This window comes from Hemiscyllium ocellatum, chromosome 16 (genome assembly GCF_020745735.1).
Source record: "Hemiscyllium ocellatum isolate sHemOce1 chromosome 16, sHemOce1.pat.X.cur, whole genome shotgun sequence".
Classification (NCBI taxonomy): Eukaryota; Metazoa; Chordata; class Chondrichthyes; order Orectolobiformes; family Hemiscylliidae; genus Hemiscyllium; species Hemiscyllium ocellatum.
This window is the reverse complement of record NC_083416.1, coordinates 1255152-1399330: the sequence shown is the minus strand read 5'-3', so window position 1 is coordinate 1399330 and position 144179 is coordinate 1255152. Positions and strand designations below refer to the sequence as shown.

General features: G+C 46.5%; 1 protein-coding gene across 3 annotated transcripts; it reads left to right on the top strand.

Moving 5' to 3' along the window:
- Positions 1 to 38686: 38686 nt before the first annotated feature.
- Positions 38687 to 101406, top strand: LOC132823311 (zinc finger protein 346-like). 3 transcript variants are annotated; one of them, XM_060836985.1, is made up of 8 exons: positions 38688 to 38839; positions 48928 to 48966; positions 56800 to 56903; positions 57613 to 57702; positions 67210 to 67369; positions 85820 to 86032; positions 93316 to 93415; positions 99777 to 101406. In XM_060836985.1, the coding sequence occupies exons 1-8, from the start codon at positions 38752 to 38754 to the stop codon at positions 99847 to 99849; spliced, it is 867 nt and encodes a 288-aa protein (XP_060692968.1). In that variant the 5' UTR covers positions 38688 to 38751; the 3' UTR covers positions 99850 to 101406. The 3 variants fall into 3 exon arrangements, with proteins under 3 accessions (XP_060692969.1, XP_060692968.1, XP_060692970.1); XM_060836986.1 differs by lacking the exon at positions 48928 to 48966 and having other exon boundaries at positions 38687 to 38839; XM_060836987.1 differs by lacking the exon at positions 93316 to 93415.
- The last annotated feature ends 42773 nt before the right edge of the window (positions 101407 to 144179 follow it).

Below are 144179 nucleotides of genomic sequence, written 5' to 3'. Positions count from 1 at the left end.
TTATGAAAAGAGATTGACCAAATAGTTTCTTCTCAACACAAGCCATAGTTTTATTTGAATATTAAATACATTTAAATGATGTTGAGCACATTAAACTTGATGTTCGTTTTACTCGGTTGAGGAAAGTGAGGTTTGATGGCCAACAGATCTTTAGAGTGTTCTGAGACTTTGTAGGCTTTTACATTTAACAGTTTTGTAGCTTAATACAGGAAGTATTTTTCATTTTTGTTGGCATTTGAATACCTTTTTCACATTATATTCAGGACATTAATTTTTCTTCTTGTAGCAGTACATGTTAATACGGAGCCTAAACAGCAAATAAAATGTTGACTTTAACTGGAGCCTCTAATATAATGTCACTTCTAACTGAAGAATCAAAATAAAACAAATTAATAATAAGAATTGGTTTGAAGCACCAACATCCCAGCACTTCATATTTAGGGTGATACTGCATGTCTGAGAAGGGAAGATGATCAGCAAGCACTGAACTTGACATAATGCCAATAGTTATGTTCCTACACTAAGTAATATTGCCTGACAATATTGTGGAGAAATGGCTCTGGAGATTCGGGATTGGTGCAAATTCTAAAATCATGGAAAAGTGTACAGTAGCAAAATCATTACGAATGAAAATCAAAGTAAAATTCTCCATCAAATTTACTAACTGTACACCTTTTCGAGGTACTATAAGATTACTTGTTGTATCACACTGTTGCCCTCAAACGTATTAAGCACATTTGTTTTCTCTTGACTTGGATTCAATCAGACATAATTTCAACCTTATTCAGCCTGATAAGAGGTTTTATATGAATTTTGTTTTGCTTGACGTGTCCAGGTGACCGCATCTCTTTCATTTTCCTGCCCCTCCAAACCCAGATTTTCCAGACCACTGTTTGTCATTCTCCCAGTAGCAGTACTGTAATGGTCAGATCATCATGAATTAGGGTCAATCCTAGAAAATCCCACAAGGCCCAGGTATTATAATTAATAATGTCATCTGGATGAATATTAGTTTTTTTTTCTCTCTGGTGCTGTGAGGCTGTATTCAATGACAAAAATTATTCTCTATCCAAATATGTGTCTGCTGCCCCACAAAATACTTGTAAAAATATATTTTATATATTACTGGATTACTACTTGGATCATGAAAACAAAGCTTAATTAGCTTCAGTACGATTATCAAAGTACAGTTATGTAGGAATTTCATTGCCTAAACCTGCTAATACAAGAGGGATTTATATTATGACAGATAATTTAATGGTTCTCCCTCAACCTGCATCCTCTCCTCCTATGACGATGCTCATATTAGACAGGGTGACAACTTGACTGACACAGTTAAATGTGCTCTCAATTCAGAAGATGCTCCAGAGATTAGAACCAATCCCACTCCTTCCACTTGCTCAAGCTCATTTCAATTGATAAAATGGATTAGTCAATGCAGTTTATAAAGGTAACTGAGATTCCATTTCCACACAGCTCTCTCACTGGAACAGTGTATTAATTTAGGCCAGGACTGAATGAACATAAACTGTCTGAGGGATTGTTTTCTCCAGGAATTAAAAAATAGCCAAATATTAAAACGTGACATTATTCATTTTGAAGGTATATCCAGCTGTTAAAAGACATTTTCTTTGTAGGATTTTTAGTGTTAATACCTGAAAATATGATTTGGAGATGCCGGTGTTGGACTGGCGTGTACAAAGTTAAAAATCACAGGTCATAGTCCAACAGGTTTAATTGGAAGCACACTAGCTTTCGGAGCGACGCTCCTTCATCAGGTGATAGTGGACGGCTCAATCCTGACACACAGAATTTATAACAAAAATTTACAGTGTGATGTAACTGAAATTATACATTGAAAATTTGATTGTCTGTTAAGTCTTTCATCTGTTTGAATACCATGATAATTTCATTTCTTTCATGTGTAAATCATAAAACCTTTTTTAAAATGTTGCATTCTCAGGTTAGCAGTTAACAATGGTGATAGCTAGACAATATGTTGAAGGTGTTAGCCCCTCTGTGTTCTCTGGCTATGCCATGATGTTTAGATTGATTCTAATCTAAAAAGTGAGATAATGGAGTTTTACATGAATTCATGCAGTTTTTGAGCTCAGAGTTCTACATGAATGCATGCAGTTTTTGAGCAAAGTACAATGTAACCCTGCAAGTACAAATTCACTCCACAAAATATATGTGTGCATGTGGGTCTTTGTCTGTCTGTGTGTGTCTGTCTGTCTGGGTTGGGGGTTGTGAGTGTGAGAAAGTGTATGTGTGTGTAGTGAGTGTAGAGTGTCTTAAGTCTGTGAAGGGGTGCATGTGAGAGTGTGGGTGTCTGTAAGGGTGTATGTGGGTGTCTGTGTGCGCATCTGTGTATATGTGTGTCCGTGTGTATGGGAGTGCCTGTGTGTGTGTGTGAGCGTGCGTACAGTGCAATGGTGGTTACCTGTAGTGTGACATGAACCCAAGGTCTCGGTTGAGGCCCTCCCTATGGGTACCAAACTTAGCTATCAGCCTCTGCTCGGCCACTTTCTGCTGCTGCCTGTCTAGAAGTCAGCCTTGGAGGATGGTCACCCGAAGGGGTCCGAGGTCGAATGTCCTGGACCACTGAAGTGTTCCCCAACTGGGGAGGGAACACTCCTGTCTGTTGATTGTTGTGCGGTGCCCATTCATCCGTTGTCATAGCCTCTGCTCGGTTTCCCTAATGACCATCCTCCAAGGAGAACTTCAGGACAGGCAGCAGCGAAAAGTGGCCGAGCAGAGGCTGATAGCTAAGTTCGGGAGGGCCTCAACCGGGACCTTGGGTTCATGTCACATTACAGGTGACCACCATTGCACTATACACACACACACACACACACACACACACACACACACACACACACACACACACACACACACACACACTCCTATATACACATACAAACAGACACACATATACACAGATGCGCACACAGACACCCACATACACCCTTACAGACACATACACTCCCACATGCACCCCCTCACAGACTTAAGACACTCTACACTCACTACACATACACACACACATACACTTTCTCATACTCACAACCACCAAACCAGGCAGACAGACACACACACACACACAGAGACAAAGACCCACATGCACACATATATTTTGTGGGGTGAATTTGTATTTGCAGGGTTACATTGTACTTTGCTCAAAAACTGCATGCATTCATGTAAAACTCCGTTATCTCACTTTTTAGATTAGAATCAATCTAAACATCATGGCATAGCCAGAGAACACAGGGGGCTAACACCTTCAACATATTGTCTAACTAACATCAATTGTTACAGTTAACCTGAGAATGCAAATTTTAAAAAAGGGTTTTGTGATTTACACATAAAAGAAGTGAAACTATCATGGTATTCAAACAGATGAAAGACTTAACAGACAATCAATTTTTCAATGTATAATTTCAGTTACATCACACTATAAATTTTTGTTATAAATTCTGTGCCTTAGAATGGTACCCTCTACTATCACCTGATGAAGGAGCGTTGCTCCGAAAGCTAGTGTGCTTCCAATTAAACCTGTTGGACTATAACCTGTTGTGTGATTTTTACCTGAAGATAAATTGACAAATGACATTTGAACTCTGTTATCGCCAAGAGGATATCTAGCTGAACTGATCAAAAGTTTGTCAGTGTCTGACAAGATTAACATTTGTGAAGTATCATCTTACAAAAGTAACTGAAAGTATTTAGTGATTTCTTATCTGAGATTGATAACTGTTTGTCCAAGGTTCAGAACACAGATAGAACCACAGATGGGACAGAAACTAAAATGTGATTTTTATAGAAAAAAAGTGTAGACTTTCTGACAAAGTTTCTAATCAAGTATTGTGTTATTAATATTCATCTTTGATGTTCGGGTTATCTTCTGAGGGACAGGATTTATATGCATTTGGAAAGGCAAGAACTGATTTGGGATAGTCAATATGGCTTTGTGGGTGGGAAATTATGTCTCACTAACTTGACTGAGTTTTTTGAAGGGGTAAAAAAGAATCTTGATGAAGGCAGAGTGGTAAATGTTGCCTATATGGACTTCAGCAAGGTATTCGAGAAGGTTCCGCATGGTAGATTGATTGATTGATGGAGTTTGATTTATTGACGCATGTATCTAAGTACAGTGAAATGCTTTGTTTGTGAGCAGTACAGACAGATCATGGTAAGCAAGGACATACAGATCATACAGAAAAGAAAACTTGGACAAAGTAAGGCATACAGGTTACGCTGCACAGGAGGTATGGGAGGCAAGATCAACATTGACAAAATCAACATTATTTGAAGTTAGAGAGTCCATTCATCAGTCTAATGACAACAGAAACAAAGCTGTTCTTGAATTTGCTGGCACGTGTGTTTAGGCTTCTGTATCTTCTGCCTGATGGAAGAGTTTGTAGGAGAGCATTACCGGGGTGGGAGGGATCTTTGTTGATGATGGCAGCCTTTCCGCGGCAGTGTGCTGTGTAACTGGACTCCATGGATGGAAGGTTGGGTTTCATGAAGGTCTGGGCTGTGCACACAACCTTCTGTAGTTTCTTACATTCCTGTGCAGAGCAGATACTGTACCAGGTTGTTATGCCCCCAGACAGCATGCTTTCAATGGTGCATCTGTAGAAGTTGGTGAGGGTCCTTATGGATATGCCCAATTTCCTGAACTGCCTGAGGGAGTGGAGGCGATGTTGTGCCTTCCTGACCATTGCATCTACATGAGAAGTCCAGGGCAGGTTGTCGATTATTATCACTCTGAGGAACTTGGTGCTTTCAACCCCTCTCAACCTCCGCTCCATTGATATATATGTTCTCCTCCTTTCTTTCTGAAGTCAATGATCAGTTCTTTAGTTTTGTCAGCATTGAGAGAGAGATTGTTACCATTGCACCATGTCCCCAAGCCCTCTATCTCCTTCCTGTATTCAGACTCATCGTTGTTGATATCCATCCTACCAAAGTGGTGTTGCCTTCAAACCTGTAGGTGGCATTTGTTCAGAATCCAGCAACATAACCGTGAGTGTACAGGGAGTACAGTCGGGGGCTGAGAATGCATCTTTGGGGGAATCCAGTGTTAAGTGTTATCATGGAGGAGGTGCTGTTGTCTATCTTCACCGATTGCAATCTGTGGGTAAGGAAGCTGAGGATCCAACTGCAGAGGGTGGAGCGGATACCTAGTCTTGGAGTTCTGAGATCAGTCTGAAGGAGATAATGGTGTTGAAGGCGGAGATGTAGTCGATGAGCAGGAGTCTAATGTTGGTGTCCTTGTTGTCCAGATGTTCCAGGGATGAGAGCAGGGCAAGGGAAATGGCGTCCATTGCTGACCTGTTTTGTTGGTAGGCAAGCTACAGGGGATCGAGGCAGGCTGGGAGACTGGAGCTGATGTGGGCCCTGACTAGCCTCTCAAAGCACTTCACAATTATGGAGGTCAGAGCCACTGGGCAGTAATCATTAAGGTATGATGCATGTGCTTTGTTAAGTACTGGGATGATGATGGTCTTCTTGAAGCAGGTGGGGACTTCGGGTTGTAGGAGGGAGAGATTGAAGATGTCGGAGAGATTGCAGAGTGGACTCGATGGGCTGAATGGCCTTACTTCCACTCCTATGTCTTATGTCAGCTGGTCCATACAGGATTTGAGTGCATGGCTGGGAACTCCGTCTGGGTCACTGCTTTCTTTGGATTGACTCTCAGGAAGACCAATCTGACATCTGCAGCAGTGACAGAGGGAACAGGTATATCAGGGACTGTTGGGGCAGTGATACTGCGGTGCTGGCATTCTGCTTGAATCAAGCTTAGGAAGCATTCATTACATCAAGGAGGGATGTGTCTTTGTCCACCATCTTGCTCTGCTTCATTTTGTATCTTGTTATCTTGATTAGGCCTTGCCACAGGTGGTGGGAATCTGTACGGTTGGTTTGGGTCTCTAACTTGGTCCGGTTTTGCCTCTTGGCATCTCTGATGGCTTTGCGAAGGTTAGATCTAGATTTTCTGTACAGTCTAGATCATCCAACTTGAATGCTGCCTGGTCTTCGTGGGGAATGGATTTCCCAGTTCATCCAAAGTTTCCGGTTGGGAAACATGTGGATTGACTTCTTTGGTATGCAGTCCTCCACACATTTACCAATGAAGTCTGTGACTGCAATGGTGTACTCGTCTAGGTATTCCACTGAGTACTTGAATACGGTCCAGTCCACTGATTCCAAGCTGTCCCAGAGGCAGTCTTCCACTGCTTCAGACCAGCATTGTATTTTCTGCTTAGACTGGTTAACAAGATTAGATAACGTAGGATCTAGGGGGTGCTAGCAAACTGGATACAAAATTGGCTTGAAAGTAGAAGACAGAGGGTGATGATAGAGGGTTGTTTTTCAGACTGGAGGCCTGTGACCAGTGGTGTGCTGCAAGGTCCACCAAATATAAATACTACATAAACTAAAACCACTACATTTAACAAACATACAAAATTATTAAAAATAAAAAACAATAAAAATCAGAAAACAAACCAAAATATAAAGCGCCAATAGCGCTGAGTAGGGGAACTCACCCCCTGCCTGGAGGGGGCAACTACCCGTCTTGAACAGCCCATAAATAGGCATCTAACTATCTCAACCACCTTCACTTCTCCCAGCTAGAGCCGCATCGCAAGCACAAGCTTCTCCGATGTGTCAAAGAGATGCATGGACCCATCTAAAGTGACCCGAAGTACTGCTGGATATCTCAGAGAGTACTGAATCCCAGGCTCCTTCAGTCTTCTCTTGACACCATCATACGATTTTCGTTTCTGGATCACTGTCGCTGAAAAGTCCTGAAAAAACATGATCTTAGACCCCTCGTAAATTAGGGCCTTTGGATCCTTCCCCTGGAGTCTGGCAGCCTCCATGACTCTCTCCTTTTTCCCGGTAATGATGGAACCGCACCAGGAAAGGACGAGGATGTTGACCCAGATCTGACCTCCACGTTGCGGCCCGGTGAGCCCTCTCTATCTTCAATCCTCTCATGCCAGTCTCAAGTCAAGGAATTTCGGAAGCCAATCTTCAACAAATTCTGCAGGCCACTCATCTTCCTTACCCTCAGGCAGACCGATGATCCAAATGATTTTTCTCCTGTCTCTGTTTTCAAGATCATCCACTTGGTCACACAAATTACAAACCTGTGTCTTCAGGGCTTGGATCTCATCCTTGAATGAACTGGCATCAGCTTCCACCGCTGTGACCCTGTGCTCCACCTCATCCGTCCTTTTCTCCAGGTCTCCCAGCTGCTGCTCATGCTTCTGCAGCATGAGAGAGACTGGAGCCAGCTTCTCTTCAGTTTGTTTCCCCAGCATCTCCCGAGATTTCGAGAGCTGGTTCACCAGGTCCTGGAGAGCAATCGCCTCCGAAGCTGCTGCGGGCTGAGCAGCAGACCTGGCCTTGGATGCTCCTCCTCCCTTTTTAGGCATTTCTGGACAGCTGAAAATACAGGTGAGCCAATTTTTAAATGTTTCTTGGGGCTCCACAATCTTTCCAAAGCCCCAAGAAATCCTGATGACCTGGGTTGGGCGGGTTAAAGGACCGTCCTGCTCCTGCTGCGATGCGAAGCTCTGCAGTGTGATCTTCTCAGATCGCCGCCATCTTAGATCCCCCATAAGTTCACCTTAACCTCTTCCCATATATATATATAAAACATTAAGTAAATACAAATCTCATTTAAACTTTATCCAATCTGTGATACTGCATCTGTGATTACATTTTTACGACCCGCAACATGACTCTTAAATTAAAAGTCTGTAACATAAGACTACAACAAAATAGTCTCGTATTCTTGTCTTTAAAACTTTGTATGAATGTAAGCGGACATCCGTCTCTGACACACTATTCATGACATACACATTAAAATGTTGTAAGGCCAGTACCAAATGCGATAGTTCCTTTTCGATCATGGAGTATTTCCTTTGGTGGACATTGATCTCTGAAAAGTTACCAACTGGCAGTTCAATCCCATCCACATCTTCCTGTAGGAGCACAGCTCCAACTCCAATGTCACTAGCATCAATGGTGACTTTAAAAGGTTTTGAAACGTTTGGTGTAGTTAAAACTGATTTGGTGGTTAATATTGATTTCAAATGGTTGAATGCCTCATGGCAGGATTCTGTCCACCGAAGCTTTATGTTCTTCTTCAGTAAATCGGTTAACGGGGCCACTACACTGCTGAGGTTTTGGAACAAACTTCTGATAGAATCTACTGAGTCCTAAGAATCAAAGCACCTTTTTCTTCAAGGTTGATCATGGAAATTCCACAATGGCTTTCGTCTTTGCATTCCCTGGGGTCAATCTTCCATGACCGATGTTACGTCCCAAATTCCATGTGATTTAAGTTTATCACCAGTTTTACTTCTTGTAATCATTCAAAGAGCTCTGCCAACTGTACCATGTGATCTTTCCAGGACTTACTAAAGATCACTACATCGTCCAAATAGACTGCACAGTTTGTTAACCCAGCCACAACTCTGTTCATGAGTCTTTGTAATGTGGCGGGTGCGTTCTTCATTCCAAAGGGCATCCCTTTAAACTGATATAGCCCTTTTGAGGTTACAAACGCAGACATTTATTTCACCGATTCTGATAAAGGTACCTGCCAGTAACCATGCATTAAGTCCAACTTGGTGATGTAACTGGCTTGTCCGACTTTCTCAATACAGTCCTCCAATCTAGGAATTGGATAGGAGTCCAGCTTTGTAACAACGTTATTCTTCTGATAATCCATGCAGAATTGTTGAGACCTGTCCGGTTTGGGAACTAAGATGATCGGCTAACTCCATTTGCTCTGCTTGGTTCGATGATGTCCTCGTCAAGCATGGCCTCCACCTCCATCTGGACCTGTCTGGCTTTGAAAGAATTTAGCCGATAGGTACGTTGTTTTATTGGAGCAGTATTCTCTATGTCTACTTCTTACATATGTCCTTGTACTGCAGTAACAAATCTTTCAACTGCGTTCTAAGCTCCTGAGACAGATAACTTACTAACCTATCCCACTCCTCAAGGACTTCTTCATTTTTAAATCTATTTTGAGGCACATCAAAATCCCTATCATCTGGATTTGATTCCTCTCTCTGCAGGTCAATAACTAACACCTATTTCTCCAGTTCTTTCTCTTCAGCGTAATATGGTTTCAGCATGTTCACATGGCATACCCGATACTTTTTTTCTTCTATCTGGCATCTTTACTAAATAGTTCACCTGACTCAACATTTTCTCAATTTGATAGGGATCACTAACCCTGGCTTTGAAGGGATCTCCTATCACTGGTAACAATACTAACATATCATCCCCTTGGGAAAATGTCAGCGTCTCAGAGCTTTTATCTGCCACCTGCTTCATTCTACCCTTTTTAGGTACTGTTTAGCTAACTCATCTACTTGATTTAGTCTCTCACTCACCTCTGATACATAATCTAAGTGTGAGATCTCCAAATTTGGACCTATCAATTATTCTTCAATGAATTTCAAAGGGCCTCTCACTTCATGCATGAAGAATAAGTAGATTCATTTGAGGCATCTCTATAAGCAAACAATATGAATGAGATACCTTTATCCCAATCATTCGGGTAGTCCTGACAGTATGCACTCAACATAGTCTTCAAGATCTGATATCACCTTTCTAAAGCTCCCTGGGATTCAGGATGCTACACACTGGATTTAAAGTGCTGTATACCTAAGCTATCCACAACCTCCTTAAATAGCCTAGCAGTAAAATTTGACCGATGGTCCGACTGGATCTCTCTGGGTAGCCCACACTGTGTGAAGAAAGCTACTAACTCCTCTATTACCCTTTTTGCCTTGATACTCCATAATGGAATTGCCTCCAGAAATTTAGTAGACACATCCATTCTGGTTAACAAGTACTGGCTCCCACTTATTGTTCTCAGGAGGGGACCTTCACAATCAGTTATAACCTGTGTGAAAGGTCCTTCAAATGCAGGAATTGGCAACAAAGGTGCTGGTTTTATTACTGCCTATGGCATACCCATCATTTGTCATGTATGACACGTACAGCAAAGGTTAACTACATCGTTGTGCATTCCAGGCCAATAAAAATGTTTTTGGATCATAGCCTGAGTCTTTCATACCCCTAGGTGACCTCCTACAGGTAGTTCATGTGCTACACGTAACACCTCCTGTTTGTATGCTACTAGTGATACAATCTGGTGCACTCTGCCCCACTTCTCCTCTGCACTAACGTGCCATAGTTTCCATTTCTGTCTTGAAGATTCTATCTTTCCGTAAATAACCCTCCAGAAGATTCTCTGCCTCCTTTTCAGAGTACACATCCACATATATATCTTTTATCGTCTTGTCTTGCTGTTGCAAGTCCCTTAGCCTTTCAGGACTGCACACTTCTGTCTGACCCTCTGCCTGTTCTAGTTTGTCCTGCACCATTACACCAAATGTAATCTGCCAGCTGAACCTCGACTCCTTCATCTTTCTCTTTAGTTTTTGTTTCGTGTTGTGACTTATCATAGTGGGATTTGGTTACCACACAGTCTGGGAAAATACTGGGATATTTCTCTTTTAACTCCTCAGTTTCTTGGTCTTCCTTGGGCTTCTCCACAACAAGGGGTGTCAGTCCCACCTTGGATCCTCCCAAATTGTTCCCAAGGATGAACTGAATTCCTGGAACTGACACTCTGCCGATCAGTCCCACGGTAAATTCCCCAGTCTTGAGTTGGCACTCCAACCTGATCTTACATAGGGGAAAGCTAAATTTCTGTCCACCGGTCCCACAATTACCACACTCTCAGGTAATAGATCAGAGAGAGTGCATATTCACTTGTCCCTTACTATCAGTGACTGGTTAGATCCTGTATCTCTCAAAATTATAACTTGTCCTCTCCCTGTGCTTTCAGAGTAAACTTTACCCACAGAGGTGAATTCTTTGTAGAGATCAGGTACTAAATCCATAACCAGCTCCTGCAGCGGCTGTGCACTCTCCTGCAGTTCCTCAGCTCTTCTTGGGGTCTCCTTTACTACCTTCACTATTGCCACTGGCTTAGCTTCTTTTACCACATCTTTTCCCACAATGCCTTTCTTTAATGAACAGCACTGTGACTTTATAAGTCCCACCTTCTGGCAGTGAGAATACCTTTTCCCAGTGCCCTTCTGAAAGCACTGGTACTGTAACTTTCTGTGTCTCACTCCATTACAGTGAAAACACCTGAGGCCTTTTATCTCCTTTCCTCTCTCTTGGGCTTCTTTTTTATCCTGTGGTAAACTCTTACTAGTGCTCTCTACTCTTTCCCTTTCTCCCAAATTCTATCCCTCCCAGGACAAAATTCTGGCCGGAAGCTTGTCTTATGTACCAACATGTACTCATCTGCTAATCCTGCTGCCCTTCTCACTTCCTGAACTTTCTGTTCCTCCATGTGAATTGTTACCATCTCTGGAAGTGAGTTTTTAAACTCCTCCAGCCAAATAATCTCTCTTACAGCCTCAAAGGTCTTACCTATTTTCAAAGCACGTGCCATCGATCAAAATGACTATGTTTAATTCTTTTAGATTCAACATTAGTTTGACCTGGTTTCTTCTTTGAACCTGTCTCTGAACTGCTGTCTATATGCTCTGGTACCAATTCATAAGCACTTAAAATAGCCTGTTTAACCTCTTCTTAATCTCTTGACCCCTCACCTGACAGTGCGGCAAATACCTCACTAGCTCTCACTACCAGTTTAATTTGAACTAGGAAAACCCATAAATTCTCAGACCACTCCATCTGCTTTGCCAGTTCTTCAAATGAAATAAAGAAGGCTTCCACATCTTTCTCATCAAAATGTGGCAGAAATTTGACATATTTGTATATGTCACTACCTTCTCTTTTAATCTCCATCCTGTTAACTCAACTTTGCTGACTAAGTCACAACTTCTCAAGTTCAAATGCTCTCTCTTTTTGTCTCTCCCTTTCTTATCTCTGTCTTTGCTCAGCTAAGAACCTTTCTCTCTCTTCCTCCTCTCTTTCCGCTCAGCCAAGAATCTTCTCTCTCTTTTTCCTCTCTCTCTTTGATTATCTTCTAACTCCATTTTCCTCAACTGTAATTTCAATTTTTCTACCTCTATGGCACTTGTCTGTTTCTCTGACACACCTAAGTGTTTGAATAATTCCCTTAAAACTTCAGCTGTACTGTTATCATTAGTTAAACCCAAATCTAACTTCTTTGCTAATTCAAAAAGTATGACCTTTTTCTTTCCTTCTAAATTTTCTTGGCAAATTTGAGAATCATCTTCAAATCCCAGACCCTCTTTAGCAATTTTAAGAGATATTTCTCTCACTTTTAATTTAACAAACCACAAGTCACCAAAATTAAACAAGTTATCTCACCTATGTTTGTTTAAAGATCTAGGACACTAATCTGCAAGTGTTTAAATCTGCTGGGACTTTTCATACCTCCAAATCCATTCAAATCTGTCTAAACCAATTCAAATCCTGACGGTGAGCCCCCAAACTATTACGACACGAGTATACCGTCCTGCTTAATTTAAACCAGCAACACAGAAAAGATTTATCCCGTGCAGTAATCTGTGAAAATTTGAGAGGCTAAGAACCAGTTAAAGTGAAAGTTATGACTGTGTTCCTTAAAGCATAACAGAGAATAATTAACTAACAACTATTTACAACTCTTTCCTCTAACCTATCTTTTACTTTTCCTTCTATAATACTAGTCTGATAAACCTTCCCCAATTAAGATTTATCAAAATTCAGCTTTTCAAAAACCAGTCAGATGTCGAATCTTCTTTTCTTCTTCTTATGGATTTCTGCTTCACAGGTTTACTGATCGATAAAGGTACCTTTAAGAGAGCTATTCTCTGGGCAGTGTGCAGATGTCGTTGGCTTGGCAGTTCTCCTCCCAACTGTTCAATTTTCCCACAACTTATACCCCCAAAGCATTGGATTGTGTCACTGGCTTTTAAGATTGTCAATATTCTGAATTCAAAATTGATTGGAATTTGGGTTTTTGGGGGTATAATTTAAACTGATTGGCTTAATTTGAATCTGTTTTTGTCTCCAGGCAACCAACTACCCTAGCTAGCCCAGTAGCTGAACCACATGTTACACTGTATCTTATTTAGAACATTTGGTGCTGTTAGGTAGTTTGCTAGCCTTTAACTCTCTTAAAGATACACCCACATCTTCATAATAGTGAAGAACGTGTTTGGTATGCTTGCCTTTATTGGTCAGAGCATTCAGTATAGGAGTTGGGACATCATGTTGCAGCTTTACAGGACATTGATGAGGCCTCTTTCAGAATACTGCATTCAATTCTGGTTTCCCTGCTATAAGCAGATGTAGTTAAACTCGAAAGAGATCAGAAGAGGTTAACAAGGATATTGCCAGGGTTGGAGCATTTGAGCTAAAGGAGAGGCTGAAGCTTTTTTCCCTGGAGCATTGGAGGCTGCAGGGCAATCTTATAGAGGTTTATAAAATCACAAGGACCATGGATGAGATGAATAGCCAAAGCCTTTTTTCCAGGATAGAGTCCAAAACTAGACAGCATAGGTTTAAGGTGAGAGGGGAAAAGTTTAAATGGGACCTGAGGAGCAACCTTTTCATGCAGAGTGGTGTATGTGTGGAATGAACTTACCAAAGGAAGTGGTGGAGGCTGGTACAAGTACAACATTTAAAAGGCACCTGGATGGGTATTTGACAGGAAGGATTAGAGGGAAATGGCAAAATGCTGGCAAATAGAACTAAATCAGTTTACAGTATTTGTCATTGTGGACGAATATCATCGAAGGCTCTGTTTCCATGCTTTATAACTGTATGACTCTACTTGCTGTTGATAAGGTGAGAAATCTCATGTGACAATGGTTGTCCAAGTGTGGTGCTGAGTAAATTTAAAGGTGAAAAAGAAAAAAAATTCCATTACACAAGTTACTTAGGATGTGAATGTATTGAAGAGTGTGAAATATCTTCTGGGATGATGAAGTTCAGTTATGAGGATAGACTTAAGAAGTTGGCACTGTTCTCCCTGGAGAGAAGAAGACCAAGTGTAGAGCTGATAGATGTTTTCATAATCTGTATGGAGTAAATGGGAAGAAACTGCTCCCACTTGTGAAAGGACATAGATTTAAAGTAATCTGTAAAAAAGAAAACATGAAATAAGGAAAAGCATTTACACTTAGCCAGCTGTTGGAGTACATTGCCTGCAAGTGTGGTGGAGGATAGATTCAAATGAGGTAATCAGAAGAACATTCAGTGATTATTTGTGTAGGTACGATGAGCTGAATGGCTTCCTTCTGCACCTTAATGTGGTTCTGTGAACATTTGAATGGATGTTTGCAACATCAGTTTGGCTCAGTAAAAGTGGTTATTGCACTGAAATTGAGAACCTGGTCTACAGTACTGGGTAGGAAAATATTCTATACTCTTTTAAGCAGCAAAGTTGGTGGTAAAAGTTATTGGCTTTATTGTGACTCCATTGGATTAAATCAGAGCATGATTGGAATAAATCGAAGAAAGAGACGTTAAGCTGACTATTACTGTAACTGGAGAACCAGTTCTCTTTCATCAGTTGTCTGCCAGATTGCAGGTGTGACATAGCACCACAATTTCCATTATGAGTTGGGAAAAGAGGCAGATCCTGAGTCCATGGCAGCTAGAACTAGGAAAAACACCATGCTGTTGATACTAATCTAATTCAGCAAACACATCACAAACAGTCTAATTTGCGCTGGCAATATCTACATGTATGCTTGTACTCCAGAGTTATAAATGTCAAGTGATAGTAGAGTTTTCAATTTTCTTTCCATTGTATGGCTGACCAGGAATCTCTCTTGCTTTTGCTGCCTGCCACTACAGTATATAGAAGGATTTCCAACCTGACATTCAAATTGTTTTGATGAAATTATAACATACCTTCCCAAGACTTGGAGTGGCGCTTCAACTCAACCTCTGGTTCAGAGGCAGGGACATTATCTATTGCATCAAAAGACATCCAAATACTAATCTTAAAACATATATTAGCTGTAAGTGCTCTTGTTGCAAATGAATTACTTCTAAACATGGTCATGTCCTCTATGTAGTACATTCTGTATTGTCAGTTATAGGCATGCCTCTGCCTGTAAATAAGGATAGGGAGGTGTTAGCAGTGGGCAAGATCTGGTTTTATTGTAATATGAAAAGTTTGGCATCATTCCAAAACTCCTGTCCCCCTTTGTTTAAGAATGTATGGGGGATTCTTATCAAATGGACTACATTTGCATTCAAGGTTAGGTACTAACATGGGAGCTAGTTCCATGTCCCACCCCTGCAAGGGTTATAATAGACACATTTGCTGTTATTTTGAAATGGTAGGTCAATTACGGGCTCAACAGAACAATGACCCTAAAGTATACATATTGGCAGCCCCACCAGCTGAGTTCAGGATTGACAGCGCGAAAGGAGGTCAACTAAGTTGCTTCATTTTTAAAATAGCCACAGCTGCTTGGCCACGATCCTAGGTGAGCAACCTTCAACAGAAGGTTCAACGTTACAGCAGCAGCTTAACTGTGTGAGGCATTGTGAAGGACTATGGCCTTCCCAGTATCTTCCTGTCCTTAGTCCACAAGGCTGCCCTAAGTCCACCACAGCTTCCTAGAAATCCCAGGCATGGGCTGTAATTGGCCCCTGAATTATAGTAACAATTACACTGCCATTTGCCAGCAATTGTCTAATCTGACTGGCCTGAAAATAGCTTGGGTCAGTACATGTTAGAGAACCATGTGATGATCAGTGGCACCAAATTGAGAGTCTGTCCACACCTGAACTTGTGGACCTTGACTGAAAATTCAGCCCCATATCTCATTATCATGAATATACAGAAGAAAAGACACTATCAGATACTTGAGCTAACCAAGTGGAATAGGAAAGAAGCAAAACAAAAAGCAAGGTTAAAAGTTCAGAAGCAGTAAATAATGATTTGTTGCACTTCCAGTAATTTTCATAAACAGTACATACAAATAGCTCACAACACCTATTAATATAGACACTAAACAGTTAATTGCTATATTTAAAAGAATATCCTGAGAAATTGAATAGACATCGAAAAGATGTAATCATGATGTGCCTAATTTCAATATAATTAAATTCAAGTTGGTAGATGCTTCTGGCAGCAGCACAAAATGCAACTGGTTAATTAGATAGGACTCTAAATGGTGTCATGGATCTTTGTCCATTTCTTTGATTGGTTCCACTCACTTTATGCCCATTAAACAGACATGTCTGATCAACAAAATGAACCTAATACATTCACTTTCAGATGATTAATTAGAACTCTTCATGATTTGCTCAATATTCCAGATCTTCAACATAACGTATGCTAAGAGTGAATTGTGAATCCTAATTAAGTTTATTTTAGCAAAATTAGATTTAATTTACCAGGTATATCTATTTGTGAATTACATTCACTATTAAAAAAAATTTAATAAACTAGTGGAAACAAAATGCAGAGCCATGTTCTTACAATTTACTTTAAGAACCACTTTGCTGACTCTTTAGATTCCTTCTCTATCTCTGTGTAAAGTCAACTGACCCTAAAATAACAGATTGCAGTTATATAGGGCCTTTACCGTATTAAAACATTATCAGACACTTCATAGCAATTTGATGACAGAATTTAGCAATATGTTAAAGAAAGAACATTTGAACAACAGTTCAGGTGCCCAAAATGGTAGGATTTAAGGAGAGCTTTAAAGGAGGAGGAGATGGAAAGATAGAAGTTTAAGAAGGGAATTTCAGAACTTGGAACTTAGTCAGCTGAAGACAATTGTATGGGAAGCAAATGGGAGATGGATTGGTGACCAAAATTGGAATAATGCCAAATTATGTGGTTGGAAAAGTTTTTAAAAAATGAGAGTGAGTGACGATTTAAAAACAAGAGAATTTAATAATGGAGACATTGGGCAACTGCAAGCCAATGCAGGTTACAAAACACAATGGTAGTGATTGAAAATGAATTCGGATGGGCAGTAAATGCTGGCCTAGCCAGAAATACCCATATCTCAGGAGTGATTAATAATGAAACTTAGCATGGAGATGACAGAACTTCAGAAGAGCTTAAGTTTATGAAAGGTGAAAGATAATGGGTTGGACTTTCATCCTCAAGGCAAGGATCAGCAGTTGGGAAAATTCCTTTGGCAAAAGTGCCCAAAGACCAGAATCTTCACTGCTGCAGTGTGGCCAGGTGCTAATGTAGCTGGGCCACCCAACTCCAGAGAAAGTTCCAAGTCAGCCGCAGGGGCTGCCAGGTTCAGAGGTGGACTGTTTAAAAGACCCATCTCTGTGCAGTGGGACCTCATCTCAGTTGGAATAAAAAGAGAAAGACCCTCCAGGCCTTATCCCCCACACCTCACACATTTTCTCTGCAACATTTCTGTCCCTTCTCAACCATCATGTCCTTATGCGAGGGTAATAATATTTTTTGATCTCTACAAAGTATTTACAGAGTTTAGCGAGGATAACTATGGCTTTGTCTTTCCACGATACAGAACAGAGTGCAAGATTATGTAACATTACACCACCTCTGCTCTGGTTTATACTGTGTACAACACATCACACATCTAGAATGAACCCTGTCATACTACAAATATACATCTCCCAAAATGACCCCCATGACCCTTCATGCCCCTCATACCAGATTATGACACTTCCATGTCTGTCATTCTGATGTATTACAGTTTGTAGCTGAAACTGCAAGTAATGGAAGCCTCTTAATTTTGTATTACTAAACATTGTGAAATTGACAGTAGGCATCAGAGAACTGGAGGCATCAACCAAGCTAGGGTTCAGGTATTTCAAAAAAGTAATGGATGTCTGGCCACTCCACCAAGAATACATAAAGAGGCTTCTACTTTGTTATATCTTTTCTTCTGGACTATAGTTAAAATGACACCAGCAACCCTCAAAAACTTCTTTGTAAGTTGAAATCATGAGTATCACCAGGCTAATCAATCATTGGAGGATATAACTGTCTGAAACAATCCTATTTCCACTTTACTTTACTTTCCAATAAGAGAAACTAGATAAGAATAGTAATATCCCAACAATTGAAGGGAGTCAGAGGGCTGAATTGTGTATAGTTGCCATTACAAAAGAGAAAGTGTTAGAAAAGCTAAAAGATCTTAAAATTGATAAATTTCCTAGCCCTGATGGGATACACCCTAGAGTTCTGAGAGAGGTGGCTGAGGAAATAGCAGAGGCATTGGTTGAGATCTTTCAAAAGTCACTGGAGTCAGGGAAAGTCCCAGATGATTGGAAGATCGCTGTTGTAACCCCCTTGTTCAAGAAAGGATCAAGGCAAAAGATGGAAAACTATAGGCCAATTAGCCTAACCTCCATTGTTGGTAAAATTCTAGAATCCATCATTAAGGATGAGGTTTCTAAATTCTTGGAAGAGCAGAGTCTAATTAGAACAAGTCAACATGGATTTAGTAAGGGGAGGTCATGTCTGCAAACCTGTTGGAATTCTTTGAAGAGGTGACAAGTCGGTTAGACCAGGGAAACCCAGAGGATGTGGTCTATCTAGACTTCCAAAAGGCCTTTGATAAGGTGCCACATGGGAGGCTGCTGAGCAAGGTGAGGGCCCATGGTGTTCGAGGTGAGCTACTGGTATGGATTAAGGATTGGCTGTTTGACAGAAGGCAGAGAGTTGGGATAAAAGGTTCTTTTTCGAAATGGCAGCTGGTGACAAGCGGTGTCCCGCAGGATTCAGTGTTGGGGCCGCAGCTGTTCACATTATATATTAATGATCTGGATGAAGGGACTGGGGGCATTCTAGCGACGTTTGCCAATGATACGAAGTTAGGTGGACACGCAGGTAGTACTGAGGAACTGGGGAGGCTGCAGAAGGATCTAGACAGTTTGGGAGAGTCGTCCAGGAAATGGCTGATGGAATTCAACATGAGCAAATGCGAGGTCTTGCACTTTGGTAAAAAGAATAAAAGCATAGACCACTTTCTAAATGGTGAGAAAATTAGTAAAGCCAAAGTACAAAGGGATCTGGGAGTGCTGATCGAGGATTCTCTAAAGGTAAACATGCAGGTTGAGTCCGTGATTAAGAAAGCGAATGCAATGTTGTCATTTATCTCAAGAGGGTTGGAATATAAAAGCACCGTTGTGCTACTGAGACTTTATAAAGCTCTGGTTAGGCCCCATTTGGAGTATTGTGTCCAGTTTTGGTCCCCACACCTCAAGAAGGACATACTGGCACTGGAACATGTCCAGCAGAGATTCACACGGATGGTCCCTGGAATGGCTGGTCTAACATACGAGGAACGGCTGAGGATCCTAGGATTGTATTCATTGGAGTTTAGAAGATTGAGGGGAGACTTAATAGAAACTTACAAGATAATACATGGCTTGGAAAAGGTGGATGCTAGGAAATTGTTTCCATTAGGCGAGGAGTCTAGAACCCGTGGACACAGCCTTAGAATTAGAGGGGGTCAATTCAGAACAGAAATGCGGAGACGTTTCTTCAGCCAGAGAGTGGTGGGCCTGTGGAATTCATTGCCGCAGAGTGCAGTGGAGGCCGGGATGCTAAATGTCTTCAAGGCAGAGATTGATAGATTCTTGATGTCACGAGGAATTAAGGGCTACGGGGAGAATGCGGGTAAGTGGAGTTGAAATGCCCATCAGCCATGATTGAATGGCAGAGTGGACTCGTTGGGCCGAATGGTCTTACTTCCACTCCTATGTCTTATGGTCTTATGGTCTTAATGAAGAACGCTGAACTGAAATGATACCTAACTCAGCAAGGAGCAGGAACTTACACTCCAAACAACCCCACCACCCCGTGGTCGAACACTTCAACTCCCCCTCCCACTCCACTAAGGACATGCAAGTACTGGGCCTCCTCCACCCCAAATCCAAATCTCCTGACCCCTCATCTTCCACCTTGGGACCCTGAGACCACATGGCATCAACATCGATTTCACCAGTTTCCTCCCCTCCCCTCCCCCTCCCACCTCATCCCAGGTGCAACCCTCCAACTTGGCACTGCCCTCTGACCTATCACCATCACCGCCAACCCCCCCAACTCCATCTACAAATCACCTTCCTAGCTATCTTCCCCTCAGCACCATTCCCACCTTCCTATTTATTTCTCAGCCCACCCCCTCCTTGCTTCATTTCTGATGAAGGGCTTATGTCCAAAACATCGATTCTCCTGCTCCTCAGATGCTGCCTGACCAGCTGTGCTTTTCCTGCAACAGACGTTTTGACAAGGATCCGGAATAGATGAGCTATCTCAATTCATTTGAGATCCTCACCATCTTTGAAAACTGGTCTTAGAATAATTTGATTCATTCTACATTATATTAAATATCACAAAAAGCACTGGATTTAGCATAGGCTAAGGGTCTGAAGACTTAAGAAATAGGAACAAAGTTAGGCCATTCAGCCCATCGAGTTGCTCCGCCATTTGATCATGGAGGATATGCTTTTCAATCTTGCTGTCCTGCCTTCTCCCGTAACTGATCAAGAACCTATTCATCTCTGTCTTAAATACACTCAATAACTTGGCCTTCACAGCCCTCTGTATCAATGAGTTCCACAGATTATCCACCCTCTGGCTGAAGAAAATCTTCATCTTATTTCTAGTGTCATCCTTTCAATCTGAGGCTCTGCCCTTGGGTTCTAGTCTCTCCTACTACTGGAAACATCTCCACGTCCATCTATCCATGTCTCTCAAAATTCTCTAAGTCTCAGTTAGATCTCTCCTTATCCTTCTAAACTCCACTGAGTATGGATGCAGACTCCTTAACCACTCTTCATATGGCAAGCCTTTCATCTCTGCGATTATTCTTTATGAACATTCTCTGGAACTGTCCCCAATGCCAGCATGTCCTTCCTTAGATACGTGGCCCAAAACTGCTCGCAATGTTTCAAATGTGGTCTGACCAAAGTCTTATACAACCTCAGCAGCACATCTCTGCTCTTGTATTCCAGTCTTCTTGAAATGAATGGTAACACTACATTTGCCTTCTAAAAGGCCAACTGAACCTTAAGAGAATCCTGAACTAGGACTCCCAAGTGCTTCAGATTTCTGAAGCCTTTCCCCAGTTAGAAATTAGTCTATGCCTCTATTCTTCCTACCAAATTGCATAACCTCACACTTTCCCACATTGTATTCCATCTGCCATTACTTTGCCCACTTTCCTAGCCTGTCCATGTCCTTCTGCAACCTCCCAGATTCCTCACTACTACTTGCCCCTTCACCTAATGTTAGATCATCTGAAAACTTACCAACAATGCCCTCAGTTCCATCGTCCAGATCGTTAATGTGCAACATGAATAGCTGTGGTCCCAACATGGACCCCTGTAAAGCTCCACTAGTGACTGACTGCCATCCTGAAAAAGACCCCTTTATCCTCACCCTCTGCCTTCTGTCAGTCAGCCAAGCTTGCCAGTATCCATGTCAGTACCTTGCTTCTGATACCGTGGCTTATTATCTCATTCAGCTGCTTCCTTTGCAGCACTTTGTCAAAGACCTTCTGGAAATCAAAACATATCATGTCCACTGACTCTCCTTTTTCTGTATCCCGAATTTCCCTCAAAAACTCCTGCCATTGCTGCTTCACCACCTTCTCTGCTGGACTCGCTTTCCAATCAATTCTGGCTATATCCTCCCTCATGTCTTTATAGTTACCTTCACTCAATTGTAATACCATTACATCTGATTCCAGCTTCTCCCTCTCAAACTGCAGGGTGAATTCTATCATATTATGGTCACTAGTTCCTTGGGATTCCTTCACCTTGACATCCCTAATCAAGTCTGTCTTGTTTACATCACCAAATCCAGAATTGGCTATTTCCTAGTGAGGTCTATCACCAGCTGCTCCATAAAAATCATCTCGTACATATTTCATGAAGTTCTTTTCTTGAGGTCTGTTGCCAGATCTTTATTTACACTGTCCAACTGCATATGGAGGTCCTCCTTGATTATTGTAATCGTGTCTTTCTTACATGTCTTTTTCAATCTCCTGATTAATTTATTTCCCCACATCCTGACTACTGCTAGGATGCTTGTACACCACGCCCATCAGCGTCTTTTCTTCTTTGTGTTTCCTCAACTCTACCCACACAGATGCTACATCTTCCAAACATTATATCACTTCTTTCCATTGATTTAATTTAATTTCTTGCTAATAAGGTAACCCCTTCTGTTCAGCCTATTTGCCTGTCCTTTCAATAGGAGAAAGTGAGGACTGCAGATGCTGGAGATTGGAGTTGAAAATATGTTGCTGGAAAAGTGCAGGTCAGGCAGCATCCAAGGAGCAGGAGAGTCGACGTTTTGGGCATGAGCCTTTCTTCAGGAAGGATTCCTGAAGAAGGGCTCATGCCCAAAACATCGATTCTCCTGCTCCTTGTATGCTGCCTGTCCTTTCAATAGGACATGTATTCTTGAATATTTAGTTCCCTGATCCCCTTGCAACCACATCTCTGTGATACTCACATTATCGTACCTATCAATTTCGATCTGCACTACAAGCTCATTTACCTTGTTTCATATACTGCATGCATCTAAGTACAACACTCTCAATCCTGCATTGATTGTTCCCCACCGTCTCATAGTTGTCCCCTCATCTGCAATGCCTGAAGTAAATTTCTGACCTACTCTTTGTCCAACTATTTGTTCTGGAACCTTTAAATCGGATCTGCTGACCACCCCCATTTTTCCATAACTTTCATGTAACTGAACACCCCCCACCCCCACTATCCTGCTCAATATGGAGAACTTGTCTGGAACTTACATCCATAGCCATGCTGTCCCAATGCCTCTACATCACTGGACATCGACCCCTCTATGTAGAAACCTGGCTAGCTATATTCTTCCCACATATCCAATCTAGTTAGTTACTGCCCCATTAGTCTATTCTCAATCATCAAATGATGGAAGAGGTTATTGTCATTACTATCAAGTGGCATATACTCAGCAGTAACCAGCTCACTGATGGCCAGTTTGGCTTCCACCAGTCCATTCAATGCTAACCTGATTATAGCTTTGGCCTAATTATGGGCAAAGAGCAAATTAAGGAACTGACTTTTCTTGACACCAAGGCACCATTTCACAATGGCATCAAGGAACACTGAGAAATTTGAAGCAAATAAAAATCAGGGACAGCTCTTCACTGATAAAGTCAGACTTAACACAAGTGAAAATGGGTGTGTTACGACACGGGATAAACTCTCCTGCTTACTGTAAAACAACGACATAGAAAAGATTTATCCCATGCCGTAATCTGTGAAAATTTGAGAGGCCAAAAACTATTTAATGTAAAAATTAACAGCACTATTTCTTAAAGTATAACAGAGAACAATTAATTAACAACTATTTATAATCCTCTCTAACCTATCTTTTACGTTCCCTTCTATAATACTAATCCAATAAAATTCCCAATTACAATTTACAAAACTTCTGATCTCAAAACCAGGCAGCTTTCAGCTTTCTCTGTATTCTGGTCATCTTTTCTTCTTCTTGGTGATTCTGCTTCATGGGCTAGTGATCGATAAAGGTACCTTTCAAGAGAGCTATTTTTTCAGGCGGTCTTTCCATACTGGTAGCTTGGCAGTTCTCCTCTCAACTGATCAATCCTCCTCCGGTCTTATACCCCCAAAGCACTGGATTGTGTCATTGGCTTTTCAGATTGGCAATATACTAAATTCATTGGAGTTTGGTATTTTGGGGGGTATAATTTAAACTGAGTGGCCTAATTCAAATATGTTTTGTTGTTTCCAGGCAACCAGCTACCCCAGTAACTGGAGCACATGTCACTTTGTATCTTTTTTTCAGAACACTTGGTGCTGTCAGGTAGTTTTTGCTAGCTTTTAACTCTCTTGAAGGTACAGTACACCCACATCTTCACAACAGATAATGGTTGATGTTGAAGACATATCATCTCAGTTCCAGTACACCACAAGGTTGGTGTCCTTGCCCAATAATCTTCAACTGTTTTATCATTGATCCTCCATCAGGAGCAGAGATGCTTCTGATGATCACACAGTACTATTTGCAAGTGTTCAAATATGAAGCAATCTATGCTTGCAGGGATAAAGACTTCAATATTTAAACTTGGGCTTATAAGTAGCAAGTATTATTCATGCTCGTGAAAATGCCAAGCAATGAATATCTCCAATAATTAATAATCTAAACATTTCATCTTGACATTCAATGGCATTACTTTGAATGCCCAATCATCAACATTTTGAGCAATTACCTTTCACCAAAAACATAACCAGATGAGCCATGTGAGTACTATGGTGACAAAAGCAGGTTAAATGGAGGAAATTCTTTCAACCCCTGACTCCTCCAAAACTATCAATAATCTAGAAGGTAGATGTCAGAAGTCTGACAATCTACTCCCCACTTACTTGGATGATTCCAACTCCAATAACACTGAGGAAGCTTGACACCACCCAGGACAAAGCAACTAATAGGAGTCATAGAAACGTACAGCACAGAAACAGACCCTTTGGTCCAACTCATCCATGCCGACCAGAGATCTCAACCTAATCCAGTCCCATTTGCCAGCATACGGCCCATAACCCTCAAAACCATTCCTATTCATATACCCATCCATATGCCTTCTAAATAATGCAACTGTACCAGCCTTCACCACTTCCTCTGGCAGCTCATTCCATACACGTACCACCCTCTGCATGAAAAGGTTGTCCTTTAGGTACCTTTTATATCTTTTCCCTCTCACCCTAAACCTATGCTCTCTAGTTCTGGATTCCCCCACCCCAGAGAAAAGAATTTGTCTATTTATCCTATCTATGCCCCTCATAATTTTATAAACCTCTATAAAGGTCACGCCTCAGCCTTCGATGGTCCAGGGAAAACAGCCCCAGCCTATTCAACCTCTCTCTATAGCTCAAATCCTCCAACCCTGGCAACATTCTTGTAAATCTTTTCTGAACCATTTCAAGTTTCACAACATGTTTCCGTTAAGGAGACCAGAATTGCACAAATATTTCAACAGTGGCCTAACCAATGTCCTGTACAGCCGCAACATGACCTCCCAACTCCTATACTCAATGCTCTGACCAATAAAGGAAAGCATACCAAACATCTTCTTCACTATCCTACTTACCTGCAACTCCACTTTCAAGGAACTATGAACCTGCACTCCAAGGTCTCTTTGTTCAGCAATAATCCCAAGGACCTTACCATTGAGTGCATAAGTCCTGCTAAGATTTGCTTTCCCAAAATGAAGCACCTCACATTTATCTAAATTAAACTCCATCTGCCACTCCTCAGCTCATGGGCCCATCTGATCAAGATCCCGTTGTAATCTGAGGTAAGCTTCTGTCCTGGGTGGTGTCACTGTCTGCTACATCTCCAATTTTGGTGTCATCTGCAAACTTACTAATTATACCTCCCATGCTCATATCCAAATCATTTATATAAATGACAAAAACTAGTGGACCCAGCACCGATCCTTGTGGCACTCCACTGGTCATAGGCCTCCAGTCTGTAAAACAATCCTCCGCCTCCACTCTCTGTCTTCTACCTTTGAGCCAGTTCTGTATCCAAATGGCTAGTTCTCCCATGAAATCTAACCTTGTTAACCAGTCTCCCATGTGGAACCTTGTCGAATATCTTACTGAAGTCCATACAGATCGCATTAACCGCTCTGCCGTCATCAATCCTCTTTGTTACTTTTTCAAAAAACTCAATCAATCGTGAGACATGATTTCCCATGTACAAAGCCATATTGACCATCCCTAATCAGTCCTTGCCTTTCCAAATAAGTGTAAATCCTGTCCCTCAAGATTCCTTCCAACAACTTGCCCATCATCAGCATCAGGCTCACCAGTCTATAGTTCCCTGGCTTGTCCTTACCATCTTTCTTAAAGAATGGTACGTTAGTCAACCTCCAGTCTTATGGCACCTCACCTGTGACTAACGATGATACAAATATCTCAGCAAGGGGCCCAGCAATCACTTCTCTAGGTTCCCACAGAGTTCTAGGGTACACCTGATCAGGTCCTGGGGATTTATCCACCTTTATGTGTTTCAAGACATCCAGCACTTCCTCCTTTATCTGATTCTGTAACTTGGTCAGAATTTCAAACACCACCATAAACATTCACCCCCTCCATCATTGGGACATAATGGCAGCAATGTTCATTATCTGCAAGATATAATGCAACAATACGCTAAGGTTCTTTCACATACCAAACCTGCAATCTAGAAAACAAAAGCAACAAAATATATGGGAACCCCAATATCTGCAAGTCCCTCTCCAAGTCAAATCTTTGACATTATATCACTATCCCTTAAATGTTGTGAGTCAAAATCCTGGAATTCTTTCCTTAACAAAATTATGGGTTTACCTACAGTATATCTGCATTCTGCAGCTCAATGACTGACATTAGAATGTAGTTCCATGAGTGCTCGCACAGAAATCAAACTCCGAATCATTGTTCAACCCTCTCTGAAGCATATGAGGAAATGGTCCTTTCACTAAACTCAGGTCCTCATTCAATTCACTCCCACAGTGCACCCCCATCAGATCAACTGCAGGATCCTGAGAAATAGGGGCCATTTCTCTGTAAAACATAGAACATTACAGCACAGTAGAGGCCCTTCAGCTCTTGATGTTGCACTGACCTTAGATTAGATTAGATTACTTACAGTGTGGAAACAGGCCCTTCGGCCCAACAAATTCACACCGACCCACCGAAGAGCAACCCACCCAGACACTTTCCCCTATATTTACCCCTTCACCTTACACAATGGGCAATTTAGCATGGCCAATTCACCTGACCTGCACATCTTTGGACTGTGGGAGAAAACCGGAGCACCTGGAGGAAACCCACGCAGACACGGGGAGAATGTGCAAACTCCACACAGACAGTTGCCTCAGGTGGGAATTGAACCTGGGTCTCTGGCACTGTGAGGCAGCAATGCTAACCACTATGCCACCGTGCCACCCACGACCTGTGGAACCAATCTGAAGCCCATCTATCCTACACTATTCCATTTTTTATCCATATGTTTATCCAATCACCATTTAAATGCTTTTAAACTTAGTGGGTCTACTACAGTTTGCAGGCAGTGCATTCCATGCTCCTACTACTCTCTGAGTAAAGAAACTACCTCTGACATCTGTTTTATATCTATCACCCCTCAGTTTAAAGTTATGTCCCCTCATGCTAACCATCACCATCCAAGGAAAAAGGTTCTCACTGTCCACCCTATCTAACCCTCTGATTATCTTATATGTCTCAATGAAGTCACCTCTCAACCTTTTTCTCTCTAATAAAAAGCTTCAAGTCCCTCAGCCTTTCCTTATAAGACCTTCCCTCCAGACCAAGCAACATCCTAGTAAACTAACTCTGAGCCCTTTCCAATGTTTCCACATTTTTCCCATAATGCGGTGACCAGAACTGCATGCAATACTCCAAGTGCTGCTGCACCAGAGTTTTGTACAACAGCAACATGACCTCATGGTTCCAAAACTCAATCACTTTACCGACAAAAGCTAACACACCGTATACTTTCTTAACAACCCTATCAGCCTGGGTGGCAACTTTCAGGGATCTATGTACAGGGACACCGACATCTCTCTGCTCATTTACATTGCCAAGAATCTTACCATTCGCCCAGTACTCTTTATTCCTGTTGCTCCTTCCAGAGTGAATTTACCTCACACGTATCCACATTAAACTCCATTTGACACCTCTCAGCCCAGCACTGCAGCTTATCCAAATCCCTCTGTAACCTACAATGTCCTTCAGCACTGTCCACAACTCCACCGACATTAGCTTCATCCGCAAATTTACTGACCACCCATTCTACGCTTTCTTCCAGGTCATTAATAAAAATGACAAACAGCAGTGGACCCAAAATAGATTCTTGCAGTACACCACTAGTAACTGAACTCCAGGATGAACGTTTCCCATCAACTACCACCCTTTATCTTCTTTCAACAGCCAATTTCTGATCCAAACTGCTAAATCACTCTCAATCCCATGCCTCCGTGTTTTGTGCAACAGTCCATCGTGGGAAACATTATTAAGTGCCTTACGAAATCCATATACACACCATATAAATTGCATTACCCTCATCCACCTGTCTGGTCACCTTCTCAAAAAACTCAATAAGGTTTGTGAGGCACGACCTACTCTTCACAAAACTGTATCGATTATCCCTAATCAACTTATTCAATTCTAGATGATTATAAATCCTATCTGTTATAACCCTTTCCAACAGTTTACTCACAACCAAAGTAAGGCTCACTGATCTATAATTACCAGGGTTGTCTCTACTCCCCTGCTTGAACAAGGGAACATTTGCTATCCTCCAGTCTTCTGGCACTATTCATGTAGACAATGACTCTGCCAAAGGCTCTGCAATCTCCTCCCTGGCTTCCCAGAGAATCCTGGGATAAATCCCATCTGGCTCAGGAGACTTATCTATTTTCACACTTTCCAGAACTGCCAACACTTCCTTCTTGTGAACCTCAAACCAGCCTAGTCTAGTAGCCTGTATCTCAGTATTCTCCTCGACAACATTGTCTTTTTCCAGTGTGAATACCAACAAAAAATATTCATTTATCATTACTCCTATCTCCTTCATCTCCATGTACAACCTCCCACTACTGTCCTGATTGGTCCTAATCTTACTCTAGTCAGTCTTTTATTCCTGATATACCTATAGAAAGCTTTAGGGTTTTTCTTGATCCTATCTGCCAAAGACTTCTGATGCCCCCTCCTGGCTCTTCTTCGTTCTCTTTTGCCTGGCTAGCTTCTATGTTGGGCGCCTCTTCTTGAAAATGCTAACAAAATTCATCATCAACTGCAAAATGTTAAATCAGCCCTTGGCAAATTAAGCAGAGAACCAGGATCTCAAGCTTAAGACTAAGGTAGTTGTTTACCAGAAAAAAGGAAATTGAATATTATGGACCATATCGCACAATCCTGCATTGGATTAACTAATTTCTTCTTTAATGAGTGCTGCTAATGTAATATCAAACTTAATGTTTATTCTTTTTGGGTTTATCATTTTACATATGGCAGTCATCTCATCTGCTATTAAACGATCCATAAAATGTACTGTGCTGCCATTGCATCCATACTTTAACAGATATCTCATATCAACAACAGTTTTTGGAATTGTAATTTATTAATACACATTCTAAGTGAGAAGGACAACTGAATAAGGAGCTGCTTAATACTACAATGGATGCATCCATTATAGTGGTAACAGTGTGCAAAACGATCGAGTAAAAATATGAGGAAATTCAGTGTTAAAGCTTCTCTGTCATTTCAATATACTGATCCTGAATCTCTGAAAAATATTATTAGTTAGCACCCACCTGTGGACATAATGTGTAAAAGCACACAGCAATTTTGCAAATAATTCATTTAACAATTGTTAGGTTCAACTGAAGAAAGCATGCATGGTATAAGCATGTATATTTGCCAGTTGGGAGAATGGCTTTTCACTTAGCAGCAACAAAATATATGTTTATAGCATTGTGAAGCTGCTTAACATCTTGAGGTGCACACAGTCCATTCATTGTGCTCTCTCCAGAAGAGGATGTCCCATGCATGCAGTGAAACAGCTGAGACAATGCTGCCCTAACGGCACAAAGCCCCATTATACCATGTTGCCTGTACAGTGTCCTTATTGAAAACTGGCTACAATATGTATGACTCTAGTTAGTGTCCCATGGTGGAGGACACATGACTATAGCCTTGAGGCATATTAATACAGTATTGTATTTCTATCCAATACATCTCCATTTTCATACCAAAGACAAAGTACTGCAGTATCATTTATTATTATCATTGTGAGATACACAAGTTCCTATGCACATAACTGTCCTCATGCATTTGCAATTTGTTATATTTTTGTCAGTCTCTGTCTGTGCGTTGATATACAAAGTTCAGTATCTTGCTTTCGTAGCTAAGTATCAGTTTTGTCGAGTTTCACAGAGGGTTTCTCGCTGTGAGGCCTAGCAAGATGATTTGACAATCTTACTAAACCATGCTCATTAATGTCCTGTTCTGCCTTTGTGGCACCCCTCTCACCAGATTCTAGCCTCATTCCTCTAGGAACTCGCCACTCACCGAATACCCAATGGAAATCCAGCATTGTTGTCACACAAGCCATCTTTAAAAGGCTGCTGAACACCAGGATGACTACTGGAGTTTTGAAACTGTGGGGATGCGGAGACATCGGCGTCCCACCAACGAAGAATGTACCACTCTACATTCCATTGCAACTTTCACATGAACCTCACTGACAGGGTCATTCATTGCATACCAATGTTAACCACTGGCTGCAGTGATGTATCTCCCTTGTATTGTGCAGGTGCCAATGAGATGCCCACAACCCATGTGGAGAATGAGCTCCTCCACAAGAAGGCGGTTCCTCACAATAAGAGAGTTCAGAGGCTTCAGGGGAAGTATCAGCAGGACTGCCTTCTTCAGCACCCACCAGCTCAGATCCTGAAACTTCAGTGGGAACATGGTGTTTAGAACAACTTGGGGAGCACCTCACTGTGATAGCTCTGCAGCTCGCTGCTGAAATAAAGCTCCAGGCTACAGAGAGTCAGAGGATAGCCAGACAGCAGGCACTGATAAAGTGTTGGGGAATCAACAGCTAAAAGTATGTTGTGCTTCTGTTCGCCGAGCTGGGAATTTGTGTTGCAGACGTTTCGTCCCCTGTCTAGGTGACATCCTCAGTGCTTGGGAGCCTCCTGTGAAGCGCTTCTGTGTTGTTTCCTCCGGCATTTATAGTGGTTTGTCTCTGCCGCTTCCAGTTGTCAGTTCCAGCTGTCCGCTGCAGTGGCCGGTATATTGGGTCCAAGTCGACGTGTTTGTTGATAGAATCTGTGGATGAATGCCACGCCTCTAGGAATTCCCTGGCTGTTCTCTGGTTTGTTATATAATAGTAGTGTTGCCCCAGTAGAACTCACGTTGCTTGTCATCTGCGTGTGTGGCTACTAAGGATAGCTGGTTGTGTCGATTCGTGGCTAGTTGGTGTTCATGGATACGGATCGTTAGCTGTCTTCCTGTTTGTCCTATGTCGTGTTTTGTGCAGTCCTTGCATGGGATTTTGTACACTACATTGGTTTCGTTCATGCTAGGAATCGGGTCCTTCATCCTAGTGAGTTGTTGTCTGAAAGCGGCTGTTGGTTTGTGTGCTGTTATGAGTCCTAGTGGTCGTAGTAGTCTGACTGTCAGTTCAGAAATGTTCTTGATGTATGGTAACGTGGCTAGTCCTTTGCGTTGTGGCATGTCCTCATTCCATTGTCTTTCCCTTAGGCATCTGTTGATGAAATTGCGGGGGTATCCGTTTTTGGTGAATACATTGTAGAGGTGTTCTTCCTCTTTTTGCAGTTCTGGCGTACTGCAGTGTGTTGCGGCCCTTTTGAACAGTGTCTTGATGCAACTTCTTTTGTGTGTGTTGGGGTGGTTGCTTTCGTAGTTTAGGACTTGGTCTGTGTGAGTGGCTTTCCTGTATACCTTTGTGGTGAATTCTCCGTTCGGTGTTCTCTGTACCATCATGTTTAGGAATGGGAATTGGTTGTCCTTTTCTTCCTCTCTAGTGAATCTGATGCCTGTGAGTGTGGCTTTGATGATCCAGTGTGTGTTCTCTATTTCTGTGTTTTTAATGATTACAAAGGTGTCATCTGCATATCTGACCGAAAGTTTGCGTCGAATTTGCGGTAAGGCTGTTTGTTCTAATCTTTGCATTACCGCTTCTGCTATGCATCCAGAGATGGGTCAGCTCATGGGGGTGCTGTTGGTTTGTTCTTATATTTGGTTGTTGAATGTGAAGTGTGTTGTGAGACACAGGTCCAGTAGTTTGAGTATGCAGTCTTTTTTGATAGGTTCCCAGTCTTGTTGTCTGTTCTGTATGTCCAGCAGGTTGGCAAAACCAACGTAGTGTACAAAATCCCATGCAAGAACTGCACAAAACGCTACATAGGACAAACAGGAAGACAGCTAACGATCCGTATCCATGATCACCAACTAGCCACGAAACGACATGACCAATTATCCTTAGTAGCCACACACGCAGATGACAAGCAACATGAATTTGATTGGGACAACACTACTATTATAGGACAAACCAAACAGAGAACAACCAGGGAATTCCTAGAGGCATGGCATTCGTCCACAGGTTCGATCAACAAACACATCGACCTGGACCCAATATACCGACCACTGCAGCGGACAGCTGGAACTGACAACCGGAAGCAGCAGAGACAAACCACTATAAATGCCGGAGGAAACAACACAAAAGCGCTTCACAGGAGGCTCCCAAGCACTGAGGATGTCACCTAGACAGGGGACTTTAACGTCTGCAACACAAATTCCCAGCTTGGTGAACAGAACCACAACAACGAGCACCCGAGCTACAAATCTTCTCACAAGCTAAAAGCTTCTATTTGTAATAATGATTTGCCTTAAAAGTTCTAAGATGTGGCAGACTAAAGGGCGCAGGAGGTGTGTGAATCACAAATTAAAAGATTGCAGGTATCATTACCTAACCTTGGAGTTGTTCTTGTCTAATCTTCTCGCCTGTCTTTGAACCGGGCTGTTTTTCTTTTAACTAATAAAACACTGTCAACTGCTTTGCTTATCTACTTTTGACTGATGTGAACACTACTAGATGGAGTAACATTAAATCATGTGGGGTTTGGGCAATGTGTACTAGTCACGTATATGAGGGCTATAAAATACACTGCTGTTAAGCTATAGTCAGAGATCTACTGAGACTCCACCAAAAGTAAGCTTGAGTGCTACTCTGGTGTGGACTCCAGATCTCTCGCCGGCTGAATTGAAATAAAGAGTGTGTTGAGACTGAAAATTCTGATGGTATGGAACTTTTTTGCGTCAACAGCACCCACTAAACCCAAGGAGGAGAGGACCCTGTGCTTTTGGCAATCAGGGACTTTGCCCAAATGCACGAGGCGGGACATGGGCACAGGCAGGTATGTGGCAAGCAATGACTCTCATAGCATAGAGGATCCAAGAGTGCAGCTAGGATTGTGGGGATCTAGTTACCTCCAGGCACGGATTGGTAACTGCCATAGACAGCTGGGTCCAGTACGTTCAGGGTCTGATGGAATATGTAGTGATTGTAAAAAGATCAGTGACCTTTACCTCAGAATATGAGTTCCCTGATTGGGGCTGTTAATCTGGCTGATCTGGCTGAGAGATAGAGGAGTGTCAGATATATTACTACTATGACAGCTAACTCTGAAGGGGCAGTACTAAAGTAAAGGACTGCTCATGTATAAATAAAGATTGCCTTGATGATGGGATAGTGGCCTCTGTGGAGTTATTTCAGAATACACGCACAGAAGTTTGGTTCAGACGCTCACTCTGTTGTTCTAGCCACTGGTCCTTATGACCGAAGGTATGATGACAGAGGTATGTGGAACTCAGCACTCACTCCGTGGTGCCTCTTCTTTACAAAGAAATAAGGTGGTGCCAGGTGATTCCTGATGAAGGACGTATGCCTGAAACATCGATCCTCTTGTTCCTTGATGCTGCTTGACCTGCTGTGCTTTTCCAGTGCCATGCCTTTTGACACTGGTGCCAGGAGATACCAGGCCAGAGAATGAATCACAGACAGACCCAGCAGAAGTCTCCTCTTAGGACAGTCCTGGGGTCAGGGCCAGGCTGGACCCTCCAACTCCATTTTACTTGTACCACCACCTTCCTCCCACCCCCACCCTAACTTTTAGAAGTTCAAGCCGAGGAACATGTTTGTACTGTCACAAATGCCTGTAGGTCACGTGACCAAACTTCTAATGCCAAAAATCCCCACTGTCAAGCAGGATCTCTCCAACTGGTGCTGGACTACTACTGCTGCAATTTGTGGAAGCAAAATGAACAATGGGTTCTGATTCTATCATCGTCCCTCTTTGTCAAATATCCCTATTCTTTCCCTGTTCTCATTGTTCAAAAGTGTTGGTCTTGAATAAAGTGGTCAATAATGTCTGGACCAGGAAGCTAATGCATTAGGATCACAAGAAATTAGGTCGGTGTGCAATGTTCTTGCCTAGTAAAGGACCTCAGGTCAGGGGGTTTTGTAGGCTCCTCCCTCACAAACTGAGATCCATTCTGTGTGTGGTTGCAGTGACTTTCCTTCTCATTGCACAGTTTTGATTCCCAACATGAAGGATGGCTCACTTTGGGCAGTGGATTCCAACCTCCACTTCTACATGTCAGTAAAACCCTGAACATCTGGATCCCCTTCCTCATGGAAACCATGGACACCCATGATTGAGAACACCTGTCTATGGCCAAGTCCCTGGACTGGTATCAGAAGGTGAATTTGACTTACTGTGCCAACCTGATGGACAGATGCCTCGGTGGACATCAATAAGGACTACTCTCCTAAGACTTTCAGACACGGTTCTGTGTTAGCTACACGAGCAGTGTGTTTGCTGCAGAAGCTGCTAGCATATGCAGTAGATGTGAGATTGGCATAGCATGGTGCCATCGAGCAAAATGTATAACTCTTCACTGAGGACTGACTGTGCTCATATGCAGGGCAAGGTAATGCAAGACAGTATATGAACTGTTTCTACTGCATTGACATCATTCTGTAGGTACTGTAACCAGTGATGTAGTCTCACCAATGCCTTGTACAACTGAAGTATAACCTCCATAGTCTTGCTTTCAATTACACTCACAATAAAACATAACATTCTATTATGTTTCCTGACTACATTTGATTTGATTTATTGTTATCACATGTACCTAATTACAGTGAAAAATGTTGTTTTGCATGTACAGTCAAATCATAACATACTAAGATATAGAGACCATAGGATGTTTGGACAGTGCAAGGCATGCAGGATTATAGCAAGATCAACACTGGATTTGAAATTAGAGAGGTTAATTCAGCATTCTGATAACGGGGTATATGTTTTTTAAGCTTCTGTGTCTTCTGCCTGACAGAAGAGGTTGCAAGAGATTATAACTGGGGTGGGAAGAGTCTGTGATGATGTTGGATGCCTTCCTGTGGTAACAAGAAGTGTAGATGGAATCAGTGGATGGGAGGTTGGCTGTGTGATGGTCGAGGCTGTGTTCACGACTTTCTGTAGTTTCTTATGGTCTTGATCAGAGCAGTTGCCATATCAAGCCATGACACACCCAGATAGTATGCTTTCTATAGTGCATCTGTAAAAGTTAGTGAGGGCCCCTAAGGGCATGCTGGAGTTCCTAAGCATCTTGCTGTGCTTTCTTGACCATCTGTGTGGGAGGACCAGGACAGATATTGATTATTGTCACTCCAAGGAATATAATGCTCTCGACCCTCTCCACCGCAGTTCCACTGATGTAGATAGGGGCTTGTCCTCCTACTTTCTTTCTAAAGTCAACTATCAGTTCTTTAGTATTGCTGACATAGAGGGAAAGATTGTTATCCTTGCACCACCACACCAAGCATTCTATCTCGTTCCTGTAATCTGACTCATCATTGTTTAATATCCAGCCTATGACGGTGGTGTCATCAGCAAACTTGAAGATGGTATCCAGATGAAGTTATGAGCATACAGGGAAGTACAGTAGGGAGTTGAGTATGCATCCTTGTGGAGTGTCGGTGTTGAGGATTATTGTGGAGGAAGTGCTATTGCCTATCTTCACTAATTGCGGTCTATGGGTCAGGGAGCTGAGGATCCAATTGCAGAGAGCGGAGCTGAGCTCTAGATAGAATCAGAGAATCTAGAGATGTACAGCACGGAAACAGACCCTTCGGTCCAACTTGTCCATGCCAACCAGATATCCCAACCCAATCTAGTCCCACCTGCCAGCACCCGGCCCATATCCCTCCAAACCCCTCCTATTCATATACCCATCCAGATGCCTTTAAATATTGCAACTGTACTATTTTTATTTTCCTTCATTTTTCAACTATTCTCAGAATTTGGAGATTAGTTTGGTTAGGATTATAGTGTTGAAGGCGGAGCTGTGGTCGATAATTAGAAGCCTGACATAGTTATCCTTATTATCCAGAGGTTCCAGGGATGGGTGTAGGCCTAGGAGGATGATATCTGCTGTGGACCTGTTGCACCAGTAAGCAAATGAAAGGGATTGAGGCAGGCTGGGAGCCTAGAATTGATGTGAGTCATGACAAAACTCTCAAAGCATTTAATAATTATGGAGGTCAGAACCACTGGGTGGTTGTCATTGAGGCATGTTGCATGTGATTTCTTTGATATTGGGATACCTGCAAACTAATCTTCTGTGATTCACGCACTGGGACACTCAATTCTCTCAGAGCGCTGCAATCTCTCACCTTTTAGAAAATATGCTTTTTTTCTGCCAAAATGACAACTTTCCCACTTTCCCACATTATACCTGATTTCTCAGATCTTTGCCCACTCATTTACCCTATCTAAATCATTTCGTAGGCTCCTTAAGTCCTCTTAACAATGCACTTTCCTACCTGCTTTTATGTCATCAGTAAATTTAGCTACTGAAGGGTCTCTGTCAAAATTTTAATTTAAATATTCTATTTTTAGACATTTTCAGATATTATTAAGTAGTTATATATAAAACATCAAACTGGGTTCTATCAGATTTGATATTGGCTTTTTGATTGTTTAAGAGTTAGATAGAGGACTTCTAAAATTTTAAACGCATTCTCCAGATCCTTTGAGCAATTTTCCATTTTATTTCACTGTCTCACCCAAGGGAATTAATTGTTTGGCTGCTGTGGTGAAGGGATTTTCTAATCCACCCGCTCAGAGATGTTATTACACACCTTTGGATCAGGTGGGATATGAACTTGGGTCTCCTGGTTCAGAGGTAGGGGCATTACTATTTCATCCCAAGGCCTGGTGAAGGTTGTGAGAGAAGAGGTCAGACTGGTCTCTTGTTTTCGAGGTGGGAACACTACCATGGCACAAGAGCCTGTTGAAGATTGTGAGAGGTGGGAGCAGACTTGTCTGTTTTAGATGTTGGGACCCTACCACTGCACCACAATAGCCAGGTGAAGGCTGTGAGAGAAAGCTGTGATGATACTGTGGCTTTAAGAAATGGGATTTTGGCCTGCTTCATTTTTCAAAATAGAGGTTTTAAGACAGTGATGAGGAGCTGTCTCTTTGGATCCAATAAAGTGAACAGCTTGTGAGGATTTGGTGGGATTTTTTAAAGTTGGAACAATAGGATCAGCCTGAATGTGTGGGGAAAGCTCCCACAGAACCAGGATTTTTAGTTTCAGTTTTACAGTAGCTGGGTCTTGAAGCTGGATGGAAGCTACAGTACACTTCCACTGCTGTTCTTTCTTTCAGAGTTTTCTCTTGACATTTTTCTTACTGCTGGTGGATTTGCGTCCGTTTTGCCAAGGTTGCGTTTATGTCAAATCGCAGATGGCTACAGATGGTAGGTGGAAGACCTGGAAAAATAGTGCACTGAGAACAATCTAGCTGTCAATGCTGGCATTGACTTTCGGCAGTATGTCACTCATGCCCACCCGAACACAGTAACAGCACAGAGGTGGAACGAATGGAGAGTGTCAAGCTCCTGAGAGTGTTCATCCACAATAAGCTTTCTTGGATTCTTCATGTGGATGCAAAGGCCCTTCCTTTAATGTCTCTTCTTCCTCAGGCAGCTGAGAAAAGTTGGCAAGACAGTGAATACCCTTGCCAACGTTTATAGGTGCGCCATCGAGAGCACTCTCTCTGGATGTATCACTGCCTGATTTGGCAACTGCACCATTCAAGATCGGAGACGGTTACAGAGCACGGTGAACTCGGCCCGGACAATCACAAAGGCCAACCTCCCATCTACAAAATCCATCTACCAGGCCCCGCTGTCAAGGAAAGGCCACCAGCATCCTCAAAGATCCATCCCACCCTGGCAATGTTTTTCTACAACCTCTACCATCGGGGAGAAGGTACAGAAACCTGAACACGCACACACACCAGCCAGTTTAGAAACAGTTTCTACCTTATTGTTGTGAGAATACTGAATGGCCTCTCAAACTCTTAACATTCACCTGTACCTGTGTTTTTGTTTTTGCTGTTGTTTACCTGTTATTTACTTATCGATGCTACTTAACTCTGTGATCTGCCTGTATTGCTCACAAGATAAAGCTTTTCACTGTGCCTCAGTACACGGGACAATAAATTCAATTCAATTATGGGACATTACTATACCATAAGTTACTATTTAATAGTTATGTAATCTACTATTCTGTTAAGTTTTCCGATAAAGTTGTCCCAATTCTTTCCTCCTTTTGTTATATTTTGACGACAGTGTATAAGTAAAGTGTATAAACTTTATTCCTACTCTATAGTTAAAAAGTGAATAAATTATAATGTTTTGTTTCAAATCTGCTCCTTTGACCAATGGAGTTGAACAAGGAACGCGCTTACCTTCAAAATAAGAAAAAAAATGCTTGGGTCTAGATTATCTTCCTTACATTTGGAGGGGTATAAATTGCAAAGGGAGCAGGGTTGTCTCCTGTCTCAGAGATAGGGACAGTACCACTGCACTACCTGAGCCTGGGGAAGGCTGAGAGAAGGACGATCACGTGATACCTGAAGCTCCAACACCTGGACCCAACCCCCGCGCGCCCGCTGACGTCACGGCCACGAACTTTCTGGAAGCGGCAGGCGAGATCTCGCGTGGCTCGGCCCGTGCTGACGCGAGATCTCCGGGGCTGGTTCGGTGCCCCTGCGCGCGAGGATTGGGGGAGGGGGAGGAGCGGGCCCGGGGCTTGGGGGGAAATAACCTCCTCGGAGCACGGCAGCAATGGCGGCGGAGAGACCGATCCCTCAGCTGATCGAAAGCTTCAAACCAGCCGGGGCCGGCGGGGACAGCTCCACGGGCAACGGGGCTGGTAAGCGCCGCCCAGTAACGGGCGCCGTGCATGGAGGAGGGAGGGGAAGGGTCACCACACTCTCGGTTCATGGAGACGGCGGGGAATGGGGGGGGTGACGGGGGAAGCGGGAGAGTTAAACAGGGAAGATTGATTTCCCCACCCTCCGGCCCCGGCTCTCCCTCGCCTTGATCGAGAGTTTGGCGCATCAGCACCTGACTGGACCGAATATGTGAACCCCCATTCCCCCCCCCCATCCCCATCCCCCCTCCCCCCCATCCCCATCCCCCCTCCCCCCCATCCCCATCCCCCCATCCCCATCCCCCCTCCCCCCCATCCCCATCCCCCCTCCCCATCCCCCCATCCCCATTCCCCCCCATCCCCACCCCCCCTCCCCATCCCCCCATCCCCATTCCCCCCCATCCCCACCCCCCCATCCCCATCCCCATCCCCATCCCCCCATCCCCATCCCCCCCATCCCCATTCCCCCCATTCCCCCCATCCCCATCCCCCCCATCCCCATCCCCTCCCCATCCCCATCCCCCCCATCCCCATCCCCCCATCCCCATCCCCCCCATCCCCATTATCCCCATTCCCCCCATCCCCATTCCCCCCATCCCCATTCCCCCCATCCCCATTCCCCCCATCCCCATTCCCCCCCATCCCCATTCCCCCCATCCCCATTCCCCCCATCCCCATTCCCCCCCATCCCCATTCCCCATCCCCCATCCCCATCCCCCATCCCCCATCCCCATTGCCCCCATCCCCATCCCCCCCATCCCCATCCCCCCCATCCCCATCCCCCCATCCCCATCCCCCCATCCCCATCCCCCCCATCCCCATCCCCCCATCCCCATTCCCATTCCCCCCATTCCCCCCATCCCCATTCCCCCCCATCCCCATTCCCCCCCATCCCCATCCCCCCCATCCCCATCCCCCCATCCCCATTCCCATTCCCCCCATTCCCCCATCCCCATTCCCCCCATCCCCATTCCCCCCATCCCCATTCCCCCCCATCCCCATTCCCCCCCATCCCCATTCCCCCCATCCCCATTCCCCCCATCCCCATTCCCCCCCATCCCCATTCCCCCCATCCCCCCCATCCCCATCCCCCATCCCCCATCCCCCCCATTCCCCCATCCCCCCATCCCCATTCCCCCCATCCCCATTCCCCCCCATCCCCATTCCCCCCATCCCCATTCCCCCCCATCCCCATTCCCCCCCATCCCCATTCCCCCCCATCCCCATTCCCCCCCCATCCCCATTCCCCCATCCCCATCCCCCCCATCCCCATTCCCCCCCATCCCCATTCCCCCCATCCCCCCCCATCCCCATCCCCCATCCCCCCATCCCCCATTCCCCCCATCCCCATTCCCCCCCATCCCCCCCCCGTCCCCATCCCCCCCCCGTCCCCATCCCCGTCCCCCCCGTCCCCGTCCCGTCCCCGTCCCCGTCCCCCCCCGTCCCCGTCCCCCCCCGTCCCCGTCCCCCCCCCGTCCCCGTCCCCCCCCCCGTCCCCGTCCCCCCCCGTCCCGTCCCCGTCCCCCCCGTCCCCGTCCCCCCCGTCCCCGTCCCCCCCGTCCCCGTCCCCCCCGTCCCCGTCCCCCCCGTCCCCGTCCCCCCCGTCCCCCCCCATCCCCATCCCCCCCATCATCCCCATCATCCCCCCCCCATCATCCCCATCATCCCCACCCCCCCATCCCCACCCCCCCATCCCCACCCCCCCATTCCCATCCCCCCCATTCCCATCCCCCCCATCCCCATCCCCCCCCATCCCCATCCCCATCCCCCCCCCATCCCCATCCCCCCCCATCCCCATCCCCCCCCATCCCCATCCCCCCCCATCCCCATCCCCCCCCATCCCCATCCCCCCCCATCCCCATCCCCCCCCATCCCCATCCCCCCCATCCCCATCCCCCCCCATCCCCATCCCCCCCCATCCCCCCCCATCCCCATCCCCCCCCATCCCCATCCCCACAACCCCTTCCCCCCCATCCCCCCATCCCCATCCCCCCCGTCCCCGCCCCCCCCGTCCCCGCCCCCCCCCGTCCCCGTCCCCCCCGTCCCCGTCCCCCCCGTCCCCGTCCCCCCCGTCCCCCCCCATCCCCATCCCCCCCATCATCCCCATCATCCCCCCCCCATCATCCCCATCATCCCCACCCCCCCATCCCCACCCCCCCATCCCCACCCCCCCATTCCCATCCCCCCCATTCCCATCCCCCCCATCCCCATCCCCCCCCATCCCCATCCCCATCCCCCCCCCATCCCCATCCCCCCCCATCCCCATCCCCCCCCATCCCCATCCCCCCCCATCCCCATCCCCCCCCATCCCCATCCCCCCCCATCCCCATCCCCCCCCATCCCCATCCCCCCCCATCCCCATCCCCCCCCATCCCCATCCCCCCCCATCCCCATCCCCCCCCATCCCCATCCCCCCCATCCCCATCCCCCCCCATCCCCATCCCCACAACCCCTTCCCCCCCATCCCCCCATCCCCATCCCCCCCGTCCCCGCCCCCCCCCGTCCCCGTCCCCCCCCCCGTCCCCGTCCCCCCCCCCGTCCCCGTCCCCCCCCCCGTCCCCGTCCCCCCCCCCGTCCCCGTCCCCCCCGTCCCCGTCCCCCCCGTCCCCGTCCCCCCCGTCCCCGTCCCCCCCGTCCCCGTCCCCCCCGTCCACGTCCCCCCCGTCCCCGTCCCCGTCCCCCCCCATCATCCCCGTCCCCCCCCATCATCCCCGTCCCCCCCCATCATCCCCGTCCCCCCCCATCATCCCCGTCCCCCCCCATCATCCCCGTCCCCCCCCATCATCCCCGTCCCCCCCCATCATCCCCGTCCCCCCCCATCATCCCCGTCCCCCCCCATCATCCCCGTCCCCCCCCATCATCCCCGTCCCCCCCCATCATCCCCGTCCCCCCCCATCATCCCCGTCCCCCCCCATCATCCCCGTCCCCCCCCATCATCCCCGTCCCCCCCCATCATCCCCGTCCCCCCCCATCATCCCCGTCCCCCCCCATCATCCCCGTCCCCCCCCATCATCCCCGTCCCCCCCCATCATCCCCGTCCCCCCCCATCATCCCCGTCCCCCCCCATCATCCCCGTCCCCCCCCATCATCCCCGTCCCCCCCCATCATCCCCGTCCCCCCCCATCATCCCCGTCCCCCCCCATCATCCCCGTCCCCCCCCATCATCCCCGTCCCCCCCCATCATCCCCGTCCCCCCCCATCATCCCCGTCCCCCCCCATCATCCCCGTCCCCCCCCATCATCCCCGTCCCCCCCCATCATCCCCGTCCCCCCCCATCATCCCCGTCCCCCCCCATCATCCCCGTCCCCCCCCATCATCCCCGTCCCCCCCCATCATCCCCGTCCCCCCCCATCATCCCCATCCCCCCCCATCATCCCCATCCCCCCCCATCATCCCCATCCCCCCCATCATCCCCATCCCCCCCATCCCCCCCATCATCCCCATCCCCCCCATCATCCCCATCCCCCCCATCATCCCCATCCCCCCCATCATCCCCATCCCCCCCATCATCCCCATCCCCCCCATCATCCCCATCCCCCCCATCATCCCCATCATCCCCATCCCCCCCATCATCCCCATCCCCCCCATCATCCCCATCCCCCCCATCATCCCCATCCCCCCCATCCCCATCCCCCCCATCCCCATCCCCCCCCATCCCCATCCCCCCCCATCCCCACAACCCACCCTTCCCCCCCATCCCCTTCCCCCCCATCCCCATCCCCCCCCATCATCCCCATCCCCCCCCATCATCCCCATCCCCCCCCATCATCCCCATCCCCCCCCATCATCCCCATCCCCCCCCATCATCCCCATCCCCCCCCATCATCCCCATCCCCCCCCATCATCCCCATCCCCCCCCATCATCCCCATCCCCCCCCATCATCCCCATCCCCCCCCATCATCCCCATCCCCCCCCATCATCCCCATCCCCCCCCATCATCCCCATCCCCCCCCATCATCCCCATCCCCCCCCATCATCCCCATCCCCCCCCATCATCCCCATCCCCCCCCATCATCCCCATCCCCCCCCATCATCCCCATCCCCCCCCATCATCCCCATCCCCCCCCATCATCCCCATCCCCCCCCATCATCCCCATCCCCCCCCATCATCCCCATCCCCCCCCATCATCCCCATCCCCCCCCATCATCCCCATCCCCCCCCATCATCCCCATCCCCCCCCATCATCCCCATCCCCCCCCATCATCCCCATCCCCCCCCATCATCCCCATCCCCCCCCATCATCCCCATCCCCCCCCATCATCCCCATCCCCCCCCATCATCCCCATCCCCCCCCATCATCCCCATCCCCCCCCATCATCCCCATCCCCCCCCATCATCCCCATCCCCCCCCATCATCCCCATCCCCCCCCATCATCCCCATCCCCCCCCATCATCCCCATCCCCCCCCATCATCCCCATCCCCCCCCATCATCCCCATCCCCCCCCATCATCCCCATCCCCCCCCATCATCCCCATCCCCCCCCATCATCCCCATCCCCCCCCATCATCCCCATCCCCCCCCATCATCCCCATCCCCCCCCATCATCCCCATCCCCCCCCATCATCCCCATCCCCCCCCATCATCCCCATCCCCCCCCATCATCCCCATCCCCCCCCATCATCCCCATCCCCCCCCATCATCCCCATCCCCCCCCATCATCCCCATCCCCCCCCATCATCCCCATCCCCCCCCATCATCCCCATCCCCCCCCATCATCCCCATCCCCCCCCATCATCCCCATCCCCCCCCATCATCCCCATCCCCCCCCATCATCCCCATCCCCCCCCATCATCCCCATCCCCCCCCATCATCCCCATCCCCCCCCATCATCCCCATCCCCCCCCATCATCCCCATCCCCCCCCATCATCCCCATCCCCCCCCATCATCCCCATCCCCCCCCATCATCCCCATCCCCCCCCATCATCCCCATCCCCCCCCATCATCCCCATCCCCCCCCATCATCCCCATCCCCCCCATCATCCCCATCCTCCCCATCCCCCCCATCCCCCCCATCATCCCCATCCCCCCCATCATCCCCATCCCCCCCATCATCCCCATCCCCCCCATCATCCCCATCCCCCCCATCATCCCCATCCCCCCCATCATCCCCATCCCCCCCATCATCCCCATCCCCCCCATCATCCCCATCCCCCCCCATCCCCACAACCCACCCTTCCCCCCCCATCCCCTTCCCCCCCATCCCCTTCCCCCCCGTCCCCATCCCCCCCCGTCCCCGTCCCCGTCCCCCCCGTCCCCGTCCCCCCCGTCCCCGTCCCCGTCCCGTCCCCGTCCCCCCCCCGTCCCCGTCCCCCCCGTCCCCGTCCGTCCCCGTCCCCCCCCCCCGTCCCCGTCCCCCCCCCCGTCCCCGTCCCCCCCGTCCCCGTCCCCCCCGTCCCCGTCCCCCCCGTCCCCGTCCCCCCCCATCCCCATCCTCATCCCCCCCCATCCCCATCCCCCCCATCATCCCCATCATCCCCACCCCCCCCATCCCCACCCCCCCATTCCCATCCCCCCCATCCCCATCCCCCCCCATCCCCATCCCCCCCCGTCCCCGTCCCCCCCCATCCCCACAACCCCTTCCCCCCCATCCCCCCGTCCCCGTCCCCCCCCGTCCCCGTCCCCCCCCCGTCCCCGTCCCCCCCCCGTCCCCGTCCCCCCCCCCCCCCCCCCCCCCCCCCCCCCCCCCCCGTCCCCGCCCCCCCCCCGTCCCCGTCCCCCCCCGTCCCCGTCCCCGTCCCGTCCCCGTCCCCCCCCCGTCCCCGTCCCCGTCCCCGTCCCCCCCGTCCCCGTCCCCCCCGTCCCCGTCCCCCCCGTCCCCGTCCCCCCCGTCCCCGTCCCCCCCGTCCCCGTCCCCCCCGTCCCCGTCCCCCCCGTCCCCGTCCCCCCCCATCCCCCCCATCCCCATCCCCCCCCATCCCCATCCCCCCCCATCCCCATTCCCCCCATCCCCATCCCCCCCCATTCCCCATCCCCCCCCATTCCCCATCCCCCCCCATTCCCCTTCCCCCCCATTCCCCTTCCCCCCCATTCCCCTTCCCCCCCCATTCCCCTTCCCCCCCCATTCCCCTTCCCCCTCCCCCCCATTCCCCTTCCCCCTCCCCCCCATTCCCCTTCCCCCTCCCCCCCATTCCCCTCCCCCCCCATTCCCCTCCCCCCCCATTCCCCTCCCCCCCCATTCCCCTCCCCCCCCATTCCCCTCCCCCCCCATTCCCCTCCCCCCCCATTCCCCTCCCCCCCCATTCCCCTCCCCCCCCATTCCCCTCCCCCCCCATTCCCCTCCCCCCACATTCCCCTCCCCCCCCATTCCCCTCCCCCCCCATTCCCCTCCCCCCCCATTCCCCTCCCCCCCCATTCCCCTCCCCCCCCATTCCCCTCCCCCCCCATTCCCCTCCCCCCCCATTCCCCTCCCCCCCCATTCCCCTCCCCCCCCATTCCCCTCCCCCCCCCATTCCCCTCCCCCCCCATTCCCCTCCCCCCCCATTCCCCTCCCCCCCCATTCCCCTCCCCCCCCATTCCCCTCCCCCCCCATTCCCCTCCCCCCCCATTCCCCTCCCCCCCCCATTCCCCTCCCCCCCCATTCCCCTCCCCCCCCATTCCCCTCCCCCCCCATTCCCCTCCCCCCCCATTCCCCTCCCCCCCCATTCCCCTCCCCCCCCATTCCCCTCCCCCCCATTCCCCTCCCCCCCATTCCCCTCCCCCCCCATTCTCCTCCCCCCCATTCCCCTCCCCCCCATTCCCCTTCCCCCCCATTCCCCTTCCCCCCCATTCCCCTCCCCCCCATTCCCCTCCCCCCCATTCCCCTCCCCCCCATTCCCCTCCCCCCCATTCCCCTCCCCCCCCATTCCCCTCCCCCCCATTCCCCTCCCCCCCATTCCCCTTCCCCCCCATTCCCCTTCCCCCCCATTCCCCTTCCCCCCCATTCCCCTTCCCCCCCATTCCCCTTCCCCCCCATTCCCCTTCCCCCCCATTCCCCTTCCCCCCCCATTCCCCTTCCCCCCCATTCCCACCTCTCCCACCCCCCATTCCCACCTCTCCCACCCCCCATTCCCACCTCTCCCACCCCCCATTCCCACCTCTCCCACCCCCCATTCCCACCTCTCCCACCCCCCATTCCCACCTCTCCCACCCCCCATTCCCACCTCTCCCACCCCCCCCCCCATTCCCACCTCTCCCACCCCCCATTCCCACCTCTCCCACCCCCCATTCCCACCTCTCCCACTCCCCCCCACCTCTCCCACTCCCCCCCCACCTCTCCCACTCCCCCCCACCTCTCCCACTCCCTCCCCCACCTCTTCCCCCCCACCTCTCCCACACTCCCCCCCCCCCCCCCACACTCCCCCCCCACCTCTCCCACACTCCCCCCCCCCACCTCTCCCACTCCCTCCCCCACCTCTTCCCCCCCACCTCTCCCACACTCCCCCCCCCCCCCCACTCCCCCCCCCACCTCTCCCACCCCCCCCTCCCACCCCCCCACCCCTCCCACCCACCCCCCACCTCTCCCACCCACCCCCCCACCTCTCCCACCCCCCCTCCCCTCCGCCACCTCTCCCACCCCCCCTCCCCTCCCCCACCTCTCCCACCCCCCCTCCCCCACCTCTCCCACCCCCCCTCCCCTCCCCCACCTCCCCCCCTCCCCCCCCCCACTCTCCCACCCCCCCACCTCTCCCCCCCCCCACCTCTCCCCCCCCATCCCCCCCATCCCCATCCCCCCCATCCCCATCCCCCCCATCCCCATCCCCCCCACCCCTATCCCCCTCCCCCTCCCACCCCCATCCCCCTCCCACCCCCATCCCCATCCCCCCCTTCCATCCCCCCCACCCCTCCCCCCTTCCATCCCCCCCACCCCTCCCCCCCTTCCATCCCCCCCACCCCTCCCCCCTTCCATCCCCCCCACCCCTCCCCCTTCCCTCCCCCCTTCCATCCCCCCCACCCCTCCCCCCTTCCATCCCCCCCACCCCTCCCCCCTTCCATCCCCCCCACCCCTCCCCCCTTCCATCCCCCCCACCCCTCCCCCCTTCCATCCCCCCCACCCCTCCCCTCTTCCATCCCCCCCACCCCTCCCCTCTTCCATCCCCCCCCCTCCATCCCCCCTCCACTCTCCATCCCCACCCACTTCCATCCCCCCCACCCCTCCCCCCCCCTTCCATCCCCCCCACTCCATCCCCCCTCCACTCTCCATCCCCACCCACTTCCATCCCCCCCACCCCTCCCCCCCTTCCATCCCCCCCACCCCTCCCCCCCCTTCCATCCCCCCACCCCTCCCCCCCTTCCATCCCCCCCACCCCTCCCCCCCCTTCCATCCCCCCACCCCTCCCCCCTTCCATCCCCCCCACCCCTCCCCTCTTCCATCCCCCCCACCCCTCCCCTCTTCCATCCCCCCCCCCTCCATCCCCCCTCCACTCTCCATCCCCACCCACTTCCATCCCCCCCACCCCTCCCCCCCCCTTCCATCCCCCCCACTCCATCCCCCCTCCACTCTCCATCCCCACCCACTTCCATCCCCCCCACCCCTCCCCCCCTTCCATCCCCCCCACCCCTCCCCCCCCTTCCATCCCCCCACCCCTCCCCCCCTTCCATCCCCCCCACCCCTCCCCCCCCTTCCATCACCCCCACCCCTCCCCCTTCCATCCCGCCCCCCCTTCCATCCCGCCCCCCCCTTCCATCCCCCACCCCCCCCTTCCATCCCCCCCCTTCCACCCTCCCCCCCCCCCCCTTCCACCCACCCCCCCTTCCATCCACCCACCCCCCCATTCCCCTCTCCCCCCCCCCCCCCCCCCCCCCCCCCCCCCCCCCCCCCATCAAACCATCTTCCTCCTTTTATATAAAGATAATCAAAACACACACCACATAGACATGCACAGAATCGCTTTTGCTTCAACAACCCTTGTGGGCCTCATGCTGCTAACATTTAGGATCAGTAACCTTTCCCTGTGTCCAGGGAAAAGTTTGCATCTTGCAGTCCACTGCAGGATGTGTAAAACAAACAAAACTGAAGTGCTCCCACGCAGGTCAGGCAGCGTCTGCGCTCTGAATTAGTTTTACTGTTTCAGGTTGACGGCCTTTTCGTCAGTCAGAACCTATTGCATGTAGACCTGAGCTGTTGAGATTTATTCCTCTCTGCACACAGGATGTCTGACTTGCTGAGTGTTTCCAGCACTTGCAAAGACAAAAAAAAAGTGCTTGAAATACAGATTCCAGCATCTGCAGTAATTTGTTCTGCTGGCAATACTTAGCAGGTCAGTTGGTGACTGGAGAGCCGTTAAAAGTTCTCATTTCAGGTCGATGACTGTTCATTACTACTAAAACTACGGAAAGTGAAATTGATTTTGAGCAAGTAGGAGTGAACGAACAAATGACAAGCTATTTGTGGGGTGCCAAGAAAGATTTCTTACAAGTTCCATGGTGTAAGAACCAAAGGGAATAGCGATGGATAAAAACTTTTAAAGTGTGCATAGATGAGTTATGAATGACTAGGTAGAAAAGGTCCAAAAGCGAGGTTCCTCCAGTTTGCATTGATTTTTTTTTATTACAACATTAAAAGGTGAAGGACAGAATAGTTAGTAGGAACAAGGTAGAAATTGAAGTGATGAGCATCAGGAAGTTCAGGGTCATGCTTGTTGACTGAGCAAAGATGTTTCCACATAACAGCAATTCTTTATGCATTTGGTACCCTCAATGTAGAGGAGTTGACATTGTGAGCAGTGAGTATACTGAATGAAGTATAATTATTTTCCCTGGATGGAGTTTTCGGGATGTCAGATAGTTGAAAGGGAGGACAATGAAACAACAGGTGTTGGATCTGCGCATCCTTGAAAAAGGACTAAGAATTGTTGGAGTGAATGAAGGTGCTGTAGAGGGAATGTTCCCTTTGGAATGCTGTAGAGGAGGGTATGTTTGGGGATGGCATCATGCTGGAGGTGGTGGAGATCTTGGCGAATGATCCATTTTAAGCAGAAGTCTGGTTGGAAGGTGCACAAGGGGCACACAATCATGATTTTGGGATGAAAAGGGTATGAGTAAATGTCAGTGCCAGCATTTTCTGTTTGCATTTCCAATAGTTGTAGTTTATTGTTTTTCTTTTCAGGGAAGAAAGGTGAGAGAGAAGAGGAGGAAAGAACAAAAGGTAAGGTTCATGACAGGATGCAAGATAGACTTAATTAAATGCCAAAATGGTTAGATTGTTATTAGGCAAAGTAGGGTAGTAGTGGAACAAATGAGCAAAGTTGGCTAGGAAGTGTAAATGACAGCAATAGACCTTTAATCTGAAAAATCAGAGCAGTGATTATGATTTTAAATTGCTGATGTAAATACTGAGTCCTGAAAGTTTTGAAGTGCCTGGTCAAAAGAGGTGCTTCATTAGAATTTCATTTGAACAATGTAGGAGGCCAGGGGAGGGAATATTAAAATGTTAACTGACTGGAAGCTTACAATATCACTTGTGCACTAATGAGAAATATTTAGTAACTGGTCATATTGGTAACCCAAATGCTCTCTGTGGAATTCTTGGCATATTATTTGCTTCTGCCTGCTGGGTGCCCTCCCTCAAGAGTGACCGCTTCCACATGTGTTTTAAACATAGCAAAATAAGTGCCAAGTCCTTCACAAGAAAATGTGAATCAAAGTGTTCGTCGATCCTTGTGAGATCTTAGGGCACAAAAAGTACTCAGAGGTAGGATATTAAAGGAGAAAAAAGAGCTGTGAATGTTTAGAAGGGGAGGTGGTGGCATAAACCTGAGGCTGGTGCTGTATGCACAATTGTTTATATCCCATCTTGGCAAAAACTAAAATTTGACATCCATTTCTAAAAAATCTGAAACAAAAAAGCCAGCCGAACAGCAACCATGTAATCACTGTCAATTATTATAAAAACTGTTATGATTCACTAATGTCCTTTTAGGGAAGGAAATCTGTCATCTTTACCTGGTCTGGCCTTGATGTGACTCCTGACCCATAGCAATGTGGTTGACTGAGTTACACTCTGGGCAATTCAGGATTGGTAATAAATGAATAATATTTTAAAAATTGCAAAGCATTTGAGACTTAGAAGCAATAGCTACCAGTGGTGAATAAGTAAAATTGGACCTGGTCAAGAGATTAGAATTGGCAAAACACCAGTAGGGAATGTTGACACTATGGAAGAATAAGGCACATTGACTTTCCGTTTCGGACCTCAGAGGTCCATGCAGCAGAAAAGATGGATTATTGAATGCAATCCCATTCAGCTAGTTGACAGTGGATTATCTTTTTTCAGTGGTGGTGGTTTGGGAAGATTTGTAGATGATGAGGGATGATTAAGAATAATTTATCTTTGTCACTCACATTTGATGTCACTGATAAGGAGTTTCATTATTTTGGCACCGTCTAAAAATAACCTGGAATTCAAATATTGAAATAAAGAATGATTTGGGACATTCAAAAACTTTGGAGAGACGATGAATATTAGAGATGATGCACAATGATGTTGGATCAAGGGTTGATTTGTTTTGTGTGGAACAGGTCGATTATAATACTTTTGTAGTTGAGGGGATCAATAACCTGAGGATTGAGGCTTCAAAGAAGTCTTTTCGAACTGATTGGTAATTGTAGAAATATTGTAATAAATGATGGGCAAATGTTGCTTCAGAAATTACAATTTTTAGTGACTTGGCTTGGGAGTGTGTTTTCAGGGCTACACGAGCTGAATTGGTTGTTTCCTAAACATGCTCTAATCTGAAAACGTTAACAATTTAAGATTGTAATCATTATTCTCATTTATTTAAACAATGAATAGTCAGTGTGGTTCTGATATCATTTATAATTATTCTGACCTTTTTAATTCTTTCATTATACTTCTGTCCTCTATCCTGCTTTTTCAGTAGCTCTTTCTCAACTGTATCCTTTCTTGCCTTGATTAAGTACTTTTTTATTATTCAATCTGTAATATTCAGTCCTGATGAAAGGCCATAGCCCTTAAACTTTAATTCTGTCTTTCTGTCCACAGGTGTTACCAAACTTGCTTTCCCAGTGCAAATTGTCTATTTTGCTTGTTAGATTAACTCACTCATGCACTGTGGATAAATATACATAGAAAATTTTGCTTCTTAGATCCAAATAATTAGGTGGGTGATGAGGTCTGTTGTTGGTGTTAATATTTGTACCCAGCTTTTTATCAGGGAAAACAAAATCTTCTGATCAGCTTAAGATGCATCAGATTCTAATGCGATTGATTGACTGTGGTATAACGTTGTGATCAAATTTTTGCACATTCTGTTCCATTACTATAGCAGTTTTGCAAACTATTGAAAAGTGTGGTTGCTGAGCAAATTTATTTCTCAAGAACGTAGTGCAGTTAAATGTACATATTACTACATTGAATCAACAGAAAAAGGAACAAATTCAGATTCTTTTGACTACATTTTAAACTTGGGTGCAGCGACACGTGAATATTGTACAGGAGTTTGACAAATGCTTTCTGTTGAAAATTGATTTGTCAGGTATATCGTACTCACTGGAGAAAGTGACAAACATCACTTTTGGTTTATGGTGTCTGCACAGTACTGTGTAATGTTAGCGAGTTTTGAAAAGATTTGTAGCTCAGGTTGAGGTTCTGAATGTAGGTTTGCTCATTGAGCTGAAAGGCTCATTTTCAGATATTTCATCACCGTACTAGGTAACATGCTAGTTAACAACATCTGGAGGCTCACTGATGTATGGTGGCAAGACGTCTGAAAACAAACCTACAGCCAGAATTGTGTATTGTATCTGACTCATCAAAAAGAAGTTGGGTTTTATTTGAGTTGAAGCTGATAGATACAGCTCTCTCATTCGTCCTCTCTCCCTCTTGCTTTCTCACTTTCTCTCCCTGCTGCAGCATAAAGCTTAAATTCTTTTTCTGCTGCTAGAAATTTCTGTTGGTGTTCTTTCTCCTGGATTGCAGGAGAGAGCAAGTGAGGGAAATCTGTTGAATTTGCCTTTCCAAAGGTATGTTAATAGGATGTTGCTATATTGGAATAGTAGTTGATTAGTAGTTAAATAATATTACTTCATTTAAGTATATCAATAGAGTTCAAGTTATGCGACTTCATCTTTTTCCTTTGTATTTTAACTGTATTGTAAGAATAAAATGCGTTTTGCTTAAAGCCTAGTAGTTGACCAATTGAGTTACATCTGGAACACAGCATCTTACACTTAGAATCTGTTTTTGTGTTGTATATATCCATGACTCTTTGGTCCGACTTGTCCATGCTGACCAGATATCCTAAATAAATCTAGTTCCATTTGCCAGCATTTAGCCCATGTCCATCAACCCTTCCTATTCATATACCCATCCAAATGAATTTTAAATGTTGCAGTTGTACCAGCCTCCTCCACTTCCTCTGGTAGCTCATTCCATACATGCATCACACTTTGCATGAAAAGGTTACCTTTTATAGGTCCCTTTTAAATCTTGCCCCCCTCACCTTAAACCTATGACCTCTAGTTCTGGACTCCCCCATCTCTGGGAAAATACCTTGTCTATTTATCCTATCTATATCCTCCATAATTTTATAAACCTCTTTAAGATCACCTCTCTGCCTTTGATGCTCCAGGAAAAATGGCCCCAGCCTATTCACCCTCTCCCTATAGCTCAAACCCTCCAACTCTGGCAACTTCCTTGAAAATCTTTTTTGAACCCTTTCAAGTTTCGCTTACCCTTTTAAATAAGATAAAAGTTCGAGTTTAGGCTATCTCCTTGATATATTTTGAGGGGGGTTTCATCTGGTCCATAACAAATTTCATGTTTGCAATCCACTGGGAATCGCTCTGAAGCCTGAAATATTTATGATGAATTAATGATTTGGATGAATGTACTGACAGTGTTGTGAAATTTGCTGACAACAGGCAAAAGGACAGCAAATTGTGAGGAGGGTGCAATGAGTCTGAAGAGAAATACAAATAAGTTAAGTACTGGGCCAGAACTTGGCAGATGGACTATAATGAGGGAAGATGTGAGGTTATCCCAGATGGAAAAGAAGAAGATAAAACCAGATTCTTGGAAGTTCCAATGCACGGACTATTTGGTAATTGCCTGGAAGTTTAAATAGACAATTGCCAAGCATCAAAACAATCCAAAACATCCCCAGCTCTGATGTAGGAACAAAAAATACCAATATAATTGTTTCCCATGACATGTCAGACAAGTTAAAACTTGCTCTAAATTTGGGCTAACTATAAAACTAAGACCCCCCCCCCCCCCAATTTCAATTCAATGCTTGACCCCATTCACTCACATCTGAACACTGTTTCCCCTAGCACCTTACCCATTTACTCGCCTCGTGTACACACCCACCATTTGCCACTCTACTCCTTCACTTGCCTTACATTCTCTTAGTAGCTGTCATTGCAGGCTTTAATTGTGAAACACAGCAGCTAATGCTGTAAAAACTTCATGGGCTCTGACAAAGCACTGCTGATAAGTCCTGCTGTCTATTTATATGTTTAGTGTTCAGATGCGAGTGAATGGGATCAAACAGTGAATTGAAATGGGGGTGGGGGGGGGTCTCAGTTTTATAGTGAGCCCAAATTTAGAGCAAGTTTTAACTTGTCTGACATGTCATGGGAAACAATTATATTAGTATGTTTTGTTCCTACATCAGAGCTGGGGATTTTTTTGGATTGTTTTGATGCTGTATGTAAGGTTTACATGCAACGTAGTGTTTGTTACAGTCCTTGCACTGTATTTTGTAAATGACATTAGTTTCGCTTGTTGTCTGTATAGGTTCTTTCAAGTTCATTAGCTGCTGTTTTAGTGTTGGTGGGTTTGTAACAAACACTACATTGGACAAACAGGCAGCAAACTAGCCACAAAAAGACATGATCCTCTCTCACTAGTATCCTTATATACGGATGTGGAAGGACACCAGTTTGACTGGGACAGCATATCCATCCTAGGAAAAGCCAAACAAAGACACTCACGAGAATTCCTAGAAGTATGGCATTCCAGTTGGAACTCAATCAACAAACACTTCGGGTTAGACGCCATCTACCACCCCCTGAGAAAAAGAACCGGAAGTGATTTCACCCTGGGAAATGACATCACCAACCCAAATAAACACAAACATATAAATAGAAAGCAGACTTACCAGCAGTGCATTGCCTGAGGGTGTTTCCTAGTGGGATGACGAAACGTCTGGAAATGAACCTTCCAGCTCAGTGAGCAAACCTACATCCAGAACCTCAACCTGAGCTACAAATCTTCTCAAAGGTTGCTATCGCTGTAAAAAGCATGAATGTTTTCTGTGACAGTCCACATTCTCACTACTAGACTGGTGTACTGAACCGCTTCTGTTATAAAAGCTGTTGCCTCAGAAGCCTAGCCAGAAATCTCTAGAAAGTCAAGAGGCCAATATTTGTCTGACTCGGGTCAGAAAAGGTTTGCCTATTAGAGAGAATGCAGAATGCTTCAGTAGAGGGATCTGGATGTCCTTATGCATTCTAACCTTTTGTGGTTCATGTACAGCGAGTAATTGAGAAGGCAAATGGAATGTTGGCCTTTACTGTAATGGAGATGAATTATAAAAGTGAGGAAGCCTTGCGACAACTGTGCAGGGTATTGGTGAGAGGAAATACTTAAGGAGGGACATACTTACACTAGAAGCAGTATAGAGAAATTTCGTTGGGCTGACTCTTGATGAAGGGATTGGTTTATACGGAGAGATTGACTCACTGGAGTTTAGAAAAATGAGAGGTGATCATATTGAAATATCAGATTCTGAAGGAGCTTGACTGGACAGATACTGAGAGGAAGATTGCACTCATGGAGGAATCTAAACAAGGTTGGGAATAAGAGGCTCCCCACTAAAAACAAACATGGAGGAAATGCTTTTCTGAGAGTCATTAGCCTTTGGAATTCTCTCCAGCAAAGGTTGGTGGAAGTAGTGTCCATGAATGTATTTAAGGCTGAGTTAAGCATTACTGATTCACGAGGAAATCAAGTTTTCAGAGTGGCAGGTAGGTAAGTGAAGTTAAGGCAACAATTAGATCAGGCCTGGTCTTATTGAATGTCAAAGCCAGATTGATGGTTCAATGGCCTGCTTATCAGATCAAAACCAGAGAGTGAGCACTGAGAGGTTATTCAACTGATTAAAGCATTACAGGGCAAAGTGGCTTAGTGGTTCGCACTGCTGCCTCACAGTGCCAGGGACCCAGGTTCGATTCCAGCTTTGGGTGACTAATGTGGGGAGTTTGCACGTTCTCCCTGTTTCCGGCAGGTACTCTGGTTTCCTCCCATAGTCCACAGATGTGCAGGTTAGATGGATTGGTCATATTAAATGTTCCATACAGTCAGGATTAGCCATGGTTAATGTGGGGTTATCGGTTTAGGGGAGGATCTGGGTGGAATGCTCTTTGGGGGTTCCCCAAGTGACCTGCGCATGCACTTTCTAGCAGGGATCTCCAGAAGGTGTTGAATAGAAATCCTGGCTCTGAAATGCACAATGTCATCTATTTCATGAGATGAACAGAAAGTGTAAACAATAAATTGCAAAAGTCTTCCTTCAGCCATTGGCATGGTTCTACTCCGGAGAATTGCATCTGACATGTAGATTGGACTTCGTAAGAAAACATCCAGGACATTTTGATGTTAAAATGTCACATACTTATAATCTCCTGTAAAGCCATTAATTGCTGCTCTAATTCAAATTTTAATTGTAGAACTGGAATGTAACACACTTACATCACTGAACAGAGTTTAATTTGACTCGCACCTCTCCAGTGTAAGGCATAATCTTACCCAATTTTCTCCTACTATCCAGGTCTCACAGTTGAAGTTGCTTTAGCAATCCACTCTTAATTTTTCTTGCTAAAACCTTGAGTTTCACTTCCACTTCCTGAAATCTACTTTGTCTCTTTGCTATCTACTATAGTTGAATCTTTCCATCTTCAGGCTGACTCTACTGAACTCTTCATGGAAATTATGACCAATTTTTCTTCTTTTTTTTTAAAGATCTGACATAGTGCTTGGCTTGATTGTGGAATTCTTCCATAATATTTAATATTCAATAATAAGTGTTTTATATGTCACATTGTTCTGTTTTGATTATATTTTTCTGTAGTTTGATGTTTTGAAATTATTTGGAATTTTCTTACACCGGTAAATTTGCTGTGATTTCACATGCAGTGTTAGGGTCGCTACTGGATTACTTCATTTACATCATATAGAAAGATTTGGACTTTTTCAGAGTTTTGTTTGACAACTATATTTTATTGGCTATCCTAAGCAATGGAATGAAGCAAAATTATTCATCTGAAGGCTTCAAACCTAACCTATCTTCCTTGACTGAAAGCCAGAAGCCTTAAAAATAATCCAGGGTTTTAACTCCCAAATGCTATAAATATTTAGGAGCAGTCTGTTTCATATTTGGCAGTATTTAAAAACAAGTCAGTGTCTTTCAAATATTGGAAGAAATAGTGACTCTTTAAGCAGAGTTAAGCTTCTAATATTGGAGCAATTTTGGACTTTAAAGATTTATTTTGTCAGCTGAGGTAGTGATACAGAATCAGAAATTGTTTGAGAAACTCAACAGGTATTGCAGCATCTTTGGAGAAAAAGCAGAGTTAACTTTTCATTGAGTGACTCTTAATTGGAACAAGTTATTTCTTTAGCATCTTACTTTTGAAAATGAGCATGAGTCAGACTGCTTCAAAATGTATCTTGTTCTCATGTTGTCATCCTACTGTTATAAAAGGGTAATGTTGGTCGTAGCATCACAATACAAGGTGTCTCGCAGATAGGAGTTTACTTCAAAAAGAAAGTTTGTGAAGTTGCGAGGGTATTTAGTACTTTACTACAGAATATAGGTAATTAGCAAAGGTTTGTTGTCTCTAAAGGTGAATGTGCACACCAGTGAAATTAATGGATTTATGTGAAGGAGACAATTACTGCAGAACATCAGAATCTCTACTCTTTCGCTTTTGTTCTTTTGGTCTTCTTTCACAGTACAAAAGATCATCGAAGGAAATAGTGAGCTCTTCACGGACACTCACTGCAAAGTGTGTAACGCTGTGCTGATTTCAGAGTCCCAGAGACTAGCACATTACCAGGTAATAACATGGCAAACCTTATGTCACCATGAGCTTGGCTGTTTGATAATCTGGAACGATTAATGCATGTTGAGCATGAATCCCAGATGCAAAATCTGTTTTTTATAAATAAAAACAACAGGCAGCTCCTTATTGGTTTGTTCTGCTGGTATAGTATAGAGGCATCCAGAATAGTGAACATCTCAAATCTATCTGTGATCTGTACTGACCCATTCCTGCTTCTACCTCCTCTTCCATCTTTGCTTCTCTAGCCAGTTATGAGAAGAATTGGTTGAGTTGATTCAGCCCTTTTAAAATAAAAATGTTGTGTGTCGGAATGATTTAGGTAAATGCTGAAACTTTGTGTAGAGATTCTGGGCTGCAAAATTGAAGTTTAATATGAATGTATCAATGTATTCTACCAATGGGTTATAACAAATATTTAAGAAGCTAAAACTTTCTAAAGTTAGAATTAATGTACAGGAAGATATAAGATCCTTTTGCTTGAACTGGCAAAAAGATACAGCCATTTCACTCCAGTGCATATCATTTTGTCTCATGAAGACTGACTCATGACTTTTGCACTGAAAATGTAGCATTTTAAATTTATACTATGGCTATGAAGGTTGTTTTCCATCAATCATTATTCAGATAATGTATTAAAAGTTCAGAGTTTCAGGTATTCATTGATCTCTAGATGTCAATCACTGTCTTCTGCTATAATCCACAGAGCAAGAAGCATGCTAATAAAGTACGTCGCTATGAGGAGCTCCATCAAGATGGTGAACCAGTTGCCAAAATAATAAAAAAGGATTCCACTGTAAGTTTCTATCAATCATAAATGATAGGGAAAAGAAGGAGGCTGTTTGATCACCTTGCATGTGTTGATCTGTTGCATGCACCTATCCAGAATTGAAAATATACTCTAGATAGGTACTAACCAGTTATAAAGGTTCAGCATAACTTCCTTGCTTTTGTACTCAATGCTTCCATAAAGCTGTGGATGCCACATGCTTTTTTTTGACAGCCTTCCTATCTTGTTCTACCAACTTCAGATACTTGTTTATGTATGCTAGGTTTTTCCCTTTAAATTTCTTCCCATTAAAATAAATCACTAAAAATTATTTAAAAGGTTCCCCATGGGAGACTTGTTAGCAAGGTTGGATCTCGAGGAATACAGGGAGAACTCGCCATTTAGATACATAACTGGCCCAAAGGAAGAAGACAGGGTGGTGGTGGAGGGTTGTTTTTCAGACTGGAGGCCTGTGAGCAGTGGAGTGCCACAAGGATTGGTGCTGTGTCCTCTACTTTTTGTCATTTACGTAAATATTTTGGATGCGAGCATAAGAGGTACAGTTAGTAAGTTTGCAGATGACACCAAAGTTGGAGGTGTAGTGGACAGCGAAGAGGGTTACCTCAGATTACAGCAGGATCTGGACCAGATGGGCCAATGGGCTGAGAAGTGGCAGATGAAGTTTAATTCAGATAAATGCAAGGTGCTGCATTTTGGGAAAGCAAATCTTTGCAGGATTTATACACTTAATGGTAAGGTCCTAGGGAGTGTTGCTGAACAAAGAGACCTTGGAGTGCAGGTTCATAGCTCCTTGAAAGTGGAGTCGCAGGTAGAGTCATAGAGATGTGCAGCATGGAAACCGACCCTTCGGTCCAACCCGTCCATACCGACCAGATATCCCAACTCAATCTAGTCCCACCTGCCAGCACCCGGCCCATATCCCTCCAAACCCTTCCTAGTCATATATCCATCCAAATGCCTCTTAAATGTTGCAATTGTACCAGCCTCCACCACTTCCTCTGGCAGTTAATTCCATAGACGTACCACCCTCTGCATGAAAAAGTTGCCCCTTGGGTCTCTTTTATATCTTTCCCCTCTCACCCTAAACCTATGCCCTCTAGTTCTGGACTCTTCAACCCCAAGGAAAAGACTTTACCTATTTATCCTATCCATGCCCCTCATAATTTTGTAAACCTCTATAAGGTCATCCCTCAGCCTCCGAAACTCCAGGGAAAACAACCCCAGCCTGTTCAGCCTCTCCCTGTAGCTCAGATGCTCCAACCCTGGCAACATCCTTGTAAATCTTTTCTGAACCCTTTCAAGTTTCACAACATCTTTCCAATAGGAAGGAGACCAGAATTGCACGCAATATTCCAACAGTGGCCTAACCAATGTCCTGTACAGCCACAACATGACCTCCCAACTCCTGTACTCAGTACTCTGACCAATAAAGGAAAGCATACCAAACACCTTCACTATCCTATCAACCTGCAACTCTACTTTCAAGGAACTGTGAACCTGCACTCCAAGATCTCTTTGTTCAGCAACACTCCCTAGGACTTTACCATTAAGTGTATAAGTCCTGCTAAGACTTGCTATCCCAAAATGCAGCACCTTGCATTTATCTGAATTAAACTCCATCTGTCACTTCTCAGCCGATTGGCCCATCTGGTCCAGATCCTGTTGTAATCTGAGGTAACCCTCTTCGCTGTCCACTAACCTCCAATTTTGGTGTAATCTGCAAATTTACTAACTGTACCTCTTATGCTCACATACAAATCATTTACGTGAATGACAAAACATAGAGGACCCAGCACCAATCCTTGTGGCACTTCACTGCTCATAGGCCTCCAATTCGAAAAACAACCTTCCACTATCACCCTCTGTCTTCTACCTTTGAGCCAGTTCTGTATCCCAATGGCTAGTTCTCCCTTTATTCAGTGAGATCTATCCTTGCTAATCAGTCTCCCATGGGGAGCCTTATCGAATGCCTTACTGAAGTCCATATAGATCACATCTACTGCTCTGCCCTCATCAATCTTCTTTGTTACTTCAAAAAACTCAATTAAGTCTGTGAGACATGATTTCCCACGCACAAAGCCATGTTTACTATCCCGAATCAGTCCTTGCCTCTCCAAATACATGTGCATCCTGTCCCTCAGGATTCCCTCCAACAACTTGCCCACCACCGAGGTCAGGCTCACTGGTCTATAGTTCCCTGGCTTGTCTTTACCGCCCTTCTTAAACAGTGGCACCACGTTTGCCAACCTCCAGTCTTCCGGCACCTCGTCTGTGACTATCGAAGATGCAAATATCTCAGCAAGAGGCCCAGCAATCACTTCTCTAGCTTCCCACAGAGTTCTCGGGAACACCTGATCAGGTCCTGGAGATTTATCCACTTTTAACCATTTCAAGACTCAGTAAATACTGTTGGAAAATATTCATTTATTATCTACCTCATTTTCTGGGGCTCCACACAAAGGCTGCCTTGCTGATCTTTGAGGGGCCCTAGTTACCCTTTTGTCCTTAATATATTTGTAAACAACCTTTGGATTCTCCTTAATTTTATTTGCCGAAGCTATCTCATGTCCCCTTTTTGCCCTCCTGATTCCCTCTTAAGTGTACTCCTACCTTCTTTATACTCTTCTTAGGATTAATTCGATCTATCCTGTCTATACCTGACAAATGCGTCGTTCCAATGATCCATAAATGTGAATCCTCCTCCCATACACCAGCTCCTCAGCCATGCATTCATCTGCTCTATCCTCCTATTCCTGCCCTCACCAACTTGTAGCGCTGGGAGTAATCCAGATATTACTACCCTTGAGGACCTCCTTTTTAAATTTTTGCCTCACTCTCTAATCTCCCTTCAGAATCTCAACATTTTCCCTTCCTATATCGTTGATTCCAATGTGGACAATGACCTCTAGCTGGCCCCTCTCCCCCGTGAGAACATTCTGCACCCTCTCTGAGACATCCTTGATCCTGACACCAGGGAAACAACACACCACTCTGCTTTTTTTTCTGCTGGCCACAGAAACGTCTGTCTGTACCTCGGACTACAGAATCCCCTAACACAGTTGATCTCTTGGAAGCTGACGTACCCCTCCAGCATTAGAGCCAGTCTCAATACCAGAAACTTGGCTGTTTGTGCTACGTTCCCCTAAGCATCCATCACCACCTACATTTTCCAAAACAGCATACCTGTTTGAAATGGGTATATCCACAAAAGACTCCTGCCCTAGCTGCCTACCTCTCTTACCCTTCCTGGAGTTAGCCCATCTATGTGACTGTATCTGAGACTTTCCCCCCTTCCTATAACTGCCATCCATCACATACTGTTGCTGTTGCAAATTCATCGGTTCTATCTGTCTGTCCAACCGATCCACTCGATCTGATCAGATTCACATCCAACAGCATTTATGGCAGATATAATCTGCAGTAATCCTTAAACTCTCTTTAAACTTCCACATCTGTCAAAAGTACATATCACTGCAAAGGCCATTTTTTTGCTCCTACACAATCTACAGACCCAGAAAATAGCAGTCTTATTCCTCTACAAAACATTGCCCCAGGTTAAATTAATAGCTGTGGTTTATATTTGAAGTTTAATCAAGAGACTTATCTCCAAAACCATATCATCAAGAAAGAACCCACTGTACTCATTAATACAGCCTTTCTCTTGGACAGACTTAAAACACAATTAACTTACCTGATTCTGTGTTGTGAAGTTCGCCCAAACCGCTTACTTCAAGATTAGTTGTGAAATTCACTGTTTGTTAATTTTCCCAGATGCAGTCCGATGTCCAGTGACATGAATTCAAAACTGTCTCTCGCGCGCTCTCGCGCTCTCTCGCGCATCCAGTCATAAATAGTAGTGGATAAGGATATGATTCACCCTGGAAGAGGAAATTCCACAAAAATCCCAATAAGCAATGAGGGGAAGCCCAGCAAATTAGTGCAGTGGACAAGGCTGTGAGGCATTTACGTCCATCCCAGCCTAGAAATGTCAAGTTAATGCTCCATCTTGGTCTCTTGTATCATCCCCAGACTAATGGTGGTTACCATTAGCCAGAAACTGAAGTGCATCTGCTCCATCAGTACTGCAAGATACAGTAATAATCAGAGGCTGTAAATTCAGCAGCAAGCAACTTGCATTCTGACTCCGCAAAGTGTCCACCTACAAAGCAGAGATCTGGAGTATGATGTTTCATTATAAGAGGAACGCTGAAGCAACTTCACTTCCTCCACCACTGATACAATGTTATCCGTGCATGCTTCTACAATGGGAAGGCGATGACTTATTGGTATTGTCAGTAGACAATTAATCCAAAAACTTGGTGAATGTTCTGGAGTCTAGATTTAAATCCATCCTCTAGCAACACAAGATTCTGCATCCCCAGGTACTGTGGGCCATCAACAACAGAAAAGTATTACAGCATAATCTGCAACCTTGTGGCCCGGCATATCTCCCACTCTCCCATTCCCATCAATCCAATGGGACTAACCCTGGTTCAATGGAGAGTGCTGGAGGGCATTCCGGGAGCAGTGGCTTGTATGGCTAAAAATGAATTGTCAAACTGATGAAGCAACTAAACAGGACTATTTGCATGCCAAAAAACATAGGTATCATGTGATGGACAGAGAAAAAGGACTCTGGATGCTGGAGATCAGAGTCAAAAAGTGTGGTGCTGGAAAAGCACTGCAGGTCAGGCAGCATCTGAGGAGTAGGAGAGCCCTTCATCGTAGAAAGAGCTAAGCAGTCCCAAAACCAATAAATCACATGTAAGTGCAGCAGTACTGCTACCTCCAGTTATGAATGATGAGGGGTAATTAAGCAACTCACTGGAGGAGGCTCCACAGATATCCCCACCCTCAATGCTGGAAGGGCCTGGCACTTCAATGTTAAAAAAAAAGGCTGAAGTGCACGCAATACTTTTCAGTCAGAAGCGCTGAGGGATTCCATCACAGTCTCTTCCTGTTGGCCCAGCATCTCAGAATCCAGTCTTCAGCCGATTCAATTCACTCTGTGATATCAAGAAATGGTTGGAGGCACTGGATAGTGAAAAGGCTACAGGCCTTGACAATACTGTAGTACTGAGGAACTGTTGAACATTCGCAACTCCTCAGACACTAAAGCAGTCCATGTCCAAATGCAGTAAGAGAAAGTGAGGACTGCAGATGCTGGAGATCATGGAGTGAAGAAGGGCTTATGCCCGAAACGTCGATTCTCCTGTTCCTTTGATGCTGCCTGACCTGCTGCGCTTTTCCAGCAACACATTTTTAAGCTCATGTCCAAATGCAGCAAGACCTGGACAATAAAAAGTGGCAAATAATATTCACATTGCACAAATGCCAGACAATGACCATCTCCAATAAAAGACCACTACCCCATGACATTCAATGGTGTTACCATCACCGCATCCCCCACTATCAACATCCTTCAGTTGACCAGAAACTCATTTATATGGACTTGCCCAATAAATACAGTGGCTACAAAAGCAGGTCAAAGGCTAAGAATACAGCTGTGAATAACTCACCTCTTTACTTCCCAAAGTCTGTCCACCATCCACAAGGCACAAGTTAGGAGGGTGATTGAAAGTTCCACACTTGTGTAGATGAGTGTAGCTCCAACAACATTCAAGACGCTTGACACTACCCCAGACAAAGCAGCCCATTTCATTGGCACCAAATCCGCAAAATCATCTCCCTCCGTCACTGATGCTCAGTAGCAGCATTGAGTACTCAATCTACAAGAAAAACTGCAGAAATTTGCTTTAGATTCTGTGACAGCACATTTCAAACCCGCAGCCACTTCCGTGTAGAAAGTCAAGGGCAGCAGATGCGTGTGACCACCACCACCTGCAAGTTCCCCTCCAAATTACTCACCATCCTGACTTGGTAACATATCCTGTTCCTTCACTGTCGCTGATCAAAATCCTAGAATTCACTCCCTACCGGCATTGGTCTCTCTACAACTTGTGGACTGCAGTGGTTCAAGAAGGCGTCTCATCACTTCTTTCTCAAGGAAAACTAAGAAGACAAGAATTCTGACCTAGCTCCTGATGTTCATGTACCATGAGTGAATTTTTAAAAAATCTTTTTAGGCTACTCCATTTTTTTGTTGCCCAGTGCAGTTAGAACATAGAAAAGTACAGCACAGAACAGGCCCTTCAGCGCACGATGTGGTGACTATTATTCCTAATCTAAAACAAAATAACCTAACCTACGCACCCCTCAATTCACTGCTATCCATGTGCATGTCCAGCAGTCGCTTAAATGTCCCTAATGACTCTGCTTCCATCACCACAGCTGACACTGCATTCCATGCATTCACAACTCTCTGCGTAAACAAACTACCTCTGACGTCCCCTCTATACCTTCCCCCTAATATCTTAAAACGATGACCCCTCACGCCAGTCAAACCTACCCTGGGGAAAAGTGTCTGGCAATTGACTGTATCCAAGTTTCTCATTACCTTGTATACCTCAGTTAGGTCACCTCTCTTCCTCCAGAGAGAAAAGTCCGAGCTTAGTCAACCTCTCTTCGTAAGACAAGCCCTCCAGCCATGGCAGCATCCTGGTAAAACCTTCTTTTCACCCTTTCCAAAGCCTCTGTATCTTTCCTATAGTAGGTCGACCAGAACCGGACACAATATTCCAAGTGTGGTCTCACCAGGGATTTGTAGAACTGCAGCAAAACCTCGTGGCTCTTAAACCCGATCCCTCTGATAATGAAAGCCAAAATACAATATGCTTTCGTACCACTTGGGTGGTAACTTTCCATTTGATCTATATACTTGAACACCAACATCCCTCTGTTTCTCCACACTGCCAAGAGCGCTGTCTTTAATCCTTTATTCAGCATTCATGTTTGACCTTCCAAAATGCATCAATTTGTATTTACCCAAGTTGAACTCCATCTGCCATTTCTCAGCCCATCTCTGCATCCTATCTATGTCACGCTGCAGCCCTCTATACTATCAGTGGCACCTCCAGCCTTTGTGTCATTAGCAAATTTACTAACCCACTTCTCAACCTCCTCATCCAAGTCATTTATAAAACGTATAAAGAGCAGAGCCCTGAGACGCACCACTGATCTCCAGGCAGAATACTTTTCATCCATAACCACTCTCTGCCTTCTGTCAGCCAGCCAATTCTGAATTCACACAGCCAAATCTCCCTGTATCCCATACCTCCTGACTTTATGAATGATCCTACCATGGGGCACCTTATCAAATGCCTTGCTGAAGTCCATATACACCACATCCACTGCTCAACCTTCATTGACCTGTCTTGTCGTCTCCTCAAAGAACTCAATAAGATTTGTAAGGCATGACCTGCCCCTCACAAAGCCATGCTGACTGCTTTTAATGACTCTGCTTTTCCAAATAGTCATAAATCCTATCCCTCAGAATTATTTCCAAAACGTTGCTGACCACAGACGTAAGACTGACTGGTCTGTAATTGCCAGGGATTTCCCTATTCCCCTTTTTGAAAAAGAGGAACAACGTTTGCCTCCTTCCAATCCTCTAATATGACTCCCGTGGAGAGTGAGGAAGCAAAGATCTTCACCAGTGGCTTAGCAACCTCCTTTCTTGCTTCCAGAGCAATGTAGGATAAATCTGGACTGGCCCTGGGGATTTATCAATCTTAATGTTTGCCAAAATTTCCAGCACATCAACATCATCAAACTTGATCTGTTCAAGCCTATTTCCCAGCTCCTCAAAGTTCTCATTCACAATAAGGTCCCTTTCCTTGGTGAAAACTGAAGCAAAAAACTAATTTAAGGCTTAGACTCTACGCACAAGTTCCCTATGCTATCCCTGACCAGCCCTACCTTCTTGAATATGCTCTTATTCCTCATGTATGAGAAAAATGCCTTTGGGTCTCCCTAATCATTCTTGCGAAGCCTTTTTTGTGCCCCCTCATGGCTCTCCTAAGTCATTTCTGAGCTCCTTTCTAGTAAGCCTGTAATCCTCTAAAGCTGTGCTAGATCCTTGCTTCCTCCACCTTATGTAAGCTGCCTTCTTCATTGGACGAGAAGCTCCTCTGTTCTTGTCATCCAAGGCTCCTCAATCTTACTCCTCCTCGCCTGTCTCAGTGGAACAAATTTGTGCAATACTCGCACCAATTACTCCTTCAACTTGCTCCTTGCAGTTCTTCAACTGCAGCCTCCTTTACTGTGACATTGACATTACTTTCTTTAATGAAGACAGATTTAACACCTTGGCTGTGCCTTTTGCCTCTTCAAGGTGACCTCCTTTTGGCGCTTGATTAGCCCCGTATTTTGTTTGATTATCCTTTTTTGTATACTGGTAAAAGACAACTTTGGGTTCTCACTTATCTAGTGCATTCCCTTTGCCCATCTTCTATCCTTTATAGTTCTTTCCAAATTATTTTTGTGATTTTTATGATTGCTTCTCTACAAGTCATTTGTCATAAAATCCTTATATATATTTAGTCATTCAGGAAGCTTTGACTTTGGATTATCTTCCTTTGCTCCTTTTAAAAATTTTCTTATTTTGTACCTGAACTATTTTCTATTTGAAGGACATCATGTGTCCATAATAAATTACAGACAAAGGGATGCTAAACTATAATCATTGGTTGTGGATGTGGGTGTGTGTATACAGTCAGTTCTTCTATAACGCGATGGTTGTGTTCTTGTGTGGCCATGTATTATAGAAAAATCGCTCTTTAGAAACAGCGCTTAAAGTGTTGCCGATGTAATCACGTTACAGCCAACAAACATTTTAAAAGTTCGTGCTTTAGAAACAGCATCCCCAATTTGTCAGTTGCATTCCAGTGAATTCGGGTTGACATAATGCACATTATAGCAGAATAACCCGTATTAAACATACTTTATGTGTGCACATACATACTTTATATATGCACACTTTATGTATGCACATACATGCAAAAGATAAGACATATTTATATACCTTGTGGATGGGCGAAATTCAAGATGAAATATTGAATCAACAGAGGCCCACTGCACTGAATGTGTGTAAAATGCTGTTTACCCTGTCCACCTATAAATTCCTAGATCTCAAAATTACTGTTGGCATTCTGTTTAGAAAACTGAAGTGTTCTTACAAGCTGAGTTTAGTATTTTCTTTAAGGAAAATCAGTTGTGGTTAACAGTTCAGTCCCTTTAAGTAGGCTTTGACTAGGTGTTAATTATTAAATGTGGAAGATGATTGACTACTTGTTATTAGTTTGTAGCTGAAGGATATAACTCAGTTTTAACATCTTGGCACATATGACACAACATTTAAAGGCAGTGGGCATCAACTGGTCCATCATTTTTTTTTAAAGTATATCTACTTACAATGCAAATAAATACATTTTCATGTACATGTTTAAATAATAAGTAAATAATACTGTGTGTGTAGAGAAATGTGTTTGTCATTTTAACAGATAAACCCAAATCCGATCAAACTCTGTTCAAAGATTTGTGGTATGATTAATTTAAAACAATAATGTTAATAGTAGAGTTAATGCAATGAATCATTTCTGAACTTTTCTACAGGACAGTAGCAATGGAGAAGTGGATCGGAATAAGTATTGTCCTCTATGTAATATGACTTTCACATCACCAGTTGTTGCCCAATCCCATTACCAGGGAAAAAACCATGCAAAAACTCTAAAACTGAAACAGAAGCAAGATGAAATAGCCCCAGCACCCTCTGGTAAGTGATCTTGAGTGTATTGTCAAGGCTGGATACTTAAGTTTCAGTGCATGATCTGTTCAATTGCATTGAAAATTGCGACAAGAAGTTTGCCATATTGTGGTGGGGAATGGTAAGGAAATATGTAAATGGCTTGATGTTCTATTTGATCCTATTCCTGCAAACCTGAAAATGAAATTGTTGCATTCCTCCAAACGTTTAACTGTATTCCACCTCAATGTTCTCAAAGGAAGTTACTTTTCATTTTCTATGTCACTGTAAATTGGTTGTTCAACTTTTCATAGTCACGACCATATTTCAGTTTTTTCTGACTTGGGATAGTCTATAAGCAAATTTCATAAAGAAAATTTTGGGAAATCATGTTTCTCAAATTTAAGTATTTTTGCAGAGGTGTTCAAGAAGAAGTATGAAGGCAAAGCAGTAGACGTTGCCAACATGGTCTGTAGGAAGGCCTTCGACAAGTTTCTGCATGGTAGACTGGTTATTAAGATTAGATCACATGGGATCCAGGGAGAGCTAGTCAACTGGATACAAAACTGGCCTGACTGTAGGAGACCGAGGATGCTGGTTAAAGTTTGTTGTTCAGACTGGAGGCCTGTGACCAGTGGTGTGCGGCAAGGGTCAATGCTGTGTCCATTGTTGTTCATCATTTACATAGAAAGTATTTGAATGAGAATTTAGGAGGGATGGTTAGTAAGTTTGTGGATGGCACCAAATTTGGTGGTATAGTGGACAGTGAAGGAGGTTATCTCAGAATACACCAGGATCTTGATCAGCTGGGCTGGTGGGCCAAGTAATGGCAGATAGAGTTGAATTCAAATAAATGTGAGGTGTTCTATTTTAGTAAGGTAAACCCAGACAGGACTTACACAATCAACTGTAGAGCCCTGGGAGTGTTATGGAACGGAGAAGTCTAGCAGTGCAGGTACAGAGTTTCTTGAAAATGGTGTCAAAAGTAGATAGTGATGGTGTTTGGTATGCTTGCCTTCATTGGTCAGAGCATGTGGTACAGGTGTTGGGGCATCATGTTACAGCTATACAAGACGTGGGTACGGCCACATTTGGACTACATACAATTCTGGTCACCCTGCATTAGGAAGGATGGTATTAAACTGGAATGGGTGCAAAAAAAAAGTTTACAAGAATGTTACTGAGACTGAGAGATTTTGAGTTATAAGGAGAGGCTAGATAGAGTTATAGAGATGTACAGCACAGAATCAGATACTTCGGTCCAACTCGTTCATGCCAACTAGATATCCCCAACCAATCTAGTCCCACCTGCCAGCACCCGGCCCATATCACTCCAAACCCTTCCTATTCATATATCCACCCAGATCCCTTTTAAATGTTGCAATTGTACTAGCCTCCACAACTTCCTCTGTAGCCCATTCCATGCATGCACTACCCTCTGCGTGAAAAGGTTGCCCCTTAAGTCTCTTGTATCCTTCCCTTCTCGCCCTAAACCTATGCCGTCTAGTTCTGGACGACTCCACCTCAGGAAAAAGACTTTGCCTATTTACCCTATCCATGCTGGTCATGATTTTATAAACCTCTATAAGGTCACGCCTCTACCTCCGACACTCCAGGGAAAACAGCCCTAGCCGAACCAACCTCTCCATATAGCTCAAATCCTCCAACCCTGGCAATATCCTTGTAAATCTTTTCTGAACCCTTTCAAGTTTCACAACATCTTTCCGATAGGAAGGAGACTGAAATTACACGCAATATTCCAAAAGTGGCCGAACCAATGTCCTGTACAGCCACAACATGACCTCCCAACTCCTATACTCAATTCTCTGACCAATAAAGGAAAGCATACCAAACACCACCTTCACTATTCTATCTACCTGCAACTCTACTTTGAAGGAGCTATTAACCTGCACTCCAAGGTCCCTTTGTTCAGCAACACTCCCGAGGACCTTACCATTAAGTCCTGCTAAGATTTACTTTCCAAAAATGCAGCACCTCGCATTTATCTAAATTAGATTAGATTACTTAGTGTGGAAACAGGCCCTTCGGCCCAACAAGTCCACACCAACCCGCTGAAGCACAACCCACCTATACCCCTACATTTACCCCTTACCTAACACTAGGGGCAATTTAGCATGGCCAATTCACCTGACCCGCACATCTTTAGACTGTGGGAGGAAACCAGAGCACCCGGAGGAAACCCACACAGACACGGGGAGAACGTGCAAACTCCACACAGTCAGTCGCCTGAGGCGGGAATTGAACCCGAGTCTCTGGCGCTGTGAGGCAGCAGTGCTAACCACTGTGCCACCATGCCGCCCACACGGTGGGCAAACTCCATCTGCCACTCTTCAGCCCATTGGCCCATCTGGTCAAGATCCTGTTGTAATCTGAGGTAACCTTCTTCGCTGTCCACTACTCCAATTTTGGTGTCATCTGCAAACTTATTAACTATATCTCTTACGCTCACATCCAAATAATTTTTATAAATGACGAAAAGTAGTGGACCCTCAGCACCGATCCTTGTGGCACTCCACTGGTCACGGGCCTCCAATCTGAAAACCAACCCTCCACCACCACCCTCTGGCTTCTACCTTTGAGCCAGTTCTGTATCCAAATGGCTAGTTTTCCTTATATTCCATGAGATCTAAACTTGCTAACCAGTCTTCCTTGGGGAAGGCTGAGACTTTTTTCCCTTGAGCATAGGAGGCTGAGAGAGTAACCTTATAATGGTTTGTAAAATCATGAAAGGCATGGATAAGGTGAATTGCCAAGGTTTTTACCCTTGGGTAGGGGAGTTCAAAACTAGTGGGCAATGGTTTAAGGTGTGAAGGGAAAGATGTAAAAGAGACTAGAGGAGCAACTCTTTCAACCGGGGTGGTGCGTATATGGAACAATTTGCTAAAGGAAGTGGTAGAGGTGGGCACAACATTTAAAAGACCTCTGGACAGATACATGGAAAGAAGTAAATATAAAGGTATATGGGCCAAACACAGGCAAATGGGACCAATTCTGTTTTAGTACCTGGTCAGCATGGACAAGTTGGACAAAAGGGCCATTTCCCACGCTGTATGACTATAATATTTGCCACTACAGTAAAGATGAATTTTATGGAAAATAAAAAGCAATAAAATAATATTTAAAAAAGTAATTATTAAAAATGATTGATTGGATATATTTAGGGTTAGGCAAATGAGTGAATCAGACGTTAGGTTGTTATTTAAAGAGCGACTGGTGGTTGCAGTTGGGTGGGTGTGTGAGTTAGTGACTGGATGGTAGGTAGGAGAAGGATTGATGTAGAACCTCTACAGTGTGGAAACAGGCCCTTTGGCCAACATATTCACACAGACCCTCCGAAGCGCAACCCACCCAGACCCATTCCCCTACCCTATTATCTTATATTTACCCCTGATTAATGCTTCTAACCTACACATTCCTGAACACTCTGGGCAATTTAGCACAGCTAATTCATCTAACCTGTGCGAGTTTGGATTGTGGGAGGAAACCAGAGCACCCAGAGGAAACCCACACAGACATGGATAAAATGTGCAAACTCCACACAGACAAGTCGTCTGAGGCTGGAATCGAACCTGGATTCCTGGCGCTGTGAGGCAGCAGTGCTAACCACTGAGCTGTGCTGTCCTGTGGTGGGAGATTTGGAGGAAACACACAAAATTGAAGGATTTAGACAGAAAAGACAGCGAGAAACCATACTTATTGAGAACCAAGAGAAAGTGGTTTGAGATGATTAGGAATGGTTTTTGGATCTGGGATACATGGCTTAAGAGTTTGGCGAAGGGAGGTTCAATCATGCATTTCAGAAGGCAATTGCAAAGTACCTGAAGGGATTAACAGGATGGAAGAGTAGGGATGGGTGAATTGCTCTTTCAGAAAGCTTGCACAGTCATGACAAGCTAAGTAGTCACTTTCTGTGCTGTAACCGTTCTATCTAATGAATTAAAAGTGATACAGATAACCAGTAATATGGAGACATCTATTCAGTGCAGAGTTCCAAGAACAGATACAAGTTCTGTTGTGGACTTTGTTGTTGTAGAAAACATTATCCAGGTCAAAATTGCTTAAGTTAGCAAGTACTGTCAATTAGTTTAGTACAATTGAACAAAATTTAACGTAAGTATTACAGTATTGTTAGGATTGCAGTATTCATGCCTTTGGCCAAACCATTTGAAGATTTTCCAAAGCAAATCTAGAAATTAGATACTGGATCCAACTGGTCGTTGGACAAATAATGGTAGCAGCTGAGACTGAAAGTCAGTCGGATCAAATGGCTAAACTATAATGACCAAGTTTCAAATTAAGTTATTGATTGAACTATTGGCTTTTTGAGAACATAACTTTTGTGCCGTACTGCAAAATTATTGTTTGGAGCAGCAAAAATATTCAAACTGGTTTTATACTGCAGTAAAAGGCGAAATTCTGGAGAAACTCAACAGGTCTGGTAATAGACATTCAGAAAAAGGGTCACTGGACTGAAACGTTGACTCTGCTTTTTCTCAACAGATGCTGACAGACCTGCTGAGTTTCTCCAGCAATTTCTGTTTTTATTTTGGATTTCCAGCATCCACAGTTCTGTTTTTTTTGTTTTTATACTGCCGTCATTTTGGATTCAGATTCTTGGTGACCAGAATCTGTAAAGTGACACCCTGAGCTATGTTGACGTCCTTAACAGATCAAAAGTCACAGACTCCCCCTTCCCCAAAAAAAATTAACCAGACTACAAGCCTGGTTATCAGCAATTTAGCTGATTTTAAAAATTGAGAGTTGGGTTATCAAAACAAGTGCCTTGTAGCCCAATCTAAAATAGCGTCATTGTGAGAACATCTTTTAAGACTTAAAATCTTTTGCTTATTTTGTGCTTTATCTCAAATGTCATAGATTCATATAGCATAGAAAAAGCCCATTGAGTCTGCAACAGCATAACTATCCCTAAAAGTGCGTTAATCTCAATTTCCTGCACTTGTCCTTGAATATTATGAAATTTGAAATGCTTGTTCAAATAGTTTTTAAAGGTTGTAAGATTTCGGACCTTCAGTACTTTCCCAGGCTGTGAATTCTAGATTCCACCACCTGCTGAGTGAAAGAGTTTTTTCCAAATCCTCTCTGGATCTCTGCCATTTACCTAAAACCGTGTCCCCTCGAGGTTGACCCCACAACCACAACAACTGCTCCTGACTTGACCTCATTATCTTACACATGTCAATTCATGTCCCCCCACTCCTCTAATCTTCTCTGCACTAAAGAAACAATCCAAGCCTATCCAGTTTCCCCTCATGCCTCAATTTATCCATCCCAGATAATATCCTGGTGAACCTTATCCATACCCATTTCAGTGTTATCACATCCTTCCTGTAGTGTGGCAACGAGAACTGTACACTCCAATTGTGGCCTCACCAATGCTCTGTACAACTCCAACATTACCTCCTTGCTGTGATCCGCTATGTCATGACTGACGAAAGCAAGTGTCCCATATGCTACCTTAACTATCCTATTCACGTTCTGCCGACTTCAGGCATCTGTGAATAATTACCCCAAGATCCCTCTTGTTCCTCTAAGTTACTCAGTCCCCTGCCATTCATTAAATACTCCCTGAATTTCATATGCATTAACCTTCTCACTCTGTTTTCCATGTGCTACCTTATCAAAAGCTTTGCTAAAATCCATATAAATTACTTAACTTCCCTCACACACTTAATCACATCTTCAATGGTGAATATTAACCTAAGCCTTTCCTAGTGAGTAGTGATTTGGCCCTTCAGAATTTTCTCCAATAGTTTCCCTACTGCTGAAGAAGGGAAAAGATGGAGATTCTGAAGGGAGATTAGAGAGTTAGGCAGGAATTAAAAAGGAGGTCCTCGAGAGTTGTAATATCTGGATTACTCTTAGTGCTATGAGCTAGTAAGGGCCAGAATAGGAGGATGGAGCAGATGAATGCATGGCTGAGGAGCTGGTAAATGGGAGAAGGATTCACATTTTTGGATCATTGGAATCTCTTTTGGGGTAGAAGTAACCTGTATATGGAGGGATTGCACCTAAATTGGAAGGGGACTAAGATAGGATCTGCTGGTGCAGCTCGGGAGGAATTTAACTAGTAAAGTAGCTGAGACTGAGACTGGTATATTTGAGTATAGAAGTGAGTCAACCAGTCAGGGCAGGCAGGGACAATGTAGGACTAGTAAATTAAACTGCATTTATTACAATGCAAGGGGCCGAACATGGAAGGCAGAGCATGGTGGCTCAGTGTTTAGCACTGCTACCTCACAGCACCAAGGTCCCAGGTTTGATTCCAGCCTCAGGTGACTGTCTATGTGGAGTTTGCACATTCTCCCTGTGTCTGCGTGGGTTTCCTCCAGGTGCTCCAGTTTCCTCCCACAGTCCAAAGATGTGCAGGTCAGATGAATTGACCATGCTAAATTGCCCATAGTGTTAGGTGCGTTAGTCAGAGGGAAATGGGTCTGGGTGAGTTCATCTTCAGAGGGTTGGTGTGGACTGGTTGGGCCGAAGGGTCTGATTCCACACTGTAGGGAATCGAATCTTAAAAAATAAACTCAGGGCATGGTTAGGAACATGGGACTGGGATTTCATAGCAGTTACAGAAACATGGCTCAGGGACGGGCAGGACTGGCAGCTTAATGTTCCAGGATACAAATGCTACAGGAAGGATAGAAAGGGAGGCAAGAGAGGAGGGGGAGCGGCATCTTCGATAAGGGATAGCATTACAGCTGTGCTGAGGGAGGGTATTCTTAGAAATACATCCAGGGAAGTTATTTGGGTGGAACGGAGAAATAAGAGAGATGATCACCTTATTGGGATTGTATTATAGACCCCCTAATAGTCAGAGGGAAATTGAGAAACAAATTTGGAAGGAGATCTCAGCTCTCTAAGAATAACAGGGTGGTTACGGAGGGGATTTTAACTTTCCAAACAGACTGGGACTGCCATAGTGTTAAGGGTTTAGATGGAGAGGAATTTGTTAAATATGTACAAGAAAATATTTTGATTCAGTATGTGGATGTACCTACTAAAGAAGGTGCAAAACCTGACCTACTCTTGAAATAAGGCAGGACAGGTGACTAAGGTGTCAGTGGGGGAGCACTTTGGGGCCAGCGACCATAATTCTGTTAGTTTTAAAATAGTGATGGAAAAGGATAGACCAGATCTAAAAGTTGAAGTTCTAAATTGGAGAAAGGCCAATTTTGACGGTATTACACAAGAACTTTCGTAAGCTGATTGGAGGCAGATGTTTGTGGTAAAGGGACGGCTGGAAAATGGGAAGCCTTCAGAAATAACGAGAATCCAGAGAAAGTATATTCCTGTCAGGGTGAAAGGAAAGGCTGGTAGGTATAGGGAATGCTGGATGACTCAAGAAATTGAGGGTTTGGTTAAGAAAAAGAAGGAAGCATATGTCAGGTATAGACAGGGGAGATTGAGTGAATCCTTAGAAGAGTATAAAGGAAGTAGGAGTATACTTAAGAGGGAAATCAGGAGGGCAAAAAGGGGACATGATATAGCTTTGGCAAATGGAATTAAGGAGAATCCAAAGGGTTTTTACAAATACATTCAGGACAAAAGGGTAACTAGGGCTCCTCAAAAATCAGCAAGGCGGCCTTTGTGTGGAGCCGCTGTAAATAGGGGAGATACTAAATGAGTATTTTGCATCAGTATTTACCGTGGAAAAGGAAATGGAAGATATAGAATGTAGGGAAATTTAGCAGATGGTGACATCTTAAAAAATGTCCTTATTACGGAGGAGCAAGTGATGGATGTCTTGAAATGCATAAGAGTGGATAAATCCCCAGGACCTCATCAGGTGCACCTAGAACACTGTGGGAAGCTAGGGAAGTGATTGCTGGGCCTCTTGCTGAGATATTTGCATCATCGATAGTCACAAGTGAGGTGCTGGAAGACTGGAGGTTGGCAAACGTGGTGCCACTGTTTAAGGGTGGTAGGGACAAGCTAGTGGACTATAGGCCAGTGAGCCTGATGGTCGTGGGCAAATTGTTGGAGGGAATCCTGAGGGACAGGATGTACATGTATTTGGAAAGTCAAGGACTGATTAGGGACAGTCAACATGGCTTTGTGCGTGGGAAATCATGTCTCATAAACTTGATTGAGTTTTTTGAAGTAGTAACGAAGAAGATTGAAAGCGGAGCAGTAGATATGATCTATGTGGACTTCAGGAAGGCATTCTACAAGGTTCCCCATGGGAGACTGGTAAGCATGGTTAGTCCTCACTGAATACAGGGAGAACTAGCCACTTGGATACAGAACTGGCTTGAAGGTAGAAGACAGAGGGTAGTGGTGGAGGGTTGTTTTTCAGACTGGCGGCCTGTGAACAGTAGAATGCCACAAGGATCAGTGCTGAGTCCACTACTTTTCATCATTTATATAAATGATTTGGGTGTGTACATAAGAGGTATAGTTAGTAAGTTTGCAGAAGACACCAAAATTGGAGGTGTAGTGGACAGCGAAGAGGGTTACCTCAGATTATTAGTTCATGGGTTGAGAAGTGGCAGGTGGAGTTTAATTCAGATAAATGTGAGATGCTTCATTTTGGGAAAGCAAATCTTAGCAGGACTTAATGGTAAGGTCCTTGGGAGTGTTGCTGAACAAAGAGACCTTGGAATGCAGGTTTATTGCTCCTTGAAAGTAGAGTCGTGGGTCAATAGGATAGTGAAGAAGGCGTTTGGTATGCTTTCCTTTATTGGTCTGAGTATTGAGTATAGGATTTGGGAGGTCATGATGCGGCTGTACAGGACATTGGTTGGACCAGTATTGGAATATTTCATGCAGTCCTGGTCTCCTTCCTGTCAGAAGGATGTTGTGAAACTTGAAAAGGTTCAGAAAATATTTACAAAGCAGTTGCCAGGGTTGGAGGATTTGTGCTATAGGGAGAGGCTGAACATGCTGAGGCTATTTTCCCTGGAGTGTCAGGGGTTGAGGGGTGACCTTTATAGAGGGTTATAAAATCATGAGGGGCATGGATAGGATAAATAGACAAAGTCTTTTCCCTGGGGTGGGGGAGTCCAGAAGTAGAGGGCATAGGTTTCGGGTGAGAGGGGAAAGATGTAAAAGAGACCTAAAGGGCAACATTTCCACGCAGAGGGTGGTACGTGTATGGAATGAGCTGCCAGAGGATGTGGGGGAGGCTGGTACAATTGCAACGTTTAAGAGGCATTTGGATAGGTATATGAATAGGAAGGATTTGGAGGGATATCGGCTGGGTACTGGCAGGTGGGACTTGTTTGGCTTGAGTTATCTGGTTGGCATGGACGAGTTGGATCAAAGGGCCTGTTTCCATGCTGTATAACTCTGACTGTATGATTAAGTGATGCTCACTGGTCTGTAATTTCCTGCTTCATCTCTACCACCCTTCTTAAAAAGTGGAACCACATTCGCCATCCTCTAGTCCTCTGGCACTTTCCCCATGTCCAGAGAAGAATTAAAAATTTATTCCAAAGTCCCTGCAATTTTCTGCCTCCCCTCCCATAGCAGCCTGGCATGCAATTCATCCAGGCTAGGGGATATATCTGTTTTAAAGCCCCTCCAGCACCTCCCCATTTCTTGTGTCAAACTGTGCAAGTTCCTCACAGTCCCTTTTCCTGTATTCCGTACCTACGTGCTCCTTTTCCAGAATGAAGACCAAAGAGAGGTATTCATTCAATACCCTTCCAATTTCCTGCAGCTTCACAAACAGATTGTACTCTTGGTCCCTAATTGGCCTGACTTTTTCCCTGATTAACCTCTTTCCTTTAATGTATTTATAAAATATCTTCGGGTTCTCTCTAATCTTGTTCACAAATCCTTTCCCTTGCCCCATTTTTGCTCTTCCGATTGTTAAAAGTTTTTTCCGGTACTTCCTGTATTCCTGTAGGGTCGCAGCTGAATTGCTCCCTGTAGATTTGCTAAAAGCTGTTTGCACTCATGTAAAAGTGTTTTAAAGACGTGTCAGAAATGGCAGCTTTGTTAGTTACCCCAATATCTACTCTCAGAAGTGACTCATTGTTTTTGTTCTCGGTAGTTGAGAAAGAAATGTTTGCCAGGATACTAGGAGAAACTTCCTATTTTTCAAATATTGTCAGTTACTAGCTCGTATCCAGTTGAATTGCAGGAACAAATTGCTTTATTACATATTAAGGACATCATGTCTTGACAACACAGCACTTTCTCAGTATTGTGCTGGAGTATCAGATTCTAGTCTTGGAATAGGGTTTGAATTTAGTTTTTTCCCTCTAACATATCAATGCTGAAATTGTGAAGTATAATGTGCAGTTTTTGTCCCCTTTGGAACATATTATTGCCAAAGAGGGTGTGCCATAAATGTTCATCAGACTTTTTCCCAGGATAGTGGGACTGTTCTATGAAGGGTGGTTGGAGAAATTGGACCCATATTCTCTAGAATTTTGATGAGTGAATGATGATCTCATCAAACAGATAAATTACTTTTGAAATTGACAGGATAAGTGCAAGTAAGATGTTTCCCATGGTTTGGGAGTGTAAAATCAAAGAATACTAACAAAAAATAAGCACAAGACAATTAAGACCAAGACTACTCAAATTTTGTGTGTTCTTGTATCTTAAAATTGAATTTTCTACTGCTTCAGATCTGCTGCATAGATTGGAGTGTAATTGGAACAATAAATCAAAGGCCAGAATGTACCCTGGTTTATCCGTAATTCATCACATGTTATCTAATATAGTACTTAAAACACAACAATTACCTTCTCCAGCCATGACTAAGGATTGGTTCCCATAATTACTCTATACTATAGAACTTGAACACTGCTGAAAAATATAAATACATTGTTGAGGCTGTTCATCTTGTATTGATTAGGACAGGTGCATGAGCGTTAAATTTTAAGGGAAATAGAGAAAATCCAAGATGGCGGCGGTCTGACTGGTCTCTGTGCCATAACTCCTGGCAAGGTGGACCTTTTACCCCCCCCCCCCATTAACTACCACTAGGAGCAAAAATTGCTAATATAAACTTGCTGAACATTTGGAGCGGCTAAAATTGTGGTGTGACAGCTTTAAGACCAGAATGTAAACAAATAAAGGAAAGGGGCTGAAAGGAGTAGAGCAGGCAGGGCACTCCCGTACTACATCCGGGGTGCCTGCAGCCTTTGCTCAAACTCCCGGGCCTGCCCCTTTGGGTTTAGTGGGGCAGCAACATTTGTTCTGAGTTTGCCAAACTCCTGGAAAAGATTTGAAGCAGCGGTGGAACCACTGTCTGCTATGCTGAAAAAGCATGAGCAGGAAGTTCAATTGTTGGACCGAGTGGAGGAGAGGACTGTGGTGGACGTCTCAGCCGGGAGTATCCGAATACTGGAAGACCGGGGTTGGGTCCTTCAGGAACAAGTGGACGACCTGTAAAATAAAAATAGAGAAAACCTCCGGCTCGTGGATCTTCCAGAACGCGAGGAAGGCAAAGACCTGGTTGGCTTCTTGGAGAAGTGGCTCCGAAGTTCCTGGGGCTGGATTTGGAGTTGGACCTATTGAGTGTGGAGCGGGCCTGCTGGATTTTAATGCGCAAGGCCAGGTCGGGCCCATGTTCCTGAGCTGTCCTAGTGTGACTCCTGCATTATAAAGATAAACAGTTAGTGATTGAAACATCAAGAAGACTGGGAAGAGATTCACAGGCTTTAATGCACAAAGGCTCAAGATCATGTTTTCTCAGGACTTCTCGAGCCAGAATTAAGAAGAGAAGGGTGTTTGACGGAGTTAAGAGAAAATTAAGGGATCTGAACATTCAATATTCCTTGGGGTACCCAGTCGTGTTACATTTTGCTCATGGAGGGCCAGTATATAATTTTGATTCTGCAGAAAAGGCAAAGGACTTTGTGAATTCTCTGAATTAAAGGACTCGGGGGAAGGAGGGTGTATTTATACCGGTAATGGTATGGGTTTTTAAAAAAGTTTTTATTGCTCCTTCTTTTCTCATCTCTTCCCCTTTTCTGTGGTTATCAGCTTTATACATACGCCTTGATGTAAAATCAGAATGATTTCTTATATCGGTCGATTGGGAATTATCTGGGGCTTTTTTTACTGCTGTCATTTTGCTTTTGGATTGGGGGTGGCTATACCTGTGGGTTAAGGTGGGGGGGGGCGCGAGTGGTTGTGAGGGGGGTGGTTTGGAGGGGGTAGGGATGGCCATCCATTGTTAACTCTCAGAATGTAAATAACAGCTTGTAACAGAATGTAAATGAACATCAACTAGCCACAAAAAGGCAAGACCCTCTCTCACTAGTATCCTTACATACAGGTAAGGACGGATGCTACTTTAACTGGGACAACGCATCCATCCTAGGACAAGCCAAACATAGACACACACGAGAAGCATGGCATTCCAACTGGAACTCTATCAACAAACACATCAAGTTAGACCACCCCCTGAGAAAAAGAACCAGAAATGACATCACCACAAGAAGTGACACTGGCAACCCAAACCTATAAATAGAAAGCACGGATTATGAGCAGTGCTTCGTCCGCAGGCCTACTGAAGATGTAGGGTGAAGTAGTAGGGCGACGAAGCATCTGGAAATGAACCTTGCAGCGCAACGAGCAAACGTACATCCAATAATAGATTTTCTTCACTTGTGAATTGCCTGGGGCTGAGGCACAGCCTCAGTTAAAGCAAGTTAGGATGGTGGCAAGGATTGGGAGGAGTGCCCTCTATGGGCAAGAGGAGACATCTGCAGTGAATTGGGGGTTATTTGGGTGTTTACTTAAGTTAAATGTAGTGATTCGTAGTTTTTTTAGTTGTAGTAGTTTTAATTGGAATAGGTTTTAGACTTTATAGAGTGTCTTTGTCGCTGCTGCACCTCAGATAAAATTCCTCCTCCTGGGAAACCATGGGCTGCCCTGGATGACCATGGCTAGTGATTTGTTCCAGTAGTGCTCCTGGAATGGAAAAGGGAGCCATTCCTCCATTTAAAGAAAGAAGGTGTGCTGTCAAGCCTTAAGAAGGAAAGGATGGACATCGCCCTGCTATAGGAGACGCATTTAACTGATGAGGAACATCTGAAACTGCAGCAGGGAGTGTTATGATAGGGTATTCTTTGCCTCCTTTAGCTCCAAGAGTAGAGGAATAGCTATACTGGTAAGAAGGAACCTCCCTTTCCAGGTAACTGAGCAAATTAAGGAAGAACATTATTCTTAAAGCTCTAATACATGGAGAAGCGTATGGCATCTTGAATGTGTGTTGTCCCCTGGCGCACCCTCTTTGTCTAATTGATGTAGTCACTAAATTAACGAGTCTTGGGGTGCACTGCATGATCATTGTGGGGGGGAGGAGGGGGGTAGTTTAATCGCCTAACAGATTCCAAGGTAGACAGGGTGCCAAGGGGCGTGGCAGGTATGCCCACGCATTCTCAGTAGTTGGTGGACCTGTGTGAGGAGTTGGGATGAGTGGATGCGTGGACGCACTTCCACCCGAATGGAAGAGATTTTACTTTCTTTTCCAACCCCCACAAGTGCCATACGGGAATTGGTGTGTTTTTTAATGCCATTAGATTGTTTGGACAGAACATTGGTGTGTAAAATTGGGAATGTAACTATCTCGGACCAAATGCCGGTGTGGTTAGATGTTAAAATCAAGGGTGGCGGAATAAATGCCCGGCACTGGCGCATGGACCCATTCCTGTTAAGGGATAGCAAATTCGTTGAGTACATTACAAGAGTTCAGGGCCTTCTGGGATATCAACTCTGGTACGCCCAGTAATCCGGCAGTACTTTGGGAGGCCACTAAGGTATATTTACAAGGCCTGATTATTTTCTATTCAATGACTAGAAGGAGGCAGAGGGAGAAGCAACGACGGATGCTGGCGACCCAGCTGCAGATAGCTGAGGAAGTATATTATAATAGGCCCTCTTTTGTCAAGCTGCAGCAGATCACAGCTCTGGACTTATTGCACACAGCTGGCAAAGTAAGAGGTCTCCTTTGCTAAACAGAGACTTAGAATTTGGAGATAAACCAGGTAGATATCTGGCTAGTAAGAAAAATGCTTCCCAATCTATTATATCTGTTTAGAGAGAGGGCTTGGCACGGTTACCTGTGAGTTGAAGAAGATCAATGTTAGATTTAGGGAATACTTTGCAGAGTTATATCGGTTGAAGGGAGGTGAACACGGTGCAGCGAGAATGCAGTCCTTTTTTGAGAACCTGGACCAATCCAGTATAAACGCGGAACAGGTTTCCCTGTTGAATGCACCTGTGATGGTACAGGACATGTAGGAAGCAATAAAGCATCTCTAAGGTGGCAAAGCACCAGGGCCAGATGGATTCCCAAGTCAATTCTATAAGGAATTCATTAATGTGTTGGTGGAGCCACTTCTGGGATGTATAGCTATTCATATACATGGGATTGTCTGCCGCCCTCACTTCGAGAGGCTGATATCGCCCTTATTTTAAAGAAGGGAAAAGACCCTGAAGAATGTGCTCCATATTGACCAATTTCACTGCAGAATGTAGATTTTAAAATTCTATCCAAGATGCTGCCCCTGAGGTTGGAAAAGGTCCTGCCCCGTATTATAAAAGTAGATCAGACGGGTTTTGTTAAGAGCCGTAGCTGCTCCAACAATATCAGGAGGGTACTAAACATAGTGCAGGTATGCCAGCAAAGATTGATCCCGCGTTTGGTGGTGTCTCTGGACGCAGAAAAGACGTTTGACTGGATAGAATGGCCGTACCTGTTTGGGGTCCTTGAGCGCTTTGTTCTAGGGGGAGCCTTTGCTAGATGGGTGGTGGTGTTGTATAATGATCCTAAGGCAGCAGTCATTACAAACGGCACTAAGTCAGATAACTTTAATACTGGGAGAGGTAGTCGACAGGGGGGTCCTCTTTCACCGCTGTTATTTACCTTGGAATTGAGCCGTTAGCTGAGGCTATCAGGAGGGATCCTGAAATAGTGGTGGCAGGAGTGGGATGGGGAACGTAAGATCACCCTATATGCTGATGACGTTCTTTTGTTCTTGGCCAATCCAGAGGAGTCCATTCCTCGATTGATTCAAACAATTAATTGATTTGGCAGTTTTTTGTGCTACAAGATTAACTTTACAAAATTGGAAGCCAAGCCGGTGGGGTGATTAGTGGAGGTGCCTGTTCTGAAGGATGGAATGCAGTTCCCATTGTCCGAGGGGAGGTCTTGATGTCATTTAGCCAGCTAAGTCAGAAATAGGGATTGTCTAATAGGGCCCTCATCCGGTACTTTCAGATAAGGGAATTCATACAGAGGAAGACCATGCTCCTGTCTCAGTTTTACAAGTCAGCCATGGAGAAAAGAGTGCTCATGTGTACAGGCGCTCTTTCAGTTAGTACTTTGTATCATTTACAGAAAGCATGTGCCTTAGGGGATGTGGAGGGACTCTGTAGGATGTGGAATCAAGAGCTAGGAGAGAATATCTCATTGGAGGTATGGAAAAATGTAAGAGAATTTCAGTATGTAACAGAATGCAAGCCATGCAATTGTGGCTTTACACTGATATGATGCCAGAGAGGCTGGCGAAGTTCAAGAGAGGAGCATCTCCAGGTTGTCCCAAATGTAAAATTAGTAGGGGGACTCTCACACACTGCTATTGGTCATGTTGTAAGATCCAGAGATACTGGAGTGTTATGGTAATGGAACTAAAGGAGGTTGAAGTTAAAAGTGGATCAGGTATTTCTTCTTCTGGGGTTGCCTAATTTGCCTTCTCTGGGGAACACGGGAAGAGATTGTGTAACATTTTTATCCAATGTGCGAGGAAGAACATATTAATGAATTGGACGTTGGAAAAACAACTAGGTCTTATGGGGTGACACAGGCTGGTAATGAAGCATCTTCCCCCAAGACTACCTCTCAAATATGGTGCACCACAAAACAGAGCAGTTTTACACGACATGGCAGCCCTTTCTAAATTATATTAATTAGGGCCGTGGTATAGCCATGGGAATTAATCTGGGCGTCCATGGGGCCCTGGGAGGGAGCCTCAGTGGAGGTGTGGTGAATGAAATAGAATAAAGATTAGATTACTTGCAGTGTGGAAACAGGCCCTTCGGCCCAACAAGTCCACACCGACCCGTCGAAGTGCAACCCACTCATACCCCTTACCTAACACTACAGGCAATTTAGCATGGCCAATTCACCTGACCCGCACATCTTTGGACTGTGGGAGGAAACCGGAGCACACCCACACAGACACGGGGAGAACGTGCAAACTCCACACAGTCAGTCGCCTGAGGTGGGAATTGAACCCAGGTCTCTGGCGCTGTGAGACAGCAGTGCTAACCACTGTGCCATATTGAAGTTAAGTAGATAGGTTAGTTCTGGTAGAATAGTAGGTAGTTCATTATTAATAGTGTTGTGATATGACATTATTGTACTGCCTCTATCTTTCTGTATTTTGGTATTACTCTTTTTTTTAAATATAGATTTGCTGTAAAAGCTTTAAAGTTTCTATTAAAAATACTTTTTAAAATCTTAAGGGAAGTAACAATTTATATTTTATGTGAGAAGGGTGTTGATTGGTTGATAAGTGGTCTCTAGTTGAGACACTGACATGAGCATTCACTATGACAATGATTCCCATGCCTGTCAACCTCGGAACATTCAGTGTAAATTCACTGTGGGACAGTACTTGCCAAACAGTTCTTCACGTATTAATAATTGTGCAAACAAGCAACTTAAGAATGTTGGACTCTGTGGCTCACTTAGACTTACTGTAAGCTACATCTATTCATGTGCAAGGGTCTATCAGCTGCAAACAAAACCTGACATTGCTCTTTTTTAAAAAAAATAAATAAAAGCAGGGAGTAAAGCAGTTCTCAACCAGTGCTTCAGTCAATTGAAGTCAGCATGCTTTATGAATGTTAACAAAAATTCCAGGGAGAATTGTTTCCTGGTGTAGTCTCCATCGTAAGCCTCAACTAACCACATCGCACTTGTCAAACAAACAGTGTCCCTTTCTTGTACGATATAAATTGTTTTCCTTTTGAAGATTGATGTTCTTGCATTTGTCCTGATGAGTTAACATGAAAAGCTTTGACAGTTTTTTTAAAAGGGTTCAGGAACATAATTCTTTGAAATTTACATGACATATAGATGGGTTGTTAAGAAGACATTTAGCATGCTTGCCTTCTAAGGTAAGGTAAGAGGAGAAAGATTTTAAAAAGACGGGGGCAGTCTTTTACACAGTGGTTCATTTGTGGGATGATCAGGAGGAAGTGATGAATGTGGGTACGGTTATAATATTTGAAAGACATTTAGATAAGTCCATGAACAAATGTTTGGAGGATATGGGCCAAATGCAGGCAGACCTAGTTAATTTGGGAATATGGTCGGCATGCATTGGTTGGACTGAAGAGTCTGTTTCTCTGCCGTTTGACTCTATTACTCTATAAAGAGTAATAGTTTTATTTAGAAGATTGAGAGTCTTGATTCTTTACTCCAGAGGGTTGTGGAATCTCAGCCATTGAGTATCTTTAAAATAAAGATTGACAGATTATTAAATACTGGTGACAAATAGGGATATGGCTCAATAATCTAAATGGCTTGCTCCTGTTCATGTGTTCTTATAGACTGAGCCATGCTAAGTCTTTGCTCTGTGTTTGGAGTGATGAGATTCTAGAGCTAAACCAGTGTATAAGTTCTAGAAATTGCTATTGGCAAATAATTTGTTTATTAGCTGCACTCTTACTTTCTGTGTGACGGTAAAAGACGAAGACTGTAAGTTGAATGAATAGGCAACAGTTTCATAAGCTCCAGTCCTGGGTGTGTCTGATGTAGAATGCGGCCAGGTATGAATGTAGAAGAGGAAGAGTAGCACTTCAAAAGTGGCAAAGTGCAATTATCCTGAAGGTAACAGAACAATTTATAAATGCCTTTTAGTAGATTTCAATTTACATATGGCTGAAGGAGCTTGTGAATTTTCTATTCAGGTGCAGGCCATGAAGTTTGGGTACTTAGAGGTAGTTGAGATTGTAAGCGCGACCTACGTTATAATTAATTACAGGATCAACATTTTATTTCTATTCTGGAATTTGTTTTTGTACTTGAAGGCAATTTCTACAAATTAGCAATGGTGTTTCCAGTTATCTTGTAATTAAGAGTAATTACATGCTCAGTTTAGAAATTTCATAAAATGAGACTTCATTTAATGGTATTTTATATCCTGTCACTATTTGAAATTATTGGCAGTGTTCTGATTGCAAAAATAAAAGCTAGGAACAGGCATTTGGTTTGTTTCTCCATAAATCTGTAATGCAAAACTTTAAATTGGTTAGGGTGAAAATTTCTCAAAACAATTCTCTTGCAGTAACCATTTGCCCTTTGTTGTTTATAAGCAACATGCTTTTCATATGCTTTTCAATTCATAGCTGTCTGAATGAAATCTCCTTTGCGATAATGTTTTTCAAGATTAGATGAAGATACATTGATCATTCTCCAGACCAGTTGACTGTGAGCACCTTGGATGTTTTCTTTTGTTACAGCTGCCCCAAAGGCAAAGAAAGAAAATGCCCCAACTTCTGCTGTGCAGTCCAATGTTGAACCTGGGAGCAGTGATCCTGACAAGTACTGTAGTCTATGTCAAGCTTTTTTTAACCACCCTGCTATTGCTAAACAACACTATGTGGGTAAAAGACACAAGAAGCGTGAGACAAAAGCAAAGTTGTTGGAGCAACTGGGGCAAACTGATAATAACTGTGAGTATAAAAGTTGAAGACAGCTAGGGCATTGTATAGCATGTGTGGATAGAAAGGGGGTTAAATGTTGGAAATACATGCAGGCCTCACAACATCTGCTAAAGTAAAGATTACATTGCTATCAGAGGCCTTACATTAGCACTAAAGGAAGTTTACATCCAAACCATCAATCCATCATCTCTTTTTCCAGATTCTGATATGCCTCCTGTGTATTTCTGATATTTTTATTTCGGATTATCAGCATTTCTGTTATTTTTATTTCTGGGTTAAATATTGTATCCTATCCTTAAGCAGCTGATTTTTATATAAAATCAAAACCAGCTCTCAGAAATCAGTGGAATAAATGGTAATAATCTCTGGAAACTTTCATACTTATTGTAAAGTACATGCACCTTCAATATTAACATTTGAAAAGCAGCATTAAACCTAGAAAAGCGTGTGGAATTTAATAATTTGGAGTTGTTTTTCTGTGGCTAGCACACTAAAACATAAATCTATCACCAAGCCATAATAAGATGAATAGATTTCCAGATTTACCTTATTTAGCGGAAAAATGAATTGGAGTCTTATATATCTGCTTAATATGTTGGTTAGATGTTGCTCACTTTCTATTGTTTATAAAGGGAAAGTCTATTGATTTCAGTCCAAAGCTAGCACCTTATTGTTCTGTAGAATATTTATGTATTCATCAAGAAAACAAAACACAATCCGTATCCCCAGTTCAATATATTTTTTTCATGAGTTGAGATTGTAAGCACGACCTACATTATAGTTAATTACAGGATCAACATTTTATTTGAAATGAACAATTTGTATTGCTGATACAATATCTGGTTGTTTGTGACCTTGCAGTACTTGCTAGATAATTGAAAACCAACATCATCCAACATGTTGTAAGCCATTTGTTCACTGCATCTGGCCATTTGGAAATGTTTTCTGCTAAGTTTGAAACAAATTTCACGTAAGAATTCAGCAGAATTTTTCTATTTGAAAACAGGCAAACTTCAAACAACTGTACTGTTGGCCTGCAGTTATGTCACTGTCATTAGCACATGGCTAAAATCTTTGATATCCAGAAAACTAATTGGACTTTATTATGTCATTTGTCCAAGCAACTGCATAAAAAATATCAGTTTTGATGTTCTTTCTGGGGTCTGGTTCACAGGTAGCCTGGAGAATGTTATTCATTGTTTGTAAAACAAGACAGTGGACATTTTATGTGCTGTTTCCTATGAAGCATGTAGAGCTTAACCTACACTGTTTGCATTACCTCTAGGATTTGGTATGAGCTTGTGTATACATAACTGCTCTCTCAGCCACAGCTAACATGAAGTAATGTTGACCGATCTAGAAAATTAGTGATGTGTAAGGCTTGGCTAGTCACTGTTTTGATCCAGTTGAGCCTTTTTAAAATTCATTTGTGGGATGTGGGCATTGTCGACTGGCCAGCCAGTGTTTATTGCCTGTCCCTAGTTACCCTTGAGGCAGTGCTAAGCTGCCACCTTTAACTGCTGCAGTCCATCTGCTGTTGGTTGACCCAATATACTAGTAAAAAATGAGGTCTGCAGATGCTGGAGATCACAGCTGCAAATGTGTTGCTGGTCAAAGCACAGCAGGTTAGGCAGCATCTCAGGAATAGAGAATTCGACGTTTCGAGCATAAGCCCTTCATCAGGAATGATATACTATCAGGGAGGGAATTCCAGGATTTTGACCCGTGACAGTGTAGGAGCAGCAATATATATCCAAGTCAGCATGATGAGTGGCTTGGAGCGGAACTTAAGGATAATGCTGGCCCAATGTATCTGCTGCCCTTGTCCTTTTAGATGGAAGTGGTTGTAGATTTAAAAGATGCTGTCTAAGGATCTTTGATGAATTTCATTAGTGATCATGTATTTTGGTTTAACGTTGTACAGTTAGAAATGTCAGTTTCTTGTTTTGATGTGTGCTGAGATACAGGCAAGCTTTGTTTTGAGTTATATTGATATTGTTGCAAATCTGAGGTACACTTACCAAATAGTTTTCTCCTCTGCTACAAAGCTCAATTTTTCTTATCAAAACTGTCATCTTTGGCTTTTTGTTTGTAACTTGACCTACCCAAACTACTGGTATTTGTTTGAATTGAATGGTTGTAAAAAAATTTTGTTTCATAGCCTAAGTTCAAATGTGACCTTCAAAGTGCATAACCCAGAGTTTTAGGAACAAAAATAACAAAACCGTGAAATCATTTTTGTTAATCGCTGTTTTATTGTTTCTATTTTGTATCTTTCTGTCATCTATGTCTATCCTTTTGGAGAGTAAAAAGTGCGGTCTGCAGATGCTGGAGATCAGAGCTGAAAATGTGTTGCTGGTTAAAGCACAGCAGGTTAGGCAGCATCCAAGGAACAGGAAATTTGACGTTTCGGGCCAGAGCCCTTCATCAGGAATGAGGAGAGTGTGCCAGGCAGGCTAAGATAAAAGGTAGGGAGGAGGGACTTGGGGGAGGGGTGATGGAGATGTGATAGGTGGAAGGAGGTCAAGGTGAGGGTGATAGCCGGAGTGGAGTGGGGGCGGAGAGGTCAGGAAGAAGATTGCAGGTTAGGAGGGCGGTGCTGAGTTGAGGGAACGTGGCTGAAGAGCTTCTGTGCAGAGGAGATGACCTGGGGGGTGCAGTGAGAGAGAGACTCACTGAAATCCTTGTAGAGGGAGGAAGAGAGCTTCTTCAAGGAAGACATCCTTGCAAGAGGATTCGCAGTAGGTTAAAATCTTCGTGTAAAAAGTGCGGTCTGCAGGTGCTGGAGATCAGAGCTGAAAATGTGTTGCTGGTTAAAGCACAGCAGGTTAGGCAGCATCCAAGGAACAGGAAATTTGACGTTTCGGGCCAGAGCCCTTCATCAGGAATGAGGAGAGTGTGCCAGGCAGGCTAAGATAAAAGGTAGGGAGGAGGGACTTGGGGGAGGGGTGATGGAGATGTGATAGGTGGAAGGAGGTCAAGGTGAGGGTGATAGCCGGAGTGGAGTGGGGGCGGAGAGGTCAGGAAGAAGATTGCAGGTTAGGAGGGCGGTGCTGAGTTGAGGGAACGTGGCTGAAGAGCTTCTGTGCAGAGGAGATGACCTGGGGGGTGCAGTGAGAGAGAGACTCACTGAAATCCTTGTAGAGGGAGGAAGAGAGCTTCTTCAAGGAAGACATCCTTGCAAGAGGATTCGCAGTAGGTTAAAATCTTCGTGTAAAAAGTGCGGTCTGCAGGTGCTGGAGATCAGAGCTGAAAATGTGTTGCTGGTTAAAGCACAGCAGGTTAGGCAGCATCCAAGGAACAGGAAATTCGACGTTTCGGGCCAGAGCCCTTCATCAGGAATGAGGAGAGTGTGCCAGGCAGGCTAAGATAAAAGGTAGGGAGCAGGGACTTGGGGGAGGGGTGATGGAGATGTGATAGGTGGAAGGAGGTCAAGGTGAGGGTGATAGAACCAGTTTTTCAGTATAGACAACTGAGGTGCTATTTATATTCCTAGCAGGCTTGTGTGCCTTTGCTATTCTCTACAAAAGCAGAAAATAGTCAAACAATTCAAACTGGAAATATGAGCAGCAAGATGAGAACTTGGAGATGCATTTTCATTTAGGACAAGATATTCTCTTATTTTCTGTGCAACAAATGCTTCAGCTTTCTGCTTAGCTGTGATAAAATTGAATGTCACATAGTGCTCACTTAGTCCTATTTTTGCTCCATTGTAATAGCAATACATGAGGCTGAATCACTGGTCTACACTGGTCACTTTAGGTAAAAATTTGATGCTGAAATCTGCTTTCACAATAAGAATACTTTCTATGCTGACTGCCATTTTTCTAAAAATAATGTCTCTTGCGTCATGGGGCCTATGCAAGGCTGTATTTGCATAGATTACTCCCCCATGTTTTGAATGATTGCCTTCTGCACTGACTTTTGTATATGCTGTTAGATTTAACTAACATGTAATTCATATTCTTGCAGTATACGTGGCCAAAAAAAAATACATCAGGATAATTAAGGGCTACACCAGAAGCAGGAATCTGCAACCCATTTTATATCAGGTCAACACAGAATACTTAGCTCACTGAGTAGCTAAAGCTTTACACATTACCTGTAAAATTTGAAAAATGCAAAATATTCTTTGTTTCAAAAAAAAAAGTTTTATTTTCTCAGCATTAACTAAAATGAGAATCCTACCGTATGGACGAGGCCTTTTGGCCAATTAAGTCTGTACCACTAAAGTTTAATTACATCTATATGAGCACCACTTTTCAGAGTTATGTAACTTAATATTTTACTGAAGCAGATGAATATTTGAAAGAGCTACATTAACAAAACAAGAAAACAAATTGACTTCCTTTAAAAGCAAAAGGGAGAACTGCAATTTCTGATGTGTAAATAGAATCAGAAAATTATGGAAATGTGCAGCAGGTGATGTATCTATAAAAGGAAAGATCGATTCCAAGGTTTTAGATGTGAAATTTGAAAATCAGGACCAAAGCCTGAAATGTAAATGAGGATTTTATAAGTGAAAGAAGTTTAGAGGAAAAGTATCAACAGATAAATCTAAAGGAGTGCATAGATTCATTATGAACAAATTATAAATGCATAACAATGAAAACACAAATAGACCATTGTTTCCAATTAGCTTGGGTTTGTAATAGTTGTGCAGTAGTGTAAAGGTATTTGAGGAATATAGAAAAGCTCTTCTAGGAGAAAGTGAGGACTGCAGATGCTGGAGATCAGAGCTGAAAATGTGTTGCTGGAAAAGCGCAGCAGGTCAGGCAGCATCCAAGGAGAAGGAGAATCGATGTTTCGGACATGAGCCCTTCTTCGGGAATTCCTGAAGAAGGGCTCATGCCCAAAACGTCGATTCTCCTTCTCCTTGGATGCTGCCTGACCTGCTGCGCTTTTCCAGCAACACATTTTCAGCGAATATAAAAAGAAGTGGGCAAATCAAATTTATAGATTAGCGTTTATCCAACTGAATGTTGGAACAAACACAAAAAACAGAGTGGATCGCTTTCATTCTTGCATTGTTCCAAATCCATTCAAGAAATTAATTTCCTTTTAATATTTGAGGTGATTTTGTAATCTGTGAAATTGAAGTATTGATTTTGCTACCCGTTTCCCTGAATCTCTATTTCTGCAGTTCCAAACCTAACCACATTATCACTACGAGGAGGTCTCTAGACCATTTTCATCAGAGTCTTGCAATTGTTACCACTTATGAACTCCACCTATTCTATTTTTTTTACCTGTGTAATTGAGGGTTTTTTCAGTATAGCCCCATCCTGATCCTTTCCCAATTTTTCTGTTCATAAAAGAATAGCTGGTAATTATACACTCCCAATTAAGTTTGCTACACAGCAAATTTCAGCTTTTATTGGTTAGTAATATAGTGGTTATGTTACTGGCACAGCATTTCAGAAGCCTGAGTAATGATCTGCGGATATGAGTTCAAATCTCACCTTGGCAGGAGGAAATTGAAGTTCAGTCTGTTAAATCAGTTTTAATAAACACTTGTAATAGTGACCATGAAATGACTCTGCTGAATGAATCAGTTTTAACAACAATGTCCTTTTGGGGAAACAAATCTGTAAGTTTGTTGCTTTTATGCACTCTAGCCAATATGTGACTCCATACTCGTAGCAATATGATGACTTATACCGTCCTTGAAATGGCTCAATAGGTCACTCAGTTGTTTCTCATGAGTAATTTAGCAATGCCCATATTCTGTGAGTGAGTTAAAAATTTTAATATTCATCTATTCTGAAATGTTATGAAAACCAAGATACAGTAACTAATTTAGCTTCTTATTCTGAACCTCTCGACCACTAACAGATTTGTTTTGCAACTCTACCATACTACCATCCTAATATCCTCTGCTTCAATGCAAATATTCTATTTGTGTGGTTAGGATTAGGTTGACATTAATATTTCCTAACACAAGGTGGCACTTTTTGGAATGTGTCCTGCAGCCTCTACGTTGTATCAGCATCCTTCCTTTAGTGTGAAGTCCAAAATTGTACAGGTTTCTCCTGTTATAGATTCATAGATGGAATACAGTCATAGATTCACATGGCACGGAAACAGACCCTATGCCCTCTAGTTTTAAGCATATCCGAGGGAAAAGATTTTAGCTATTCACCCTGACCATGTCCCTCATGATGTTATAAACCTCTAAGTTCACCCCTCAGCCTCTGACGCTCCAGGGGAAAAAGGCCCCAGTCTATTTAGCCTCTTCTCCATAGCTCAAACCCTACAACCCTGGCAGCATCCTTAAATCTTTTCTGTACCTTCTCAAGTTTAATAACATCCTTCCTAAAGAAGGGCAACCAGAATTGTATGCAGTATGCTAAAAGCGGCCTCACCAATGTCCTGCACCACATCCCAACTCTTATACGCGTATCTCCTGCAGCTCCACTGTCAAGGAATTATACACCTACACTCCTAGGTCTCTTTGGCGACACGTCCAAGGGCCTTACCATTAAGGGTAAGAGCCCTGCCTTGGTTTGCCTTATCAAAATGCAACACCTCACATTTATCTAAAATAAACTCCATCTGCCATGGCCCAATGGCCCATCTGATCAAGATCCCGTGAACTCTGAGATGATCTTCTGCATTGTCCACTACAATACCTATTTTGGTATTCTCTGAAAACTTACTAACCGTGTCTCTTTATATTCACGTCCAAATCATTTATATAAATGACACAAAGCAGCACCCAGCACCAATCCTGTGGTATGCCATTGATCACAGGTTCCTCCAGAGGATTTGTGTAGATCCATAATTAATATTCTTGCATCACATAACAATCTACACGAGACAAGTTAATAGATTACTTGTAAGCTTAATTCCTCCTGCCTGACTCGTGTATCTATTGATCCTTTTTCCCCCCCCCACTGTTCTTTTCATAACCATACGAAAGGCATTTTTGGGGGAGCCTCCGTTTGGATAAAAAACCTTAAAACTAATAGCCTGCCCATATTTCTTTATTGATGATGACTGAATTTTGTGTTAATACTGCTGACCATAAATTTGAACCATCTTGCCCTAAATTCTGCTCCTAGAAAAAAGGTAAAAGTGATTTTAATCAAGAAATAAAGCATGTGTAAAACCATTGTTGTTAAGTGATAAAGTAGGAGAGCATGAGGAAAGGAAACCAGGCAGCTAAATAAATAATGACAAAATTAGCTTTCTTGAAATTTCAACTTTTGATAATTGTACTTTTAGGCAGGTAATTGCATTATTTAACGGTTGTTTATTACGGTAGGTAACTAAATTATAATCTTTCACAGCTGCTGCTGCTAAAGGCTATCCCTGTAACACCTGTAACATTGTTCTGAACTCAATAGAACAGTATCAGGCACACATCCAGGGAACCAAACACCAGAACCAGTAAGTACACTTACGTGTTTTTTTTAAGCAAACCTATAAAAGTTATCCTGTTCTTACCATCACATCATAACCTACACGGGACAGACAAAAATAACTTAGAAACTTAGTTTGATTTGAATCAGAGATGAGTCCTTCGAACCGATCTTCACTTTGGATTCGGAAAATGATTTTGATTATATTAACCTGATTAGTCCATGGTCTAGAGTGTGCAGTTGTTGTTGGAATGTGTGCATTTAAATTTGAAAGAGAAATCTTCATTTTCTCATTTTAAGTTCCACTTTGGGGAAATGACTGAGTGAAAAACTGATCTGTTTCCTTTGTCAGTTGAATCCATTATGGAGAAAATAAACGAACATAAGCTGTTGGGGAAAGCCTTTTTTAACTTGCAAATTCTTCAATGACCTATTTACAGCAGAAGTGTGTTTGCTCTGTGTCATAGAGTCATAGAGATGTACAGCACGGAAACAGACCTTTTCAGTCCAACTCCTCCATGCCGACCTGATATCCCAACCCGACCTAGTTCCACCTGTAAGCAGCTGGCACACATCCCTCCAAACCCTTCCTATTCATATACCTATCCAGGTGCCTTTTAACATGGTGGCACATTGGCTCAGTGGTTAGCACTGCAGCTTCACAAAACTAGGCTCCCAGGTTCAATTCCAGCTTCGGGTGACTGTCTGTGTGGAGTTTGCACATACTCCCTGCGTCTGTTTGGATTTCCTCCAGGTGCTCTGGTTTCCTCCCACAGTTCAAAGATGTGCAGATCAGGTGAATTGACCATGTTAAATTGCCCATAGTGTTAGGTGCTTTAGTCAGAGGGAAATGGGTCTGGATGGGTTGCTCTTCAGAGGGTTGGTGTGGACTGGTTGAGCCGAAGGGCCTGTTCCCATACTGTAGGCAATCTAATCTAAAAAAAAATTGTTGCAATTATACCAGCCTCCACCGCTTACACTGGCAGCCCATTCCACATATGCATCACCTTCTGCATGACAAAGTTGCCCCTTAGGTCTCTTTTATATCTTTGCCCTCTCCCCCTAATCCTATGCCCTCTAGCTCTGGACTTCCCCCACCTCAGGCAAAAGACCTTGTCTATTTATCCGTGCCCCTCATGATTTTATAAACCACTATAACGACACCCCTCAGCCTCCGACGCTCCAGGGAAAACAGCCCCAGTCTGTTCACCCTCTTCCTATAGCTATGTGTTTGTGAAAATAATTCAAATTGCACGTTTAGGCCAGAAGAGTATACTTTTAGGATCATTCACTTCAAAAATTATGATGATAATAAGGTATACCGCATAAAATTTATACACTTGACCAGTAGCGCTGATTCATGACATTGTGTGGGTGGCCCAAACAGCTTTATGAGGTACAAATATCACGAATGTTTTTCACACTAGAAAAACTAAGTGTATCTGTAAATAGTGTTGAATTAGGGGCAGCATTGTTTACAGCAGACGCTACTTTCATTAGCCTACCTCTCACCAATCTTCCATTCATCTGGTGCCTGCTTTTCTGTTTCAATTTCTTCTTTTGATGTGGCAGTGCAAGTTGAGTTATATTTATTGCCACTTCAGAGAACAGTAAGAACTGATTATGTGGCTTTAGATTAACATGTCATGAACTGTGCTGAGGGTAGTATCAACGAGCCTGTGGGGTAATTTAGATCCACACAGCAGCTTCTGTGATTATTTTGTTTGATGCCAGTTTGCTAATTCTAAATTCTTTACGGTTGTCATGATGCCTGAACTCAGCCACTGAATTACTGTTAGTAGTGCAGTACCATAAACAACTCAACTACATTGAGTTGACGAGAAAAATCTTCAGTTAATCTTCATTTACATTTGATGCCTCAGAATCTATTGAATTGTTCCATTTTGCTTTGCTTTGGACCTCTGAATTAAACTATGCTGCTGATTTAGTATCTTACTTGGTCCATCCTAGCAACATTTGCTTCTTTTATGTTAAGCCACTGCTGTTCCATAGAATGATTTGGATGAAACAATGCCAAACTAGTCAAGTAGTTTTGTTTCTGTATATCAAGTTGCATAGAGTTCCTTGGGCCATAAAGTTCCTCTAAATTAAGGACTTTGCCAGTTCATCAATTAGATTACAATTAAAACGGATACCTTTTGGCTAGTGGATCTAAACCAATAGTAGAAAATTTGGAAATTTAGAAAAGTTTTGGATGTGTTTGTGACTAGACTCCAGGAATCTTCAGGCAGGTCAACCACATTTCCTTTATTATTTGATCCTTTCTTGGGAAGTGATTACAAGGTATGGGATTTCCCATTCAAGGCAAAATCCTAGTAGCTTGATGATATGTTGGATGCATAAAAAAACTACTTTGGTGATTTTGTAAATTTGATTAATACAGTCATAGAAAATGAAGTAAATAAAGCAAACTTGCATAGGGCTGGTATAAAGGTGGTGCACCACAACTGCAGCATGTTGAACTTTGTCGAGACCATGTCATCTGGATAACCAGCTGCAGTAAATATCTGCAGCTCAAGGAAATTCAGGTTTATTGAATTGGGATCGGAGGTGCATCAAGGAAGAGATGAGTTACTTGGACACCTTTATCAAGTCGACATTCACACCACTTAGGTTATACAGCGATGCTGATCAGTGATCATGAAAGGAGGTATTGGAACCCGTAGTGCACTACTCAAACACCCTTGCCCTTAACTAGCAGGAATATTTTACTGCTGATCTGGATGGGAGACAAGATCTGAAAGATAGATAAGCAGATCGAACATGACATCATTGTACAGAAGGCCAATCAAGTGGGTGAAATGAATTTGCTGTTTAATTGATGGGCGAAAGTACAGTCAGGGATATAAATTCTATTTTTGGAGCTGTGACTGGAGATTCCAAGATACCAGCCCAGTGTTAAGGTTAAAGACATTTTGTCTCTCTGAGCTGGGGAAGAATTTGAACCAATGACATGGAATGAGATTCTGATGAAGGAATTTGTGGAACCAGAATGCAGAAACTGATCAATGCACAAATTGGTATGAAGTAAACAGATCAAAGAGTTGAACATGTGATTCAAAGAACAGTGTATCAGAAAGGGGTTTCTACTCATGATACTGACACCGGCACTAGGAAAAGGGCAGACTATCTGCTTCGAGCAAGCTCACTTAAACTAAACAGGGACGAATGTCCTGGTGAATTATACAACTATGACTTTAGGTGAAGCTTCAAACTAAAAAACTGGGGAGAGGTATGGCATTCAAATTAGGAAACACTTAAAATTCGAAAAAGAAAAATCAAGACCACAGCGGTGTTGTGGCTTGGGAAAAGAGGAACATTTGATAGGGACGACCAGTAAGTTAAAAGGCATTAGATGCCACCAGACCTACTGATTTGTTTCCAGCATTTTCTTTAATGTGGGCACTGAAATTCTGTTGTCCAGTAAAGGGCTTTTGATATTCTTAGAAGCTTCTTAAAATCCTAATGATCTTAAGCATTGGAATGTAGGAATTAGGAGCAGAAATAGGCAATTAAACCCTTTTGAGCCTTTTCTGCTATTTAACATGATCTTATCCTGCTCTCCATAACTCTTTATCCCACTAATCATCCAATATGTATTTATTTCTTCCTTGAAACTGTTGATTGATTCTGCCTCCACTATACTCTAGGACAGTGAGCTCTACAGACCCTCAACCTTTTGAAAGCAATTTCTCCTCACCTCAGTTTTGAACCTATCCTTCCTCAAGTAAGGAGACCAAACTGGACACAATACTTCCAAGTAAAAAACCAAAAGAACTGCAGATGATATAAATCGGAAACAAAAACAAGTTGCTGGAAAAGCTCAGCAAGTCTGGCAGCACTTGTGAAGAGGAGTCAGAGTTAATGTTTCGGGTCGAGGGACCTTTTCTCTCTTCTGATTTCTCTGCATGGATGCCGACAGACCTGCTGAGCTTTTCCAGCAATTTCTCTTTCTAACAATACTTTGAGTTGTCGTAACAGCACTTATTTTATAATTCAGTTGTCATGCAATAAATTCCAAGATTCCATTTGTCTGTCTTATATGTTGCACCTGCGTTCCAACTTCCTGAGATTCATGCAAAAGGAGACACAGAACCTTCTACACTGATGCACTTTGAATTTATTTCTCATTTTATCTTCCTGGTCAAAATAGACAATCTTGCACTTATCCACTTTAAACTCCACCTGCCAGATTCTGGCCTATTCTAGCCTCTCATTAGGCATCTATAAATTCTTTATCTCTTCATTACAACCAGCTTTCCCACCAATTTAGTATCATCTGCGAGTTTTGCTATCTTACACTCTGTCCCTACTTGCTGATCATTATGTGGTTTGTAAATAGCTGAGGGCCAAGAACTGAACTTATGACATCCCACTAGTTACAGTTCATCATCCAGAAAAGGACTCCCTTATCCCAACCCTCTGCTTTCAGTCAGTCAGCCAATCCCCGGGATCTAACCTTGGGATCATTCTTTTAATGTGGCATCTTGTCAAAATGCTTTCTGGAAGTCTAGAAATACCACATCCACTGGATCCCCCCTTGCTACTTACATCCTCAAAGAACTCCAAGTTTTTCAAGCACAACTTGCCCTTCATGAAACTGCTTTCTGGATTAGTGGTGCTGGAAGAGCACAGCAGTTCAGGCAGCATCCGAGGAGCAATAAAATCGACGTTTTGGGCAAAAGCCCTTCATCAGGAATACAGGCAGAGAGTCTGGAGGGTGGAGAGATAAGTGAGAGGAGGATGGGGGTGGGGAGAAAGTAGCATAGAGTACAATAGGTGAGTGGGGGACGGGATGAAGGTGATAGGTTGGGGGGGGGGGAGGGAGGAGTGGATAGGTGGAAAAGAAGATAGGCAGGTAGGACAAGTCATGGGGACAGTGCTGAGCTGGAAGTTTGGAACTGGGGTGAGGTGGGGGAAACTGCTGACACTCTTGAATTTTCTAAAGTCAGTGTAAATAGGAATGGTCAGTTTACTTGCTGCCTACATGTGTGTTTGAACGCTACTTTATCAAACTTATAAAGTGATAAATTATGAATTTAGACATTGTTCAGATAGTTAGTTTCATACAAGGTATTGCTGAAAAAAGACATTTTGTTGTCTATTATAACTGGTAATTAGCATATTTGTTTGATCTTACACTCAGGATAATTCATGAGAAACGGTAATGTAAAGCAAAAAAAAAATTATCCTGTCTGAGAGGAAAGTACTAATCTGTTGGTAAATTGGTTTAAAAAGTTCTGTTCATTTGCTGAGACATTGCCCCAAGAAATCAAAGTCAACCTGTCTGGTATAAATTTAATCACAATTTGGAAATTAAATGTCAGTAAGTGTTAACTAATGCATTCTCCATGGTAGCATCTCTACCAACCAAAGCTCCCACTCTGAGTGGCAAATGCCAACAATCAGTCAGCAGGCTTCGCTCATTCAGTATAAATATTGTTTTCCTTTGTGAGTTTTGAGAAGATCTGTAGCTCAGGTTGAGGTTTTGGATGTAGGTTTGCTCGCTGAGCTGAAAGATTCATTTCCAGGCGTTTCATTGCCTTACCAGGTAACATCTTCAGTGGCCCTCACGCGAAGCTATGCTGAAAATTCCTGCTTTCTATTTATATGTTTGGGTTTCTTTGGGTTGGTGATGTCATTTCTTGTTCCTTTTCTCCAGAGAAAAGGAAAAGGACGTGACTTCACTACAGAATATAGCATCACCACAGGAACTGACATCACCAACCCAAAGAAACACAAACATATAAGTAGAAAGCAGGAATTTTAAGCGTTGCTTCGCGTGAGGTCCACTGAAGATGTTACCTATTAATGTAATGAAACGTCTGGAAATGAGCCTTTCAGCTCAGCAAGCAAACCTACATCCATTGCTTTCCATTTGTATTAGTGTTTCTAATGAATTGTCCAGATTGCAAAATAAAAAGCTTTAACAAAGTATATTTTTTTTAAGCAATGCTTTATTCAGTTGCCTTTCTGTTGATTATGAAAACTATATTTGTCATAATAATAAAAAGCAAAGCATACCCTGATAGTAGGAAAAGTAAAAACGTTACCACTGTGGCCATGATGCTGCTTCCGTTTGTATTGCTCTGAGCTTACTTTGGGGATCAACACAAAAATTGAGCATATAATATCAATCGTAACTTTATAAATTGAACCATAACCATAACTAATCTTGCACCCAGCTGTATTGTTTTGATATCCGTTTAGATTTTGTCACTTGTGGAAGGAGGCAAGGAGGAAACGTTAAAGAAACAATTTGTGAGAATAATTCTAAAAGCATCTTTTCTGTGTATGGTACTTAGTGATTCTATGAGCTTGTCATAAACTTTCATGCGAGTCTCCTTTACTGTTTTGTCTTTCCCCAGGTTGAAACCTAACGAATTTACTGCAGAAGATGATGAGGGGGGCTTTGAACTTTTTGAAGAAGATGTCATCTAACAATGTTGGCATGGTGCTCTCCTCATCAGTGAATGTTACTCATGCAGAGGCCTGTTAGCCTATGTTCATGTTTGGATCTGCATACTGTTCAGAAAACACTTCTACTGATTCAACAACCCATAATGCAGAGCCCTAGGGCCCAATTTGTTCATTTTTAATTTGAAGTTTATGCAAAAAGCTGAAGAGATTGGGAGTAAAAGAATTACATGTAAAGCAGCAAATGGTACTTTTCATCATTTGTTTAGCTGTAGAGATGCTTACCTGGCTGTAGTCCTGTTTCTTACGCTCAGTAAAGTCGGTTTCATTCATGACAGGAAACGGTACAAATGAATAATTCTAAATGCTGTGCAACTAGTTTGGTAGCCTTTGAATTGCAGCCCAGGTAAGATGAAGACATTGTTTGTAAATCATTGCACTGATGTCCCATGATCTGATTGTTCTTCTTTCATCATCCCATTTAAGTAATCCAACATTAACAACATTTTAGCTGTCTCCCTTCAACATGAATTTTAACTGGTTAATGTTAGTCAGTTCATGGAGGCACTGAATTGTGGTTGAGATGCAGGCTTTTTAATTGATGGGACTAACCCTGGTTATCATCTCTTCCACTGTTCAGAAATTGCTAATGCAATATATGATTGTAGCATAAATGCTGCTTGAGAAATCTGTGTCCCATTTCTGACTTGTTTCTGTATTTGATTATTAAATTGCCATTCTTGTCTATTATAACTGGTAATTAGCATATCACTCAAATAATTCTCAAACTTCGTGCAAACTAATCACTCATTTATCTACCATTGTTTATTTTGATTTGCGACACAATGGAGAATGGTTCAGTAGAGCACCTTAGAGATTTATGTGACTATCTGAAAAGGCAGTATCTAGCAGTTACTGTAGCATTTAACAGGGATAATTAGTGATGGTACTACTATTCCTAACTGATGAAACATTATTTTTAATAGTCCAAATTGTCAACCAAACCAAGGCTGCAATTCAAACCTTGTTTTTACCATGTTTGTTTTTAAATTGGGTTTGTTTTGATGTCCCTCGAAAATATCACCTCATTCTAGCAATCCTTTAAATTAAGGGCTGCCTCTAAGTCACCCTGAGTGCTGCATACATTTCAGAGCCGAACATTCTTTCAGATTGGCTGACTTATAATGAGAAATCAGGAGAGACCTGGAGTGAGTACATATGCAACAAATGTTAATATTTGGGATGCCAGTTTTTAAAAAGTATGTTTGGTGTGTTCTGACTCTATCTTTTGTTTATGTTTGTTTTTTTTAATTACTTGCTCTATATTGGGGAACAGAAGGGAAACTCATTTCATTGTCATTGTGATTTAAAACATCTGTTCTGAACTGAACAAGAATGGACCCAGGAGCTCAGTGTACTCTTCCATACTTACATAATTTGGGTGTCTGTTGTAAACATATTGACCTTTTTTCCTTTGTTTCATCTACATACTTAGACCTCACAAGATTTGTTGAAAAATCTGCGACCCTTGACAGTTTTTGTACTTTTATTCTCTTCGTGCACAATAAATGTAGAATTAGTTTCCCTATCAAAGTGTTGTCTGCTTTTAATCCTAGATTTGTTCTATAAATTCAACGTAAGTTGTACTCCAGAGTATTCCTGTATGCTTCAAATATAAAAGTATTTCTATAAAATTCCCACTTCAAAATCATATTTGCAGGCTTCAAATGCTTTGACATACCCATTAAGTTCCCAACAAATGAGTGGTAATAAACCATAGACCTAAGAAATGTATCTTTTCTCCATAGTGTTAACCATACCTCAGTGGTAGAGTTCTTGCTTACAATGACATGACCCACTCCAGTAACTGGAATATAAAATCTAGGCTGGGCACAGCAGTGCAGCGCAGAATGAGTACTGCATTGTATTTTGCTTGAGACTTGAAATATGAGGCCACATCTGGCTTCACATTGGTTCTAAAGATCCCATTGCAACCTGCAAACACAATGACAGTGTGCTTCCAATTAAACCTGTTGGACTATAACCTGGTGTTGTGTGATTTTTAACTTTATAAACAGGTAAGCACTGAAATTAAATCCTTTACCAACAAAAAGAGTACCTGTAGCTGTCAAATGATAGGGAGGGTACCGGGGAGAAGAATCATTTAGCCCTTTCCTGGTAGTAAACATGAACTTCCAAGTCTAACATCTATAAAGTTAAGTTTTGAGAAGATTTGTGAAGTCTAAGATCTTTTCAATGACCTACCACTTTCAAAGATCCCAGGTCACCATTAATTCTCCACACACTTTAGAATTGAGCTATTAAATTTACCTTGACCCACCTATCCCTCTGGTACAAACATTACTTCACTCTTCTCCATTAAATTTTATCTTTAAATTGCCCATTATATTAGAATTATGTCCTGTTGCAGTCAATTTGTCATTCTCACTGTTTCTCACTCTTCCAAATGTATTATCTAGTTTACTCTAGTTCAATGTCCATATTATTTAAGAAGGACTAGTGTTGTCTACCAGTCTGAAGCCTGAAAATTAATTGCTTATCATGATTCTGTAGAATCTATTCTTTTTTAAATCCATGCTGATATTGACTATAGTCAATAAATTGTCAAACACTTTATTAAAATCCATATAGATAGCCATTGCATTTCCATTATCAGCCCTTGTAATTTCATCTAAATTAGATTTGAAAAGTATAATCACCTTTTATAAATGGCATTTGTGGCCACCGCTAGATGGAGGACAATACAGAGGGTGGTGGGCGTCTGGAACGCATTGCCAGCAGAGGTGGTAGAAGCAGGCATGGTAGATTCATTCAAGATACGTCTGGATAAATGCATGGGTAGGTGGGGAGCAGAAGGATACAGATGCTTAGGAATTGGGCTCAGGCTTGAAGGGCCTTTTCCTGGGCTGTAAATTGTTTTTTGTTCTTTGTGTATCTGCAATATTGAAATGTTTCTCTCAAAGCTGCATTTGCTGCCACACAACAGCAGGGGGTGCACTCACCAGAATAATATCTGTATATACTAACTGTTGACTCAAATGGGACAGTGTTAAGGTCATTGAGACAACCAACCCGCTCTCCATCCCCAGATTTTCTCCACTCTTTTTTAAAATGCAGAGGCCGTGTTGAAAGTTTAGGAATTACATAGTTCAGCAGCAAGAGCTGGGATGTACCAAAGCCAGTCAGAATATGCAACAAGAGCTACATTTTTCAAGTGGCATTATGTAATGGCAAATACTGAAATGTATCATATTGGCCATTTTTAATGAAAGCACCCTATCTTATATTGGGAACAAACACTCCAGTTATCAATCCATGCTGGTTATCCCTAATTAACTCTTTCGTGTTTCCTGCTAAAGTTTTGTTCTAATGATTATTTCTAAAACCTATCCACAACTGATGTTATGCTACTGACTTGTAGCTATTAGGACTTTCCAAGGCTCTTGAATAATTGTGTGTCACATTTATAAATTTCCAAACCACTGAAACCTCCCATGTGTCTAGGAACCATTGGAAGATTATGGCAAGCATTCAGTTCCTTTGAAGATAAAACCAGAGAGTTACTAGGGAACACTAAATGGGATGCTAAATCAATACCTTGCCTCAGTTTTCACAGTGGGTGACAATAGTACCATTTCTATTGGAATGGGCAAGTGAGACGCAATAGAAAGGATGGAATGTAGAACAGGGGACAGCGAGGTCTGCAGATGCTGGAGATCAGAGTTGAGTGTGTTGCTGGAAAAGCACAGCAGGTCAGACAGCATCTGAGGAGCCGGAGAATTGAAGTCCCGGGCCAGAGCCCTTCTTCAGGAATGAGGCTGGGATCCTCAGGGGTGGAGAGAGAAATGGGGTTCCCCCAATCTTCATTGCCTTTCTGTTAGAGCATATCCACAGAATAATTTCACCTTTGGAGAATTAAACTCAACTTATCATGTTCCCTCCCTTCTGTGCTTATTACCTTGCTATTCTTCCCAAAATCTCTCTCTCTACAAACTCACTGATACATTCATGACTGTCCCTTAATCTTGCTGTTTCTGAATCATGCAGATCAAGGTAGCCAATTTGACTGCATGCATAACATTCACTTCCTTCAGCATGTACCATCTCCAAGATTCATTGCAGTGATTTTCCAAGGCTGTCCAGAGGCACTTTCCAAACCCACATCGTCTATCACCTAGAAGGACAAGGGCAGCAGATTCGTGGAAACCACTACCTACAAGTTCCCCTCCAACCAACATACCACCCTGAGTAAGGAATACAGCAACATAGAAAACAGGAGCAGAAACACATCGTTCTGCCATTCAACGTGATGATGGCTGATCCTCTATCTCCATACTCTGGGAGTATGATGTTTTCCTGTGCAGCAGCAGCGGGAGACAGAGTGGAGGTGACTTGGAGATCAGGAGGGTGCTGGCAAGGTAAGGACTTAGTATAGTTTTGGGCAGCGGATAAACCCAAGATACTCCACGTGTAGTATCTTTCTCTCTTCCCCCATGCATGTCCTTGGCGGAGTGGGAGGGGGAGTTAAAGTGTTCAGCCACAGGGCGGTTGGGTTGGTTGGTCCGGGTGTCCCAGAGGTGTTCTTTGAAACGTTCCGCAAGTAGGCAGCCTGTCTCCCCAATGTCGTCTCCATCGCCAGACATGGCAACACTTCCTGGAGGAAAATTGCCTCATCCTCCGCCTAGGAACCCTCCAACCACAAGGGATGAATGCAGATTTCTCCAGCTTCCTCATTTCCTCTTCTCCCCCCCCCCCCCCCCCCCCCATCTTATCTCAGTCCCAACCCTCAGACTCAGCACTGCCTTCTTGACCTGCAATCATCTTCTCAACCTCTCCGGCCTATCACCCTCACCTTAACTTCCTTCCACCTATCGCATTCCCAACATCCCTCCCCCAAATCCCTCCTCCCTACCTTTTATCTTAGCCTGCTTGGCACACCTTCCTCATTCCTGAAGAAGGGCTCATGCCCGAAACGTCAATTCTCCGGTTCCTTGGATGCTGCCTGACCTGCTGCATTTTTCCAGCAACACATTTTCAGCTCTGATCTCCAGCATCTGCAGTCTTCACTTTCTCCCCAAGGCCAATTATATCCAAATTCAGCAGGAATTGGGAAATATAGATTGGACACAGCTATTTGAAGGGATAGTCCACATTTGAGATGTGGGAGGCTTTCAAAGATAGGTTCAAAATAGTGCAGGATAAGCATGTCCCATTGAAAGCAAAAGATAGGAAAGGAAAGATTCGTGAACCGTGGAAAAATCATACAACTAGCCAAGAGGAAAAGGAAGCGTACATAAGGTCCAGGCAGCTAAGAACAGAACGGGCCCTGGAGGAATATCAGGAGAGTAGGACAGGTCTTAAACAAGGAAGCAAGCGGGCTAAAAAGGGTCATGAAATGGCTTTAGTGAGGAGAACTGAGGACAATCCTAAAGCCTTTTATTCTTCTATAAGAAGCAAGCAGGTAACTAGAGAAAGGATTGGTCCACTAAACGATAATGAAGGTAGGTTGTGTGTTGAATTTGAGAGAATGGGTGAGATTCTCAATGATTACTTTGCATCAATGTTCACTGAGGAGAGGGACATGATGAACGTTGAGATTAGAGATAGAAGTTTAATTGCTCTGGTCACATTGACATAAATAGGAAGATGTTTTGGGTAGGCTAGAGGTTATTAAGATGGACAAATCCCCAGGACTGGATGAGATCTATCCCAGGTTACTGAGGGAGGCGACAGAGGAAATAGCTAGGCCCTGACAGATATCTTTGAAGCATCCTTAAATACAGGTGAGGTGCTGGAGGACTGGAAGGTTGCTCATGTTGTCCCCCTGTATAAGAAGGGGTATTCCAGGTAGCTACAGACCAGTGAGCCTGATGTCAGTGATGGGAAAGTTGCTGGAGGAGGTACTGAGGGATAGGATCTATTTATATTTGGAAAAGAATGGGCTTATCAGTGATAGGCAACATGGTTTTGTGCGAGGAGATCGTGCCTTACCAACTTAGTAGAGTAATATGAGGAAGTGACCAAGTTGATGAAGGAAGGGCTGTAGATGTCATATACATGGACAATGACGTTTGGTTCAGTTCCTACACCCAATCTGTCCAGTCAGGTTAGAATTTTACACACTCTGTGAGATCCCCTCACTCTTCAAAACTTCTAAAAATGAATGGATTGAAACAATGCTAATGTAACACCCTTATTCAAAAAGGGAAGGAGGCAATATGTGGGAAATTACGTACCAGTTAGTTTAACAGCTCTTTTTGGGAAGTGTTGGAATCAATTATCAAGAAAGCAATATCAGGACATTTGGAAAGTAAACACTCCAATGAATACAGTTGACCCAATTTCTCCAGATGTGACAAACCTGCCACCTTAAGAATCGGTTAGTGAACCTTTCCTCTCTCTAACTCACGTAAGGAGACCAGAATAGCACATAATATTCTGTGTGTTGTCTTACCAAGGCCTGATACAGCTGCAGTAAGACTCCTTTGCTTTCATACTCAAACATCGTGCAATGAAAGCCAACATATTTTAGATTAGATTAGATTATCTACAGTTTGGAAACAGGCCCTTTGACCCAACTGGTCCACACTGACCCTCCAAAGAGTAACCCACCCAGACCCATTTCCTTACACTTACTCCTGAATAATGCACTTAACACTATGGGTAATTTAGCATGGCTAATTCACCTGACCTGGATATCTTTGGACTGTGGGAGGAAACCGGAGTACCCAGAGGAAACCCACACAGACACGGGGAGAGTGTGCAAACTCTATGAACAGTCACCTGAGGCTAGAATTGAACCTGGGTCCCTGGCGCTGTGAGGCAGCAGTGCTAACCACTGAGTCACCGTGCCACCCCTTTATTATTTACCCTCCAAACTGCTTCCTGTACCCGCATGTTTATTTTAGTTGCCTAGTACAAAAGAGCTGAAAATGTGTTGCTGGAAAAGCACAGCAGATCAGGCAGCATCCAAGGAGAAGGAGAATCGACGTTTTGGGCATGAGCCCTTCTTCAGGAATGAGGAGAGTATGCCAAGCAGGCTAAGATAAAAGGTAGGGAGGAGGGGCTTGTGGGAGGGGTGTTGGAAATGCGATAGGTGGAAGGAGGTCAAGGTGAGGGTGATAGGCCGGAGTGGGGGTGGGGGCGGAGAGGTCAGGAAGAAGATTGCAGGTTAGGAGGGCGGTGCTGAGTTCGAGGGTTGGACTGAGACAAGGTGGGGGGAGGGGAAATGAGGAAACTGGAGAAATCTGAGTTCATCCCTTGTGGTTGGAGGGCTAAGATAAAAGGTAGGGAGGAGGGACTTGGGGGAGGAGCAATGGAAATGCGATAGGTGGAAGGAGGGGCTAAGATCAAAGGTAGGGAGGAGGGACTTGGCCTATCACCCTCACCTTGACGTCCTTCCACCTATCACATTTCCAACGCCCCTCCCCCAAGTCCCTCCTCCCTACTTTTTATCTTAGCCTGCTGGACACACTTTCCTCATTCCTGATGAAGGGCTCATGCCTGAAACGTCAATTCTCCTGCTCCTTGGATGCTGCCTGACCTGCTGCGTTTTTCCTGCAACCCATTTTCAGCTCTGATCTCCAGCATCTGCAATCCTCACTTTCTCCTAGTACAGAAGGGACTTTGGCATCCTTGCACATCAACATTTTACAATCTAGCAACATTTAAATAATACTTGACCATTCTGTGTTTCCTACACATTTATCCAAATTATACTGCATTTGTCATGTATTTGCCCACTCACTCAACTTGTTTAAATTGCCTTATCTCTTCATCTTTACTTCACCACTCTTACTCTAGTTTGATGTTGTCAACAAGCTTGAAATATTACATTTGATAATATCCAAATATCCCACCCAAATTGTTTATATTTACTGTGAATAGCTGGAGCCGAAGCACTGATCCTTCAAATACATCGCTTGGGAGAAAGTGAAGACTGCAGATGTTGGAGATCAGAGTCGAGAGAGTGATGCTGGAAAAGCACAGCAGGTCAGGCAGCATCTGAGGAGCAGGAGAGTCAACATTTCAGGCATAAGCCCTTCATCAAGAATGAGAGTGACTGGAGAAAGGGGCTGAGAGATAAATGGGAGTGGGGCGGGGCTGGGGGAAGGTAACTGAGAAGGCGATAGGTAGATGAAGGTGGGAGTGAAGGTGAGAGATTGGAGAGGAGGGTGGAGCGGATAGATGGGAAAGCGATGGACAGGTCAGGAGGGTGGTGCCGAGTTGGAGGCTTGGGACTGGGATAATGTGGGGGGAGGGGAAATCAAGAAACATTAATCCTGTATGGTTGCAGGGTCCCAAAGTGGAATATGAGGCATTCTTCCTCCAGGCATTGGGTCACAAGGGCTTGGCGATGGAGGAGGCCCAGAACCTGCATGTCCTTGGCGGAGTGGGTGGGGGAGTTGAAGTCTTCAGTCGCTGGGTGTTGGGGTCACTACATTCCACTCTGAAAATGACCCATTTTTCTTTTTTTCTTGTCCACTAACAAATTCTTAGTCCATGCTAATATTTTAACACCAATCCCCCTGTGCTTTAATGTTGCCAATGGTTTCTTATGTAAAACTTTATCAAACACTTCCTGAAAATCCTAATGAGCCACATCCAGTGGTCCTCACATGTATTCTACTAGTTCAGTTCACACGGAATTGCAGTATATTTATGAAACACAATTTCCCTTTCATAAATCCAGGTTGGATTCTGGGTAATCCAAGATGGAGGACAAGAAAAATTCCTGGCTGTAAGAGCTGCTCCTTTATTGAAGTATTTTAGATGTTGGAGGTGATTTCCTCGAATTCCAGGAGCAGCAATTACTGTTGTATATGCTGTTGCATTGTTTTGGAACTTTGGGGAAAAAAAGTCAAAACAATAGCAGTTTTAAAAGGGAGAAGAGCAGACAAAGGAAGCACATGGTGAGGACAGTGCAGGAGAGAGAGAGAGAGGAAGAAACTGACCCCACAGTGAACCTGCACAGTCACTGCCTTTGCTGTTTGAATTCATGTATCACTGGACATCGGAGTGAGTCTGGGAAAATTAACAAACAGCAAAATTCACAACTGATCTTGGAAGAATTGTTTGGGCAAAGTTCACAACACAAAAGCAGATAAGTGTATTGTTTTTAAATGTGACCTACTGAAAGTCTGCAGTAGTGAGTAGAGTGGGTTCTTTCTTGATTATATGTTTTTGGAGATATGTCTCTTGATTAAACTTAAAATATAAGCCATTACTATTAATTTAACCTGGGGCAGTGTTTTGTAGAGAAATAAGACGGTGTTAATGTCTGGGTCTGTAGATTGTGAAGGAGCAAAAATGGCCTTTAGTACAGTGATATGTACTTCTTTGTCAGATGTGGGAGTTTAAGGGTTACTGCGGATTATGTCTGCAATAAATACTGTTGGTTGTGAATCTTATCAGATCGAATAGATCAGTTGGAGAGACAGTTAGAAGCGATGAGGAATTTGCAACAGCAACAGTATGTGATGGATGGCAGTTATAGGAAGGGGAGCAAGTCTCAGATACAGTCACATAGATGGGTTAACTCCAGGAAAGGTAAGAGTGATATGCAGCTAGGACAGGAGTCTTCTGTGGCTATACCCATTTCAAATAAGTATGCTGTTTTGAAAAATGTAGGGGGTGATGGATTCTCAGGGGAACGTAGCACGAACAGCCAAGTTTCTGGTATTGAGACTGGCTCTAATGCAACGAGGGGTACATCCGCTTCCAAGAGATCAATTGTGTTAGGGGATTCTGTAGTCAGAGGCACAGACAGACATTTCTGTGGGCAGCAGAGAAAAAGCAGAATGGTGTGTTGCTTCCCTGGTTTCAAGATCAAGGATGTCTCAGAGAGGGTGCAGAATGTTCTCACAGGGGAGAGGGGCCAGCAGGAGGTCATTGTCCACATTGGAACCAACGATATTGGAAGGAAAAGGTTGAGATTATGAAGGGAGATTACGGAGAGTTAGGCAGAAATTTGAAAAGGTCCTCAAGAGTAATAATATCTGGATTACTCCCAGTGCTACGAGCTAGTGAGAGCAGGAATAGAAGGATAGAGCAGATGAATACATGGCTGAGCAGCTGGTGTATGGGAGAAGGATTCACATTTTTGGATCATTGGAATCTCTTTTGGGGTAGAAGTGACCTGTACAAGAAGGACAGATTGCACCCAAATTGGAAGGGAACTAATATACTAGTGGGGAAATTTGCTAGAGCTGCTCGGGAGGATTTAAACTGATAGGGTGGGGGGGTGGTTGGACCCAGGAGATAGTGAGGAAAGAGATCAATCTGAGATGGGTACAGCTGAGAACAGAAGTGAGTCAAACAGTCAGGGCAGGCAGGGACGAGGTAGGACTGATAAATTAAACTGCATTTATTTCAATGCAAGGGGCCTAACAGGGAAGGCAGATGAACTCAGGGCATGGTGAGGAACATAGGACTGGGATATCATAGCAATTACAGAAACATGGCTCAGGGATGGGCAGGACTGACAGCTTAATAATACAAATGCTACAGGAAGGATAGAAAGGGAGGCAAGAGAGGAGGGGGAGTGGTATTTTTGATAAGGGATAGCATTACAGCTGTACTGAGGGAGGATATACCTGGGAATACATCCATGAAAGTTATTTGGGTGGAACTGAAAATAAGAAAGGGATAATCACCTTATTGGGATTGTATTATAGACCCCCCAATAGTCAGAGTGAAATTGAGAAACAAACTTATAAGGAGACCTCAGCTATTTGTAAGAATAATAGGGTAGTTATGGTAGGGGATTTTAACTTTCCAAACATAGACTGGGACTGCCATAGTGTTAAGGGTTTAGATGGAGAGTTAAGTGTGTACAAGACCATTTTCTGATTCAGTATGTGGATGTACCTACTAGAGAAGGTGCAAAACTTGACCTACTCTTGGGAAATAAGGCAGGGCAGGTGACTGAGGGGTCAGTGGGGGAGCACTTTGGGGCCAGCGACCATAATTCTATTAGATTTAAAATAGCGATGGAAAAGGATAGACCAGATCTAAAAGTTGAAATTCTACATTGGAGGAAGGCTAATTTTGATGGTATTAGGCAAGAACTTTCGAAAGCTGCTTGGAGGCAGATGTTCGCAGGTAAAGGGATAGCTGGAAAATGGGAAGCCTTCAGAAATGAGATAACGAGAATCCAGAGAAAGTATATTCCTGTCAGAGTGAAAGGAAAGGCTGGTAGGTATAGGGAATGCTGGATGATTAAAGAAATTGAGGGGTTGGGTAAGAAAAAGAAGGAAGCATATGTCAGGTATAGACAGGATAGATCGAGTGAATCCTTAGAAGAGTATAAAGGAAGTAGGAGTATACTTAAGAGGGAAATCAGGGGGGCAAAAAGGGGACATGAGATAACGTTGGCAAATAGAATTAAGGAGAATCCAAAGGGTTTTTACAAATATATTAAGGACAAAAGGATAACTAGGGAGAGAACAGGGCCTCTCAAAGATCAGCAAGGCGGCCTTTGTGTGGAGCCACAGAAAATGGGGGAGATAGCAAATGATTATTTTGCATCAGTATTTGCTGTGGAAAAGGATCATGGAAGATATAGACTGTAGGGAAATAGATGGTGACATCTTGCAAAGTGTGCAGGTTACAGAGGAGGAAGTGCTGGATGTCTTAGACCATAAGACATAGGAGTGGAAGTAAGGCCATTCGGCCCATTGAGTCCACTCCGCATTCAATCATGGCTGATGGGCATTTCAACTCCACTTACCAGCGTTCTCCCCGTAGCCCTTAATTCCTTGAGACAACAAGAATCTATCAATCTCTGCCTTGAAGACATTTAGCGTCCCGGCCTCCACTGCACTCCGTGGCAACGAATTCCACAGGCCCACCACTCTCTGGCTGAAGAAATGTCCCCGCATTTCTGTTCTGAATTGACCCCCTCTAATTCTAAGGCTGTGTCCACGGGTCCTAGTCTCCTCGCCTAACGGAAACAATTTCCTAGTGTCTACCCTTTCCAATCCATGTATTATCTTGTATATCTCTATTTAGTCTCCTCTTAATCTTCTAAACTCCAATGAATACAATCCCAGGATCCTCAGCCGTTCCTCGTATGTTAGACCTACCATTCCAAGGATCATCCGTGTGAATCTCCGCTGGGCACGTTCCAGTGCCAGTATGTCCTTCCTGAGGTGTGGGGACCAAAACTGGACACAGTACTCCAAATGGGGCCTAACCAGAGCTTTATAAAGTCTCAGTAGCACATCTCTGCTTTTATATTCCAACCCTCTTGAGATAAGTGACAACATTGCATTCCCTTTCTTAATCACGGACTCAACCTGCATGTTTACCTTTAGAGAATCCTTGACTAGCATTCCCAGATCCCTTTGTACTTTGGCTTTACTAATTTTGTCACCGTTTAGAAAATAGTCTTTGCTTTTACTCTTTTTTGCCAAAGTGCAAGACCTTGCATTTGCTCACGTTGAATTCCATCAGCCATTTCCTGGACCACTCTCCCAAACTGTCTAAATCCTTCTGCAGCCTCCCCACTTCCTCAGTACTACCTGCCTGTCCACCTACCTTCGTATCATCTGCAAACTTCGCTAGAATGCCCCCAGTCCCTTCATCCAGATCATTAATATATAATGTGAACAGCTGCGGCCCCAACACTGAACCCTGCGGGACACCGCTCGTCACCGGCTGCCATTCTGAAAAAGAACCTTTTATCCCAACTCTCTGCCTTCTGTCAGACAGCCAATCCTCAATCCATCCCAGCAGCTCACCTCGAACACCATGGGCCCTCACCTTGCTCAGCAGCCTCCCATGTGGCACCTTATCAAAGGCCTTTTGAAAGTCTAGATAGACCACATCCACTGGGTTTCCCTGGTCTAACCTACTTGTCACCTCTTCAAAGAATTCCAACAGGTTTGTCAGGCATGACCTCCCCTTACTAAATCCATGTTGACTTGATCTAATCAGACTCTGCTCTTCCAAGAATTTAGAAACCTCATCCTTAATGATGGATTCTAGAATTTTACCAACAACCGAGGTTAGGCTAATTGGCCTATAATTTTCCATCTTTTGTCTTGATCCTTTCCTGAACAAGGGGGTTACAACAGCGGTCTTCCAATCATCCGGGACCTTTCCTGACTCCAGTGACTCTTGAAAGATCTCAACCAATGCCTCCACTATTTCCTCAGCCACCTCTCTCAGAACTCTAGGGTGTATCCCATCGGGGCCAGGAGATTTATCAATTTTAAGACTTTTTAACTTTTCTAGCACTATCTCTTTTGTAATGGCAACCATACTCAACTCAGCCCCCTGACTCCCTTTAATTGTTGGGATATTACTCATGTCTTCCACTGTGAAGACTGACGCAAAGTGCTTGTTAAGTTCTCCTGCTATTTCCTTATCTCCCATCACTAGGCTTCCAGCATCAGTTTGAAGTGGCCCAATGTCTACTTTTGCCTGTCGTTTGTTTCTTATGTACTGAAAGAAACTTTTACTATCACTTCTAATATTACTGGCTAGCCTACCTTCATATTTGATCCTCTCATTTCTTATTACACTCTTTGTTATCCTCTGTTTGTTTTTGTAGCCTTCCCAATCTTCTGATTTCCCACTGTTCTTGGCCACTTTATAGGATCTCTCTTTTTCTTTAATACATTTCCTGACTTCCTTTGTCAGCCATGGCTGTCTAATCCTTCCCCGGATAATCTTTCTTTTCCTGGGGATGAACCTCTGTACTGTGTCCTCAATTATACCCACAAACTCCTGCCATTTTTGCTCTACTGTCTTCCCGGTTAGCCTCTGCTTCCAGTCTATTTTTGTCAGTTCCTCTCTCAAGCCCTCATAATTACCTTTGTTTAACTAACACCGTTACATCCGATTTTGCCTTCTCTCTTTCAAACTGCAGACTGAACTCTACCATATTATAATCGCTGCTTCCTAAGTGTTCCCTTACTTTAAGATCTTTTATAAAGTCTGGTTCTTGAAACACATAAAGGTGAATAATCCTCAGGACCTGATTAGGTGTACCCAAGAAGTCTGTGGGAAGCCGGGGAAGTGATTGCTGGGCGTCTTGCTGGGATATTTGTATCATCGATAGTCACAGGTGAGGTGCTAGAAGACTGGAGGTTGGCAAACGTGGTGCCACTGTTTAAGAAGGGCGGTAAAGACAAGCCAGGGAACTATAGACCTGTCAGCCTGATCTCGGTGGTAGGCAAGTTGTTGGAGGGAATCCTGAGGGACAGAATGTACACGTATTTGGAAAGGCATGGACTGATTAGAGATGGTCAACATGGCTTTGTGCGTGGGAAATCATGTCTCACAAACTTGATTGAGTTTTTTGAAGAAGTAACAAAGAAGATTGATGAGGGCAAAGCAGTAGATGTGATCTATATGGACTTCAGTAAGGCATTCGACAAGGTTCCCCATGGGAGACTGATTAGCATGGTTAGATCTCACTGAATAAAGGGAGAACTAGCCATTTGGATACAGAACTGGTTTAAAGGTAGAAGACAGAGGGTGGTGGTGGAGGGTTGTTTTTCAGACTGGAGGCCTGTGACCAGTGGAGTGCCACAAGGATCGATGCTGGGTCCACTAATTTTTGTCATTTATATAAATGATTTGGATTTGAGCATAAAAGGTACAGTTAATAAGTTTGCAGATGACACCAAAATTGGAGGTGTAGTGGACAGCAAAGAGGGTTACCTCAGATTACAACAGGATCTTGACCAGATGGGCTGAGAAGTGGCAGATGGAGTTTAATTCAGATAAATGCCAGGTGCTGCATTTTGGGAAAGCAATTTTTAGCAGGACTTATGCACTTAATGGTAAGGTCCTAGGGAGTGTTGCTGAACAAAGAGACCTTGGAGTGCAGGTTCATAGCTCCTTGAAAGTGGAGTCACAGGTAGATAGGATAGTGAAGAAGGCATTTGGTATGCTTTCTTTCACTGGTCAGAGTATTGAGTACAGGAGTTGGGAGGTCATGTTGCAGCTGTACAGGACATTGGTTAGGCCACTGTTGGAATATTGCGAGCAATTCTGGTCTCCTTCCTATCGGAAAGATGTTGGAGGATTTGAGCTGTAGGGAGAGGCTGAACAGGCTGGGACTGTTTTCCCTGGAGTGTCGGAGGCTGAGGGATGACCTTACAGAGGTTTACAAAATTATGAGTGGCATGGATAGGATGGGGTATGAGAGTCCAGAACTAGAGGGCATAGGTTTAGGGTGAGAGGGGAAAGATATAAAAGAGACCTAAGGGGCAACTTTTTCACACAGAGGGTGGTACGTGCATGGAATGAGCTGCCAGAGGATATGGTGGAGGCTGGTACAATTGCAACATTTAAGAGGTATTTGGATGGGTATATGAATAGAAAGGGTTTGGAGGGATATGGGCCGGGTGCTGGCAGGTGGGACTAGATTGGGTTGGGATATCTGGTCGGCATGGACGGGTTGGACCAAAGGGTCTGTTTCTGTGCTGTATATCTCTGTGAGTCTATGACTTTATATAATGTTATTGGTATTTTCTAAGTGTCCTGTTTTCATATTATTTATAAAGGATTCCTGCACTTTCCCTCCTCTGTTGACTTGGCTGACTGATGTCACCACGACATTCTCATGAACTGTTAGGCATGGACAACAATGCTGGCCTTGCCAATGATGAACAGTGATGATTATAAGCCCTTCCAGAAGAAGGGCTTATGCCCGAAATGTCTATTCTCCTGCTCCTTTGATGCTGCCTGACCTGCTGCGCTTTTCCAGCAACACATTTTTAAGCAATGATGATCATATCCCACGAAAGTATTTGGGTCACAGAGTTTGGCATGTTGTGACAGGTCTGGAGCACTGACCTAACCGTTTGCCTGGATGGGAGCAGGAAGAGCTATCCCCAGTTACAGCAATGTGATTAATGTTACACAACCCAGGGAAACATCCGAAAGTGACGCACTTAATTAATTGCTTTTGACATATACAGTCACAAAGATGTTCACTCACCGCCCTCACTGTACACTCTCCCCACACACCACCCTCACTGTACACTATCCCCACACACCGCCCTCACTGTACACTCTCTCCACACACCGCCCTCACTGTACACTATCCCCACACACCGCCCTCACTGTACACTCTCTCCACACACCGCCCTCACTGTACACTGTCCCCACACAACGCCCTCACTGTACACTCTCCCCACACACCGCCCACACTGTACACACTCTCCACACACCGCCCACACTGTACACTCTCCCCACTCCCCGCCCTCACAGTACACTGTCCCCACACACCGCCCTCACTGTACACACTCCCCACTCACTGTACACACTCCCCATTCACTGTACACTCTCCCCACACACGGCCCTCACTGTACACTCTCTCTACACACTCCCCACTCACTGTACACTCTCCCCACACACCGCCCTCACTGTACACTCTCCCCACACACCGCCCTCACTGTACACACTCCCCACACACCGCCCTCACTGTACACACTCCCCACTCACCGCCCTCACTGTACACACTCCCCACTCACTGTACACTCTCCCCACACACCGCCCTCACTGTACACACTCTCCCCACACACGGCCCTCACTGTACACTCTCTCCACACACCGCCCTCACTGTACACTCTCCCCACTCACCGCCCTCTCTGTACACTCTCCCCACACACCGCCCTCTCTGTACACTCTCCCCACACACCGCCCTCACTGTACACTCTCCCCACACACCGCCCTCACTGTACACTCTCCCCACTCACCGCCCTCACTGTACACTCTCCCCACACACCGCCCTCTCTGTACACACTCTCCCCACACACTGCCCTCACTGTACACTCTCCCCACACACCGCCCTCACTGTGCACTCTCCCCACACACCGCCCTGACTGTACACTCTCCCCACACACCGCCCTGACTGTACACTCTTCCCACACACCGCCCTCACTGTACACTCTCCCCACACACCGCCCTCACTGTACACTCTCCCCACTCACTGTACACTCTCCCCACACACCGCCCTCACTGTACACTCTCCCCACTCACTGTACACTCTCTCCACACACCGCCCTCACTGTACACTCTCCCCACACACTGCCCTCGCTGTACACTCTCCCCACACACTGCCCTCGCTGTACACTCTCCCCACACACCGCCCTCACTGTACACACTCCCCACACACCGCCCTCACTGTACACACTCCCCACACACCGCCCTCACTGTACACACTCCCCACACACCGCCCTCACTGTACACTCTCCCCACTCACTGTACACTCTCCCCACACACCGCCCTCACTGTAAACTCTCCCCACACACCGCCCTCACTGTACACTCTCCCCACTCACTGTACACTCTCTACACACACCGCCCTCACAGTACACACTCCCCACACACCGCCCTCACTGTACACTCTCCCCACACACTGTACACTCTCCCCACACACCGCCCTCACTGTACACTCTCCCCACACACCGCCCTCACTGTACACACTCACCCCACACACCGCCCTCACTGTACACTCTCCCCACACACCGCCCTCACTGTACACTCTCCCCACTCACTGTACACTCTCCCCACACACCGCCCTCACTGTACACTCTCCCCACACACCGCCCTCACTGTGCACTCTCCCCCTCACTGTACACTCTCCCCACACACCGCCCTCACTGTACACTCTCCCCCCCACTGTACACTCTCCCCACACAACGCCCTCACTGTACACTCTCCCCACACAACGCCCTCACTGTACACTCTCCCCACACACCGCCCTCACTGTACACTCTCCCCACACACCGCCCACACTGTACACTCTCCCCACACACCGCCCTCTCTGTACACACTCTCCCCACACACGGCCCTCTCTGTACACACTCTCCCCACACACGGCCCTCACTGTACACACTCCCCACACACTGCCCTCACTGTACACTCTCTCCACACACGGCCCTCACTGTACACTCTCTCCACACACCGCCCTCACTGTACACTCTCTCCACACACCGCCCTCACTGTACACACTCCCCACACACCGCCCTCTCTGTACACACTCTCTCCACACACCGCCCTCACTGTACACTCTCCCCACACACCGCCCTCACTGTACACACTCTCCCCACACACCGCCCTCACTGTACACTCTCCCCACACACCGCACACACTGTACACTCTCCCCACACACCGCCCTCACTGTACACTCTCCCCACACACCGCCCTCACTGTACACTCTCCCCACTCACCGCCCTCACTGTACACTCTCCGCACACACCGCCCTCTCTGTACACACTCTCCCCACACACCGCCCTCTCTGTACACACTCTCCCCACACACCGCACTCACTGTACGCTCTCCCCACACACCGCCCTCACTGTACACTCTCCCCACTCACCGCCCTCACTGTACACTCTCCGCACACACCGCCCTCTCTGTACACACTCTCCCCACACACCGCTCTCTCTGTACACACTCTCCCCACACACCGCCCTCTCTGTACACACTCTCCCCACACACCGCCCTCACTGTACACTCTCCCCACACACCGCCCTCACTGTGCACTCTCCCCACACACCGCCCTGACTGTACACTCTCCCCACACACCGCCCTCACTGTGCACTCTCCCCACACACCGCCCTCACTGTGCACTCTCCCCACACTCCGCCCTCACTGTGCACTCTCCCCACACTCCGCCCTCGCTGTACACTCTCCCCACACACCGCCCTCACTGTACACTCTCCCCACTCACTGTACACTCTCCCCACACACCGCCCTCACTGTACACTCTCCCCACTCACTGTACACTCTCTCCACACACCGCCCTCACTGTACACTCTCCCCACACACTGCCCTCGCTGTACACTCTCCCCACACACCGCCCTCACTGTACACACTCCCCACACACCGCCCTCACTGTAACTCTCTCCACACAACGCCCTGACTGTACACTCTCCCCACACACCGCCCTCACTGTACACACTCCCCACACACCGCCCTCACTGTACACTCTCTCCACACACCGCCCTCACTGTACACTCTCCCCACTCACTGTACACTCTCCCCACACACCGCCCTCACTGTACACTCTCCCCACACACCGCCCTCACTGTACACTCTCCCCACTCACCGCCCTCACTGTACACTCTCCGCGCACACCGCCCTCTCTGTACACACTCTCCCCACACACCGCCCTCTCTGTACACACTCTCCCCACACACCGCCCTCACTGTGCACTCTCCCCACACACCGCCCTCACTGTGCACTCTCCCCACACACCGCCCTGACTGTACACTCTCCCCACACACCGCCCTCACTGTACACTCTCCCCACACACCGCCCTCACTGTGCACTCTCCCCACACTCCGCCCTCGCTGTACACTCTCCCCACACACCGCCCTCACTGTACACTCTCCCCACACACCGCCCTCACTGTACACTCTCCCCACTCACTGTACACTCTCCCCACACACCGCCCTCACTGTACACTCTCCCCACTCACTGTACACTCTCTACACACACCGCCCTCACTGTACACTCTCCCCACACACTGCCCTCGCTGTACACTCTCCCCACACACTGCCCTCGCTGTACACTCTCCCCACACACCGCCCTCACTGTACACACTCCCCACACACCGCCCTCACTGTACACACTCCCCACACACCGCCCTCACTGTACACTCTCCCCACTCACTGTACACTCTCCCCACACACCGCCCTCACTGTAAACTCTCCCCACACACCGCCCTCACTGTACACTCTCCCCACTCACTGTACACTCTCTACACACACCGCCCTCACAGTACACACTCCCCACACACCGCCCTCACTGTACACTCTCCCCACACACTGTACACTCTCCCCACACACCGCCCTCACTGTACACTCTCCCCACACACCGCCCTCACTGTACACACTCACCCCACACACCGCCCTCACTGTACACTCTCCCCACACACCGCCCTCACTGTACACTCTCCCCACTCACTGTACACTCTCCCCACACACCGCCCTCACTGTACACACTCTCCCCACACACCGCCCTCACTGTACACTCTCCCCACACACCGCCCTCACTGTACACACTCCCCACACACCGCCCACACTGTACACTCTCCACCCACACCGCCCTCACTGTACACACTCCCCACACACCGCCCTCACTGTACACACTCCCCACACACCGCCCTCACTGTACACACTCTCCCCACACACCGCCCTCACTGTACACTCTCCCCACACACCGCCCTCACTGTACACTCTCCCCACACACCGCCCTCACTGTGCACTCTCCCCCTCACTGTACACTCTCCCCACACACCGCCCTCACTGTACACTCTCCCCCCCACTGTACACTCTCCCCACACAACGCCCTCACTGTACAGTCTCCCCACACACCGCCCTCTCTGTACACACTCTCCCCACACACCGCCCTCTCTGTACACACTCTCCCCACACACCGCCCTCACTGTACACTCTCCCCACACACCGCCCTCACTGTACACTCTCCCCACTCACCGCCCTCACTGTACACTCTCCGCACACACCGCCCTCTCTGTACACACTCTCCCCACACACCGCCCTCTCTGTACACACTCTCCCCACACACCGCCCTCACTGTACACTCTCCCCACACACCGCCCTCACTGTGCACTCTCCCCACACACCGCCCTGACTGTACACTCTCCCCACACACCGCCCTCACTGTGCACTCTCCCCACACACCGCCCTCACTGTGCACTCTCCCCACACTCCGCCCTCACTGTGCACTCTCCCCACACTCCGCCCTCGCTGTACACTCTCCCCACACACCGCTCTCACTGTACACTCTCCCCACACACCGCCCTCACTGTACACTCTCCCCACTCACTGTACACTCTCCCCACACACCGCCCTCACTGTACACACTCCCCACTCACTGTACACTCTCTCCACACACCGCCCTCACTGTACACTCTCCCCACACACTGCCCTCGCTGTACACTCTCCCCACACACCGCCCTCACTGTACACACTCCCCACACACCGCCCTCACTGTAACTCTCTCCACACAACGCCCTGACTGTACACTCTCCCCACACACCGCCCTCACTGTACACACTCCCCACACACCGCCCTCACTGTACACTCTCTCCACACACCGCCCTCACTGTACACTCTCCCCACTCACTGTACACTCTCCCCACACACCGCCCTCACTGTACACTCTCCCCACTCACCGCCCTCACTGTACACTCTCCCCACACACCGCCCTCACTGTACACTCTCCCCACTCACCGCCCTCACTGTACACTCTCCGCACACACCGCCCTCACTGTACACTCTCCCCACTCACCGCCCTCACTGTACACTCTCCGCACACACCGCCCTCTCTGTACACACTCTCCCCACACACCGCCCTCTCTGTACACACTCTCCCCACACACCGCCCTCTCTGTACACACTCTCCCCACACACCGCCCTCTCTGTACACACTCTCCCCACACACCGCCCTCACTGTGCACTCTCCCCACACACCGCCCTCACTGTGCACTCTCCCCACACACCGCCCTGACTGTACACTCTCCCCACACACCGCCCTCACTGTACACTCTCCCCACACACCGCCCTCACTGTGCACTCTCCCCACACTCCGCCCTCGCTGTACACTCTCCCCACACACCGCCCTCGCTGTACACTCTCCCCACACACCGCCCTCACTGTACACTCTCCCCACTCACTGTACACTCTCCCCACACACCGCCCTCACTGTACACTCTCCCCACTCACTGTACACTCTCTCCACACACCGCCCTCACTGTACACTCTCCCCACACACTGCCCTCGCTGTACACTCTCCCCACACACTGCCCTCGCTGTACACTCTCCCCACACACCGCCCTCACTGTACACACTCCCCACACACCGCCCTCACTGTACACACTCCCCACACACCGCCCTCACTGTACACTCTCCCCACTCACTGTACACTCTCCCCACACACCGCCCTCACTGTAAACTCTCCCCACACACCGCCCTCACTGTACACTCTCCCCACTCACTGTACACTCTCTACACACACCGCCCTCACAGTACACTCTCCCCACACACCGCCCTCACTGTACACTCTCCCCACACACTGTACACTCTCCCCACACACCGCCCTCACTGTACACTCTCCCCACACACCGCCCTCACTGTACACACTCACCCCACACACCGCCCTCACTGTACACTCTCCCCACACACCGCCCTCACTGTACACTCTCCCCACTCACTGTACACTCTCCCCACACACCGCCCTCACTGTACACACTCTCCCCACACACCGCCCTCACTGTACACTCTCCCCACACACCGCCCTCACTGTACACACTCCCCACACACCGCCCACACTGTACACTCTCCACACACACCGCCCTCACTGTACACACTCCCCACACACCGCCCTCACTGTACACACTCCCCACACACCGCCCTCACTGTACACACTCTCCCCACACACTGCCCTCACTGTACACTCTCCCCACACACCGCCCTCACTGTGCACTCTCCCCCTCACTGTACACTCTCCCCACACACCGCCCTCACTGTACACTCTCCCCCCCACTGTACACTCTCCCCACACAACGCCCTCACTGTACACTCTCCCCACACACCGCCCTCACTGTACACTCTCCCCACACACCGCCCACACTGTACACTCTCCCCACACACCGCCCTCTCTGTACACACTCTCCCCACACACGGCCCTCTCTGTACACACTCTCCCCACACACGGCCCTCACTGTACACACTCCCCACACACCGCCCTCACTGTACACTCTCTCCACACACGGCCCTCACTGTACACTCTCTCCACACACCGCCCTCACTGTACACTCTCTCCACACACCGCCCTCACTGTACACACTCCCCACACACCGCCCTCTCTGTACACACTCTCTCCACACACCGCCCTCACTGTACACTCTCCCCACACACCGCCCTCACTGTACACTCTCCCCACTCACCGCCCTCACTGTACACTCTCCCCACACACCGCCCTCTCTGTACACACTCTCCCCACACACCGCCCTCTCTGTACACACTCTCCCCACACACCGCCCTCACTGTACACTCTCCCCACACACCGCCCTCACTGTGCACTCTCCCCACACACCGCCCTCACTGTGCACTCCCCCCACACACCGCCCTGACTGTACACTCTCCCCACACACCGCCCTCACTGTGCACTCTCCCCACACACCGCCCTCACTGTGCACTCTCCCCACACACCGCCCTCACTGTGCACTCTCCCCACACTCCGCCCTCGCTGTACACTCTCCCCACACACCGCCCTCACTGTACACTCTCCCCACACACCGCCCTCACTGTACACTCTCCCCACTCACTGTACACTCTCCCCACACACCGCCCTCACTGTACACGCTCCCCACTCACTGTACACTCTCTCCACACACCGCCCTCACTGTACACTCTCCCCACTCACTGTACACTCTCCCCACACACCGCCCTCACTGTACACTCTCCCCACTCACTGTACACTCTCCCCACACACCGCCCTCACTGTACACTCTCCCCACTCACTGTACACTCTCTCCACACACCGCCCTCACTGTACACTCTCCCCACACACTGCCCTCGCTGTACACTCTCCCCACACACCGCCCTCACTGTACACACTCCCCACACACCGCCCTCACTGTAACTCTCTCCACACAACGCCCTGACTGTACACTCTCCCCACACACCGCCCTCACTGTACACACTCCCCACACACCGCCCTCACTGTACACTCTCTCCACACACCGCCCTCACTGTACACTCTCCCCACTCACTGTACACTCTCCCCACACACCGCCCTCACTGTACACTCTCCCCACACACCGCCCTCACTGTACACTCTCCCCACACACCGCCCTCACTGTACACTCTCCGCACACACCGCCCTCACTGTACACTCTCCGCACACACCGCCCTCTCTGTACACACTCTCCCCACACACCGCCCTCTCTGTACACACTCTCCCCACACACCGCCCTCTCTGTACACACTCTCCCCACACACCGCCCTCACTGTGCACTCTCCCCACACACCGCCCTCACTGTACACTCTCCCCACACACCGCCCTCACTGTGCACTCTCCCCACACTCCGCCCTCGCTGTACACTCTCCCCACACACCGCCCTCGCTGTACACTCTCCCCACACACCGCCCTCACTGTACACTCTCCCCACACACCGCCCTCACTGTACACTCTCCCCACTCACTGTACACTCTCCCCACACACCGCCCTCACTGTACACTCTCCCCACTCACTGTACACTCTCTCCACACACCGCCCTCACTGTACACTCTCCCCACACACTGCCCTCGCTGTACACTCTCCCCACACACCGCCCTCACTGTACACACTCCCCACACACCGCCCTCACTGTAACTCTCTCCACACAACGCCCTGACTGTACACTCTCCCCACACACCGCCCTCACTGTACACACTCCCCACACACCGCCCTCACTGTACACTCTCCCCACACACCGCCCTCACTGTACACTCTCCCCACACACCGCCCTCACAGTACACTCTCCCCACTCACTGTACACTCTCTACACACACCGCCCTCACTGTACACACTCCCCACACACCGCCCTCACTGTACACTCTCCCCACACACTGTACACTCTCCCCACACACCGCCCTCACTGTACACTCTCCCCACACACTGTACACTCTCCCCACACACCGCCCTCACTGTACACTCTCCCCACACAGCGCCCTCACTGTACACACTCTCCCCACACACCGCCCTCACTGTACACTCTCCCCACACACCGCCCTGACTGTACACTCTCCCCACTCACTGTACACTCTCCCCACACACCGCCCTCACTGTACACACTCTCCCCACACACCGCCCTCACTGTACACTCTCCCCACACACCGCCCTCACTGTACACACTCTCCCCACACCGCCCACACTGTACACTCTCCCCACACACCGCCCTCACTGTACACACTCCCCACTCACCGCCCTCACTGGACACACTCCCCACACACCGCCCACACTGTACACTCTCCCCACACACCGCCCTCACTGTACACTCTCCCCACTCCCCGCCCTCACTGTACACTCTCCCCACACACCGCCCTCACTGTACACACTTCCCACTCACTGTACACACTCCCCACTCACTGTACACTCTCCCCACACACGGCCCTCACTGTACACTCTCTCCACACACCGCCCTCACTCTACACACTCCCCACTCACTGTACACTCTCCCCACACACCGCCCTCACTGTATACACTCTCCCCACACACCGCCCTCACTGTACACACTCCCCACACACCGCCCTCACTGTACACACTCCCCACTCACCGCCCTCACTGTACACACTCCCCACTCACCGCCCTCACTGTACACTCTCCCCACACACCGCCCTCACTGTACACTCTCCCCACACACCGCACTCACTGTACACTCTCCCCACTCACCGCCCTCACTGTACACTCTCCGCACACACCGCCCTCTCTGTACCCACTCTCCCCACACACCGCCCTCTCTGTACACACTCTCCCCACACACCGCCCTCACTGTACACTCTCCCCACACACCGCCCTCACTGTACACTCTCCCCACACACCGCCCTCTCTGTACACACTCTCCCCAAACACCGCCCTCACTGTACACTCGCCCCACTCACCGCCCTCACTGTACACTCGCCCCACACAACGCCCTCACTGTACACTCTCCCCACACACCGCCCTGACTGTACACTCTCCCCACACACCGCCCTGACTGTACACTCTCCCCACACACCGCCCTCACTGTGCACTCTCCCCACACACCGCCCTCACTGCGCACTCTCCCCACACACCGCCCTCGCTGTACACTCTCCCCACACACCGCCCTCACTGTACACTCTCCCCACACACCGCCCTCACTGTACACACTCCCCACACACCGCCCTCACTGTACACTCTCTCCACACACCGCCCTCACTGTACACTCTCCCCACTCACTGTACACTCTCTACACACACCGCCCTCACTGTACACACTCTCCCCACACACCGCCCTCACTGTACACTCTCCCCACACACCGCCCTCACTGTACACACTCTCCCCACACACCGCCCTCACTGTACACACTCCCCACACACCGCCCACACTGTACACTCTCCCCACACACCGCCCTCACTGTACACACTCCCCACTCACCGCCCTCACTGGACACACTCCCCACACACCGCCCACACTGTACACTCTCCCCACACACCGCCCTCACTGTACACTCTCCCCACTCCCCGCCCTCACTGTACACTCTCCCCACACACCGCCCTCACTGTACACACTCCCCACTCACTGTACACACTCCCCACTCACTGTACACACTCCCCACACACCGCCCTCACTGTACACACTCTCCCCACACACGGCCCTCACTGTACACTCTCTCCACACACCGCCCTCACTCTACACACTCCCCACTCACTGTACACTCTCCCCACACACCGCCCTCACTGTACACACTCTCCCCACACACCGCCCTCACTGTACACACTCCCCACACACCGCCCTCACTGGACACACTCCCCACACACCGCCCACACTGTACACTCTCCCCACACACCGCCCTCACTGTACACTCTCCCCACTCCCCGCCCTCACTGTACACTCTCCCCACACACCGCCCTCACTGTACACACTCCCCACTCACTGTACACACTCCCCACTCACTGTACACTCTCCCCACACACCGCCCTCACTGTACACACTCTCCCCACACACGGCCCTCACTGTACACTCTCTCCACACACCGCCCTCACTCTACACACTCCCCACTCACTGTACACTCTCCCCACACACCGCCCTCACTGTACACACTCTCCCCACTCACCGCCCTCACTGTACACACTCCCCACACACCGCCCTCACTGTACACACTCCTCACTCACCGCCCTCACTGTACACACTCCCCACACACCGCCCTCACTGTACACTCTCCCCACACACCGCCCTCACTGTACACTCTCCCCACTCACCGCCCTCACTGTACACTCTCCCCACTCACCGCCCTCACTGTACACTCTCCGCACACACCGCCCTCTCTGTACACACTCTCCCCACACACCGCCCTCACTGTACACTCTCCCCACACACCGCCCTCACAGTACACTCTCCCCACACACCACCCTCACTGTGCACTCTCTCCGCACACCGCCCTCTCTGTACACACTCTCCCCACACACCGCCCTCACTGTACACTCTCCCCACACACCGCCCTCACTGTACACTCGCCCCACTCACCGCCCTCACTGTACACTCGCCCCACACAACGCCCTCACTGTACACTCTCCCCACACACCGCCCTGACTGTACACTCTCCCCACACACCGCCCTCACTGTGCACTCTCCCCACACACCGCCCTCACTGTGCACTCTCCCCACACACCGCCTTCGCTGTACACTCTCCCCACACACCGCCCTCACTGTACACTCTCCCCACTCACTGTACACTCTCCCCACACACCGCCCTCACTGTACACTCTCCCCACTCACTGTACACTCTCTCCACACACCGCCCTCACTGTACACTCTCCCCACACACTGCACTCGCTGTACACACTCCCCACACACCGCACTCACTGTACACTCTCTCCACACACCGCCCTCACTGTACACTCTCCCCACTCACTGTACACTCTCCCCACACACCGCCCTCACTGTACACTCTCCCCACACACCGCCCTCACTGTACACTCTCCCCACTCACTGTACACTCTCTACACACACCGCCCTCACTGTACACACTCCCCACACACCGCCCTCACTGTACACTCTCCCCACACACTGTACACTCTCCCCACACACCGCCCTCACTGTACACTCTCCCCACACACCGCCCTCACTGTACACACTGTCCCCACACACCGCCCTCACTGTACACTCTCCCCACACACCGCCCTGACTGTACACTCTCCCCACTCACTGTACACTCTCCCCACACACCGCCCTCACTGTACACACTCTCCCCACACACCGCCCTCACTGTACACTCTCCCCACACACCGCCCTCACTGTACACACTCTCCCCACACACCGCCCTCACTGTACACACTCCCCACACACCGCCCACACTGTACACTCTCCCCACACACCGCCCTCACTGTACACACTCCCCACTCACCGCCCTCACTGGACACACTCCCCACACACCGCCCACACTGTACACTCTACCCACACACCGCCCTCACTGTACACTCTCCCCACTCCCCGCCCTCACTGTACACTCTCCCCACACACGGCCCTCACTGTACACACTCCCCACTCACTGTACACACTCCCCACTCACTGTACACTCTCCCCACACACCGCCCTCACTGTACACACTCTCCCCACACACGGCCCTCACTGTACACTCTCTCTACACACTCCCCACTCACTGTACACTCTCCCCACACACCGCCCTCACTGTACACACACTCCCCACACACCGCCCTCACTGTACACACTCCCCACACACCGCCCTCACTGTACACACTCCCCACTCACCGCCCTCACTGTACACACTCCCCACACACCGCCCTCACTGTACACACTCCCCACACACCGCCCTCACTGTACACACTCCCCACTCACCGCCCTCACTGTACACTCTCCCCACACACCGCCCTCACTGTACACTCTCCCCACACACCGCCCTCACTGTACACACTCCCCACTCACCGCCCTAACTGTACACACTCCCCACTCACTGTACACTCTCCCCACACACCGCCCTCACTGTACACACTCTCCCCACACACGGCCCTCACTGTACACTCTCTCCACACACCGCCCTCACTGTACACTCTCCCCACTCACCGCCCTCTCTGTACACTCTCCCCACACACCGCCCTCTCTGTACACTCTCCCCACACACCGCCCTCACTGTACACTCTCCCCACACACCGCCCTCACTGTACACTCTCCCCACACACCGCCCTCACTGTACACTCTCTCCACACACCGCCCTCTCTGTACACTCTCTCCACACAACGCCCTCACTGTACACTCTCCCCACACACCGCCCTGACTGTACACTCTCCCCACTCACTGTACACTCTCCCCACACACCGCCCTCACTGTACACACTTTCCCCGCACACCGCCCACACTGTACACTCTCCCCACACACCGCCCTCACTGTACACACTCTCCCCACACACCGCCCTCACTGTACACACTCCCCACACACCGCCCACACTGTACACTCTCCCCACACACCGCCCTCACTGTACACACTCCCCACTCACCGCCCTCACTGGACACACTCCCCACACACCGCCCACACTGTACACTCTCCCCACACACCGCCCTCACTGTACACTCTCCCCACTCCCCGCCCTCACTGTACACTCTCCCCACACACCGCCCTCACTGTACACACTCCCCACTCACTGTACACACTCCCCACTCACTGTACACTCTCCCCACACACCGCCCTCACTGTACACACTCTCCCCACACACGGCCCTCACTGTACACTCTCTCCACACACCGCCCTCACTCTACACACTCCCCACTCACTGTACACTCTCCCCACACACCGCCCTCACTGTACACACTCTCCCCACACACCGCCCTCACTGTACACACTCCCCACACACCGCCCTCACTGGACACACTCCCCACACACCGCCCACACTGTACACTCTCCCCACACACCGCCCTCACTGTACACTCTCCCCACTCCCCGCCCTCACTGTACACTCTCCCCACACACCGCCCTCACTGTACACACTCCCCACTCACTGTACACACACCCCACTCACTGTACATTCTCCCCACACACCGCCCTCACTGTACACACTCTCCCCACACACGGCCCTCACTGTACACTCTCTCCACACACCGCCCTCACTCTACACACTCCCCACTCACTGTACACTCTCCCCACACACCGCCCTCACTGTACACACTCTCCCCACTCACCGCCCTCACTGTACACACTCCCCACACACCGCCCTCACTGTACACACTCCTCACTCACCGCCCTCACTGTACACACTCCCCACACACCGCCCTCACTGTACACACTCTCCCCACACACCGCCCTCACTGTACACTCTCCCCACTCACCGCCCTCACTGTACACTCTCCCCACTCACCGCCCTCACTGTACACTCTCCGCACACACCGCCCTCTCTGTACACACTCTCCCCACACACCGCCCTCACTGTACACTCTCCCCACACACCGCCCTCACAGTACACTCTCCCCACACACCACCCTCACTGTGCACTCTCTCCACACACCGCCCTCTCTGTACACACTCTCCCCACACACCGCCCTCACTGTACACTCTCCCCACACACCGCCCTCACTGTACACTCGCCCCACTCACCGCCCTCACTGTACACTCGCCCCACACAACGCCCTCACTGTACACTCTCCCCACACACCGCCCTGACTGTACACTCTCCCCACACACCGCCCTCACTGTGCACTCTCCCCACACACCGCCCTCACTGTGCACTCTCCCCACACACCGCCTTCGCTGTACACTCTCCCCACACACCGCCCTCACTGTACACTCTCCCCACTCACTGTACACTCTCCCCACACACCGCCCTCACTGTACACTCTCCCCACTCACTGTACACTCTCTCCACACACCGCCCTCACTGTACACTCTCCCCACTCACTGTACACTCTCTCCACACACCGCCCTCACTGTACACTCTCCCCACACACTGCACTCGCTGTACACACTCCCCACACACCGCACTCACTGTACACTCTCTCCACACACCGCCCTCACTGTACACTCTCCCCACTCACTGTACACTCTCCCCACACACCGCCCTCACTGTACACTCTCCCCACACACCGCCCTCACTGTACACTCTCCCCACTCACTGTACACTCTCTACACACACCGCCCTCACTGTACACACTCCCCACACACCGCCCTCACTGTACACTCTCCCCACACACTGTACACTCTCCCCACACACCGCCCTCACTGTACACTCTCCCCACACACCGCCCTCACTGTACACACTGTCCCCACACACCGCCCTCACTGTACACTCTCCCCACACACCGCCCTGACTGTACACTCTCCCCACTCACTGTACACTCTCCCCACACACCGCCCTCACTGTACACACTCTCCCCACACACCGCCCTCACTGTACACTCTCCCCACACACCGCCCTCACTGTACACACTCTCCCCACACACCGCCCTCACTGTACACACTCCCCACACACCGCCCACACTGTACACTCTCCCCACACACCGCCCTCACTGTACACACTCCCCACTCACCGCCCTCACTGGACACACTCCCCACACACCGCCCACACTGTACACTCTACCCACACACCGCCCTCACTGTACACTCTCCCCACTCCCCGCCCTCACTGTACACTCTCCCCACACACGGCCCTCACTGTACACACTCCCCACTCACTGTACACACTCCCCACTCACTGTACACTCTCCCCACACACCGCCCTCACTGTACACACTCTCCCCACACACGGCCCTCACTGTACACTCTCTCTACACACTCCCCACTCACTGTACACTCTCCCCACACACCGCCCTCACTGTACACACACTCCCCACACACCGCCCTCACTGTACACACTCCCCACACACCGCCCTCACTGTACACACTCCCCACTCACCGCCCTCACTGTACACACTCCCCACACACCGCCCTCACTGTACACACTCCCCACACACCGCCCTCACTGTACACACTCCCCACTCACCGCCCTCACTGTACACTCTCCCCACACACCGCCCTCACTGTACACTCTCCCCACACACCGCCCTCACTGTACACACTCCCCACTCACCGCCCTAACTGTACACACTCCCCACTCACTGTACACTCTCCCCACACACCGCCCTCACTGTACACACTCTCCCCACACACGGCCCTCACTGTACACTCTCTCCACACACCGCCCTCACTGTACACTCTCCCCACTCACCGCCCTCTCTGTACACTCTCCCCACACACCGCCCTCTCTGTACACTCTCCCCACACACCGCCCTCACTGTACACTCTCCCCACACACCGCCCTCACTGTACACTCTCCCCACACACCGCCCTCACTGTACACTCTCTCCACACACCGCCCTCTCTGTACACTCTCTCCACACAACGCCCTCACTGTACACTCTCCCCACACACCGCCCTCACTGTACACTCTCCCCACTCACTGTACACTCTCCCCACACACCGCCCTCACTGTACACACTTTCCCCGCACACCGCCCACACTGTACACTCTCCCCACACACCGCCCTCACTGTACACACTCCCCACTCACCGCCCTCACTGTACACTCTCCCCACACACCGCCCTCACTGTACACACTCTCCCCACACACCGCCCTCACTGTACACTCTCCCCACACACCGCCCTCACTGTACACACTCCCCACTCACCGCCCTCACTGTACACACTCTCCCCACACACCGCCCTCACTGTACACTCTCCCCACACACCGCCCACATTGCACACTCTCCCCACTCCCCGCCCTCACTGTACACTCTCCCCACACACCGCCCTCACTGTACACACTCCCCACTCACTGTACACACTCCCCACTCACTGTACACTCTCCCCACACACCGCCCTCACTGTACACACTCTGCCAAACACGCGGCCCTCACTGTACACTCTCTCTACACACTCCCCACTCACTGTACACTCTCCCCACACACCGCCCTCACTGTACACACTCTCCCCACTCACCGCCCTCACTGTACACACTCTCCCCACACACCGCCCTCACTGTACACTCTCCCCACACACCGCCCACACTGTACACTCTCCCCACTCACCGCCCTCACTGTACACTCTCCCCACTCACCGCCCTCACTGTACACTCTCCCCACACACCGCCCTCACTGTACACTCTCCCCACTCCCCGCCCTCACTGTACACTCTCCCCACACACCGCCCTCACTGTACACACTCCCCACTCACCGCCCTCACTGTACACACTCCCCACTCACTGTACACTCTCCCCACACACCGCCCTCACTGTACACACTCTCCCCACACACGGCCCTCACTGTACACTCTCTCCACACACCGCCCTCACTGTACACTCTCCCCACTCACCGCCCTCTCTGTACACTCTCCCCACACACCGCCCCCTCTGTACACACTCTCCCCACACACCGCCCTCACTGTACACACTCTCCCCACACACCGCCCTCACTGTAAACTCTCCCCACACACCGCCCTCACTGTACACTCTCCCCACACACCGCCCTCACTGTACACTCTCTCCACACACCGCCCTCTCTGTACACACTCTCCCCACACACCGCCCTCACTGTACACTCGCCCCACACACCGCCCTCACTGTACACTCGCCCCACTCACCGCCCTCACTGTACACTCTCTCCACACAACGCCCTCACTGTACACTCTCCCCACTCACTGTACACACTCCCCACACACCGCCCACACTGTACACTCTCCCCACACACCGCCCTCACTGTACACACTCCCCACACACCGCCCACACTGTACACTCTCCCCACACACCGCCCACACTGTACACTCTCCCCACTCCCCGCCCTCACTGTACACTCTCCCCACACACCGCCCTCACTGTACACACTCTCCCCACACACCGCCCTCACTGTACACACTCCCCACACACCGCCCACACTGTACACTCTCCCCACACACCGCCCACACTGTACACACTCCCCACTCACCGCCCTCACTGTACACTCTCCCCACTCACTGTACACTCTCCCCACACACCGCCCTGACTGTACACTCTCCCCACACACCGCCCTCACTGTACACTCTCCCCACACACCGCCCTCACTGTGCACACTCTCCCCACACACCGCCCACACTGTACACACTCCCCACTCACCGCCCACACTGTACACTCTCCCCACACACCGCCCTCACTGTACACACTCCCCACACACCGCCCACACTGTACACTCTCCCCACTCACCGCCCTCACTGTACACTCTCCCCACTCACCGCCCTCACTGTACACACTCTCCACACACCGCCCTCACTGTACACACTCTCCACACACCGCCCTCACTGTACACACTCTCCACTCACCACCCTCACTGTACACTCTCCCCACACACCGCCCTCACTGTACACTCTCCCCACACACCGCCCTCACTGTACACTCTCCCCACACACCGCCCACACTGTACACTCTCCCCACTCACCGCCCTCACTGTACACACTCTCCACACACCGCCCTCACTGTACACACTCTCCCCACACAACGCCCTCACTGTACACTCTCTCCACCCACCGCCCTCACTGTACACACTCTCCACTCACCGCCCTCACTGTACACTCTCTCCACACACCGCCCTCACTGTACACTCTCCCCACACACCGCCCTCACTGTACACACTCTCCCCACACACCGCCCTCACTGTACACTCTCCCCACACACCGCCCTCACTGTACACTCTCCCCACACACCGCCCACACTGTACACTCTCCCCACACTTGATGCACGGTGACAGAACTGTGTACTGGCTACACGATGCAGTGAGCAAGTCATCAGGCTTCTTCAAAAACGTCTTCCAAACTGTTACCTCGACAATCGAAGAGGAAGGGCAGCTGATCCCTCCACCTGTGAATTCCTCTCCAAGTCAAAGTCCTGACTTGGAGCTGTGTTACCATGCCTACAATGCCACTGGGTTAATTTCCTGGAACTTCCTTTGTAACAGCATTGTCTATGTGCAGCAAAAGGAGTGCACAAAGGGAACTCATCAACACCTTCCTGCTGGGATCGACCGGCACAGTGGCTCAGTGGTTAGCACGACTGCCTCCCAGCACAAGCGACCTCGGTTCAAATCCATCTTCAGGTAACTGTCTGTGTTCAGCTTGCCTGTCCTCCCCATATCTGAGTGGGCTTCAGTTCTGTCCCACAGTCACAAAGATGTGCAGGTTAGGTGGTTTGGCCATGGCAAATTGTTTGTATTATCCAGGAATATGCAGGTTCGGGAGATTGCGGGCTTATTGAGATCATAAATAAGGGATGGCCATTGGATGCCATTCTGTCGGGGATAAGGTGGAGGTCTGGCTAGGTGCTCTTCTGAGGTTCGTACAGACTGAATGGGTTGAATGACGTCTTTCCGCAGTTTGGGATTGCTGTGATTCAATAAAATAGGAACAGGTAATAAGTGGTGTCTCAGCCAGCAATACTCACAGTCCATAAAGGATTATGTCAAATAAATAAAAAGAGACACTGTGAAAAACAACAGCAGCCCTTTAGCCAATCTCTGTCCACCTGAGAATGTTCAGTTTCCCACCCAGACCACACGAGGGCCTCCAGCTCCAATTATTCCAGCAAATGCGTAAAATTTCAAACATCTGCCAAACATCCACTTCTACACTGGCACCCAGTGACCCTCCCTCATTTCCCCCGAACAATTCTTACATGTTCATTCGTCAACATCTTTCAGAAAAAAAATTGCTGATTTCAGCGACTAAGTTTTGTGAATGTGCTCACTCTCCCTAACCACAGGATTAAACACCTGTCCCACTGTTACAGTATGTTACTGTGAAACTCTGTTTATTATGTTGTCTAAAATACTGGACATTTCAATGTATTGAAACACATCCTATTCTCTGTGAGGCATGCACTGGCGAACATGTTAAAATATGATTTGGAGATGCTGGTGTTGGACTGGGGTGTACAAAGTTAAAAATCACACAACACCAGGTTATAGTCCAACAGGTTTATCTGGAAGAACTAGCTTTCGGAGCGACGCTCCTTCATCAGGTGATTACTCCACATCTCCATGATGAAGGAGCATCACTCTGAAAGCTAGTTCTTCCAGATAAACCTGTTGGACTATAACCCGGTGTTGTGTGATTTTTAACTTCATGATAAAATGTGGATGCTAATTTCTGTTGTCATAGAGTCATAGAGATGTACAGCATGGAAACAGACCCTTCGGTCCAACCCGTCCATGCCGACCAGATATCCCAACCCAATCTAGTCCCACCTGCCAGCACCCGGCCCATATCCCTCCAAACCCTTCCTATTCATATACCCATCCAAATGCCTCTTAAATGTTGCAATTGTACCAGCCTCCACCACTTCCTCTGGCAGTTCATTCCATACACATACCACCCTCTACGTGAAAAAGTTGCCCCTTAGGTCTCTTTTATATCTTTCCCCTCTCACCCTAAACCTATGCCCCCTATTCTGGATTCCCCGCCCCTGGAAAAGACTTTGCCTATTTATCCTATCCATGCCCCTCATAATTTTGTAAACCTCTATAAGGTCACCCCTCAGCCTCTGATGCTCCAGGGAAAACAGCCCCAGCCTGTTCAGCCTCTCCCTGTAGCTCAGATCCTCCAACCCTGGCAACATCCTTGTAAATCTTTTCTGAACCCTTTCAAGTTTCACAACTTTCCACTGGGAAGGAGACCAGAATTGCACGCAATATTCCAACAGTGGCCTAACCAATGTCCTGTACAGCCGCAACATGACCTCCCAACTCCTGTACTCAATACTCTGACCAATAAAGGAAAGCATACCAAACACCTTCTTCACTATCCTATCTACCTGCGACTCCACTTTCAAGGAGCTATGAACCTGCACTCCAAGGTCTCTTGGTTCAGCAACACTCCCTAGGACCTTACCATTAAGTGTATAAGCCCTGCTAAGATTTGCTTTCCCAAAATGCAGCACCTCACATTTATCTGAATTAAACTCCATCTACCACTTCTCAGCCCAATGGCCCATCTGGTCAAGATCCTGTTGTAATCTGAGGTAACCCTCTTCGCTGTCCACTACACTTTCAATTTTGGTGTCATCTGCAAACTTACTAACTGTACCTCTTATGTTCGCATCCAAATCATTTATGTAAATGACAAAAAGTAGAGGGCCCAGCACTGATCCTTGTGGCACTCCACTGGTCACAGACCTCCAGTCTGAAAAACAACCCTCCCACCACCACCCTCTGTCTTCTACCTTTGAGCCAGTTCTGTATCCAAATGGCTAGTTGTCCCTGTATTCCATGAGATCTAACCTTGCTAATCCGTCTCCCATGTCGAACTGATTCGTAACCCACCCAGACCCATTCCCCTACATTTACCCCTTAACCTAACACTACGGGCAATTTAGCATGGCCAATTCGCCTAACCTGCACATTTTTGGATTGTGGGAGGAATCTGCGTGGGAGAATGTGCAAACTCCACACAGTCGCCTGAGGCGGGAATTGAATCTGGGTCTCTGGGCACATGGGAGAGTTTGCGGAACCTATCCCTCTTCCTTGGATTTAATCTTTCTGTAGAGAAGCATCTAGCTTCCAAACCGCGCACTCTCCCATCTCGCGCAACTCTCCCATCTCGCGCAACTCTCCCATCTCGCGCAACTCTCCCATCTCGCGCAACTCTCCCATCTCGCGCAACTCTCCCATCTCGCGCAACTCTCCCATCTCGCTCACCTCTCCCATCTCGCGCACCTCTCCCATCTCGCGCACCTCTCCCATCTCGCGCACCTCTCCCATCTCGCGCACCTCTCCCATCTCGCGCACCTCTCCCATCACGCGCACCTCTCCCATCACGCGCACCTCTCCCATCACGCGCACCTCTCCCATCACGCGCACCTCTCTCATCTCGCGCACCTCTCTCATCACGCGCACCTCTCTCATCACGCGCACCTCTCCCATCACGCGCACCTCTCCCATCACGCGCACCTCTCCCATCACGCGCACCTCTCCCACCTCGCGCACCTCTCCCACCTCTCCCACCTCGCGCACCTCTCCCACCTCGCGCACCTCTCCCACCTCGCGCACCTCTCCCACCTCGCGCACCTCTCCCACCTCGCGCACCTCGCGCACCTCTCCCACCTCGCGCACCTCTCCCACCTCGCGCACCTCTCCCACCTCGCGCACCTCTCCCACCTCTCCCACCTCGCGCACCTCGCGCACCTCTCCCACCTCGCGCACCTCGCGCACCTCTCCCACCTCGCGCACCTCTCCCACCTCGCGCACCTCTCCCACCTCGCGCACCTCTCCCACCTCGCGCACCTCTCCCATCTCGCGCACCTCTCCCATCTCGCACACTCTCTCAACTCTCGCACACGCATGGGCCCCAGCTATGCCCGTCTCTTTGTTGGCTACGTAGAACAGTTGATCTTCCATAATTACACTGGCACCCCACTCCCCACCTCTTCCTCCGCTACATTGATGACTCTGTTGGCGCCACCTCGTGCTCCCGTGAGGAGGTTGAGCAATTCATCAACTTCACCAACACATTCCACCCTGTCCTTAAATTTACCTGGACCATCTCTGACACCTCCCTCCCCTTCCTGGACCTCTCCATCTCCATTAATGACGACCGACTTGACACTGACATTTTTTACAAACCCACCGACTCCCACAGCTACCTGGATTACACCTCTTCCCACCCTACCTCTTGCAAAAATGCCATCCCATATTCCCAAATCCTCCGCCTTCACCATATCTACTCCCAGGAGGACCAGTTCCACCACAGAACACACCAGATGGCCTCCTTCTTTAGAGACCGCAATTTCCCTTCCCACATGGTTAATGATGCCCTCCAACGCATCTCGTCCACATCCCGCACCTCCGTCCTCAGACCCCACCCCCCAACCATAACAAGGACAGAATGCCCCTGGTGCTCACCTTCCATCCTACCAACCTTCGCATAAACCAAATCATCCGCCGACATTTCCGCCACCTCCAAAAAGACCCCACTACCAGGGATATATTTCCCTCCCCACCCCTTACCGCCTTCTGCAAAGACCGTTCCCTCCGTGACTACCTGGTCAGGTCCACGCCCCCCTACAACCCACCCTCCCGTCCTGGCACTTTCCCCTGCCACCGCAGGAACTGTAAAACCTGTGCCCACACCTCCTCCCTCACCTCTATCCAAGGCCCTAAAGGAGCCTTCCACATCCATCAAAGCTTTACCTGCACATCCACCAATATCATTTATTGTATCCGTTGCTCCCGATGCGGTCTCCTCTACATTGGGGAGACTGGACGCCTCCTAGCAGAGCGCTTTAGGGAACATCTCCGGGACACCTGTACCAATCAACCACACCGCCCTGTGGCCCAACATTTCAACTCCCCCTCCCACTCTGCCGAGGACATGGAGGTCCTGGGCCTCCTTCACCGCCGCTCCCTCACCACCAGACGCCTGGAGAAAGAACGCCTCATCTTCTGCCTCGGAACACTTCAACCCCAGGGCATCAATGTGGACTTCAACAGTTTCCTCATTTCCCCTTCCCCCACCTCACCCTAGTTTCAAACTTCCAGCTCAGCACTGAACCCATGACTTGTCCTACTGTCCCATGACTTTTCCACCTATCCACTCCACCCTCTCCTCCCTGACCTGTCACCTTCATCCCCTCCCCCACTCACCCATTGTACTCTATGCTACTTTCTCCTCATCCCCACCCTCCTCTAGCTTATCTCTCCACCCTTCAGGTTCTCTTTCATATTCCTGATGAAGGGCTTTTGCCCGAAACATTGATTTCGCTGCTCCTCGGATGCTGCCTGAACTGCTGTGCTCTTCCAGCACCACTGATCCAGAACCTGGTTTCCAGAATCTGCAGTGATTGTTGTTACCACCTCCTCTGCAGAACATTCCTGTGAAATCAATGATGAGCCTCCACCAGAAGGTGGGGCTATTGCACCGCACTGCCTGTGTGAAGGTTCTCAAAGTCTGGGATTCTTGTTGAGGGAATTATCTGATCCCTTTTAGTAGTTAAAAAAATGAGCCCATGAAAGAAATTGGATTGAATTATTCCACGTGGTATTGCAAATGCTGACACAAATGTTCATCATTATTTTATCTAAATCTAAATGGCTTCATTGTGATCCCATGACTAGATTTCTGCTGAACTGTGATCAGTTGTAAAATCAATTGTGTTTTCCCTTAATTGTGGTAATAGCTGTTTGATAGAATTTGAGTATTGCCGAAAACATCGTATTTTGATGAAGATGCCAAAGAGTAAAGAACATTTAAACTGCATAAGAGTTTTTTTTGGATGGTTGGCAAGCGAACTCTGGTAACGTATTGCTGAAGCGAATCTGCCAGTTAATGTTGAGTGATGCAAGTTTTCTTCAAATTTTTAACTTTTACACTTTAAACCAGGCGTGTAGACTCTAACTCATCAAAGCATTGCCCTGAAAATTACCCAGGGAATGGCTGACACCTGTAGTGTTGAATTGAAACTAGAACAGTGTGTCTACATGTTTTCTCTGCTTACAAAAAGCAAGGTGTGCCTTGTATCAATATCTACACTTACTTATAATGTGGTGCATGTAGTTCAGGGCCAGGTATGTAGGTGTAAGGTGTGATCTCAGAATCTGACTTCTTTTATATGAAAGAGAGCATCCCCTTAGACTGCTCACAACAAGAAAGGTCCTGACTGTAGTGCTATTTTGTGTAAAGGTTTGGTTTCCTCATCTGAGGAAAGATGTTCTGGGCTGTGGAGGAAGTGTAACAAAGGTTTACCAGACTGACTTCTGGGATGGCAGGACCTACACATGAAGAGAGATTGGATCGCCCTGGATTACATTGACTGGGTTTAAAGAATGGGAAGGGGTCTCATAGAAAGCCCTAACCAGACCAGAGAGGGTAAATGTAGGAAGGATGTTCCTGATGGTCAGGGAGTCCAGAACCAGAGGCCACAGTCTAAAGACAGGGGTAGGCCATTTAGGAATGAGATGAAGAAAGACTATTCAGCCAGAGAATGGTAAAGATTTGGAAGCAGTGTTGGGTTACTCAGCCCATTGTGGCTGCGTTGCCATTCAATCATGGCTGATCCATTTCTCAACCCCATTCTCCTGCCTTCTCTCTGTAACCTGTGAGCTCCATACTATTCCGGTACATATCTATTGCTGTCTGCAATATGCTCAACGACTGCGCCTTCACAGCCTTCTATAGCAAAGGGTTCCACAGATTCACCAGCCACTTATTGAAGAAATTTCTCCTCATCACATTTCAAAAGGGTCTTCCCTTCACTGTGAGGCTGTGCCCTGGGGTCCTGCTCTTGCCTAGATGGTGGAAACACCTTCACCAGGTCCAGTCTGTCCAGTCAATCCTCTCAGGATCCTGTCAGCTTCAGTTAGTCTCCCCTTCATCCTCTCAACTCCATTGACAAAAACCAGCTGAAACTAAAACATTGAATGTTAACAAGGAGTTAGCTATAGCCCTTAGGGCTAAAGGGATCAAAGGGTACAAAGTGAGAACATACTGAGTTGGATAATTAGCTATGATCATGTTGAACGATGGAGCAGGCACGATGGGCAGAATGACCTACTCCAGCTATTGTTTTCTCTGTCCCTCTGCAACCCATCAACCTGCAGTTACAACGTTCACAACACCATGTCCAATATTAGATGTGAGCTTGCAAGTGGACATTGGCTACGCTATTCTGAGTCAGTAACAAATAAGGAGGAGACTGGGGGGATCATGATTGAGGTGTATAGGATTATGAGAGGTATGGACGGGGTGAATAGAGAACAGTTGTTCCCCTTAGTTGCGGGGTTAATCATCAGAGGGTGTAGTTTTAAGGAAAGGGGCCGTAGATTCAGAGGGGATTTGGGCGAAACCTTTTTTACCCAGCTCTGGGTGGTGAGAATCTGAAATGCAGTGCCCGGGAAGGTCGTGGAGGCTGGAAACTTAGAAATGTTTAAAAATATTTGGATGAGTACATCAAATATCCTAACATTGCAGGATATGGGACAAGTGCAGGAAATTGTGATTAGCGCACCTTTACTGGTGGGTATGTCAGTGCTGACTCAATGGGCTGAAGGGGCTTTTCTATGTTGTATGAATCTATGAAGCTATTTACACAAAGGATTTTATTCAAATTAAAGTATTAAAGGTTTATCAGGCAACTTTATAAAGCAGCACCAGAGATTGATTTCATAAGTTTTGGTCACAGGAAATGATGAAGAGTAAACTCAAAGAACTATGTACGGTACTTGCTTCTGTATCACAACAGAAATCTATGAGACTCGCACAATTGTGATTTTGTTTTAGCTCAGTGACCACATGACCCAGATGGTCATTGTCGATTGATTTTAGATCATATTACCTGAAGGGCAGGTTGGAGATGAGAAGAATCACAAATTGTTACAATATTTCTGACGAGAGTAAAGTGAAGATGCCTAACATATTGGTGTAGCTTTGCATCCTGTAGATTTATGATTTCCTGTTTTCGGTTATTGTCCTGAGGGATTGAAACTATCAAAATACTTCTCCAATTGCAAAGGGAATAATTTCTTCAGCATTATTCTCAAGAAACCTCTCATGGCCCATAGCTCCATTTGCATTGAGAAATATTTACCAGGATACAGTGGCGTAGGGACAATGTTACTTCGCTAGTAATCTGGAACACAGGGAAATGTTCTGGGGACATGGGCTTGAATGCCACCTTGGCAGATGGTGAAATTCAAATTTAATAAATGACTATCTATCTCTAATCTGCTTTAGGGAAGGAAACGTACCATCCTTATCCAGCCGGGCTGATCTGTGATTACAGATCCATAGCAATGCAGCTGCCTTCCATATGACCTTGCAAGCTGCTCCCTCACCAGGTAAACAGAGGAGATCGAGCCCTTGTAGGAAGGGTCCCAGCACGGCCAAGCACTTCAGAAAGACTGCAATGTGTAAACGTTTAACTTTATTTCTTTATTTTTCTGCTTAATTCTAGGAAGGTCTGTAATGTTTAATTTATAACTTTGTTCTTTAATTCTATTTACCTTATTCTTAAGATTTTGTAACTAGGTATTTGTACCAAGGTGACACTGTACGTGGCCACATTATACACTTTTAACTGTACCCCTGTACTTGAGAACATGTGACCATAAAGTTCAAATCTTAAAAAAAACTTTTAAAAATTAATTAGAGATGGGCAATAAGTGCTCGCCCAATGAGTGATGCCCACTTCCTGTGACTGAATACAAATAAAACTTTCTTGACCAATGATTGGCACATGAATAAAGCACGTAATTGTTTCAGCAGTGACTTGTTATGGCCCATATTACTCCGGAACGGAGTGTCGCATTGTTTCCAGAAGTTGTTTTTTCCACAGCCAGTTATTATCTGGAATGTCATTACTGAAAGGGTCATGAAAGCGAAGGAGGAAATCAAAAATTAGACGTGACCCTGAAGGAACTGGAAATGGTGGATTATGGGAAAAAGAACAAAGGATTGGGATTGATTGGATAAAGTAGCATAAGCTGGACGGGACAAATGGCTAGCACTCTGCTGGATGATTTTGATTCTTATGTACGATTACATGTAGACAGAGCGTTAAGATAGCATTAGGCACACTTACCTTCATTACTCAATCCTTTGGGCTTAAGAGTTGGGGCGTCATCTTGAGGTTGTACAGGACATTGGTGAGGCCTCTTCTGGAATACTGTGCCCAGTTCTGGTCACCCAGTTATAGGAAGGATATTATTAAGCTGGAGAAGGTTCAGAAGAGATTTCCCAGGATGTTGCTGAGTGTGGAGGGTTTGAGTTATAAGGAAAGGCTGGATTGGCTGAGACTTTTTTCACAGGAGCGTCGGAGGTTGAGAGATTATAGAGATTTATAAATTAATGAGGTGTTTAGATAGAGTCAATGATAGTTGTCTTTTCTGTAGGATGGGGGTTCCAAGATTAGGGAACACATTTTTAAGGTGAGAGGAGAGATTTTACACAGAGAGGAAAAATAGTTTTTACACAGAGAATGGTTTGTGTGTGGAATTAACTTTCTGAGGAAATGGTGGATGTGGGTACAATTTCAACATTTAAAAGACATTTGGATAAGTACGTGAATAGGAAAGGTTTGTCAGAAGTCACACAACACCAGGTTTATTTCACCTGACAAAGGAGCAGCACTCCAAACATTTGTGATTTCAAATAAACCTGTGGACTATAACCTGGTGTCATGTGAGTTCTGACTTTGTCCACTCCAGTCCAACACCGGCACCTCCATATCAGGAAAGGTTTGGAGGGATATGGGCTAGGAGCGCGCAGGTGGGACTAGTTTAGTTTGGAATTATGATTGGAGTTGATTTGTTGGCGGAAGGGTTTGTTTCCATGCTCTCTGACTCTATGACTCTATCAAGGTAAACAGGCAGTTTGCCAGACATCACAGAAATGTATAAAATGTGAGATAGCGTCAGACTCTCTGTGGTTAGAGGAGAGGACAAATGGATAAGAGTAAAATAAACAAAAATTAGTTATAACTAATGAAAAATGTATATAAACTAATTGGGTAAAATTGTTTTATTAAAAATTCAGTTAACATTCAGACAAGATTTTCTTTCTTACGTGTATAACTTTCATCTGATTAAGGAGCATTTGTACAGCCACCTTTCATAAATTTCAGAATATT

What these genes read in the sequence shown, in the direction of transcription:
- LOC132823311 (XM_060836985.1), top strand. Translation starts at nt 38,752, where the DNA reads ATGGCGGCGGAGAGACCGATCCCTCAGCTGATCGAAAGCTTCAAACCA. An exon ending in CTCCACGGGCAACGGGGCTG is followed by an intron (nt 38,840 to 48,927) that starts GTAAGCGCCGCC and finishes TTTTCTTTTCAG; the next exon opens with GGAAGAAAGGTGAGAGAGAA. An exon ending in TAATAAAAAAGGATTCCACT is followed by an intron (nt 57,703 to 67,209) that starts GTAAGTTTCTAT and finishes ACTTTTCTACAG; the next exon opens with GACAGTAGCAATGGAGAAGT.